This window comes from Cyprinus carpio, chromosome B2 (assembly GCF_018340385.1).
Source record: "Cyprinus carpio isolate SPL01 chromosome B2, ASM1834038v1, whole genome shotgun sequence".
Taxonomy (NCBI): Eukaryota; Metazoa; Chordata; class Actinopteri; order Cypriniformes; family Cyprinidae; genus Cyprinus; species Cyprinus carpio.
Window position 1 is genome coordinate 28,867,138 of NC_056598.1, and position 144,179 is coordinate 29,011,316.

At 36.3% G+C, this 144,179-nt stretch overlaps 7 protein-coding genes across 9 annotated transcripts in view; 3 read left to right on the forward strand and 4 right to left on the reverse strand.

Moving 5' to 3' along the window:
• Window positions 1-21,839: 21,839 nt before the first annotated feature.
• On the reverse strand, window positions 21,840-28,989 carry LOC109079467 (C2 calcium-dependent domain-containing protein 4C). The gene is made up of 2 exons (XM_019094618.2): window positions 28,830-28,989; window positions 21,840-26,930 (listed from the first exon to the last, which is right to left on the reverse strand). The coding sequence occupies exon 2, from the start codon at window positions 26,891-26,893 to the stop codon at window positions 25,628-25,630; it is 1,266 nt and encodes a 421-aa protein (XP_018950163.1). The 5' UTR covers window positions 26,894-26,930; window positions 28,830-28,989; the 3' UTR covers window positions 21,840-25,627.
• A 7,867-nt stretch (window positions 28,990-36,856) lies between these two features.
• Window positions 36,857-43,019, reverse strand: rab31 (RAB31, member RAS oncogene family). The gene is made up of 7 exons (XM_019094612.2): window positions 42,827-43,019; window positions 41,758-41,837; window positions 41,250-41,331; window positions 40,151-40,222; window positions 38,753-38,859; window positions 38,014-38,123; window positions 36,857-37,701 (listed from the first exon to the last, which is right to left on the reverse strand). Exons 1-7 carry the CDS (start codon window positions 42,860-42,862, stop codon window positions 37,604-37,606), a joined length of 585 nt encoding a protein of 194 aa, XP_018950157.1. The 5' UTR covers window positions 42,863-43,019; the 3' UTR covers window positions 36,857-37,603.
• A 965-nt stretch (window positions 43,020-43,984) lies between these two features.
• On the reverse strand, window positions 43,985-57,464 carry LOC109079426 (ralA-binding protein 1). The gene is made up of 10 exons (XM_042719059.1): window positions 57,372-57,464; window positions 55,406-55,725; window positions 53,159-53,593; window positions 51,597-51,946; window positions 50,373-50,534; window positions 49,031-49,162; window positions 48,149-48,259; window positions 47,690-47,811; window positions 47,399-47,519; window positions 43,985-47,044 (listed from the first exon to the last, which is right to left on the reverse strand). Exons 2-10 carry the CDS (start codon window positions 55,650-55,652, stop codon window positions 46,739-46,741), a joined length of 1,986 nt encoding a protein of 661 aa, XP_042574993.1. The 5' UTR covers window positions 55,653-55,725; window positions 57,372-57,464; the 3' UTR covers window positions 43,985-46,738.
• Window positions 57,465-62,879: 5,415 nt separating this feature from the next.
• creb3l3b (cAMP responsive element binding protein 3-like 3b) lies at window positions 62,880-90,976 on the forward strand. Of its 3 annotated transcripts, none has more exons than XM_042719063.1 (10): window positions 62,880-63,136; window positions 71,615-71,725; window positions 72,883-73,165; window positions 75,937-76,070; window positions 77,995-78,105; window positions 79,994-80,100; window positions 82,264-82,332; window positions 82,995-83,079; window positions 84,593-84,689; window positions 84,963-85,109. In XM_042719063.1, exons 1-10 carry the CDS (start codon window positions 63,116-63,118, stop codon window positions 85,022-85,024), a joined length of 1,080 nt encoding a protein of 359 aa, XP_042574997.1. In that variant the 5' UTR covers window positions 62,880-63,115; the 3' UTR covers window positions 85,025-85,109. The 3 variants fall into 3 exon arrangements, with proteins under 3 accessions (XP_042574997.1, XP_042574996.1, XP_042574995.1); XM_042719062.1 differs by lacking the exon at window positions 84,963-85,109 and adding an exon at window positions 88,086-90,976 and having other exon boundaries at window positions 62,894-63,136; window positions 75,940-76,070; XM_042719061.1 differs by lacking the exon at window positions 84,963-85,109 and adding an exon at window positions 88,086-90,976 and having other exon boundaries at window positions 62,896-63,136.
• Window positions 90,977-94,515: 3,539 nt separating this feature from the next.
• Window positions 94,516-96,604, forward strand: LOC109085278 (relaxin-3 receptor 1-like). Its single transcript, XM_019099903.2, has one exon. It carries the CDS (start codon window positions 94,908-94,910, stop codon window positions 96,105-96,107), a length of 1,200 nt encoding a protein of 399 aa, XP_018955448.1. The 5' UTR covers window positions 94,516-94,907; the 3' UTR covers window positions 96,108-96,604.
• A 23,680-nt stretch (window positions 96,605-120,284) lies between these two features.
• Window positions 120,285-139,841, reverse strand: sirt6 (sirtuin 6). The gene is made up of 8 exons (XM_042719064.1): window positions 139,463-139,841; window positions 138,488-138,615; window positions 131,018-131,200; window positions 129,776-129,835; window positions 128,621-128,716; window positions 127,678-127,758; window positions 123,580-123,703; window positions 120,285-121,510 (listed from the first exon to the last, which is right to left on the reverse strand). Exons 1-8 carry the CDS (start codon window positions 139,526-139,528, stop codon window positions 121,061-121,063), a joined length of 1,188 nt encoding a protein of 395 aa, XP_042574998.1. The 5' UTR covers window positions 139,529-139,841; the 3' UTR covers window positions 120,285-121,060.
• Window positions 139,842-141,242: 1,401 nt separating this feature from the next.
• The window catches only part of LOC109057540 (CUGBP Elav-like family member 5), a 144,795-nt gene continuing 141,858 nt past the window's right edge, over window positions 141,243-144,179 (forward strand). Inside the window, exon 1 of the mRNA XM_042719065.1 lies at window positions 141,243-141,732. Coding sequence (XP_042574999.1) covers window positions 141,366-141,732 — 367 coding nt within the window. The 5' untranslated portion in view covers window positions 141,243-141,365. The remainder of the gene's footprint in view (window positions 141,733-144,179) is intronic.

Below are 144,179 nucleotides of genomic sequence, written 5' to 3' on the forward strand. Positions count from 1 at the left end.
TATCTATCTATCTGTCTATCTGTCTATCTATCTATCCATCCATCCATCCATCCATCCATCCATCCATCCATCCATCCATCTATCTATCTCAAATAGAACATCAAACACAACTACACCAGTGCAAATAATGCACAAAAAAACAACAGTTGACTATGAAATAATAACTTGCATGATTGATTCATGCAGCATCAGGCAAAAGTTTTAATTTAATGTTTCCATTATTATAAAATGCTCTGTTCCACAAAGATGGCAATGGTATTTTATAACAGTACCAGTTTTAATTTCACATCATTTTCAAATCTGAAATAATTAGTTATTTTGGGTATACTGTAACGTTGCAATGCTATGATTAAAAGAAAGACAAAACTGGCTGTTATCCTGTGTCAGATTGTGTTATTTACAGTATTTTGTTTGACATAAATCTCCTCACAGTTACAACACTGAGCCAGATATCTCCTAGTTAAATGGGATGATTATTTATAGTGCTTCAGTGCACGTAAGTGAAGGGTCACGCTACTCTGTTTGATTCTGAGAGCCGTTAGCAAAAAGCTAACGGATCGAAAAGCCTCTTGATGCCGAGTGTAATTATTACACTCAATTGAACCTGGAAAACACATTGAATATCCTTCCAGAGACAATCAGCCCAGCCGGAAAAAGAAAAGAAAAAAAAAAAACCTTTAAGGCAAGTCATTACAGAGAAAACCATGAGATTGTGGGCTATTTTGCCTCCATAACAAAGTCTTTATTCAGACTTTTGGAAAGAAAACATCTTAAGTACACATTTAAGGGTTTATTTTATTACACTTGCATGCAAAGCTGAATTTTCAGTATCATTTCTCCAGTCTTCAGAGTCACATGATCCTTCAGAAATCATAAGCTGATTTATTATCAATGTTGGAAACAGTAATATTAAATATTTACTTAATCCTTTATATTTTTAATGGAACCCATGATACTTTTTCATGATTCTTTTGTCTGTGTGTTGTTGTTGTCTTTAGTTGAGCTTATGTCACTAAAACAAATTCCTTGTATGCGCAAGCATACTTGGCAATAAAGCTCTTTCTGATTCTGCTTCTGATTCTGAAAAAAAAGAACAGAATTTATTTAAAATAGAAATCTTTTGTAAGAATACACTACCATTCAAATGTTTGCGGTCATACTTTCTTTTTTCTTTCAAGAAATTAATACTTTTGTTCAGCAAGCATATGTTAAATTGATTAAAAAAAGTAACAGTAAAGACTTACATTGTTACAAAAGATTTCAATTTTGAGTAAATGCTGTTCTTTTTAACTTTTAATTAATCAAAGAATCCTAAAAAAAAAACCTACTTGATGAGCATAAGACATTTTAATAATCCCACACTTCTGAACAGTAGAGTACATGCACTCAGGTTTTATTCCTAAATATATTCTGAAGGTTTTTACAGAGGTGTTTGTCCATATATAATTCATACTGATTTGAATAAAATTTTATTTCTGGTGAAAACTTGTAATACAAAACTAACTTACTGTATTGTGGTTAATCAACTGGGGAAGTGAGATCTATTAGTTAACATTTTTACCCTATTGACCTGTAGTGTCCTTAAAAAAGAGTTCACTTCACACATCTTTCAGCTGTACATGCTTGTTAAAGATGGAAGGGAGAGGAGTTGGGTTTTTGGATACCAACTTTGTTGACTTTAATTTGACAAAGGCAAGCGAATGAAGAGAAAGAAACAAAGGGGTTGAGATGAAAAAGAGGCTTCTGATGGCAAGACAAAAAAAAAAAAGGAGCTTGTGATGCTGCACAGATGAAGGAAAACAAAGCCAGAGCTGGATTTAACAGGACAGTACAAGGCTGCTTCAATCACGGCTGTATGTTACAATCCTCCAGGACACATTTAAAGGCACTTTACAACCACACGCCTAAAACTTTTCCATTTCCCCTCCACTTCTATTTAATTTGTTAAAACAAACCAAAAGGCCTTGATTCAATTCCGTACGCTGGGATTTTACACGTCTGTCTTCATGTAAGAATAAATAAATATTATTTCTCTGTGCTTTTGTGACAAATCAGTTCGTCACGTCCTCCTCGTATTGTTATTAAAGCTCGTCCTGAGCAGCTGCCAGTGGGGAGACATGAAAGAGAAATTATGATTCTGACAAACACCATCACAATGTTCTCAATACTCTGCCATCACGCGGCGGATAGGAGCGCGCTTCAAAGGAAATGTCAGTGTGAGATCATGAGACTGACAGCGGCTCACAGCGCCACGACTCAAGTGTGTCAGTTTGACTTGCACACAACGTGAGGAGAAATAAAAAGAAGTTGAAGCAAAGTGACTTATTCTGCTTGTCTTGAGGCATCGACGGAAAACCTCTTTTAGAGAAGGAATAGTACAGAAGGGCGATAGAAGATGCATGAGCTCTGCTTGAAAATAGTTGAAACATAGATATGTATGTCAATGGGTATCCTTAATGGTACACAATGGTACAGTTATTCATTTTTTTAAGTGCATGCTAGCATTGCACAAGCATTTTTATTAAGGAAGGAGAAATTTCTCAATAGATTTTTTTCAGATGTAGAAAAATGTCAAGAGTTCCAAAGGTTCAAAGAATGCCACAGCAAGTTATAAATGTAACATAAACCTAAAAATTAATTAATCTTATAAAACAGACAGTTCCAACTCCAATCGGATCCCACTGAAAAAAGGAGATTAATGCACAATTTCTATTAATGCACTGAATCAAAAGCAATATACTTTGCAATATGTTATTTCATAAACTAAAATAAAATAAAATAAAATAAAATAAAATAAAATAAAATAAAATAATTAAAATCCATGCATCCATTCTGCAAACCGCTTATCCTCTGTATGGTCACAGAGAAATGAATACAAAAAAATTAAATAAATGAAAGTAAAATAAAATAAAAACATTTAGGAAAAAATATATATACACAATAAAATAAAAATAAAAACATTTTATTATAATTTTCTTTTAAATGGACATTTACAGTGAAAACAAAACAGCTAGGCTCAATTTGTGTATACTACAAAAAGAAATGGATAGACTTCATGACACTGAACAAGCATTTCTCTAACTTAGCCAGTTAGTTCAAGTAGCTGCAAATTAACTTACAATAGCAAAGAAACAGCTTTTCCTTATTGAGAACCACAAATCATACCAGAAAGACAGCCTAACAGCGGTTTACATTTTTAGTGAATATTTGGGACACCAAAAACTGAATATCTGGCACTTTTGTGATATGGGACGCAGCCAATGGCACAGTTGATGCTCTCAGCGTGACAGAAGCTCCAGTTCGCAGTCATAATTCTCATCTTAATATGATAATATTATACACCTAGATCTTATTGTCTGGGATTGTTCATCTCTGAATTACTTTCAAATATGAATATATGAAAACCTTACACCCTTTGAGTCTTGCATAATTCCATTTTCAACCTTCATTCACTTCTTATGCAAACAGCAACAATCCCAAGGCAAACACTTCATATCCTCTCAGGACTGAAAGATGGATCAAGATTTATCCCTATTCATGACAAACTTCAGCTTGGAAAATGAAGCACCAGTCAAAAAGATCTTTTGACTATGAAATATTGATTTATTTAGTGCTTTTTAGAAACTAAAAAGCTGAAATGTTCCAGTAATTCTCCCAGAATGCCTGCACCACCCAAAACCAAGAGCGTAGGAATGATTTGACAAGTGTGGGGACACATTCAAGACATGGCTTTTGATTATCTGCATAGAAATGAGGGTGGTGAAATTGTCTAGTTATAACGGTTACTACGCCTCTGCCAAAACCTCCATCTGAACTCACGCTGAGTCTTATGTACAAGCCTTTGTAGTCAAACATGTTTACTTTTATTATCTATAAACCATCAAATCTTCTAAAATGGCTTTAATTGTCATTCTGTTGCTTTATACAATATCATTTAAAAGTTCAGGGTTGTCTAGATTTTTGAAAAAAGTCTCTCATGCTCTATATTTATTTGATCAAAAATACAGTAAAATTTGTAAAATTGTGAAATATTATTACAAATTAAAATAAGTGTTTTCTATGTGAATATATTTTAAAATGTAATTTATTCCTGCGAGTCAGAGCTGAATTTTCAGACTCCAGTCGTAATCCTTCAGAAATCATTCTAATATGCTGATTTGCTGCTCAAGAAACATTTCTAAATATTAATAAAGTTGAAAACAGTTGTGCTACTTCAGATTTTTGTGTAAACGGTAATCATTTGTTTGGAAGTTTATTTTAAGAATATAAAGTTCAAAACACCTTGCCTACCCTACCTTTAAAAATAAAATTTGTCATTAAAACAACTTTTCCACTGACATCACAAATCCCTCTTACTTTTCCCATTCCTCATCCATTCTTGTACATAATGCACAGTTTTCCATGATTAATAAATTCTCGATGGATAAAGTCAAGTATCACCCTACATTTCTGGTTTAATATCCTGTTTCACTCTGAAATATGCAAGAATACACAAGTATAATCTTGCAAAAGGCATTTTGGGGGGCTTAAGCCCCTGCCCTTTTTCAAAATTATTCAAAAGTGTCCTGGATCCTGTCCTGGATCTGCGGTTTGTCTCATTTTATAAATCAAATTAAACTGCTGATGCAGTGTATATAATAGTGTATATTGTTACAAAAGTTATATTTTAAATAAATGCTGTTCTATTTAAACTTTTTATTCATCAAAGAATCCTGAAAAAAGTATCACAGGTTTCCAACGTCGATAATAAATCAGCATTGCATAAAATGTATTTTTAGGTAGGCTATATTAAAATTTTTATCAAATAAATGCAATCTTGATGACCATAAGTGACTTCTTGCAAAAATATAAAATAGTAATATCCAAACTTTTGACATTGCCCCTATTTTACATTTGAGCCCCTGCCCCTGAGAAACTCTCTGCACGTCCCTGCACAAATAGACACATAATCAGAAACGCAGAGCTGATTTAACAGGCACAGAACAGAACAGCTGGAGAGAGGTACAATTTTGTCTAATGATGCCGAACTAGTTGCTTCAGCACCTGCTTCTGTTAACCTGCTAATTTGCAGTCAGGGAAGAAATATATTCTGTGCAAGCATGCAAATGGAAAGCTTGCTCAGTGCCTTGAAAGTGCACAGCCTGTTGCACATATTTCACATGCATTTTGCCGTTATTGTGGCAGAACTCGACAGTGTCACTAAACCAGGTTTATTCAGGAAGACAGGTAATGACAGTATCACTTATTTGTGCAAAATGATTCATGACAGTAACTGCTCTGAAAGAGAAAAATAAATAAAATAATACATTTTACCATGGTTAAGGAAATTTATCCCATCTACCCTTGTCTAAAAAAATTGAAATTATTTAAAATGGGGAAAATTAAAATTGATATTTAAAGTAAAAACAAATAATATACACTTTAGCGCTGATTGAAAAATAAAATAAAACACAATAATAATAATAATAATAAAACAAAAGTAATACAACAATACAAATAAATAATATAATACATTTTACCACTGTTAAGGAGAAATCAATTAAAATTGATATTTAGAGTAAAAACAATAATATCCACTATAGCGCTACTTGATAATAATAATAATAATAATAATAATAATAATAATAATAATAATAATAATAATAATAATAATAATACATTAATACAATAAATAAAAATAAATAAAATAATTAATTTGACCAGGTTTAAGGAGTTTTTAGGCTTTTTTTCCATTATTGTTGCCCATCCTAAAAAAAGTTTAAAAAAAAGTAAAAAAAAAAAAAAAAAAAACAGGAATAAAATATTGTAAATAAAAATGATAAAAACAGGAATAAATTATTGCATGTGAGTTTTGACTATGTCTGTATTATTCACACTACAGGACATCATTCCTTATCAGTCTACAGTCTGCCTCCTCAGAGCCATGATAATATGAACAGAAAGAGAAATAAACTCTGAAGCTGGAAGCATAGGAAGCTGAAGAACACACTAAATGAGTTGGCTTATTTATAAATCACCTTCAGATGCTACGTTTGACTGAAATAAACCACAAGAGCACTATTTCTCAACAAGACATGGTCTAAACATAGCATGTGTCTTGACGCATTTCATTTCCCAACCACCTGTCTTAAATTCTAAGTGTTTCTTCAGGAAGGGAGGGAAAATTATAATAAGGTAACCATTTCCTTCCTGTGGTTCCAGTCATCTTCGATCTTTAATTTCCTGGAAGACATTTACTGCTATGCTTTGCAGCATCTTTGGTGGTCGTTACCAGACATGGTTCTCGCATTCTGCTCTTCCTCCCAGCGCTAATAGCTCGATTATTCATAACTCCAAGTCCACATCTCTGGGAAAAAAAAATCTGCACATGAAGAAGGAGATGGGGGTGTTTTGAATACCGGCACTGATGTGCCACACGCTCATTAAGAAAGGCTGGGAAGGTTAGTGACAGTAACACTAAATGAGCCACTCGTCTTCCACACGAGTGTGTAAACGACATTCACACATCTCCTAATGAGGACGACAAAACATCCCCTGAATGATTATGTGAGCAATTTCAGTTTCACAGAGTGAACACGGGAAATACAGAGATAGGCCTATACTTAATTGCTTTGGAGAAAAAGAGATTGAGTGAGAAAAAAAGAGAGTGTGTTTATGAAGCATGATTGTTACTAGGACAAATCTGTGGAATTCTACTATTAAAAATAATTTAAAAATACAATTTAAATATTAGATTAAAAATTTTAATGAAAAAATGAAATTGAAAATGAAAATAAAAACTTTTGCCTGCTTGGCAACTAACTGGAATAAGTTTAAGCACTAAAATGACTAACTAGAAATATATAACTACTCTACAATTGAAATAAAAAACCTAAATAGTCATTTTTAAAAACAATAATAATAAAATTGACAAATTCACTAAAAATATTAAGCTTAAATAAAAATGAAAATTGGAAATATAAAAATTAATTCAAAAATTCAATTCAATTCAAAATATTAATAAAAACTATAATAGTATTTACATAATACTAAAATAACAAGAAAGTACCATATTCTTACTGACAATTGGAAGCATAATCAAATTAAAATTAAATCTAAAAAAATTAAATAAACCTAAATAGCAACATTATTAAACAAAAGCACATAAAAAATACTAATAATTAAACTGCAATTAAAGTGAAAACAAAATATAAATAATAAAAACTATCATATAAATAATACACTCTTATTGGTTGTTAAAAGCACAATTAAGTTAGCCAAAATAAATAAATGAACACCCAAGATAGTGCTGAGGTTTGTATAAAATAATAATAATAATAATAATAATAATAATAATAATAATAAAATAAATAACTCAGTTCTTCCATTCAAAGAGATTATTTCAAAGACTATGCTACAAAAATGACTTGTTATGAATCTAAATGTGTGGCAACGGAATGCATTAAACTGAGACTAAACCATTAAACAGACCATAACATAAAAACTAGAACGACTAGTCAATTAGTGAAGCTGACTTATTTATTTATATTATTTCTAAATCCTCAGCTCATGAGGAAAAGCAGCAAAGCGCAAGTGAAAAGAGTGTTTACACACACTCATTAAGGCACAACCGCAGAAATAGCCTGTTTATTTCTAAGGGTCAAAGAGAAGGTGGAAAACAGTCATGAAAACTAAACTGGTTTGGCACAAGAAACCATGACTAATTGTCAATAGATCATGGGGGAAAATTAAATAGATAAAAACTTGAGATATACTTCAAATTACATTGATTATTCCCATTCATGCCACCAAAATAAGACCCAAATAAACAAGTACATGTGTTTTCACGACAGATAAGGAGAAAGTCTCCACACAGCTTCACAATAACAAGAAAAAACTCTGAATCCTGATGCCAAACTGTGCGCGCGCGCACACACACACACACACACACACACACACACACACACACACACACACACACACAGACACACACACACACACACACACACACATAAACCCATTGGGACGACACACTAGAGCAATTACTGCTATCTGTGTGGGTTAATTTGGTGCCTTTGACACAACACAGATGGCCATCAGTCAGTGGTTCAGCAGCCATAGAGCCAGTGAGTTGATTTGGGAGGGCCTAATGCTTATGACCGGAATAACACTGGACACACTGGCTCTTTTCCGATGTGGGGAAGGAAATACTAGATTCCTACTTACTAAATACTGTGCAATAAACACTGTTTTTAAAATAGTAGTTGATATTATCCACAATAAACCTTATGAATGTGCAAGCAGATCCATTATACCTGGAGAAATGTATCCATTGCTCAACTGGCACAGGACCCATCAGAAGTACATGATTTGTAGACCACCGTCTTTATGCACAGACGCTCACTTCTGGACCCCATTAGTTTTAATCCATAACTCTGGAGCTGCAGAAATCATGACAACATCGATGAGTTAATGACAGCAGAAGAACACACAGTAAACAAGCAGAGAAGGCAGATCTAAGTCTGTTTATCGGACATTGGTGAAATATTTAAGCTGTTGAAAACTCTGGATGGTTTCTAGACAGTCGTTGGAAAAATTAAACAAGCAACACAAATGACTCATGAGTTCTTTATATTGAATTAAAAAGTATTGCCTACAGCGCAAAAAAGTTTCCGATTCACAAACAGTTAAAAGAAACAATACAGCATACAGCATATACAGTGCAAAAAAAGATTCATATTTGTGAACAAATGACTCTTATGAGCCGGTTCTTTTTATTGAATCAAAAACATACAGCATTAACAGTAGTCTGATTCAAGAAAAAAATGACTCTTACAAGCCAGCTATTCTTTTTAGTGAAATAAACACATAACTAGTGTCGTCTGATTCACGAAAAGGAATTCTTCTTCTTGGCGAATTTGTAAGAATTTACAACAGTTGACTCTTATGAGCCAGTTCTTTTTAGTGAACCAAAAACATACAGCGCAAACAGTGCAGTCAGACTGATGAAAAAAAGATTCTTAAGAGCTGGTTCTTTTAAGGGAATAAAAAAAACACTGAATCCTCTTTTATCCGATTCACAAACAAATGACTCATATGGGCCGGATCTCAGCAGGACTCATCAGGTACTGGTTTGAATCAGTTTTGACATATTTTTAATGAATGAACAATTCCATCACTCATCAGTGGTTACTGAAATAACATCTGACTTTAAATGAACAGCATGTTAACATTTTTAGTGTTCATCTCGAAGGCAAGTTTTGTGTACCTGACTCCTCCAGTACCCTTTCCCCCATCTCTAAATTGTCTTCCTGTGAGCAGAACACTGCGTCCTGTTTATGCAAATAAATACGCATTCACATTACAACTCCACTGTTTCAAAACACAGAAAACAAGAATAATTACAAAGCAAAATTAGATAAGGACATTTCACACAGAATTCTTCCTATTGTGCCTTCATACATATTACTGTGGTCATTTTCTTCAGAGACGATGGAGTCTCATTGCTTTCCAGGAGAAAATTTTTTTTGAGGCTGACTATCTACTAACTCCGTCTTCTCTAAATTTCATATTATAAGCACAGATGACATATGCAGATATCAGAAGCGAGGTGCAGTAAGGACGGATGGATGTGTGTTTATTTGAGGCTGATTCATCAGTCCGTCTAAGTGAAACAGCTGCATTCAGAACAGCATGCTCATTAGGAGATACTTCTGCACTGAAACTAGACAGAACATTTTCATTTTTATAATGCGTTCTGTCACTACGAAGTACAAGTCTTGCAAAAAAAGCAAACTTTAATGTCAAGCTCAGAATGACTTGAGTTTAAGGCCACTTTCACACCTTTTTGTTGTGATCCTGAGTCAGTTTGACATCAGAGCTTGATTCGAAAGCTGTATACTGAAGTTAAAAAGGTCTGTTTCAAAGGTCCAGTTCATGTGAACTCCACAATGCAGTTTCCAATTATTATTTAAACAATCCATTTTAACCGGTGGAAGTGAACCCTTTATGATGATGATATATAATTTGTAGTGTTGCATATTCCTGGCCATGCACTTATTATAGTGTAATGCATTTCTCACAGCTGCTTGTCTCTGGATAAACTGCTTTAGTGTCTTTTGTGATGCAACCGTGGTTTTGATGGTTAATCCAAAGGGAACAAATAGTCATACAAGAAATTTAATTTTGTTTGATTGTTTGGGACAAAAAGCTCAGTAGACTGTGAAAACATTTACACAACTTCCTCACCTGTCCAAAAACATTATTCATTTGAAAGAAGGCTGCAAAAATGAGTCGCTCTGCACTTCTGTCACCTTATAACATAATTGAAATTAATGACCGCCCCCACATTAACACATCCACGCCTACATATACACATCATCTACTACTTGACTTCCAAAGGATACCAATGTTAGGATTGAGTGCACAGCTGAAGTAAAAAAAAAAAAAGAATGCTGAAATTTAAATGCTTTAAATGAAATGTACTCATCCTCAGGCCATCCAAGATGTAGATGAGTTTGTTTCTTCATTAGAACAGATTTAGAGAAATTACCCATTACATCACCTGCTCACCATTGGATGCTCTGCAGTGAATGGGTGCCGTCAGAATGAGAGTCCAACAACTGATAAAACATCACAGTAATCCACAAGTAATCCACATCACACCAGACCAACAGTTAACATCTTGTGATGTGAAAAACTGTGTTTGTAAAAAACGTATCCATCCTTTACTCATTTTTAAACTTTCAACCGTTGCTTCTGGCTTAAAATATGAGTCCTCTATCCTTTGCTTTCTCCAGTGAAAAGTCATCTTGTTTGAAACAGAAGAGAAATATGCACAGATCAAGCACCGTTTACCAGTAAAAACAGTCCAAATTTGTTCTAATCAAATATGTCAGTGGATTTTTACATGAGAGTACAACAGGAGATCAACTTTATCACTGAAGAAAGCGTTATTATGATTATAGTCTGGTATTTTAGCCAGAAGCAACAGTTTGCAGATAAAAAGGCCTTAATGATGGATTTGATTAGAACAAGCATGCAGTGTTTTGCTTTACAAGACATTAATTGATGGACTGGAGTGGTGAGGATTATTGTGATGTTGTTATCAGCTGTTTGGACTCTCATTCTGACGGCACCCATTCACTGCAAAGGATCCACTGGTGAGCAAGTGTTGCAGTGCTTCTCCAATGCTCCATCTCTAATGAAGAAACAAACTCATCTATATCTTGGATGGCTTGAGAGTGAGTTTTTTTGTTGTTGTTGTTGTTGTTGTTGTTGTTGTTGTTGCAAATTTCAGCTAATTTTGGGGTGAACTATTTCTTTATAACAGAAGGCATTGAATTCATAAAGATAAAATAGCCTAAAAAATTACTCATTTTAATTTGGGTTCAGAAAGAGGGTGGAAACACTTTCAAAAATTGCTTCCCCTTTGAAAAGTATGTCATGACATCAGTAAAGTTTCTTACTTTTTCCGCGTCTATTGTCTGTTAATAGCATAACCCATTATAGTGTTTACTCTCTGTCCTAGTTAGCGATCGTGATATCGTCATCGCCTGCTGTGAACTCAAATCCCATCAAGAAAAGTACATCTACATCTGTAGAGAAACCCATAATCAAGAGATGAGCGCTTAATAGAGACTTCACCTCAGAAAAGACGAGTTTTGATATGAATATTAAGCATAATTTCCCTCTCCAGCACATGTCAGAACTGTTGAGCTGGGAACTAATTCTATGTGATTTGATAGATGGCTCGTGTTAATTGGTGGGTTGAAGAAATAAAGCGCATTGTCCTCTCAGCTCTCCTGTTCTGGCTCTAATTAAAGCACTTCCTGTTGGAGGAGGGGGAGCGGAGCGCTTCTAATTCACAGGTGTTTGCTTCTGTAGGTTGCCATGACAACCTGGCGGAATCCCATTACATTCCATGAATGTTAAGATTGTTTCATTTACCATGGCATTTTCCCTTCTGGAAAAAAGAAAGAAACGCAATCCCATATTCTTTTTTGATTTTTCAGTTGCTTGCATGTCTCAATTATAGTGAACGTAAAGGTTGTATATTGAACTGGAATCCCTTATGTTGTGTGAGTCTACTTTTATATAGAGTGCTGCTGAAAAAAAGTGTCATCCACAAACAAAATTCATGAAATAAAATATCTAAAAACCTAATCACTTTATTTTTAGCTAGTTGCCAATGCAACATTGGCTTAAAGTATTTAAAATAAAAACTAAATTAAACTATAATAGTACATCATTGACACTAACGACATGAACACACAAAACAGAACAAATTCACTCATAAACCCGGTCAACACAATTTAACACCAGCTGCAAATGTTCACAGTGCCTGAATGTGCATTATTAGGCCCATGCAGAGATGCCACCATTCAACCGTGAGCTATTTATGTCAGAGAAATGGCAACTTTCAAAGGTCAATAGGAAGAAAATAAAAGCTTAAAAGCTTACAACTGTTCCTGCCATCTAATTCAGTTTACCAAATAGCTGGGACTCAAATCAACACTTTTCCCACTGTCCTATTTTCACTCAAAAATAACATTTACTGGCTTTATTGTTCACATTTTTTTCCTATACCAAAAGCTGATCTTCAAAATTTTCCATAATAATACATTTTGTTGTTTTTCATTTAATTTGCTTATTTTTTTTAAACACTGCAATATTAAAAATATTTTATCTTTTGTATTATTATAATTATTATCTTTTTTTTCATATTCAATTTTGATTGAAAAAAATTACAATAATGCAAAAGGCAACAAAAAGCTTTGGCATTTTCTTTTGAACTGAAACTTGAGGACAGATATCACATAACCAGCACACTGAACAAATCAATATCACATAATCATACACTCATGAACTGGAAGCACTGCTACAAACATCTTTTTGTTGATATGGTGGTTGTGAAGTTGTGTGTGTGAGTTTTAAATGTTTAAGTGTGGTAGAGTGCTAGTTTTGTGGGAAAATGCATGATGGAATGATGTTTGAATAATGCTGTCTGCTCTCCACCAGTGAAATTGCTTTACAGGATTACTGAGGCTCTTTTAAAAATGTAATTTACTCACACTCACGTCAGTCCACACTTGACTTTCTTTCTTCTGGGATGTTTTGAAGGAGGTTCATGCTGTTCATTTATATATAATGATACACCAGGATCTGTATAATGTTCAAAAAAATCACAGAAAACAGCATGAAACGAACATTAAAGCAAAACCTCTGTCTAAAATATGAGTATTTTATCCATTATATTACTTCATCCAGTATTGAAAAAAAGATCCTCATTTTGAATCAGGAGAGAAACATGCACAGATCAAGCACTGTTTACAAGCCAAACCAGTCCAAAACAAATGTCTGTGGATTTCAATGTGAGATGACAACAGGGGATGGACTTTCTCCACTTAAGGAAGTCTTATTATTATGGATTCATGTCTTTAGGTTAAAAACGTCGTAATGATGGATTTGTTTCTTACAAACATACAGGTTTTCACGTCACAAGATGTGAATCGATACACTGGAGTCCTGTGATTCACCTGTGGATTATTGTGATGTTTTTATCAGCTGTTTGGACTCTCATCCTGACGGCACCTATTTCCTTCAAATAATCAATCATTCACAATAAGCTCAGAAATGTGTATTAAGTTAGTATAGCCAATTGCCTTCAAAAAAAGGAATTACAATATGTTAAACTAAAGCATAGTTATAATTGTACACTTATTTTATATCAAATAAAAACTCAGATACAAATAATTCAATGTTACAAGCTGTAATATCAGCGCTTCCATGAATTATGTTGAAGATGATTTGTGTAATTTCCTCCAATTCTAGCTTAATATGCAGCAAACATGTGTAAGTAGCTTTTGCTCAAAAAAAGAGTAAACACTGCAGCGCTATCAAAACATTGCTCTGTTTCAGCGGCCCGACGCAGAAACATTGGCTCATCCAACATTGATGCTTAGTTGCACAGAAATCACACACTTCACCTTGAAGCGAGGAGCCTGCCAGAAAAAGCCTCGTCCCACACATTATCTGTGGATTATGAAATATTGTTTACATAGGCGAGATGTAGAAACTCTCACACTGAAATTAGTGCCAATAGCCTACAGATCCTCTAAATACAATGTCATTTGTCTAAAGCAACTGTAAGATTTTTTTTTTTTAAATGTCAGTTACCAAAATCATCTTGATCATTCACTGACTTCTAATTAAGTGAATGGCTTTCTGTTATTGATGAGTGGGTACAAAGTCCTGCAAAAGGAGCGCTTTACGGCAGCAACGAATGCGCGCCTACAGCTATTTACTGTAATTGCGACAGCTATATAATCACGACACTGAATTCCACTCACTTAAATGTAGGGGCTCCAAAGTCGCAAAAATAGACGAATGTTCATACAGTTGCTTTAAATGAAACTATTTAAAGGTCAAGTTGAATCATTCACTGGAAACCAAGGTTTTTGAGCTGCAGGGCCTTCAAACATATCCATTTAATAAATTCTACATACCCAAATTAGAAATAAAATAACAAAATATCTTCTCAGGTTGCTATGGCAGCAACACAAAAGCAAAAAAGTAAGCGACTGCTTGTTGACTGGATCTCATGACCAGACTGTTCATCTGTGCACATTCTGATTAATTGTTTGAATACACACAATCAGCGTGGCACAACATGTGCACCTATGTATTTATATACATGCGCACTTCAGGATATAAAGTGGGTCATAAGCACCCAACAAAAGCTGGACACAAAAGCTCTGGGGTCGAATCTAAATTGCCATCTAATAAAAACACAGCGCTGTGCTTTGACCGAAATATCAGTGAGCGGCCAGCAGCATTTGATCTTTTGTAAATAGCAGTTGAATACGCAGTCCTGTGCCTTTAGAGCAGATAGCGCACTGCTCATGTTGATTAGGCTGTGATTGGTGTGCGGCAGTGTTTTGGCTCCTTTATTCACCATTGCCTTGCAATCATCAAAACTCACCACGCGAGCTTTCATCTACACATTCAAAAGCGTCTGGGAGGAGAACACCGACCAATCAAACAACTCCCAGCCTGCACCAGGTCCTTCTCCACAGTAGAGTGAGTAAAGAGCCCTGTGTTTAACATTAGTGCAAAAATTCGGACTAAATTATTGCTTTCGCTTGTATTGTTCACTTAGCCAGCACTTCAGATTCAGAAACTTTCACGGAGGTAAACTGTCTTCATCTCGACCAGACTGGTCCAAGGTGGTCCAAAATGAACGATCTCATATTTATTCATTATTTACATTACTTATTATCCTCATGTTGGGGGTGTCATGAAAACAAAATAAAATATCATTAAATTAAAATTAAATAAAATTAAATAAAATTTTATGGACAGACATAAAGCAGGGGTATTTTAGCATCATTAACTATTATAGATTTGTATTTACATTTTGAAATAGTTATTTTTATATTTCTGTTTTTTATATTTAAAGTTTTAGTTAATTTGTTGTGCTTTTTCGATATTGTTTGTAGTTTTTAATGTCTTGTTTTAATTAATTTTTATTTCAGTTTTAGTACAAGTTAAACTAAATGAAAATGAGAAATGTTGCCTTAGCAGTTAATTAAAATGACTTAAAAAAAAAGTTTAGTTTAGTTTAATTTAGTTTAATTAAAGTTGATTTTGTTTTCACATGGATTTAGTTTCAGTTTTTGTTCACTTTAATAAACCTGGTTTAAAGTACTAAAACTAATACAAAAATGACAAAAGTACATTTATATTTACATTTAAAGTACAAAAGTACATAAAAATACTAAGATTTAATAACTGAAAATATAAAAATATTAATACATTTATTTTGTTTTTATGATTATTTCTATAATTTGTTTAAATTATAATATAACGTCAACTCTATCTTATAAGCTTATCCAGTGCTGTGCAATGCTTAATCATGATTAACTGCATCCAAAAAAAAAATTTTTGTGTACAAAATATATACGTGTGTGTACTGTATATTTATTATGCATGTATATTTATGAAAAATATTAATCGTGATTAATTGTTGCCCAGCACTACTTTTATCTTTTCAAATAAAATGACCTATGAAAATCTGAAACCTAAAATTAAAACCTGAAACGTTTCATGAATAAAATCTTACCTTGTGCGTTTACAGGAAAAGAATGTTGAGATTTGCAAAACAACCTGAAAGAATGAATGAACGCATTTAGCACATATTTTAGCTCAAAAACATATTTTGATGGTTTCTTTTCTGAAACAAGTTCAAACATTACAGAATGGATGTGCCTGGATATGTCATGTTATTTATATCATGTGAAGATGGTTTCCATAAATGCCCACATGCACACACAAACACCACACAGAGACACTCATGTGCACAAACCCACTCACATACACTCATGCAGATCTATTTACAGTAATGGCACCATGAGAGTTGGGGAGAAAAGTGGAATTCATGAGGATGAAGGTTACAGATGTCAAGACTGCTTGACACATAAAGACCCTTCTGGAAATTGAGCAGCACATCATTTAATGCTGCTCCAGATCAGTGGTTCTGGACTGGTGGGTCGCAGGTCTGTGCTGACGCTCACAGACAGCAGGGGAAAACAATGCTGCATGCAAATAATACAATTCAGTTACTCATATAATTGTATATTGTTAAAATGTGATGTCAAAGTTCAATCAAATATGTTATTTCAGTGCAAATGAAACACTAAATTAGACGAATGCAACTAGGTGCATGATATGCCCTCATCTTCAAAAACTATGATCAAAACTGAAATGTAAAAGATAAATATAACCTAGATTACATTAAATTTGGTTTACTTGCAGCAAGGATATACACAAGCAGTTTTCTTAAACTTGGCAACTAACTGAAGTAAGTTTAAGTACCAAAACTGAAAATCAATCAATCAGTCGAAACTAAAAAGAAATAGAATAGAAAATAGAAAAAATAATAAAAATGATTAAAAAATACATCAAATTACTAAAACTTAATTAAAACGAAAACTTATAATCTAAAAAAGCTAATTCAAAATATTAATTAAAAAATTGTTAATTAGATAAATTAGAAATTAACTAATTTCTTTTTAAAATATCAAATAACATAAAATTACATTTATGTTTTGAAATAAAATCAACCATGAAAATCTGAAACCTAAAACTAAAATCATAAACTGAAAAAAATATTTCAGAGCTGAAGCTGAATCTTCATAAAAATGTTAAATTTTGCAAAACAACAGCTCTAGATGATGTCTAATCATGGCACAACAGACCAAACTTTACTATATTTATTTGTAGAAATCTTTTTACACAATCATGCCAAGTTCATGAATGTTTGATCACTGGTCATAAATAAATTGAAATAAAATCAACAGAATTCTCAGTTCTAAAGAGTCCCAATGAACTTAAATTTCAGTTTACATGCATTTTTTTTCTTAAAATGCATCTGGTTTGACACCAGACTGCAGTTTCGCTCCCCTCAGAGTCATTTCATTTGCTTTAATGCCCTTTTGCATTGACTCTGAATGCGAATGAGTCCATATTGGCTCAGCCAATCAAGAATAACCATGGAATTGTTTTCAATGAGCGGCGTTGGGGAATACCGGTAAAGATCGCAGCATCTGCTTTATGACCATAACAAGTCTTAGAGGAAACATTTCCTAAACTTCTGTGAGTTACGCTGAACTTCTGTGGCTTATGTGATCTGATGAAATATGGCCACTCTCAGAACATTCACCCTTTGCATCGGGAGACAATGGTTCTTTTGTTGCCATAGCAACATTTTCTACTTGGTGGAGGAGTATTTTTGCGTCTTACCAGTTTAAAGTAATACTGTGTTTCCAACACAGCCTCGTAATAGAAACACAGCAGGCAGAAAATACATTATGAATTATAAATGCATATGTGAAATACAAAATGCATTTATAAAATCCAGCAGACTTACGCTGAATGAAGGACAATATTTATAGACCAGAATATCAGAGATGGGCCAGTAAAGATCCACACTAAACCACCTAACAACCACCCTAAATCCCCCAGAAAACACCTAGTAACCACCCAGAAAACCCTAGCAACCATAAAGCAACACCCACAACACTCTACAAAGTTTTCTTTTGATAAGCAATTTTCATGATTTAAGGTTCTGTATGTAATTTTTCTTTTTGACTGTACTGAAGCATAAAAATACCATAGTATGTTCACAGATATTTAAGAAACATGCCAAGTCTCTCCAAAAAACAATGCTACAGTTATTCTGAATTCTGTGTCAGAATGTCTGTTTTTGTTTTGGTCTGTGTGACTCCGCCCACTGATTTGCAATACCCTGGGTTGCCAGTTAGAGGAAAACACAGCGTATTGCTGCCATTGAAGCCAGCATTGAACTGTCTCAGAGATCGCAAATTCTACCTGACCTAGAAAGCCTCGGAATCCATCTGAAAAACTTTATGACCAGTGGAATATTAAAACGCGAATAAATTAACTCCTCAACTTACATAAGGATTGTCACCTTCCATTGTCAGTTGCGCTCGTTCCTATTGTAACTACCATAATAATATATGGCATTTTTTTTTTATCCTGGTATTTTTTATTTTTTATTTTATGTTCATATTCATTTTATGTTTTTTGTTGTTGTTGTTGTTCTGTTTTGTTTTAAACTGTACAACATTTTATTTGCCTTGTACTTGCATGTGATGGAACTAAGAAACCAAAAAAAAAACAGTCTAATATTTTGAATTTAGACTGCAGTACCCATTACAATAGCTGTCACTTTTACATATTTTTTCTATGACTGAGCACCACAGAAATCTGTTTCATTATTAATATGAATAAATAAGAATAGATTAAACATGTATTCAAAAAAAAAAAAAAACTGTCAGTCTGTCAGATATAACAAAACCTGTTTCCACAGACCTTTTGTATTATTGTGATTTGCTACCAGCTGAGGCAATTATAACAACGATTTCAACTTGAAATGCTTTGTAAAAAGCAATGTAATTAAGTAAAAGTCAATGTTGGCAATATATGAACCGAATATAATTCAAAAAGAGGGTAATTATTTCCAAAAAGTCTAGTTCAGACTAAACTGGACTAAATTCTGCATCTGTCTTGGGTCTCACTCCAGAAGCTTCCCTGAAAACGTGTTTTGAAGCAGATGCACGGAACATACTGCTCACACAGATTTGACCAACCGGGTTCCAAACCGGACTGCAAACGTTCTGCACAGTTGCCATAGAAACCCTCGGCCAAGCCCACAATCCATAACACAATATGGCTGACTTTTCTCAGTTGGCTGTTGTTCTGCAGAAAAGCCACTTGAAAGACTGACAAACTATTTCTTCCATAATGAGCCACAATCACTCAGTCAAGCATGAAAGCTATAATTAGCATAAATATAACTTATGAGCATCCATAATGCAAAATGATGCTGTTACATCTCGAGAGCACCTCTAATTTCAGCGCATTGTTGACATAAGTGCAACTAATTTTATGTGCATGTAATATTTATTGTAATATGTACTGATTCTTGACTTGTTGACCCTTAGTTATAGGTTTCTACAAATCTGACCCGATTTGATAGGTATGAGGCATGTTGAATTGAATGAAAAAAAAAACTGACTGAATGTACACAATGAAACATATATATTATACACATTTCATTTTATTGTGTGAAATTTCTTTGAACTATTTTCATTGCTTTCTTTTGCCTCACTTGTGCATTTCTCTGCAGCACATTTAAAGACATCAAACTCACTTACTAGCAGAAAGAAGAAAGACTAGTAGAACGAACTCTGAAATCTAATCCAAAAACTCATTAAGGGTTTAAAGGCCAAGAAAAAGACTTTATCACTTCTCTAAAAACTGTCCTGAGTTTCCTAACTGTCTAGGTTTGTGTGTCTTCTACCCATAAATTAGGATCTGTCAGAGAGCTATGCTACTAACAGCACATCATTCGTTCATTTTCTTTGCATCTTGTGCTGCTAATTGATTTAACAGAGCAACTTAAATCACTTTGATAAAATAGTCTGCAAGTGAAATAAATGCAAATGCATCTGTCAAAGCAAAGCAAAGCTGTCCAAAACATTAACCATCTATGGAAATACAAAATCCTTATACAAATAATAATAAAAAAAAAACCCTATCAGTTTACATGCACTGGCTTTTGTTAGCACAGCTCTCTCTCTCTCTGTATGTGTGTGCAAAGAAGGTCAATAATAATATTAATAATAATAATAATAATAATAACATCTTATTGAAATAATTCGAAGATGTAGATGAGTTTGTTTCTCCATCAGAATAGATCTGGAGAGATGTTAGCCAGAAGTTGAAAAGTTAAAACTGTTTTAATGATGGTTTTTTTTTTTTATAAAAATGTGGATTTTTTTTTTTAGAGATGTTTTTTTTTGTGGAGGGGTGTTGTGTGTTTTTCTTGTGGGTGATGTTTTTATCAGCTGTTTGCATTCTGACGGCACCCATTCACTGCAGAGGATCCACTGATGAGCAGGTGATTCAGTTTCTCCAAAACTGTTGCATTTGTCTGTATAAATCAGATCTCAGAATTTATTAATTGAACCATACTCCTGTATGTACAGTAATCCCAATCAGTAATGTAAAGAGTTGTCTTGATTACAATTATAAATGTACCAAAAGCAGGACATGGTCAAAAACTGACCATGCATGGGAGGCCACTGAGAAACCAAATGACAAATCTCAAGGAGCTGCAAGCATCTCAGGTGTTTCTCCAGCTACAGGTTTATAGGACGGCTGCAAAGAAAAGCTGCTGTTAAACATGCCATCTGACATCTCAGATATGGTTTGCCAGAAGGTCTGTTAGAGACTGAAGCAGCTGCAAGAAGGTTTTACGGTGTGATGAAACCAAACCATCAGAATACACACACCGCATGTGTGCAAACCTACTTTTTTGATCGCAAAGTACATTTTTGTTATTTCACCATAAACTGCATCTTCAGACATTTCGGCAGCGCACCTGGAGAAACACAAACAGCAAATCTGCCATTTGGACACAAGCCCAGAACACATAATGTGTCCAATTATGATTTCTCAGACTCAAACAGAACGTACTGATGTTCTAAAGAAAGTTTTTCTTATTTGATTGGACTAGATCAGTAATCATCAACAGTCAACAGTTACCACATTTTGCAGTGGTCTCATCCACTTTCTGTAGGCTTTTGCATGTATAGCATTCAATTTTAACATCTCAGCAACTGTTAAATCACAAAAACACCACAATTAGATAATAACCAGTACCTTTTACATACAAACCTTCAATATGCATAATTCAAAATTGTAATGGTGAAAAATAAGTACAGAAAATTCTTTCATTTCAGCACTGTACATTGGGCCGGACATTTCTTAGAGATTAGAAATATTACAAATCCATTACAATCACGTTAGGATTGGAATTGGGGGAAATTTGTAATGCAGGTGTTTGATATTTTTAATAAATGATGTAGTGGAGCTATTATTTTTTTGATAAAAGATGGAGAAACTTTGTCTGATAATGACCTTTTTAATGGAAAATTTATATATAAAAGAAATCCTGATGAGACTTATAAAAGTAATGTAATTGCACTCTTTCTGTAGAGCTTTCCGGACAATTCAATTCAGCTATGAGTGTACAATGAATAGAAATGCAATAAAACAACACTATGAATTTGATATTTTTTGACGCTTAAAGGATTTGTATGTCTCTAAAGATTTAGATGCTGTTGATATTGTATGTCTATGCAAGTGTCTATACAAAAATATATCTGTGCACGAAAAGCTGAAAATACACATAAAATCATTTTCACCTCTAAAAAAACATTCTGGACTGGATTCAAAACTGAGGGTTAAAGAACAGAGATCAATCATTGTACAACATCTACACAATTTTTATTGAGCAAAGTAAGAAAATAAACAAAGCAACAGCATGATCTCAGTAAAGTTATGAATAGAAAATCAGTCTGGAAAAGAAGAAGAGATACACAGAGAGAATAAACCGCTGGAAAGAAGCTAAAACAAAACAAACGGCATGACAACAGCGCCGACAGAACAACAGCAAGCCGAAACACCACACTATTTAGGAATATTGATTTCCGTGTTCGAAACGGCACATCACAGGTGAGGAGTGTTTGTGTACACATGCATAGGAACGCTGCGGCTGGTGACGGGCTCAGGGAAGGAACGGGAATCAAGTACAGTGGATAGGCACTTCATTTTCCATGACTTATCCGAAACACTAGTGCGAGACACTTTAATCTCACGTACAGGAAGATGGTTGAGGAAATGAATGTGATTTAACACCCCCCATATTGAATCCCTTCTGCAATCTATTTCTCATCTTCTAATTTGAATTCTCTGCCAATCAAAAAGAGCTCGGTCTCCGACAGGAATAAGGCTTTCTAATTTGGCCTTTTTGAAAGAGCGCTGAAAATAGAAATGGAAATAATTTAATAAATGAATCATTGTACCCTGGAAGTATACAGTGGAGAAAAATTCACATGAAGCACCTATGGACTGATTCATGTAATTGCAGACCGTTTGCTCAAAGTGCCTTTTTTCCCTTTTAATATAATATGTTTTTAGCTTGGCAAAAGTGACATGTAAGTGGTTTCAATGAAAGATGAAAGATGGTAACTCAACTGAGCAGAAAATGCCCAGGTACAAATCAATGAATGAAAGAAAAATGGAAAACGGAAATTACTAAATAATTGCATTTAAAGGGAAAGACTGTTTAGCACTAAAACTGATCATTCAAATGTATGTCACGTGCTATAGCAAAAAACTAAATCTAAAAGAGCAATTGAAGTAAAGATGAAATGAAAACCACTGCTTTCTTAATGCACTTTCTGAGCCTTAAGGTTAATAATTTTTGCAGTCAAAATCCAGCCATATTAAAAGAGAATTTTGCATGTGGAAGAAAGATTTAGCCATGAAGATTTCGCAACAGGTTAAAGGTGATCATGCCAAATGTTTGGTTTGAAAGTGAGCTGTACTTCATGCATCGCTACAATACAATGGGCCAAGTTTTGCATGCAAAATTTAGCTGAATTTTTTCTACTGTGACTGCAACTTTATGATTCATCTCCATGTTAGTCAAAAAAAAAATCTTAAAAATCTTCAAAGGTCTCTGAAACTAATTTCAGAGGTGGCAACCAACAATAACTCCTTAGAAACTTTTGCACAAGGAAATCACTCACATACCATTGGAAAAACAAAACATGAAAAACTAGTTGCAATTCCATTTGGTGTCGCATGTGGCACATAAATTACACACTTCACCCTTAAGGATATGCAAATGATTAATCAAAAACACACAGATGTGTTACCTTGAGCTAAAGCCAGAACTGTGAGACAATCTGTCTCACTTCTAATAGCGCTGCAGTTGTGTGAATCCACTCAAGAACCGTGTGGCAACCTGATTGAAGAGCTCTCAGGAATATTACTGGACACTCTTTAGGTCAAACAAAGAGCTTGCCATGTATGACGCATTACAGTGTCTTATACAAGGGTAATTTTAAACTCCAAATTGATTTGACTCGGCTTTAATCAACAGCATTTAAGTGAAACCTTAGGGTGAGGTGGAAATTCATTTTCAGGTTTTTAACTGTAAGATATAAACCTTTCAAGACTTTTCATTTCAGCCTATTAGTATTTAACACCTTTTTCTCAAATTACCAGTGGAGAAAATGAATGAGAAAAATACATGTCCAAAATTGGGGAATAAATGTACAGTTACTGTTGTGCTCTGTGGTAAAAATGAGTATCAAGTGTGATATACAAAATAGTGTTAGTGCTGTGGATCCAATACAGGGGATGATGTGAAGAAAAGATGTACGCTTATATCTTACATGTTCACCATCTGACTCAATAACAATAGAAAAGAAAACATGTGGGCTTGAACATTTCACCATGCAACTGCTCCCACTGGAAAACATCTACAAACACATCTACTATAAACATGCCAAAACTCTATGCACATATTTAATAGAAGAATAATCATCTGAACACTTTCTGAACATAAATGCTGTATGAAAAAATTCCATATTTCCTGGGGGGATATCCCACATCTTATTGAACAATTTTATACTTTACTAAACGATACCTACAATGCACCATAAACTGTTGCAAGTCAACACCATATTAAAGTGCACACGTATACGAAAATGCAATATGTTCCCTCACCTGAGAGTTAAGCTAAAATGGCACTAGTGGGCACCGTTAATGTCCTTCAGAAAAATAAACATGTACATTTTTGTTCTGAAGAAATTTCTTTGCAAGCATTGTGTATATTAGCACAGCCTCGGTATAACAGTTTAACCTGTGCAACTTTTGGTTACTAGTATATCCCTTGCAAAAACAGTACCATGGTAAAGCAATATTTTGATATACTCGGTATCATGGTACTTCAAAGAATACTATGATATATTTAGGTTACATGTCCAAAAATTTGGGCCATGTGAAACAATAGGGGTTTAGACTGCCATGTAAATATGGTACTTTATGGTATCAGCATGGTACTTGTCTAAAAGCAAGGTATTTCCACAGTACATGCCCAAAAAGCGAGGATATTACCATGGTAATGCAATGTATTAGATCAGGTATCGTAATACTACAATACTTTGACATATACTATGTTACTGCATGATTCCCATTTTCATATAAACCATGGTAAATGTCAAAACTATGGTACATTCCCAAAAACCCATGCCAATCCAAGTTACTGCAAAAAATGCCATAGCATTGTCACAAGCATGCCCAAAAATACATGGTAATACCATGGTAATTTTAGGCACATTTGTTTCCTGTAGTATTTTGAACTCTTTCTCCAAACTGCGTAATATTTAGTCAACATAATAGGGAATAGGGAGTGATTTCAGATGCAGCTACACAGATTTAAAAGAGCCTTCTATTTACAGAAATCACATTGTCTTGACATTCATGATGATGTCATATGCTCTGTCCAATCACGAATCACGCCCTCTCTAAAGTACCGTGTCACTCAAAGCGAGCAGCTTGTCACTCAATAAGGCTGAAGGGTGTTTTGAACTGCACAGGTTCAGCATTCAAAAAGAAAAAAAAAACATTAAAAGTACAGTTTTACGGTGAGATTGAGAGAAATGTCACAGTCTCAAGAGCGGAATTAAAGAGGCATAAGGCAAAACACTTATTATAGCAATATGGGGGACAAATATATATTTGTCATTCTCTTCATTTTAAGGCTCAAACGGCTGATGAAGCATGCATTTGCATCTGGCCTTAAGTGACTTCAAAGCGTCAGTCTACAATAATGTGCTTTTGTTGTCAAGATATGCCATGTGGATGGGGAGCTGTTTTATCTATCTGTGTCTCCAACAGTGAGACCCAGCAGGGTCTGCAATCAAGAAGACATTGGTCTCAACAAACACAAACCCTGGGAACTCACATGTATACAACTGAAGCATGCCTATACACTCAAATTTACAGAATATCTCACACGTACAGTACTGTACATCCATACACTCTCACTGCTGGTAAACATGTTGGGAAGCTGCACACAGTTAGTTGGAGAGTTCTGTGACCAAAGGGACCAAATCACTCAGAGGACTCAAAGCTGGGATATTTCCTTGTCTGGTTCTGTTAGGTGAAGACCGCATTGGTGTGTCTGGAGGACAAAATCTGATCTCTAGATCCCAGAAAGCAACTCCTTCAAGGGTACCTCCCTCTCTCCCAATAAGGTATTTCTCTTCAGACTGGTGCCTTTGTTGACTACTTTCATCTTGATGGCGAGGTTTTTCACCTGCACAACTGGAAGGGAGTCAAAGTAGAAGTCCTCGTTGAAGACAGGGTTGCGGCTGTTCTTGATAATGGTGCTCCGCTGTTTCTGGAGCTTTCCCGGGTTCAGGTACAGAGCCACGCAACAGTTGATGCTCTTCGCATCAAACTGCTTATCATAGAGGGCCTCGGCTGCCAGCACACGGACGTGAAGCCTGGCGGCATCGATGTCGTAGTCTGTGCAGATGCGTAGAGTTCCTCCCTTGTGGAGGTTGACGGTGTGCTGCGTGAAGCGATCCATGTTGCCTCCGTGTTTCCGTCCTCGGAATGCCGGAGAAGGAGGGCAACGGAAGCGCCTCTGAATATTCGGGCTGGTCTCCACAGAGCTGCACTCGTCTGTGGAGAGAGAGCTGTGCCGGCCGAAGGAGCGCTTGGCCCGGGACACTTTGGCTTGGGTTTCGTGGGTGAACATCTTGAGGAGGGATGCGGAACGGGACAACAGAGGGGAGCTGAATGGGGAGGACTCGGCTGAGGAGCAAGTGTCGCTTTCCCCCCCGCTGAAGTAGCGGTAGGGGTTGGAATGGGAGGTGTTACAGTCGCTGGGGTTTAAGTGGTTGCCCTGCGACTTGCGTTGGGTGTTGGGCGAGGTGAGCGGACTTGTGGGGTCGCTATGAAAGAGGGACTCTTTACGTCTCGTGTGAGGACTTTCCATGAGCGTAGCGAAACCGTAGGAGGTTTGAGCTTTGGGTACGTATGGCAAGGACATGGCCGTCTGGGACTGGGGGTCAGCGTTTGTGTTGAGGTCGCCCACTTCCCCGACCACCAACTCATCTGCGCTCTCAATCTGGATGATGTGGCGGTTTGCGGCTTTGAGCAAGTTCTTGGTGTCTCCAGCCAGCTTGTTAATGAGGCGCGGGCTGCGAGGACTACCCTGTGGCGTCTTGCAGCATATGGTCTGCTCAGATGAGGAAGAATGGAGCCCGTTTTTTGGCTTCATTTCTGGCGTCTCCTCTTCTGGAGGGCAGCACACCAATTTGGGTGGAATAAAGAAGTCGGGAATCTTGTCAGGGGTGAGAACGTTGCTGTAGGTGGGGGCTTTGCTCTGTTTGTCAGCCGAGTCTCCATGCCGAAGAATGTTTCCCTCCACTGAACCGCGGATCTTTTCCAGCAGCCACATCTCTCGGCAGGGTCTGGAAGAGATGTGCAATTTCACCCTATGGGCACAGAGAGCAAGACGAAATATCATCAACCCACACCGACACCTGCGATTCATGAATGCAAATATGAACTGAATTCCGTCCACCTCCTCGCTGCTTTGGGTACACTGTCACCCAGTGGATTCTTGGGAGATTCTGACTATGTTAACACATTGCTAACACTAAAAAGCAATTGTTAAAGGCAGCTGACACCTGTCTCCTTTTTCGTTATCAATTGTACACTGTCACCTCGTGGAGATGCAGCTCAGCATCATTCTTTCATTACAAATTCAATCCACAAAGCTTATTTACATAAGAAATATATGCAGAATGTACACAGATGGTTTCAAAAAGCAATGAACACTATGTGTGCATTTTATCTTTGGTCAGCTTTGCTGTGATAAATGTGCTATATAAATAAACTTTACTTACTTATTAACTGTAAGTGCAGGTACTTTGCACAAAAGTAAATAAATAAAAACATGAAAATGGCTATCTTAATGAGCTATTTCTACATATTCTCATCTTAAAATAGATTTTTTTCTTCTTCTGCAATTCAGTTTAATTCAGGCATATTAAATTTTATTTTTGACTTCAATAAAACCTAGTAGGTTTAGACGTCATTGAATTAAGTACCGCCTAAATATTTCTATATTGATTTTTGTTGTATTTCCACAATATCCTATCACACACTTAATTGTAGACACCTGGGGTCTGTGAAGGTACTAAATTGGGTTTACAATGAGGTTATATTAAAGAGATGGAAAGATTTTATGACATTTCTGCATTGTAAAAAACTGAATCTGTGCACCTTAGTGAGTTATTTCTTCCTGATCTGACCCATAACAATTATTTGTACTGGTATAACCAAATTAAGTCAGCTGAATTAGTCATATTAAATATTTTAACTTATAAAACAATCAATAATTTTAATAATTAATTTTTTTTTTGTAGGTGACCTGAAAGACTGAACATTTTCTAATAGCATCAAAAGCAATTTACAAAGTAATAATAATTTTAATTAAAGTTATTATAACGTGTTATAAAAAAAATGACTTTTTTTTTTGGTGCGAGTCCCTGGCTCTATAAACGTTGAAAACATTTTCTCTATTAGGTAATTTCTCCATTTACTTGATGCATGGATCTTTGTCCTCACTGAAAGAGTCCTCCGCGCAACAGCTGCGCTTCAGTTCAGTGTTTAACGTGTGGAGAGCGCAGCACATTGTGATGTGAAACACGGACTGCGCATCGTTTGCTCTGTGACTGCAGAAGCGCAAAAGTGAGACGGAGCTGCAAAGGGCGACTTTATTTGTTCAAAAGTAAATCATATTCATAATATCAGGAGCTGTCTATTTAAACAAACATCTGCGTCGTCTAAATTGGCACACCTGAGAGACTTTGCATGCAAATGTGAAATGATTGATAATCTCTTACAAAATATACATAGACTACAGATAATATAATTTCTAATTTCTAACTTTAATAAATAAATATGGGACCTCCTTCTAGCAGTTAAGATAGGTACTTCCAAGAAAAGCTAATATTTTGTAAGAGTTAATTACTTTCCTTTTTTTCATAAAATAGCGTACTTGACGGACCTGGTATATTTTTTTTAAAGAGAAAAAGATGTTCAACAGATGTCATTTTATGTTATGTAAAACTCAAAGAACATAACAAATAGGCTACTATTCGGAAAAACCTTATTTGACTATCATTTCGAAAAGCTGTAACGCGGTAAAACTGACGCGATTGCTATTTTAACATTCCACAATACATTATAATTTTGGTACTCAGATATTTAGCTCCGATAATTAGTTTTATAAACATATGTAATTAAATATACTAATATATAATGCATTTAAACTTTTCCAGAGCTGCTCCTGTATGAAAAACCTGTTGAATCTCAGTTGAACTTACTGAAATGGTTTGTGGTCGGGATCTGAAGTAGCCTATGTGTCCTCGCTTCAATCCATGAGTTATTGCTCCTCTCACCTCTCACTCCAGGACAGAACTGTCTGTTGGCACTGCGCGTGTACTCGAGGCTTTAATAGCTCACCGTGCGCGCGCGCGGTAACGCGCACCACTCTGGAATTACTCGCAGTCCGTCAGTGAGTTCGGAATAGAATACTAGTTTATAGCCTTCTGTATACTGCCTACTACTTAAGAAGTACAACAGGAACAGAACAGACTGCTTACTAAATACTACATGTATATTATGCATTCTATTTAAAAATATATGTAAAAAGTTAACATGAAAATAGTCAGTAAATGAGCACATATTGACTAGGTTAAAGGAATAGTTCATAAAAGAAAGAAAAATTTCTGGAAACATAGGCTACTTACCTGCAGGCCATCCAAGATGGAGATGAGTTTTAAAATTTGGAGAAATGTAGCATTACATCACTTGTTCACCAGTGGATCCTCTGCAGTGAATGGGTGCTGTCAGAATGAAAGTCCAAACAGCTGATAAAAACATCACAATAATCCACAAGTGATCCACACCACACCAGTCCATCAATTAATGTCTTTTGAAACCAAAAGCTGTTTGTTTGTAAGAAACAAATCCATCAAGACGTTTTTTTTCTTCAAACTTCAAACCACTGCTTTCAGCTAAAATATGAGCCCTCTTTTTTTGCATAATATTGCTTTCTTCAGCTGCGAAAAAGTAGTCTTGTGTGAATAAGGAGAGATATGCACAGATCAAGCACCGTTTACAAGCCAAAAATGTCCAAAACATTTCTATATAAGGAGTATAGGCATTACATACTTCATATAGGATGCATACAGCAGAAAAAAAGCATGATTGAATCAATCAGAAATGGGCAGTGTACCAATTCTCATACAGGAAAACCAAATCATGATGCATGGATAACTGTGAGCGGGCTGCAACAGGCACCATTCAAAGTGCTTCATCAATTAAACCTTTTTTTTCTATTATTCACAAATGGTGGACTCTTATAGCTGGCCAGTGAGAGAGAAGAGTTTTGAATGAAATAGTGCTCTGAGATGATGTATAATTGTGTTTGATTTGCTGTTCTCTGATCTGCTGTTTCCCTGGAAACTTGGAGAGAGGACTATGGAAACACACACCCATATTGTTCATGCAAAATCAGACAACTTTTCCAAAAGTCAGCTAATTGGAGAAAACGCATGTTAAAGTCACAGCTGACATACAATCTTTCCCCAGATTTAAATATACAGTAGCTGTAGAGTTTCAGGTCTGTGCATGTAAAAGTATAGCTAGCCCACATCAAGAAAGAAACAACGAAACATTATGACATCTTTTAAATCCTGAATTATTTATATTGATATATATTGGCTCAGTTAAAGAAAAAGTAATCCACTCCAGCTGCACGTCTGTAATAAATAAATTCATCAAGACAATTTTAAAGTTCAAACTGTCGCTTCTAGTTAAAATGTGAGTCCTCTATTCATAATATTGCTTTCTCCAGTCACATGGTCTGAATCAGGAGAGAAATACACACAAATCAAGCACTGTTTACAAGGTGAAACAGTCCAAAACAGTTCTAAACAAAGATATGGGTGGATATTGATGTGAGAGGACAACAGGAGATGGACTTTACACAGAAGGAAGTATGGATTATGGACTCATATTTTGGGCAGAAATGACTATAAAGTTAAAACATGTAATGATGAATTTGTTTCTAACAAACACAAAGCTATTTGCTTCACAAGATGTTAACTTATGGACTGGAGTGGTGTGGATTATTGTGATGTTTTTATCAGCTGTTTGGACGTTCACTCTGACGGCACCCATTCACTGCAGAGGATCCACTGGTGAGCAAGTGATTGAATGCTACATTTATAATCTGTTCTGATGAAGAACAAACACACCTACATCTTGGATGGCCTGAGAGTGAGTACATTTTCATTTCTGGGTGAACTATTCCTTTAACTGTTTATCAAAATCACTACAAAACAGCAGAAAATGAAATTCAGAACCATGTGAGTAATTAATACATGCATCTATTTAAATGATCTTGAGTAGAGAAATGTGTCTTTCTCCTTTTTAATGCAAAACACAAATTGTGTTCAGGTATGCTGTTTTATTAGCCTCTCTCCATCTCTCTCTCTCTCTGTCTGTCTCTCATCTGCTGTCTGGGCTTAACATTAAAATGCAATTAACTAATTGCCTGGAGAGGTGAGCAGCATTATGGCTATGAAAGTACAGCGATGATCACATTCACTCTAATTTCCCAGGATGCATCATGGGTTGAGCTACTGTCACGCAAGTACGCTTTCATTTCTATTCCATCATCTAAAAAGACTTCATCATGTGCATACAAATGCACAGATGAGCTTGCAAAAACTGGTTGGTGGCTTTGCCCACAGTATCTCTCTATGAAACAATGAGGGGGTTTAGATATTAATTATAGGCTGTACTTTTATCTGCAGAAAGTATTATGCACATCTGAGATAATCATCCACTTTAACTGTGGCATAACAAAAGCTGGTGTCCAACTGCGGCCCATTCTGTGCTGATGATAGTGTTTACAGATCTAAAGTCTATCATCACAGAGAGGGTAATGGCTTCAGACCAATTCAGAAATATCCAAATATGGACACATTGTTATGTTTTCACACTTTATTTGTGCATCAAGAGTTGATTAAGTATTTTTTTTTTATTTTTACTTTTTGCAACTTTGCAGTGATATCACTGTAGAAAACATTTAAAGAAATAGTTCAGAATACACAAACAAACAAACAAAAACAAATTTCCAATATCTTCTTTTATGAAAGTTGTGTCATATGGAACATCATAAATTAAACAATTGTTTGTTGTTAACGGACTGCATTATCTATGCATTCTTTTAAAAATGTGTTAGTAAAAGGGTAAAATTAAGAGGGCTAAGATTAATAAATGCTGTAGAAGTATTGTTCATTGTTAGTTCACCCAAACTAATGTTAACAAATTAAATCTTATTAAGTGTAAAGTAAATCAATACTTTTTTGAGGAGTCTATGCATAAAAATTAAATTAGAATCTAAAGCCAGTTTTCTCTGCCATCTCCAGGTTGGACTAAATCTGTTTTAATATTTATCTATTATAAATCTGAATCTATTATAATCTTCAAAATTGATCTGAAGGCCTATCTATAAATGCTTGAATTTTGTTTCCTGGACAAGTAAACATATGCACACACACACACACACACACACACACACACACACACACACACACACACACACACACACACACACACACATACATATACATATATATATATATATATATATATATATATATTCCCATGCATGAACTGATAAAATGTAAACATTGAGTGCGATGCAAGTCATTTTGGATAATTTGTAATTGGATTTTTGGATCTGCCATATGCATAAATGTATGTTGTTATATATGTAAAGGTACTGTATAAAGATTTTTTAATTAAGAACTTAAACATCTAGGTTCAATACCAGTTAAGCTCTACAGTATCAGCAGAATGGTTTCCGTCTTTTATTATGAACTATTGTTTTATTCAAGAACATATGACAGTTTTTGAAAATTCTAGAATCACAAAAATATATGTGCTTAATCAATTCAATATGTACTGACACTCCCAGTTTCTATAAATAAAAAAGCTCAAAAACAAGCTGCTTTATCAAACTTTTAACATAACAGGAAACATTAATGCGTATACCTTCAAATTCAGTGTTGTTTAAAGGGGTCATATGATGCTGCTAAAAAGAACATTATTTTGTGTATTTGGTGTAATGAAATGTGTTTATGTGGTTTAAGGTAAAAAAAAAAAAAAAATAAAAAAACATTTTCAACATACTGTACATTATTGTTTCTCCTCTATGCCCCGCCTTCTGAAACGCATCGAATTTTACAAGGCTCACTGATCTGAAAAGCTAGGTTTGCTCTGATTGGCCAGCTGGTGTGGACAAGTCTTAACTTTTATAAAGAATATCTCTTTGGATTTGAGACTTTAGTCTTTGCTACAGATCTTCTTTATGCACCAAGAGCTTGTAACACTCCAAAGAGAAAGGAAGACATTAAATCGCATCATATGACCCCTTTAAGACAAACACTGACCACTGATTTACAGGAGGCATCACTGGAACTTGCTCTCCTCATTTGGGAAACTTTATTTTAACAAGAGCAGGAGCCACCAAATATGTTTGAGAAAATGTCACGGTATGATATTTTAACAAGCAGTGTAAACAACAGGTCTATTGATCTCTGTCAGGTCATTCTCACACTTACTGAACCCAGTTGAACTCTGGGAGCAGGAGGAGGAGGAGACGAAAAACCTCTGCTTCCACATACATCTACAGAAAGTGCTTACAATGACAGAGATGAAATGATTACTGCCATATGGCACACAATGCTATATTAACATCCATTCACGCCGGTGTGCAAAGACTCAAAATTACACTCATTCAGTGAGATTCTTCTAAAAGCAGGGCTCCGACTAAAATAGAGCCATTTTCCAGGTGCTTTGTGAGGTAGAAAAAGAGTCAAAGCATGCATGACAATAACATCTGAACCTCTGTGAAAGAATAAAAAGATCATCTCAGGAAACCACAGACACGGCGCAGTGAAAAACCTGCTTCCCGGTCCGCCGCCACCGCTGTTGTTTTCTCTTCCCAGCTCGTTCCCATGGTGATGCGGGCTACACGATTTACTGACATTTGGCCACAAGTTATTTTGCTCCGCTCTCCTCTCTTGAATCGCCCACTTGTCTCATCAGCGAGAAAGTCCAGGCAAGCAGTGGGTGTCTGCACGTGGATCTGTTAGACACAAGGAGAAATGTGGAGACGAGGGTAATAAACCCCAACGTCTACCTGTCACAAACACCCACCAGCCAAGAACACCTGCGTCACCTCTGGCCATCACAAAGGTCACTCAGGTATTACAGCTGTTTTACCTGAGATGAAAGAGGGTCTGCGGGGTCAGCCAGAGAGTTAGCTGAGGTTAAGGAGTAATCTGCACAGAACAAAAGCCTTTATTTTCCTGGCAGAAGCAATAGGAAGCAAGAGGAGTGCGAGACATTGTTCCATTTCCTTTCTTTTCAAGGGCTTTCCAAAGGTTCCGAATGAAAAAATACACATCTGATCGAGTTGTGCTTGACACAGCTCTGACCCAGCAGATGTCGCAAACACAATATCGCGGCACAGAAAATAAATGAAACTCTTAAAATTAAAGGTTCCAAAATGCGTTTCTCACAGTGATGTCACAGAAGAACCATTCTGGGTCCCTTTAAAGAACCCTTTAGTGAACAGTTCGTAAAAGAGCCATTTATTTTATTATTTTAATAATCTAAAGAACCTTTCTACTTTAAAAGAGGAATGTAAAGATTTTGTGGTTGTTAGAGCATCTTCATGGAACCATAAGCGTGTATAAGGAAACACTTTGACTTGGGTCAGTAAGCAGCCATTAAAAACACACTAGCAACCATATACCAAGGTGCTAAAAAAACAAGTTTTATGTTGTCAGTGCAGCAGTAATATGTATAAATTAATGTGCCTGAGACTCATTAATGTGTTTGGAAATTGTAAAGAGAAGAGGACCAAGCACCGAACCCTGAGGTACCCCATTGGTGTGATAAAGATACCACACCTTGCAGGGAACAAGTCTTAAAAGAACCATTTTTGTGCATAACATTAACAGTCTAAGGAACCTTTTCCACTACAAAGACAGAATGGAGGGATTCCATGTTTGTTAAAGCTTCTTCATGGAACCATAGATGCCAATAAAGAAGCTTTATTTATAAGAGTGTATAAGAGAAAATACCTGTTGTCATCTACTGTGATGTGACAAACAAGATGGTAAAAGGGTCTTAATTAGTGGCGCTTACTAAGCCTAAAATCTTTTCTGTTGTTTGTTTGTTCCATGCCACACAATTTGTGCTAAAAACATGAAACCTCAAATAATACAGCTCAAATTGTACAGTAAAAGCAATTACTTTCCTGAGGTTTGGACTAACCATTTCCAACTGGCGGATGGTAAAACAGGACAAATCCCATTAGCTTTGAAGAAGGGAGCTTAGCCATATCAGAATTTCATATATACTTTGACTTTGGTCAGTAAGCAACCACCTGGCAACCACTAAAAACACTCTAGCAACCATACAGCAAGGTGCAAAAAATGAAGTAGAATTTTATGTTGTCAGTGCAGCGGTGATATGTAAAAACTAATGTGCCAGGAGCCAGTGATGTGTGTGTAAATTGTAAAGAGATGAGTACCAAGCACTGAACCCTGAGGTACCCCCAATGGTGTGATTTAAATACCATTCACCTCAAAGAAACCCTGAATGATGTACCGGTAGAAAGCTGCAGAAAAGTTCATGCTATTCATGTTGTCAAAAATTCATATATTCCTGTATGCTGTACACTTGTACAGCTTTGATGAGCTTCTTTCAAAACCCCAAATTTTGAATAGTAGTGTATATACATACATACATAGTCTATATCTGCAAAACTAACTTCAAAGGTTTTAGGATACTGCAAAATATCAGTTCAGTCAAGTATGTCCAAACTTTTGACTGACAGTTTAAGATGGATGTGTTGCAAATGCTTGTTCATGTTGTTTTTAACAAGCGTCCACAGCACTATTAAAATGTTCAAATGGTACCAATACCAAAGACCACAAAGAAAAAAAAAGAAAAAAAACACTTGACTTAATCAGATATTTTGCTCTGGAAAGTCTACTGCTGAGATACAGTAACAATGCCGAAAAGTTTAGACCCGTAGTTCACTTGAAGAAGAAAAATTTCACAGCTGTAGCTGCCTATGTGCTAAATTGCTCCTTTGGGATTTATAAAACCTGTTGTACTGTAACCTTTAGATATGACCACCACACTAAAAATGTTAATTTTTATCTTCCAAAATTGTTACATCTTCAGCTCTTTCAGTATCTGTAGGAGTGCTCATAAATCAAAACAATTAAATACGAAGAAAATATGCAATAATATTTCAAACAAACATTTGCATACTGCATTTGTAGTTTATTGATGACTTCTGGTACAACATGTGTTTGACACCATTGTCACATCACATAAGGGAAACATTAAGTTAACTAAGAAAAGGTAGATTTAAAAATACACATATAAAGTTATTTACAAAATGTTTAACTGAAAATGACCATTATCACCAGATCTCGTCTAGCTCTGTTATGATTCAGACTGAATTTGCTAAGTTAAGGCATCCATGTGGATTCACACCAACTTTTAGTTTTTCTGACTTAGAAAAGAAATATAATTAGATAGATATATTAAATGTTAAATTACATGTGACGCTTTGTCAATAATGAATGTGATGATTTATGAACAAAAAACAAAACTGTTAGTGGAGAACCAGCACTGCATTTGATGAAAAGTGTGATTTTGCCAGCTGTGACTGACAGAAAAGATCATTCTGGCTACTAAATTGAAAAACTACTGTACAGGACAGGCAATCAATCCACTCACGACCACACCAAGGTAGGCTGGTTATGTAAGAGCGCACAATTACCCTGCTTTTATGCTTTTAGCCTTAAAGGTGAAGTGTGTAATTTCTGAAGCACTAGTGTCACCAAATGGAATTGCAAAAACAATGACTCAACCATCGGCCGATCCCCGACAGGTCAGTCGAACTGATACCTGTAACTCACACCACTGGCTGAGAGAAAGTGCCACACAATCAGTGCTTAAACTTTTTGGGGAAATAACCCTATTAATGGTTTGTTTTACTTGCTTTTAGAAGATGCACAGAATTTTCTGTTCCAAATTAAAAAAAAAAAATCACCAACCTTATTTTAGTGGGGAAAATATGAACAGTTGAGACTTTTCAACACTGACAGCAACAGGTAAGCAAAGGTTTGCAGAAGAACTAACAAAACTGTGTTCACTTTAAAGCCAATTGTGCCCCCTGCTGGCTGATTCCCTCATATTTTCATTTAATAAAGGTCAAAATTCTACATTATCTTGATTTTTTACATTTTTAACCAATAACCAGTTTTAACCATTATTTATTTTTAGGATTAATAGATTGACAACACTTTATTTTACAGTGTCCGTATAAAGAATTATTAAAATAAAAACAATTACTATGTGCAATTACACACAGCTTTACAAAAAAGACATATTAAAAACACGGTTTATTAGTATGAAGCAGTAGTGGTATGTAAATACATAATACAATGAACACTGTAATATAAAGTGTGACCAACACATTTGCGAATGTCAATCGTTCATCTAGGCTTCATCAGATCCTATGTCATCGTAAGTGGTCAAATAAAGCCAGATTAGAACTAACCTATTAAAACTATTGTTTTTATGTATCAAAACGGCAATGCCAAACATAAAAATGGCATTTTCTAAGGCACTTATTCTTGTGTAAACTTTGTGCTAACTACTAGCATTACTATTTGTCACAATACTGAATTTAAAAAGACTTAATAAGAAAACTATTCCATGTTGAGATAACTCATGTCTCGTGTCTTCAATGCAATATTCAGAAAACATTCTGACTTGGTACAGAATGGTTCAGAGGCAGAATTGCTGTGTTTCCTACTGCAATATGTGTGTCTATCAGTCATGTGACCATTTCCACATCAGGTTTATAGACTCCTACATTAACACACATTGATTTGTGTGTATTGTGATCCTCATCTATGTATCGCATGGGTCAAATAGCACAGGAAATCATGTTGTAGGGTGTTTGTAGTGACTTGCGGATGGATGTCTAACAGCAGCGTTTGCTGGAGGGAGGAGGCTGTCGTGTCAGTTTAAAGGACTCGTGGCTGTCAGCGTCTGTGTTCTCCAGCGGAGGGATCTGTCGACCTACACAGATGTGAGAACATGTACAATTATGTCACCACTTGCTCAAAAACACTGTGCATTTTTTTTATTATTGCAATTATTATTATTTTTTTCTGAATTCTGATTGAAAATCAAGGGGAAAAAGGTGCAAACTTAATTTGCATGAAATAAACATCAATACTGACTTGAGAACGCTTTGTAAAATAGCTGGAAAATGACAGAGAACGAGGGAGAAGATGCGACAGTAACAAATCACTATACGCTGTAGTGTTGGGGTTTGCTACAGTGGGCCAGGTGTAGCGTGGAGACTTGACTAGTCTTAGTGATACTTACTGATTTTCTGAAACAGCTCCTCTATGTTTACTGCATTTCTGGCACTGGTCTCCATAAATATGGCTGCAATGGACTCTGCAAAATCTTTTGCCTCTTTAGTTGGAACTTCCCTAGAATAAAAAAAAAAAAACCTTGAATACTAGTAAACAATCAGCTCACTCACAGAAATCATCAAGTGTTTGCTTAGCCTGAGGAGCGTGTTCCATCGAGGACAGAGGGGATTGTGGTAAACGAGCACTGGACTGCCTGCAAATGTCAAATAATTATACATACGCAAAGGCGGACAGTTGGGAAAAGTGATTCAAAATTTCTAAATGGGAATGGCTTAATTAACAGTGACACGGTCTTGAAGGTGCAGTTTGCTGCCATTGAGATGATGGTGAGTCTTAGTATCTCAGAACTGAAAAAGCTCAAAATAAACTCTAATAATCACAACTAAAGTGGTGCAGTTTGGTGGGATTTATTTTACCACCACAATGTTTTTGCAGGAGTTGTGTTTATGCTTGAGTTGTGTTTTTGATTGAGGGTTCAGTTGGATAAGTTATGAACATTAGTTATGAACATTTTGATGAATCTGATCGGCTCTTAATGTGCAATTTTGATTTCATGTCGACTTCAAGTAAGATGATCACATACAGTGTAAGAAATATGAAAATATAAGCTGAGCGGCTGCAGGTTTTGGAAAGAAACTTTAGAGAGTATAATACATTTTCAGAAAGAGAAAGAGGGTTTTATTAACCTGATATCACCCAGATCGGTTTTATTTCCTGCTATAGCCACGACTATATCCTCCGGCCCGTGTTCCTTCAGCTCCTTCACCCACTTCTTTAATGTCTGGAAAGAGTCCTGCAGAAACCAGACACATCACAATACACATGGAGCTTCAAAATACATTTCATTTAAGTATCAACTTTGTCTCAGATGCTTCTGAGGCTATGTTCACACGACAACGATGTTTTTGTACGTTCATCGGCGAAAAAAACCAAAAAACATTTTTCTTTTGCGTTTTTGTTTTTATTAAATTTTTAACTTTTTTTTTTAATGACTCATATGGCATTTTTCCCTTGCGTTTTTAAAAAGATTAAAAAAAAAAGTTTTTGAAATGACTCATATGTCAAATCCATGTGATGGCCAATAGTTGACACTGTCACCTGCGCCAAGCGTGTTAGTCAAAACAGAACCTGTAGGGATTAGTGACGATTATACAGTGGGTTAGGTAGTTATGTGAGCGTCTCCTCCAGTCCTGTAATTTCTCTTGGTTGCGACACAGAGTCGCAGGTTTGTAATATTGGTAAAGTAAATCTACACTTTGCTGAAGACAAGCGTTAGCAAATTCGCTCTCGAGCAGCAACAACCAGTACCATGTACTCCACCATTGCTGTGTGTGTTTGTTCAATACCATGTTGGTTGTAATATTGGTGCCTTTAAAATCGACACGTACTACTCCGTATGCTGTGTATGTTTGTTCGCACTTGCCTTTAAAATCGACACGTACTACGTATGTCTACATAACTAACACGTACTATGCACGCACATGACGTCACCATTTTCAAAGGTTCCCGTATTGGATGTTTACACAGAAACGATAACGGTGCCGTTTTGAAAAATATGCGTTTCAGTCCCCAAAACACTGTTGATGTGTTAATGAACTGTCAGAAAAAAAGTTTCCCGTTTTGACTGAAAACATTGTCGTGTAAACAGCCCTGATATTCCACAGGAGATCAAAGACACCAATGAATCAGTAATTGTCATCCAGTAAAAGTACAGAGCTATAAAATTGAGGATACCAGTTATAAAACATGGATAGCAGCTCAGATCATTTGATCTTGGATGAATTTAACGTTAAATATTCATATTGACATCTCTGACCTTTGTTTTGAAAAATTCGAGCACAGTTTGAGACACTGATGCAAAATCATTCTAATGTCTCCATTCAGTCTCATTGCTTTCTGAGAAACAAAGGATCTTATTTGTGATTGTTCTTTCAAAACTTCTTAATTTTTATAAATGATTGTTATTTAAAATGTTATTAATTTTTATAATTGATTATACTGGTATTTAAATAAAATTTTATATTTCTTTTTAAATAGAAGCAACGTGAAAATGAATTGCACAAACATACTATAATACAACTTACAAGCTTTGTGATGTCGTAAACAATGACGGCCGCTGCAGAGCCCCTGTAATACATGGGAGCCAACGAATGAAACTGCAGAAAAATAACAAACACTGTCTATGTCGGGAGCTTTTAAAGATTCAAATGTTCATTTTGATGATTATATTTTAAATAAGGCAAGCATCTATATTACTTTTGCTCTTACATGGGGTTAGAGACTTCTATCAAGTTTTGCAAAGGAAAACACCACTCACAATTTCTTAAAAAAAACATAAAACACGTAGCTACTGTAGTATTGTTTTAATAAAGCATATTAGGATGATTTGTGGTGCTATAAGAAAGATGATGTAAAGTTCAAAAGGAGACACATATTTTCCGAGTGACCTGAACAGACAGTAATATTGAACATACAGATGTGAACACAAAGTCATGCCAGCACTTCCAAAACTCAAACACACCCGATGAGTCACACCTACAGTGAACTCTTAACTCTGTGTGTGTGTGTGTCTGTGTGTGTGTGTGTGTGTGTGTTGGAAATGAAATGTGGTTTCTCTTAAAAACAACTGTGATGTCAAATGTGACACAGAGGTTTGACTTAGAATCATCTTGCATCCTTTAATCTTGTGTTAAAGGGAGAGTTCATCCAAAAATAAACTTTTGTCATCATTTACTCACTCACAAGATGTTCCAAACAGAAATAAGAGAATTTTCCTTTCTGAACTTGATTTAGGTTGGGAGTTAAGCGGCACAGATACACTGACAGGAAGCCAAACATGTTAAACCTGTGTGTGTGTGTGTGTGTGTGTGTGTGTGTGTGTGTGTGTGTGTGTGTGTGTGTGTGTGTGTGTGTGTGTGTGTGTGGAAAACAGAAGCTGAATGCTATGGAATCATGGGATGGGGTATTTTAGTTAGTAGAGACAGAAGTGGATGCGCGAACATGCTCAAAGACCTTCAAATAAACATGCAGAATTCATGCAGAATTATGAGATTAAGGAAGAAAAAGACAGTCTCAGATGAAATAAAAATAAACAAACACATACATAAGTAAAAGTTTAATAAAAGAATCATATACATAAGCTCCAATTTCTAAACGAATAAAACTAAATAAAAATTCACTCACTCGTTCCTGCCCTGCAGTGTCCCAAATCAGAAACTTGTGAAGTTCATTTCCACAGGGGACAGTCTTAGTTAAAAAAGATGCACTGAAAAACACATTATTTTGTCATGATAAACATATGATTTTGATGATTATATTTTGATAAAAAATGATATATATATATATATATATATATATATATATATATATATATATATATATTAAGATATATCAAGATATATTGTGTAATACAGTCTTCCTTTAAGGAGGAAATTACATCAGTCACAGTGACCATGACTAAAATATGAAGAAAAAAAAGTTTAAACAAATTTTGCAAAGCTAAAAATATTATTTTTTCCAAGTGTAATGAGTAATCAAACCAAAGAAATCAGCATGTGCTGATGTAAACAAAACTGAGGAAACAACCGAACTGAGTCAGCTGTTCAGAACTGTTGGTTTGGTATATTTAGACACGCATTCTTCCTCCTCCAGATGAGCTGACGGATGTGATTTCTTCACCAGATGCACCTACCCTATCGTTGGACTGATGTTGTGGTCAAAGTGATCTTGAACGAATCGACACACAATGCTTGATTTCCCCACGCCTGTGTCCTGTGATTATGAGAAAAACAAAAGCACTGAAACATCGTGAAATATAAAATATATGACCAATGATCAATGTTTAAATGTCTTTCGGTGTTTGACACACATCTTCAGACTATGACAGAACTAGATCAAAATTATGTGGACATTAAGAATTTGAGATTTAATGTTGTTGTTTTTTTTCTGCAATATGTAATTTCTGAAGTATGCATACTGTACACTGTATGGAATAAAACTTTCTGTATGTATAAAATACCTGGATGACATACTTTTGCCATAACACACAGCATATGATTACAGCATGCTGTACAAAATACCATATCCACAAAGCACTTAAAAGCACTTCAGTTTCTAGTGAATAAGTGTTTTAAACTTTTGTATGCTGCATTGTTGTTATTTGGATTTATTACATCATGTTTGCTTTAATCACATTGGTTGTCACCTTGGAATGCATTTTAAATCCAACTTTGCATAGAATGTCTTAACCTTAGGTTAATTTCAATCAATAAGTCATTAAGACCTTTAAATCACAGTTGGTTACAGCTACAGGGTACTCCATGTAAAAATAAAAACTGTGCACAGTACACATAGTGCAGACACAGTCAGAGAGTAGTATGGTAGTATACACTTCTGTTCATTTTTAAATAATATGCAACACGCAGTATATACTGCGCAATGTGAAGAGCGCAGTGCGCGAGAATTCCATCAAGGACACAGCCCGAATCCAGCCGCCGGTGACGTCATGGCCGCAAACATTCCAAAAGAATGAATTTCTGCGAAAACACGTCCAGCTTTAGCTCCAGCTCTCAGCTATAAAATACCCGACGACATTGCATTTACAAATCACGATGGTTCACATGACTGAAAGAGGAACTTCGTGACGGTAAAACACCACTACGTGTGGAGTATGAGAAAAGGAATCAGAAATAACGAGTTCCAGTCAGTCAGTGTGTTTGTGTCGAGGATCCTGAAGCCGCAGACGGACAATCTCAACTCACCCCGAGCAGACAAACTTTCAGTTCCCTGATGGCCATCGTAGAGCACGTTAAAGCAGCTGAAACATTATTTTAGCAGTCTCCGGTATTGTTTTGTCGACTCTCGTCCATCACGGTCACAGCGGACTGTTCATCTGTAAAACAAACTCTGACCATCTCCTTCCCAAATCTAACGGAAACCGACTGGACAATTTCGACATCACGTGACATAACCCACGCCTCAAACAGAGATTGTTCATATAATAATACAACAATAATGCAAATAAAAATAATAAAACAGAGTGAATTTAATAAATTTATGCTGTCTGTGGTCTGTACACCTAGGTCTACGATTTTACTGGTATTTTTTACTGGTCGATTTAAGTTTCAATTGGATAAGAGACTTTATTCAGAAATTTAATATTGTTTTATTTATTTATATAACACAAAACAAGTCATAAGAGGCAATTTTTTAAAAAAATTATGTATGTATGGTTTGTTGGGATAGGACAGTATTTGGCAGAGATACAACTATTTGAAAATCTGGAGTCTGAGGGTGCAAAAAATTAAACTAAATAAATAACATAAAATAAAATAGAATAAAATAAATAAAAAGACTGGGAAAATCGCCTTTAAAATTGTCCAGATGAAATCCTTAGCAATGCATAGTACTTATCAAACACATATAATTATTTTTTTGGCTATTGCTACAAATATACCCCAGCGACTTAAGACTGCTTTTGTTCTCCAGTGTCACATTTTAACTTTATGGATTAATGCATAATTATGTAGATACTTTATAAAGCCATAATATACTAATATAACAATAAAAAATAAAATAAAATAACTGAACACGAATCATTGAATAAATAACATTAATATTTTGCCATTCATTATCATAATTGTCATTATCATGCAAATTCATATGCAAAAAAACAAGAAAATGAATGCTGTTTAAATCACAGTATGATTAGAAGGCCTTAGATTTCACGAACTGGAATTTGTATCCGGAGGTTTTCTCTGCCTGTAACTTCTGTGTAAATCAAACAAGACCTGCAGCTGGAACCTAGACTGAGAAATCCTTCACCTCGAAGCTTCTTGTGTTAAATGAGACCACATACCTCTGTCTGTCCATAACGGTGGTCACACTATTCACAGCAGTCAAAAATATTCAAACTTGAATTACTGTCCAACATATCATTTTATTTTATTTTATTTTAGCATTCTGTGCACAATGATCATGAGCTACAAAAGCTTTGCTTATAATACGAAAAACTATCATTTCCAAAAGTAGACGAGCAGGTGTGTATCTCTTTGAGATAAGTTCTAACAGAGAGACATCTAGTGTGGAAAAAACAAGTTTTTTTTTTTTTTTTTACACATACAATGTAGTTTGTCAATAGCTTTAAATAGAATTATACAGTATCTCTGAAATGCAACTTGACAGCATGTCAAGAAAGAAAAAGAAAAAACAAACCAAAAGTAAAAAGAGGGAGGAAATGTGTTATATCTGAAAGAGAATAATAATATACAAAGATCCAGTAGTACACTAGCATTCAACAAGCACTTTAGACAAATATAATAATCACACAATAAAATGAAACTGACAGAATATTGGTAGTAAAAAAAAGGAAAGAATTGGTGACAATCTAGTGCAAGTTTCCAAAATAACTATGGATCAGTGTGTCAGAACATCTGTAACAACTGTGCCAAAACTTCAGGAGCGGTTGGGTGGATCTCTCAAAAAAAAGTAAGTTTCATATTTCACCACAAATCAAAAGAAAAATAAGATATTATGCAGAAAGAAAATAAAGCTTTCTTTCAAATATAAGCATAACTGAATTCATGCAATATCTCTTTTCTTTGATTCTGATCACCTACACTTATTAAAACCACCCATAATAACCCCTCAAACTTCATCAATGATCAAAAATATTCTTGTGCTTCACGAAATTTGTTTTAAAAAAAATAGCATGACACGTACAGAAATTAACAAAAAAGTTATCAACTCCACAACAAATGGCAATCAACTCATTCTCATTCTATAAGTGCAGATCTGCACGGTTTAGTGCAGTTACAGATTAGATGTTTATATATGATTATTAAATATTGAAGTTTATAATAAACGTTCAAAACCATCTCCTTTGAATATCCAAATACAATCTAGTTGTATGACGATGTCCAAGAGCATCTTCAAAGTAATTCTTGCGTGCGGCTGCACACAGTCACCTCTGGCACAACTTCATTTTCACTGATTTTCTCTCAGTTTGATCTCTGTTCTAGACCTGGACCCACAATTGGAGAGCTGGCAGCCCATTATGAATTCTCATCTCCTTATTTCTCCATTGGCAACAGACATCCGGGATATTTCTCAATGTATTTACTCCTTCAGGATTTAATTATGAGCAGAACTGCATAAATGAAATGCATTTGTTAGTAATAACCAATAAAGTAAACCTGCTTGTCTGAAATGATTGTTTTGCACTGAATGTAATGTGAACACTGAAGATATGGATGTTCGTCACCTGTGGTTTGGAGCTTTCACACAGGATGCAATTAAGTGTTGTGTCATAACATCCTATTAGTATTTCTTGAAATGCTTGAAGTATTGAATTTTAAGAAAACATGTCACATTTATATAAAAGCCCGTTCACGCCATGAAATACATAAAAAGGTAATTGCAACTTTTTATCTTGAAACGTCTCTTGAGATCATCTATCAAAATTCGATTTTTTCCATAAGAATTATGAGATAAATTAGCAACTGCAGGAAACAAAGCCTGAATTTTGAGATAAGAAGTTGCAACTAGCTCTTGTTTTTTTCTGTGGTGGAAAAAAAACTGAATTGTGAAATATAAACTCAAAATCCTGAGGAAAACAAGTAAAATGCAAGAAAAGAATTGTCAGATGTAAACTCAGAAATGTGAGAAAAAGTCAGAATTCTGAATTTATATCTCACAATTCCGACATTTTTTGTCAAAATTGCAAAAAATCCAAATTGGGAGATGCAATTATAATTTATTCCATGGAAACGGGCTTTCATATATTTTAACCCAAAATCGAAAAGAAAAATATGTTTGCAAAAAGAAAATTAAACTTATTTATTTATTTTTTTGCATTGTGACATTAATTTGATGACTATTAAGAACAATTTGCACTTAAAATACTACGTTTTAAATTTAAATCTGCATAAAAGCATTACAACATACTTGATACAACGTGATATATACTTCATAATGTAAATAATATATCAATATTTTTCTGTATTACCACATGTTCGTCATGAGAATGACATTTTATTTAAATTAAGGTAATGGCAATTATGTAGAAAAGTGCTTAATAGTAATGTAAATAATGTTAGAATGCAAAAAAAGACTTAAAAAGAGGTTTAATTTTCTTAATGCAAAATATAATATAATATAATATAATATAATATAATATAATATAATATAATATAATATAATATAATATAATATAATATAATATAATACCTATTTTTTCTTTTGATTTTGGAGTAAAAATTGACCTGGACAGATGAGATACACTTTTTTTTTTTTTTTAAACACAAACCCCTAATACTCTTAACTAATTAGAAAAAAGAGAATTAGCCTATCTTTTTAGGCAGGGGTCAAAGGGCAGATCGAATCTGAGCACTCACAAAGATCTGATTGTGCTGCTGCAACTACACATACAAACTTAAACGTGTCAAAAGAATCCAATTTCACTCCACTGTGACGATGACCAATCAGAAATGTTTCTCATACTCGCCTCTCTTTAGAACTATTGACCTACAAATCACATCTCGCCTCCGTCCTCTGCTGTCCAGTTTTCTCCCAGTGTAACAACCATCTCACTTCACCTTGCTGACCCTTGACCCAAGATGTCACAGTTACGTGATGAGCACACACAAGCGCAGGTGTAGTGATGGTCAGATGGTTTACAGGTTGGCCTCCCTCTTGTCTTTGCTGGGTGATGGCTTCATGGCATCTTTACCAGGCTTCCCATTGGCTGGGGCGGCAGCGGCCGTGGGTTCTATGGCGACCGCTGCGGTGCGTTTGATTGGCTCGTCCGCTCTAGATCGTTCCTCTGGGCTGGGCTGGGAGGGCGGGGCCTGTTCGGAAGTGGGCGGGGATGTGAGCTCCTGCTGCAGCTTGTGAGTCTGAAGGATGCGGAGCTGAACACGCAGTTCCAATATGGCCTCCTGTTCCTCATGGATGGCCTGATTCAGATGAGTGTTTTTATTCTGCAGTGAAACAAAAAGACAAAGATGAGACTAATGCATAGAATTCAATGAGCAGTTTAGGCCGATTGCTAAGAAGCAAATAATATAATTTAGTAATTAGCCATTTACAGAAGCCAAGTGGCTCTGCACATTAAAACTGGCTTAAAACATAATCAACTTTCCTTTTCTTTTGTGATGCATATCAGAATGAAAGTAATATATTTCTTGAGTAAGAAAAAAAAAGTAGGATGGCACTTGAATGTTTACTTGAAATAAAATTTAATAAAAATTACAAAAACACAACAAAATTACTAAAACTTAAATTTAATTGGTCAATAAAATTTTGACATTGTAACGTCCAAACAAAGTTCTCACCTCTAGCTCTTCGTTCTGTTTCTGCAGGTCTTCTAGAATCATCTGCAGTTCCTCTTCATCTTCACTCTCGCTCTCGCTGTCTGATGAATACTCCTCTGTTTCACTGCGGCCCTGCTGACGGCTGTGTGTGTGTGTGTGTGTCATTTCAAGCAGAAAAAGAACCAGAAAATGAGCCTTGAAGGGCAGAAGAGACTTTTCAAAAATTTTGCTTCCCACAGAAATCCCATGATTATGATCATGTATTATTATAATAAGCAACAAATTTGATTTTACCTGTGTGTCAACTCTCACCTCTGTATATCTGCTATCTCCGCACGCAGTCGCTCAATTTCTTCTTTCTCCGTGGCAATTTGCCGACGCAGCACCTGCTCCAGTGATATCAGCTCCTCCTGCTCTGTTAGGATCTCATTCTCCTGCAGAGGGCGGTAGAGAAACAAACCAAACATCAGACTGAAAGAATCGTCGGCTGCATCCCAATACACAAGTGCACAAGTGCAAGTATGCAGCAACACTGTAGAGTAGAATTGCAACATGCTAAAGTACAGAAAAAAGAGCCCTGTTTCACATGCTGCTTAGATGTGCATGCAAGCATCTGCAGATTACGTGCCTCTGTAGGTTCATGTGTTAAAAACAGCTCTGGCGAATACTATGCAAAGTACAGTGATGCTTATTATTGACCAGCTGATTTGTTTATCTGTGTAGCCATTTCAGATTCGAGCCAGCATCTGAAACACGAGCAGGTGGCCTCACCTGTGCCAGGAGAAGATTAATAACTTCCTCCTCGTTCTCAGACATCTCCTCCTTTGAAACGTCCTCTTTAGACAGGCTGGCGATTTCCTGCGCGATTTTAGTCTCACACTCCTGCAGATTCAGAGGGACAGAGAACAAACAACATATGAGGTTTCTAGAAGTGTGGCATGATAAACAATGGGGCGTAAATTAAATTTTATCGTTGCAAACATTTGTTTTTAGTGGACAGTTTCTTCCAGAAGTGGCCACCAATAAAACTTGTTTGTTTATAATTTATAGCTATGTTAAATGACAGAGTTACTGTATAATCATAGAGAAAAATAGCAAAATGTAAACAAAGAAATATAAACATAATTTTTCAAGTTTTTCTTCGATTAATCTGATCTCATTTAATTAAAAATATTTGACAAAGAATAAAAAAAGTTGTGATTTGTTCACTCATTTCTCTCTCTTCTTTCTGTTCTTTATATTTAACATTCATTTTCATCTATTTTTATATAGAAATGCAGGGTAAAAAGCTAAAAAAGAAAATAAATAAAACAATACATCAAGTGTTATACATGCTGCTTTTGAGGTAAGTATAGGTTAACACATACACAATCTTTGATTATTGTTTAAATTACAGTACTCCATCTATTTCTCGCTATATTTTAGAAAGATACTTTTTAAGTCTTAAAATAAATGTAAACTCTTCCACATTGTGTATTTCCTTTATTTCTACCCAATACCGCTCTCTTTCTGTTTGTATTTGAGTTGATAACATTTCCAACTTCAAATGTCACCATTATTCTTTCTGTAAGGAAAAACTCATTTTTATATTTGATTCTTCTTTCTCAGACAAACTCATTAGGAGATAGTAGTGTATGTTTGCTGATGTCTTGCCTGTCTCTTGGCCTCGCGGAGCTTGCGTTTCAGTGCGGTGACGATCCGCTGCACCTCCCAGAGTCTCTCCTCCTTGGACAGATCCTTCACACCGGCCTGCAGATCTCTGTGCAGACGGTTCAAGAGGAACTCCTGCAGAAAGACACATGCAAAATCACTAGTGATGAACTTTTTACTGAAACACTGAAACTGAAATAGAAGTTGTTTCCATTTACAGAAAGCGAAAATAATGTTTATTTAATAATTAAATAATCTATCAATACATAATAAACATTTAAAATAAAAACTGGGTATACAAACATTTAAATTGCATATAAAACTAGAATTCGCTTTCTGTTCCAATTTGTCATTTAAATATAAACATTAACAAAATCTCACTTTCAACAGATTTATTTAAACATATATTTAATAAAACATCACTAACAGGTTAAGTTAAACGTATAATAATAAATAAGTATAATATTTGCCATTGGAGAACCGCTATTTAAACGTTACTGTTTTTGGTCAATGATTTCGGTTCTCCAAAACCATTTTGGCTGAAACCGAAAATGCATTTTTTTGCTCTTTCGGTGACATTTTTTGGTTTCTGAAATTTCACTGTAACTCACAAACAAGACCTCTACAAATCTTAGCTGTCCTACAGCAAATGAGGCAGCTTTTTCTTGTTGCTTTGACTTTTCTCCTGAGAAAAAGACCCCAGTCTTTCCTAGAGCTCTAGATGAAATCTCAAACTGTGTTCAGCTATCTGCAATCAAAGATTTCAATATGAATTTTTGTGTCTTATTCCTTCAACAGGTTTTTATGAGAAACATCTGAGACAAAGCTGATACATCTAATAAACAAAACTGAGAACGTTTCTCACAAAGAGCATCCTCTGAGCCATAAAAGGCAGTGTTATTGTTATCTTGTTGAAGTCATGTGACAGCAGCTATAGAGTCACACAAATCAGGACTGTTTTCTTTTTCTCTGCTCCAGATCTGTTTTTGTTTCCAGTCTCTCCTCACTCACAATGTTTGGATTCATCTCCTGTTTTGAATATCACGCGCATTTCCTTGTTCTAGGGTCACATTTGCCTTTGACACAATAAAACAAATTATTTTATGTAAAACATTTAACACTAAACTTTTTCCATCATACAGCTTCCTCTTCCAGGTGAATCACACCATCTGGATCTCAAAACGACAAAACTGTCATGAATATCCTCGCAAGATGCATTATTCATTACGCAAAATATAATTCCGTCATCTTTTGATCAAGTTTTGGGTTGAACTGTGAACCATTAGACAGAGAATGACCCACTTCTTTTATTTTACAGCTGTATTGTTTCATTCCTGTGCCCCACCTGTCTGCGGATCTCTTCTTTAATGCTCTCCTGGGTCTCAGGTAGGGTCGGCATGGTGGCCATATTGGACCAACGCAGAGGACGGACGACCGGCTTCAGAACCACATCACCGAACAGCTCACGGACGTGAGTGAAAAACACATACAGCACACGATTCCCGATCTACAAACCAGAGAGCAAAGGATTGATTTTGTGTCATACAGGAATGAACAGCCACTGTTTATGGGAGGTAATTGTATTGTTATTGCCCAATCATATTCTCCCCTCTTCTCTGCATCATTTGCGGTTGTCTCTCAAATAAAAATGACCCCAAACAATGATCTCATTAGCAGTATGAGGGTACCTCTATCCTCCATGAGTCCCGAGAGACTATAAAGTAGGACAACCTTCAGTCTGAGAGCAGAAATGCATCCAAAACCATATACTGTAACACCATTAATGATGATTAGCAACATTTCACTCACTTCTTTACTATCTACTTCCATCCAGGGTACAAAATTCACTTTTTGCAAATATTGCACATGGAAAAAGGGCCAGTATTGTTCATGATATTTAAGAAAGATTGTGAAGTAATACAAGAAACTTGAAATCCTGTATTTAAAACAATAAAAGCAATAATACAAATTAATGATAAAAGTATAAAACAATTCTTGCTAATATTTGGAAAACTCAAAAAAGAAAGCTTTGATTTAATTAAAACCCTTTTGATTTTATAAGTGTAAAAAATTAATCAAATCAACCTACATTTATTACTTAAAAAAAAAAAATGTGCTAAATATTAACAAAATACTGCAAATGGAAAACAACCCAATGTTATTCATGATATTTGTTCGGCTAATCTTTTTTTGTGTGTGTGAGAAGAAAGAGCTTGTGGATTGATATGAGAAACATGAAACGTAAAAAGCAAGTCTTGCTAATTTTTGGAAAATAAGAACTATATTTATCACATTAAGAACTAAAAATGCTTTAAATGGGGAATTTTATTAACAAATTAGATTTATCTGATTGGAACTATGATGATAAAACATTCAATAAAAATATATCATACATTTTTATACAGATTTATTCAAATCCTAAATTGTTTCAGCATGATGAAAGAGAAGATTTGATTAATATATCATGTTAATATTTTCAAAACATTTTCAGATGGACATGCCACTAGAACAGCTGAACAACCCTTATCCCATCAAGCGATGGGTCATCACCTGTCAATCATTAACTCACCTGTACGGTGGGATTGAGCACAATAGAGATGTTCTGGATGTTCATCTTGGTGTCAGTCTCGCGGGCGATGACGTGGTCCATGTGAGTGATGAGCCAGGCCAGGAGGAGCCTGCTCCCCGCGGGAACCTCCCCCAGGAGTCTCTGAAACTCCTGCAGTTTCTCTGCCTCGCTGGGCCGCCCGCAGGCCTCCTCAAAACGCTGGGCCAGCTCTTTACACAGCAGGTTATCAGGCAGCTCTCGCAGGAACTGCTTCAACAGGCTGGCCACCGTGTGAGGATCATACTCCTCCAGACACGGACACTCCTCACGGTCATACGCTGCTTTCAGCTCATCAACCTTTGACTTCATACCTACAGGAACAACATGGGGGCAAGAGTCAAAAACTGCAAGGAACATTTAATTTGGACTTTTCCATGCAGACAAAACTAAATCTTGCAAGGGGCATGTCTTTGTTGTTAGAGCACCAGTGAAGTAAGATAGACCTACAGTACACATGTGAGTTATTGTATGGTTATTGAATTAAACATCTTAAATAGAAAATGGACTAAAATGCTATCAAAAGTGGACCAAAAAGCGATCCAAGCCCACTTTTAAGGTAGGAACAATATAAATCGGAAAGAACAACTTACTAAATACTTTAAAGTGCTTTAAAAGTCTGAATTTGGACACAGATGTGAAAACACATTGAGATTACAGATGTTGACTTTTACATATACTCTACAGTTAAAGAGTTTCAGGTCTGTAAGTTTTTTTTTTTTTTTTTTGGAAAGAAATAAACAGTTTTATTCAACAAGGTTACATTAAATTGATCAGAAGTGACAGTAAAACGTATAATGTAACAAAAGAGCTATATTTCAAGTAATTTATATTCTTTATTCTATTTATTCTATTCTTTATTCTATTTCTGTTTTATGTGTTTATGGTTTGATTTTAATGTACAGCACTTTGGTCAATCTTGTGGCTGTTTTTAAATGTGCTTTATAAAATAAATGAACTTGAACTCTTTTAAATTTTGAAAAAGAACTTGTGGAAAAAGAATCTGGTTTCCACAAAAAATACTAAGCAGCACAGCTGAGGTGTGCAACCACAGCCTTGGTGAACATAAGAGACTTCTTTCAAAACATTTAGAAAATCTTAAAACCCCAAGTGTTTGAACTGTAATATAAATATTGAGCTTTAAAAAAAAAAACATTTGAATTGAGAAAATAAAAATGGTTTGTAAAAAATTGGATATTCATTTGTCTAACGGTAACAATGTTGGTGATGTACTGGTGATAATTTGACTTGAATCACTCATTTTTTACAATGTATATTATATTATATGTATTATATATGCACATTATATGTCTATTTTTAATAATTTTGGTTAAAATGTATATTAACGTGTCAGTAGATTCTGTATTGTTCACCATTTCTAATAATTCAAATAATAAAATAATTATGAGGTCAGTGTTTTTGTGCAAGTTAAAATTATTGTGTGCAACAACTGAAAACATCCCAGAATACTCTTTAAATAAACAAACGTGAGATTTCAGTTCAAAGGAAGTAGAACAGGGTCGTACCAGAGACACGATAGATGCCTTCACATTTCATGCCGTAGCTCTCGATGTAGTCCACACACTCTCTGAAGATGGCCGGGAGCTGTATCCCATCATACAGAGCTGTTCTCCTCACCGCTTCCGCTAGAGGTGCTCCGAAGATCGGCCGGAATGTCATCACCGTCTCCGTGACGATGGGTTCGGGCTCGGCACTGGGCTTTTTCTTCTTTTTCTTCTCTTTCCACTGTTTCACGACGTCCGCTGCCGTCAGGTCTTTGGACTTCTTGTCCTTAGCCTTCTCCTCTTTAGGCCCCTTCTCCTTCACTTTGAAGTCCTTTTCTTTCTTCTTGGAGAAACTGGGCTTCTTGAAGACGTGGATGCCCTTGGAGCGCTTCATCTTAGACGGGCTCTCGGCCTCATCGGCAGAACTGTCCTCCTGGAACGCCGCGTATCCCTCGGCTAAAGGGAGAGGAGATAAAAAAAAGAAGAGATAAGGAGAAGAGAAGAGAAGAGAAGAGAAGAGAAGAGAAGAGAAGAGAAGAGAAGAGAAGAGAAGAGAAGAGAAGAGAAGAGAAGAGAAGAGAAGAGAAGAGAAGTAGTTGAGATGAGTGGTGATGAGAAGAGAAGGTAATTTTAAAGTTTTTCGGGATTTACTGTCCCACCGTCTGTGTCTCTCAAGGTTAGGTGAGACTGAAATGAGCGGAACGAAACGAGGGCAAGAGAAAGACACTGAAAACTGCTCTAAAGAGGTCAGCTTACATTTTAGCAATATCTCCCTGTGCCAGCTGTTTTTTTTAGTGATCCATTTCCTTGTCCTGACACTGACTCACTAACGCGGCTCTGACCCCATCAGCCAGCATTCATGACCGGCCCCTCCTATAACACACCTACAGGGATGGACAGGGTGTGTCTTTAAAAGCTCCATCACTTCCTGCTTGTGTGCAATAGGCTGCTGCTGGGCGGCTAAATATAGAGGCAGGAAAATAACAAATTCACTCTGAAGCTGCACAGAAACTGGAACATTTGCACACTGAGGGCAGAAGTCCATACTATCAACTAGAACTGGGTTATAGAGTTACAAAAAAAATATCTCACGAGCCTTTTGATGATATTTCATATATAAAATACCATACAAAATTTTGGGGTTGGTAATAATTTTTTTATGTTTTTGGAAGTCTCTTATAAGTCTCATCAAGGCTGCATTTGTTTGATCAAAAAGACAGTAAAAAGTGTAACATTGTTAAAAAAAAATGTACAAATTAAAAATGACTATTTTCTATTTTACTTTATTTTCAAATGTAATTTATTCCTGTGATCAAAGCTGAATTTTCAGCATCATTACTCCAGTCTTCAGTGTCATACATGATCCTTCAGAAGTTCAAATATGCTTGTTACAATGCTGAAAAAGGCTTCAAATTTCTGTTAAAATAGTAATATATTTTTCAGGATTCTTTGATGAATAGAAAGTTCAAACAGCATTTATATGAAATAGAAATCTTTTGTAACATTATGAATGTCTTTACTGTAACTTTTGATCAATATAATGCATCCTTGTTGAATAAAAGTATTAATTTCTTTCAATAAAAGACATACTGACCCCAATGTTCGAATGGTAGTTTAGGTCAGTCATATTAATATATTGTGAATACTGGCTCTGCCCCATTACAAATTTGCGTCATACAGATTTCTGTACACAAAAGATTCGAGGATATCTTGTGCAAACATCTACAGTGGCTCTAAAAGGAATTTAGACACTCAAAAATGTTTGAATATGATGGCATATTAAGACACAGGATACAAATGTCTGTTAAATGTTTTGCATGAAACAGGATTATTACAGTTAATTCAAACTAGAAACAGAAAAAGAAATAGAATACACTTAAACCGAAATAAAATAAAATGTAAACCCATTTTATTTCAGCTAACTGCCAAGGCAACATTTCTCATTAACATTTAGCTACTAAATTAACTGTATTAAAAACTAATATATTGTTACACAGTTATATAGTATACATACTTCAAAAAAACAATAATAATGACTAAAAAATTTACAAAAATTAAGAAAGCATAAAAACTATAATAGTATCTCAATGATACCAAAATAATACTGGCATGAAAAATGTTCCAGTGATTTCTTTATTTACAATAAATGCACTTGCATTATATCTTGTGATCAAATTCAACAACATTCAAGTCTTTATTTAGATGCAAGTTTCAATATAAGGGCACTGTTGAGTGTAAATACACAGCGTGTGAGTGTGTTTATCTTACTGCGTTTCTCCTTCTTCTTAAACTTGTTCTTCTTCTTGTTGTGCTCCTTTTCGTCATCGGATGCGGCGTCGGGTGGCTCATGGTGGTGTCCGTCGTGAGGGGGTGAGGGGTCGCCCGTACGGTACAGACCTGGGAACTTAGTGGGGCTGATCTCTTCAGAGCTCGGGGTACGAGCCACGCCCCCGGGATGCTCTGCCCTCCTCTGCTCCGCAGGGCTGCTACTGGGTGGCAGGAAGCACTCCGTCATCTCTGCGCTCCTCGCAGCACGATGTCCTGGGATTGGCTGTTGGGTCTGATGACGCGTCACCTCTCCATATCACCTGAGAGGGGAAAAACAGACTTATTTCAAATTTTGACACTTTAAATCCCATTTCAGAATGGCTGTTGGTTATGTCACCCTTTGCTGAAGATCATTTTGCTGACATCATGCCCTCATGGCAGCAGTGTGTTTTGTAAACAGCAGTGTTCTTACATCAGATTGTTATCAGATTACATCTTACAACAGGTAACCTTTAAATAAATGATCAGGATGTCTCTCAAAACCCATTACGTAAACTCCATTTGAATTCATGTGTGATGAAATGTTCATATCAGCTTATATACAGCCTAACCACTGCCCTCTAATGACCATGAGGATTTCTGCATCTCAAAACCTCATGAAGTTTCTGTCACTGCAATAAAACTGGTTTTATGGGCTGAGAAGTACAAACTGGAACAAACTAGAAAAGGCTTTAAATAAAAATCCTCAGTCCCAAGCCATTCATAACAACAGAAGTACAAGTAAGTAGCATTTTGAGATACTTTCGTTCATGAAAATGTATCTATAAATATTTATACTAATTGATTAAGTAAAACAATTAACTATATAACTTTGTAAGGACACAAATAACAGCATAATACATGCTCAGCAGAGGCTCAGCAGAGGCAGACATATTTAATGAATCAGATCTCACTGAAAAGAATAAGTAGCAAGAAACAGAAAATGAGGCATGGACTTGGTTTTATCTATCAGAATTGACTGGATCATAACAAATGATCTCTAACTGGTAAGCAGAGCAAATTAATACATATTGATATAGCAAAAAAATAAATAAAACTAAAGTTACAAGAAAAACAGACAGTTATATGAATCATTCAGTATAAGACCAGAAGCACATATTTAGACAGTAAATATGGTAATTTATGAGTTCATGGTGACTTTAAGCTTAGTTTAATTCACTAACAAAAGTCTCCAATCAATAACTAACAACTTACATCAATAATATCATGTTGGTACTAGCTGTCAAATAACATCTTTATTATTTTATGCGATTTTTTATTTTTTTTTGCTAATCTAAACAAATGACAAATATTAAGATAATTAAAAAGTGCATCTAAAAGAATCCTACTTTGTACAATAAACAATACTTTTAGATTTTTATGTCACACTAACGTTACTGAAGTTTAATGTATAATACAATATATGTGGGCCCTGCCCCTGCCACAGCCAAAAAAAAAAAAAAAACCTAAGAAATCAGATTTGATTCAGAGCAGAGTTAGACGGATTTAACACAATCGTAGCGATTTAAATGTATTTTGACAGATCACGAAGAAACTACATGTTCTCGACTAAAGAGCAGAATAAATCTCTCCTGACAGCAGCTGTTTCGTTGAATGAAAACACAAGCCAGACCATATATGACAGAACACCTTCAAAACGTGTTAAAACAAGTTAAAAGATGCTTTAGCACAGAGAAAAAAAACATATAATACCATCAGTGCTAATATTATAACATTCAAATGTACATAAAGGGAGATTCTTAACCTAGCATGCTTGCTAACGAACCTCGGATTTTATGGACAAATACAACCTTACGAAATATTAAAAGACACAAAAACTGCATGGGCGAGAAAATAAAGCATATTTCCGACAAAGTCTTAGAGAACAAGTACAAATATATTTAAAAAAAAGAATCCGTTCACAAACCCGCTATGATCAATGTAACAGCTGCACTTCCTGTAGCTTGTTTACGTCCGTTTACGTCCCAGCTGACGCGCGCGCGCATGCGCAGATAGAGCCCCCTTGAATTATGGGAGCTCTAGTTTGAGTTTTCTTCACTTGCCATTTCTTTACATAAGTTTCATCTTATCAGTTTGATGAATTTCTGAGGATATTAACTTACATGACAAAATAAAATAACCACAAAAGTAGCCTTTTTAGTAATTTTCTACATTATTTTCAGTATGTTCTATGAGCCCATAAGGCCAGCAGATGAAGCTGTTGAGCCACAGACCAATAGTGCAGCGTTACAGTTGAATGAACGTCAGAAGAGTTTATTTATATTTATGATGGGGGAAAAACGTTCCCTATTAACAAAAGCAGCCCTTCCTGGTTGTTTTCCTCTGGTTAGGTCATTTCAGTGGATTGCTGTGAAATCACTTTCATGATTCACGCATTATCATCTTGTTTAAAGTTGTGCAACTTATTATCTGATATGCCAGATAAGAATTTGGTCATATTTTACGACATCCATCATAAAACTAAAGCAGAACATGCTTCAGAACACTTAACTGATAAATGCAGCTGTATGAGTCAGTGGTTACTGTTAGTGAACTGATAATTGAATTTAACTGAGATACTGTTATATTATATAATATAATATATATTAAAATATAAAAAAAATTCTCTCTCTCTCTCTCTCTATATATATATAGAATATATATATGGGTGGGTTGTTTTGAACAAATAATAATAATAATAATAATAATAATAAAATAAATAAACTTACAGCTAACTAACACAATGAAAACATGGTAACAGAATAAAAAAAATTCTGAAAATTAATAAAAACATTTAAAAAATATTTTGCAAATAAACTCTTCATATATATATATATATATATATATATATATATATATATATATATATATATATATATATATATATATATATATATATATATATTATTGTTTTAAGTATTATATAATTTTTAAAAATATTTTAATATATATTTTTTATTTATTTTAATTTTAATTTTATATTTAGTTATTTTAGTGCATTAAGTTAAGTTAAATTAAAATGAGAAATGTTGACTTGGCAGCTAGCTGAAAATAAATAAAATAAGTTTAAGTTATATTTTATTTTATTGCAGGTACCATTTATTTTCTTTCTTTTTTTGTTTCTTATGGTTTCAGTTTTAGTTTACTATAATCGTACCCTTACTGGTACAAATCCACTGTCTGCTCATAACAACATTCTGCCTTGATAAGAAGAGCATTAAAATTCAACATTCGGTTCAAGTATTCTATTGTTGATTGTTTTCTAATCAAAATTGCTTTTACACTACCTTGACCTTTGAACCTTCTTCCATCTTGATGAAACCACATGACAATAAAACGTTAAGAGCATCTGGCAGTAACAATGTTTTCTTCACTGCATTCTGCCAAACAGTTTTCAAAAATTCATGGCAGGTGTGGTGGGAGATGAGGACTCTGTGTAATATAACAACCTGGAAATATATGAACATTATTGTTTCAATTTTAAAAAATGTGACAGCCAGAACACTGTTTCAGCAGACTGTGAACGCTGTTTAAATTGGTTTAAAGTCTAAAAAAACAAACAAAAAACAAAAACAAAAAAACACACAAATACGCATTTGTTTTTCTTGACTTCTGTTGTTTTCATACTGAGTACCATCTTTGAGGGGAAACCAGCGGTGGTCCTGAACATTTCCAAAACTACAGCTAAAGTACAACACAGCCAGTGATTAGCATGCATTGCTATTGTATGGATTAGAGTAGCTTTGACATTTTCATAAGCTATTTTGTGTTCCACAAGTAAAGGTCACCTGAGTTTGAAGCGACATGAGGGTAGATAGACGAAAACAGAATGGACTTCAATGATGGATTTTATGTAAAAAAAAAAAAAAAAAAAAAAAAACTTTAAAGGAATAGCTTTAGATTAACTGAATAAAAATGAGCTAAAACAGGTTAGAACAGATTTAGAGAAATTTAGCATTGCATCACTTGCTCACCAATGGATTCTCTGCAGTGAATGGGTGCCGTCAGGATGAGAGTCCAAACAGCTGATAAAAACATCACAATAATCCACAAGTAATCCACACCACTCCAGTCCATCAATCTTGTGAAGTAGAAAAACTGAATGTTTTTAAGAGAAAATTCCATCAAGATGTTTTTTTTTTTACTTAAAACTGTTGATTCCCCTTACGAAAAATAAGTTTATTCAAGTGTGCTATAAGTATACTTCTTTTAAACTAAAATAGGAAAGTATGCTTTTAGTTTACTTTTTATGTACTTCTCAGAAACATACTTAAAATGACATTTAAGTATACTTGACTTATACTTACAAAAAGTCTAAATATATCTGAGCTATACTTGTGCTCCTAGAATCCGTGTTTTCATTGTTATATGGTAGAGGGCGCTAGTACACATCTTCTGTACAGAATTTCCAAGAAAACACAGGTGAAGAAGAAAAAGAAACAACAGATACTAAGACATGTAACACGATCATCTGACATGAAACAGCATCAAAACTGTAACATTATGGAATAAAATGTTGACCGATGAAGAGGTAATAATTACAGTCAAGCTTTGGGGTGTTGAGTGACTCTATCTACGTTTTGATTATCATTCTGAATCTAATTCATAGTCTTTTTTTTTTTTTTTTTTCAGCTTTTGGTTCAAAATGTTATTTCTTTATTTTTTATGAAACTTACCCACATTAAAGTGTTTAAAGAAAGAATGCATGAAGCTAGAATAAAATGTTTTTGTTTACAAGCAGATACCTTCTTCTTTCTTTGGATGTTTTGTATGTTCAGATATTCATATAACAAAATATATACAAATTAAAACCTAAATAGGGACACAGTACTATACTTAAAGTATGATTTAAGGTTCACTTAAAGAAAACAAATGAGTATAGGCCTACTTGCTGTACAAAACTACTAAACTAGTAGTTACTTAGACTATACTTCAAAGTGTACAAAGTATTTAATTAGTAAACTATCAGTATACCTATAAGTTCACTTTTAGTATAATTGCAGTACAAACTACAAACATAGAGGTAAACTAGTGTACTTAAACTTTGCTTCTGTTATACTTAAAGTATACTTAAAAGTATACTTTTATATACTAGAAAGTGGGCCAATTTAGTCCCAAGGAGTATTGAAACAGTACACTTACATGTATACTACTAGAACACTGATATTTGTTTACTTGCTACATAAAGTATACTTAAAATATACTTGAACTTTACTTAAGTATACTTAATAAAATAAACTTGAAGTATACTACTTTTTGGTAAGCGTCTGGCTAAATTATGGGAGTCTTCTATCCTTAATATTGCTTTCTCCAGTGAAAAAGTTGTCTGGCCTGAATCAGGAGAGAAAGATGTACAGATCAAGCACTGTTCACAAGAGAAAACAGTCCAAAACAGTTCTAAACAGATATGGAGGACAACAGGAGATGGACTTTTTCACTAGAGGAAGCATCGTATGGATTATGGACTCGGTTTAAAGTTAAAACTTATTATTTCTAACAAACATGTAGCCTTTAACTTAAAAATACATTAACTGATAGACTGGAATTGTGTGGATAACTTTTGGATTATTGTGATGTTTTTAACAGCTGCTTGGACTCTCATCTGACAGCACCCATTTTTGCATTTTTAGAGTTTCATTATAACAATAAGTAGTAAGTGTAATAAGCTGTTTTGGCTGGTTTCAGGAGATGTTTGGTCATCCCAGTGAAGGCAACACCTGACCCACACACATACACTCACACAATTAGATACAAAGATAACTGATATATAACAGCTGAATCCCCTTTTCTTCTCTGAATTCCTCTTTTGTGCATCCAGGATTTGGAACAGCAAGTTAATTGGTTTTCTTGACCTTTTTTTGTGGTAGATTCTATCTGAACCATTTTCTTGGAAGAATTGTGCTTGGTGTGAGACTCCACACACACACACACACACACAGAAAGTCAATAATATCAAAGATCCTAATACCCTTTGCTTAAAGTTTACAAACAGCAAAAAGGCTTCACTGTCTACTTGACAGAGTCAATATGACCTTTGCTCTTGAATGTAAGCTTTGTTGAAAGAGCGCCCACGATTCTGTCGTCATGTTGGGCTTATTAGCAGGCATGTCTGAAAGGCACCAAGAAATGTATTCTGACCTTGAGTGCAGTTTTATAAGAACAATATATGTATAATAAATATTGACAGTAGTAGATTTCATGGGGCAACGATTTTCCTAAAGACTTTCACTGCAAATTAATTTCTGTAAATGCTTTTTCTTTTTGCAAACAGAGTTGACATCATTTTCTGTGATAATTTACAGCATGTCACAGATCCTGTGCATAGAGGTCCAGCTGTATTAAATATGCATTTCTCTACACTCTACAATTTTCTCTCAAAAACATGGGTAGTAAATTTGACAATAATTTAACAAAATAACATGAGGTAACATGTCTGGAGTTTGTGCATGAGTGGAGTTATGTAACACTTCCCTCGTTTTCTTCTAATGAGCAGAACAATGTGCAGTTCCCAATATTAGCCGTCTTATCCTCTGTGATAACAGCTGGGACACATGCAGGATAAGCTTGCACTGATTACACTGTTAGACGTTTAGTTTCAGGTTTGGGTTTATCTGTTTATCTTTATACACGGGTTCATGCACATGCAGCGTGCCATTACTGCAAGAGGATTTCAGTGTGTAAATACACACTCCAAGTCTACACAACATGTAATCTCACTGAGATATAAAAATCACAAGTGAGCTCTCTTTAATATCTCCCAGAAATCAATGCAATGAAATTGACATTAAATAGATGACCCTTAGATATGTAATAGAAAAGATTTCAACAATATGATTTGCCAAGATACTAAAGCCTTATTCAAAAGTCAAGCCTTTCCATATGACCTCAACCATTTCTCAAATAATCTATCCACATTTATTTTGTCAACAATTGACTTACATTAATTTTTATCTCTTCAAAGGAATTTGAAAACTATTTGAAAAATTAGAAACTAAAAAAATATTCTTAAAGAAGTAGTTTTCCCAGAAATGAAACTTTGCTGAAACTTTACTCATCCAAGTTGAGTAAAGTTCATCAGAACAGATTTGAAGAAATAGCATCATGTGACTTGCTCACTATGGATTCTCTGCAGTAAATGGGTGCCGTCAGAATGAGAGTCCAAACAGCTGATAAAAATCTGTTCTGATGAACAAAGAAACTTATATACTTCTTGGATGGCCAGAGGGTGAGTAAACATTCAGCAAGTTTTAATTTCTAGGTGAACTTTTCCTTTAAGTCTCTTGAGCTGTGAAATAGAAACGTCTAGAAAGAAAATCTTGCATAGCTCCACTTAATTTACATTTCAGTCAAACATTGATGTCATCCTCTTCGGTTATCATGTCCATTATTTATTTTGATGAGATCATCATCATCATCTCACTGATGAACAGAATGCAGATGCTCACATGTTTGATTTAACCTGCCAGTCAAAGCCCTCTGACCATTAACAACCCAACTGAATCATCGGCTCATTATCAGGAGGTTCAACTTTGTCCTAGAACAGAGAACACATTCAGGAACATAGCTGTGTGGAGGACGGCATCACACTGACATACTCAGTTTTTCTCTCTGGATTTTAACCATTTTCCTCTGTTTGCTTGTTTTTCTGTTGATGATTCTAGTGCTTGGAACATGGCACTACTCTCAGACAAGGTGAAGTATTGTTTTCCCTTTGCTTTTACTGTGATTTTCATTGTTTGTATCATATTGCAATAGGGTCATTCTCAGGTAAAAGTGCCATTTTTATTTATTTTTATTTATTTGAAAAACGTTACTGGCGAACCAGCCCACCACTGTCACGACACGCACACAGACAGGTAGATCCAAAAGCAGTATGTTTATTGGGGTGATCCAAAATCAGAAAACATCCAGGCAAAGGTCAACATCCAGGTAATCCGTCCAAAACAAGAAACATAGACAACATCCAGAAACGCGAGAAACCAGGGAACCAGGAAAACACAGGGTGACATTCAACAAGGACTCCGTGACAATGACAGAACAACCGGGGTATTTATACACAGAGAAATGACAATGCTAACGGGGAATTGGCTGAGTGCAATGATTAGTAACCACGGACAGCTGAGTGCAATGAGCAGTGATGAAACAGACAAGACTATGGGAAATGCAGTTCTAAGGTGGGGTGACGATAAGGGGAAGTGAGACCTCTAGTGGCCACCCAGGGAGACACAGAACAGACACCGTGACACTACCCCCCCTCTAAGGAGCAGCTTCCAGATGCTCCTCAGAACCAAAATAACCAAAAAAAACAAAGAGACCAGGAGGGAGGTGGACTGGTGGAGGCAGAACAGGGGGAGGGATGGCGGGCCAGGCCCGTGTAGGGGAACTGGGACCGGCAGCGATGGCTCCCCTGGTAGCCCAGTTGGCTCGGTCAGGTCAGGGGGCCATGGTGGGCCCGAAAGTTCAGGGGACCACGAGGGACCAGGCAGTTCAGGTGGCCACGGTGGACCCGAAAGTTCAGGGGACCACGAGGGACCAGGCAGTTCAGGTGGCCACGGTGGATCAGTCCATTCTCGTTGTGCAGACGGCCAGGGAGGAATTTGCCATTTGAGTGGCCCGAACGGAACCTGCCAATCGGGGAGCCAGTAAGGAGCAGGCTGTGGCGATGGCCAGGTCACGGCATTGGGAACGGCATCGGGAACGGCCTCAGACAAGGGCACCGCCTCGGGAACGGCCTTGGACACGGGTATCGCCTCCGGAACCATCTCGGGCCCTGCATCGGCCTCCGGAACAGCATCGGGCACCGCCTCGGGAATGGCCTCAGGAACGGCATCGGACAAGGACACCGCCTCGGGAACGACCTCGGCATCGGGCACCGCCTCGGGAACGGTCTCGGGAACGGCCTCGGGAACGGCTTTGGACAAGGACACCGCCTCGGGAACGACCTCGGCATCGGGCACCGCCTCGGGAACGGTCTCGGGAACGGCCTCGGCATCGGGCACAGCCTCGGGAATGGCCTCGGCATCGGGCACCGCCTCGGGAACGGCCTCGGGAACGGCTTTGGACAAGGACACCGCCTCGGGAACGACCTTGGCATCGGGCACCGCCTTGGGAACGGTCTCAGGAACGGCCTCAGGAATGGCCTCAGGAACGGCATTGGACAAGGACACACCGCCTTGGGAACGGCCTCGGGCTCGGCCTCGGGCACCGCCTCGGGAACGGCCTCGGCATCGGGCACAGCCTCGGCATCGGGCACCGCCTCGACCTGCGGAACAGCATCGGTCACTGCCTCGACCTCCGGAACGGCATCGGTCACCGCCTCGGCATCGGGCACAGCCTCGGCATCGGAAACAACATCGGGCACCGCCTCGGCATCGGGAACAACATCGGGCACCGCCTCGACCTCCGGAACAGCCTCGGCATCGGAAACAACATCGGGCACCGCCTCGGCATCGGGAACAACATCGGGCACCGCCTCGACCTCCGGAACAGCCTCGGTCTCGGGCATTACATCGGGAACCGTCTCTGGCACCGTCTCTGGCACGGCATCGGTCACTGCCTCGACCTGCGGAACAGCATCGGTCACTGCCTCGACCTCCGGAACGGCATCGGTCACCGCCTCGGCATCGGGCACAGCCTCGGCATCGGAAACAACATCGGGCACCGCCTCGGCATCGGGAACAACATCGGGCACCGCCTCGACCTCCGGAACAGCCTCGGCATCGGAAACAACATCGGGCACCGCCTCGGCATCGGGAATAACATCGGGCACCGCCTCGACCTCCGGAACAGCCTCGGTCTCGGGCATTACATCGGGAACCGTCTCTGGCACCGTCTCTGGCACGGCATCGGTCACTGCCTCGACCTCCGGAACGGCATCGGTCACCGCCTCGGCATCGGGCACAGCCTCGGCCTCGGAAACAACATTGGGCACCGTCTCGGCATCGGGAACAACATCGGGCACCGCCTCGACCTCCGGAACCGCCTCGGTCATTACATCGGGAACCGTCTCTGGCACCGTCTCTGGCACGGCATCGGGCACCGCCTCGGCCTCGGGCACCGCCTCGGGCACCGCCTCGGCCTCGGGCACCGCCTCGACCACGGCCTCGGGCACCGCCTCGACCACCACCTCGGGCACCGCCTCGGGAACGGCATCGGGCACCGCCTCGAGAACGGCCTCGGCCTCGGGCACCGCCTCGGCATCGGGCACCGCCTCGGCAACGGGCACCGCCTCGGCATCGGTCATTGCCTCCGGAACGGCTTCGGGCACCGCCTCGGCATCGGGCACCGCCTCGGCATCGGGCACCGCCTCGGCATCGGGCACCGCCTCGGCATCGGGCACCGCCTTGGGCACCGCCTCGGCCACGGGGAACCGCATCGGCATCGGGCACCGCCTCGGCATCGGGCACCGCCTCGGTCATTGCATCGGGAACCGCATCGGGAACCGCCTCGGCCTCGGGCACCGCCTCGGCCACAGGCACCGCCTCGGCCACGGGCACCGCCTCGGCCACGGGCACCGCCTCGGTCATTGCATCGGGAACCGCATCGGGCACCGCCTCGGCATCGGGCACCGCCTCGGCCACGGGCACCGCCTCGGTCATTGCATCGGGAACCGCATCGGGCACCGCCTCGGCATCGGGCACCGCCTCGGTCATTGCATCGGGAACCGCATCGGGCACCGCCTCGGCCACGGGCACCGCCTCGGCATCGGGCACCGCCTCGGCATCGGGCACCGCCTCGGCATCGGGCACCGCCTCGGCAATTGCATCGGGCACCGCATCGGGCACCGCCTCGGCCTTGGGCACCGCCTCGGCATCGGGAACGGCCTCGGCATCGGGAACGGCCTCGGCATCGGGCACCGCCTTGGCCACGGGCACCGCCTCGGCATCGGACATTGCATCGGGAACCGCCTCGGCCACCGCATCAGGCACCGCCTCGGCATCGGGCACCGCCTCGGCATCGGACATTGCATCGGGAACCGCCTCGGCCACCGCATCAGGCACCGCCTCGGCATCAGGCACCGCCTCGGCATCGAGCACCGCCTCGGCATCGGGCACCGCCTCGGCATCGGGCACCGCCTCGGGCACCGCCTCGGGCACCGCCTCGGCATCGGACATTGCATCAGGCACCGCTTCGAGCACCGCCTCGGCATCAGGCACCGCCTCGGGAACCTCGGGCACGTCCACCTGGACGACCGCGGCCTGCTCGGGAACGTCCTCCTGGACGACAGCGGCCCGCTCGGGAATGTCCTCCTGGACGGCAGTGGCCCGCTCGGGAACCTCCTCCTGGGCGGCAGCGGCCCGCTCTGGAACGTCCTCCTGGACGGCGGCGGCCCGCTCTGGAACGTCCTCCTGGACGGCGGCGGCCCGCTCTGGAACGTCCTCTGGACGGCGGCGGCCCGCTCTGGAACGTCCTCCTGGACGGCGGCGGCCCGCTCTGGAACGTCCTCCTGGACGGCGGCGGCCTGCTCGGGACCCCCCTCCGGGCTTTGAGGAACGGCTGACGCCTGTCTCCTCCTCCTCCGCCCTCTATGATGGCGAGTCGGTGGCACCTTGACGGGAGACTCAGGCGTTGAGTCAACCATCCTGTGCTGTGGTGCTGGGCTGGCGGCCATCTTGTGCTGTGGTGCTGGGCTGGCGGCCATCTTGTGCTGCGGCGCAGGGCTGGCGGCCATCTTGTGCTGCGGCGCAGGGCTGGCGGCCATCTTGTGCTGTGGCGCTGGCTCAGCAGACGTGACGTGAACACTCCTGGGAACCTCTGGGATCTTGTTCAACCTGGAGAAGTAGTTCAAAAATGTCTCCGTGGCCATCTTGGACAGTGGCGCTGGGCTGGCGGCCGTCTGGCCTCGTGGCGTGGGGCTGGTGACCACCTTGTGCTGTGGCGCTGAGCTGGCGTCCATCTTGCCTCGTGGCGCTGGCCCTGGCATCATGGGCAGTGGCGCCACCATGGCGGACGTGCGCTTCTTCTCCCCTCTCCATCCGCCATGGTGAGACAGTGGCTCTGATCCATCCCACACGAGCCCCGGATCGAAGGGGGGCCATGGTTGAGAGCGATGCTGAGCCTCCTCACGACCACTCACTCCTCTGCGACCTCCCCGGGTCCCACGAAAAATGACCGGGCGGGTTCCCTCAAACTCCATCCTTCTCTCCCGCTCGATGGCTGGGGGAGAAACCCCAAAAAACATACCGCTGGATCTAGGCATGACGGAGTCCTACTGTCACGACACGCACACAGACAGGTAGATCCAAAAGCAGTATGTTTATTGGGGTGATCCAAAATCAGAAAACATCCAGGCAAAGGTCAACATCCAGGTAATCCGTCCAAAACAAGAAACATAGACAACATCCAGAAACACGAGAAACCAGGGAACCAGGAAAACCACAGGGTGACATTCAACAAGGACTCCGTGACAATGACAGAACAACCGGGGTATTTATACACAGAGAAATGACAATGCTAACGGGGAATTGGCTGAGTGCAATGATTAGTAACCACGGACAGCTGAGTGCAATGAGCAGTGATGAAACAGACAAGACTATGGGAAATGCAGTTCTAAGGTGGGGTGACGATAAGGGGAAGTGAGACCTCTAGTGGCCACCCAGGGAGACACAGAACAGACACCGTGACAACCTCAGGCCCAAAGAATTAACCTCAGGCTCAAAGTAAATAGGGACCACCTGGGTGCATCCTCAAAAATATTGTTTACATTCATATAGTTTATACTGGCAGTACCTGCCAATTTTCGCTTTGAAATAAATTCATTTTATGACAAATATACACATGAAGTTTGAAATAACTTAGATTGTTTAATGTCTAGCCTACATTTATTTGCTCAAAATACAGTAAAAACAGTAAAATTGTGAAATATTATTACAATGCATAATATCTGTTTCGTTACCGAATATATTTTAAGATGTAATTTATTCCTGTGATGCAAAGCTAAATTTTCATCAGCAAATACTCGTCTTCAGTGTGACATGACCTTTCCGAAATCATTATAATATGATTTTATTATTATAATTTAATATTTCAAAAGTTTGAGCAGTAGTATATATATATATGTGTGTGTGTGTGTGTGTGTGTGTGTGTGTGTGTGTGTATTATGTTTTTAGTTTTAAAGATCAGTGCAAAAATTTACCGCAAACTAATTTTTAAGAATGTATTTTTCCTCTTGTAACAAACTTGAAGTACTGAAATAAAAGGCCAGCATATGTATTGACAATGAAATACTGTTAGAAATTATGATGTTGAAACAAGATAAATGGTCTATGCTTAATTTCATGAAGTGTGCAATTAATCACGATTAATCACAGAAAAAGGGTGTGATTAATTAGATTAAAAATTTTAATCGATTGACAGCCCTATAGTTCATATTGAGATATCTGATGCATGATCTTGGCAATTCATGAGTGCAATTTGAGACATTCTTGAGATCTCTCACGAAAAAGAAGAGCTATGTGTGAAATTACAGTTATATTTAAACTCATTTCACACATTTCTCACGTCTCACTAATTGAGAAAAAAGCAATCTACTAATTTGAGGTGTTAATGAACCAGTGTATTTGCAGTTCTTGTAAAAATGACAATAATGCAAACCCCGGTGATGATTATCTTTTCCTAATTAGCCTAGTAGCTCAGCACACACATAAACAAGTATAAAACCCAAAGCTCCTCTCAGAGTTTTTCCATTAACAACAGACGAGGCAGAGAAAGTTCAACAGATGCAATTAGACCAAAATGTTGTAATCACCCATGCACACTCAGCCGTGAGAGCTGTTGTTGATTACTTTGCCGTCTATAATCTTGATTTAGTACAGCAATCAGTTTATGCAAAACCTCCCAAATGGAATCAGAGTTTGGGGATTGCTCTATTGTTGTGTTTATGCCATTTAGGTTTCTTAGATTTGTTTGATGTCAAAGCGCAATTAAAAGCGCCTGGCTTTGCTCTTGTTTGAGGAGTCTAACTTCGTCAATATCCTTCCGTGTCCTCAAAACCTTCAGCTATGAAACTGTCTCGTGCTCTTTAGAGGTTGACTAGTCAAGAGTAGCTTTAATTCTTCTGTGCCATTAGCACAAACCATATAAAACTTTGCTCAGATGAGATACAGTAAGCTTTTCATCACTTCAAAAGCGCATGACCACGGTGCAAAGTAGGTCACAGGGTGCTGAGGAATCATGTCAATGAAACACAAATAAACTGTCTGGATTGAAAACTAGGCTGAGGTTTAGACCTTCCCAATGGTGTGTGATATCCACTGGAGAAATTGATCTGTTTATGTATTAGACACCAGCTGACACCTTCACATTCTTAGCACTTGGTATCACAGTTCACAAATATTACACGTTTCCTTTAAGAATCTGTTAATAAACCATATGCAATGACAAAGAAACACTTTATTTCTCTTTCATTGCTCAGGATTGTTTTATTTAAGTACCAACTTGTCTCCGATGTTTCTTAAAGTAAACGACATTGAGATCTCTTCTAGTCTGCTGAGAATATCAATCTTCTTTCAATACTATTGCTGTATTGTAGACAGTTGAGATATTAAAGTAGGGTTATTAAAGTTGAAGAAAATCCATTTTCCATTTTATCTCTGAATAAATATCTTTATATTTAATCTAATTGCTGTCTGCAAAAAGCAATTGAGATCAAAGATAGAAATGATCTCATTTATGATTTTTATTCCTAAAGGCATTGATAAAACGCAGCAAGGACTTATCTACCAAGATAAAAAGTGAAGTTTAGAAGTTTAGCATGAGAAAATGTCGCTATAAACATTAGCCTACAAGCATCATCGTGTCTTTCAGCTAAGCACAACCAACAACTTAATGCAATTCTGCACAGATAGCTTATCAACCAAAACAAACTTAAACAGAAAACCAATAAAACAGTGACTCAAAGCCTATCTTTTCTGTTTCAATCCGGTGTGTGTGTGCAACGCTGAAACAATGCTCTAATTGCTCTGGCATCGAGTTTACTTTCTCTGGCAGAAGGATTTTTCACTCGCGGCTTTCAAATCTAGTACATCAAGATGTTGTTCAGAGTATGATATTCTTTTTCATTTGTATTTCTCTTCTTTTCTGACTTTTCCTGTGTCTTTAAAGTCAGCAGAGCTTATGAGAAGGCTCAAACGTCTCATCTTCTCATCTTCAACATGTCAGATGTAAAGCATGACAGCTGCATCTGGGCCACAAGTTTTTGTGTCATTGTGCTCATTATATCAGGTGCATGGCCCGGTCACATGGATACAATGTTTATTTTGTCATTTCCTGACACATTTGATGTCGTCCCACTGCTTTGTGCTGTAACCAGGCCCGTGGAGAGATGTTTCTGTCAGCTGTGTTTCAAATGTCATATTCTATGGGTGTTCTCTGTGCTACAGTACTAATAATAACATTGCAGGCTTTCAAATGAATACTTTATGTCAGTACAATGGACCTGGTTAAACTTTAACAGTCAGAGCCGCTTTCTGAATCATTCTTTATAAATTGTGAAAGGAAGTTTTACATTCAAGACCCCAGACGTGCAGAAATAGACATCTTCTGAAGAAAATCTGAGTGGTCACCACAGTATTGCAGGGTGCTTTCTATGTATCCCAAAAATGGAAGAAAAGAAATCCTCTACACTCTTAAAAATAAGGTTTCTTTATTATCATTGTTGGTTCCATGAACCTTTAACATCCATGGAAACTTTCATTGTACAAAAGGCTTTTTATAGTGGACAAAGTTTTTTAGAGTATTAAAATGTTCTTTACACAAAGAAAATAATGGTTCTTTTAAGAAATGTTCACTGAAAGGTTCTTTGAGGAACCAAAAATGGTTATTCTATGGCACTGATACAAAAACACTATTTTGAAAGATTTAAGAAGATACTTTTCTCATCACAAACGACTCCCTTAATCTTTTTTGTTTCTTTTTTAGAAATTAAGTTTTGAGCTCCTTTGTAATTATTTGATTTAAATTCTTTTATTTTACTATATTTGTTCCTTTAATATTTAACTTCTTTTTTCTTATCGCATGGTTTGGCTTGTATGAACTGCATAGCTGTGTATTTACCAAGTCAATCTGGTTACTTTACAGTAATTTACGAGGTTTAATGTGTGAAAGTATGTGGCTTGCATTTGCTTTTGTTCCCCATATCCTATAACTTCTCATCTTTCCTCTATATCTCAGGCTTATTCTGGGATTGAACTCCTAGACCTGCTCCTCGAGCCACAGAAGGTCCCTCATATGGAGAGCAATGGTGACCATGGCAACCCCGTGTGGTCAATCACAGATCAAAGCGTGAGTGATACGGCATCTGTTCTCTGTGACCTGAGTTTATGTGATAAATCGCAAGACAACCTTCCTGCTGAGAACATGCTGAGAACATTTTATTTTTAGTTATTTTAACATGGTTAATTAATGAGATACCCCGAAAGACTTCCCTTAAACACAGTGACAGCATATCACGTGCCTGACCCAAATTCATCTGTCAACTTGTGTGTGTATGTGTGTGTGTGTGTTTGTGTCTGATATGACACAGTTGTGTGTGTGTGTGTTTGTGTGTGAATCAAAAACCTAGTGAGCTGCATACATGGACAGCATTTTATGACATCATAGGCACCATCTAGATGCAAAAGCTTAATATTTATATATTACTGTTTGAAGATTTTTTTAAATGTCTCTTATGTTCACAGAGGCTGAATTTATTTTAATGAGCAATACAGTAAAAAACAGTAATATTGTGAAATATTGTTACAATTTAAAATAACTTTTAATTTTTCTTAAAATGTAATTTATTCCTGTGATTCAAAGCTGAATTTACAGCATCATTACTCCAGTCTTCAGTGTCAAATGATCCTTCAGAAATCATTCAAATATGCTGATTACAAAAACAAAAAATGTACTTACCTCAAACTTTTGAATGGTAGTTTGTAACGATTTAAAACTTATATTTCATTGCATCACAAGTGTTTTCATATTTTAATTTCCCTTGAAAGGTGCTGTTACATCAGGGAAATTGATGAATGTCATAGTTGGTTGGGTTCATTTGTCAAAGCTGCCATTAGTACATACTAACAAGTGTGCAAAGCAATATTGGGGACAGGCAGGCAATATTTCAAACTGAAATATTTTTTGAATATTTCCATAGTTAATGACTAAGATTAAGATTAAGATTTTCACAAAGCAAGCTGACAAAATGCAACTGGGATAAACACTAGTATTTATCTAATATATCTAAATATGAAAAATTTTCTTTCCATTTTAGTCCATGTTAAAGTAAATGTAACAAAATAATTTACTTCAGAGACACAAAAGGCAATGCATACAATTACTCATCTGAAATATTGTCTTGTGTGTGTTTTGTTTGTGCATCATGGCTGTGTATGCGTGTTTCTGCTATAACACGTGTGCTCATTGGTGGTTTGTGTAATTACTTTCTATTTGTGTTCCTGCAGATTCTGTGTCATGGTGAAGGTGTTGTTGATAACTTCCTGGACTCCCTGTTGCAAGCGTCAGATGGCGTGTCACAGCCCTGCTCCCCTCTCTGGGTCCCCTCACCCTCTGACAGTGGAATCAGTGACGACACCCCCTCTGACCACCTGGACAGCCCGCCGCTGCCCACCAGTCCGCTTTTTGACACTGTCTTCCTCCCTCAGCATCCTCATCTTCTTCCTCAGCATCTTCAGCAGCGAGACGCACTGGTCTTAAACACAGAGCCTGATATCTCTATTGATCTGGGTGAGATTTCACTCTTTAAACAGTTACTAACCATAAAAAACCCCCTTTGTAACTTGAAACTTGAACTTGAAAAAACTTACTATATTCCAGATAGTTCAAAGACAACATTTTTCAATTTTGTTTAGCTTGACTTTAAAGTAACTGAAATAAAAATAAATAAAAACTATGTGAAGAGTTAAAAAAGAAAAATGGACAAAAATGACAACACAATAAAATGACAAAAACTTTAACAAATTAATATAAAATCAGAAAATATGATATAAATGATACAAAAATAACACTGCCACACAAAAGCTACAAATATTTTGTTTTGCATTCAATAAAACATCAACAATCTTTATGCAAATATGTATAAAAATAGGTTAATTAGGGTAACTATACACTAGAATTTATGCTAAGAATTCAACAGAAAAAAAAAGTTTTCTGTTCAAAGAAAACATTGTTCAAGTGTACTTGCCTCTCCAGGCCATACTGATGCTCACTTCACAAAGTAATTTTCTGTAATACACCTGCAGGTAAACATACGAACATTTTGTTGCTATCGGTTAACCTGGGATTCATGGATCTTGATTAAAGGGTTAGTTCACCCAAAAATGAAAATTAGGCTGTGTTTTGCTCACCCCCTAGACATACTAGGTGTATGTTTTCTTCTTCCATCAGACGAATCCAGTCTGAGTTATATGAAAAATAGTTTTTGATCTTTCGAGCTCTATCATTGCAGTCAGTGGGGGTTGCATTGCTTCAGTCCAAAAGACGTGAAATAAAAAGCACCCATCCATAAAAAAAGTGTCTCACACAGCTCCAGGGGGTGAACAAAGTCCTCCTGTAACGAATCAATGTGTTTTTGTTAGTGCTGTCAAATGATTAATCACGATTAATCATATCCAAAATAAAAGTCTTTGTTTACATAATATATGCATGTATGCTGTGTATATTTATTATGTATATATAATTACAAACACATGCATGTATACATTTAAGAAAAATATGTTATGTTTATATATTAAATATATTTATATATATATAATATAAAATATAAGAATATAAATATATAAATGTATATACATGTAAATATTTTCAAAATATATACTGTATGTGTATGTATTTATATATACATAATAAATATACACAGTACACATACATATAGTATGTAAACAAAAACTTTTATTTTGGATGCGATTAATCGTGATTAATCATTTGACAGCACTAGTTTTTGTAAGAAAAATATCCATATTCAAAATGTAATAAGCACTTTAATCTAGCTTCCACCAATAGTTGTACACAGAAGCAGTTCTGGGAACATGATGTATGGAGGTCAGCGCTGCACATGCACCAGTGAGTCTTGTGAAAACCAACATTTGTTAACAGGAGCAAAGGAAACAAAGTTTCCTTACTTTAGCAAAGAAAAAAACAGTCTCCTCTTGGCTTATATCGAAATCCTCCGACATTCTTCTCTACAAATCCTCGTTTTGTACTTCTAATTAGTGACCATTGTTTTGTTTTGATCTCTTCGCTGCATTTCCACATGCGTCACTACTGAGCAGTGTATGCGCAAAGCTGACCTCATATGTCATTCCCCCGGAACTGTTTTGTTTACCACAGTGAGCTCTCTCATTTAGTACGTACAGTAATAGAGGTTAAATATAATAATCACACTCAAAAATGTTTGTACATACAAATAGCCTAGTTTTTTTCTTTATGACAGATTTAATCAGACATTTATAATTAACAGTAAATAAGCTCCCTCTAGTGTTTTTATGGCTAACCAATGAACTGTGAAAACTTGATAACTTTCCTGAGGTAAAAGCAATGTTAAGTGGCATATTGTTCCCCAGCTGTTTTATTGACATTTTTCTTTTGGTTGAAACGCTGATTGATCGGTTACATTAAACGTGATAAATTTCGGTAAGTTGTACTGTTTCTTTTAAAATACCTTCTGATGTTCATATTCGTGCTGTAGCTTGTCCTGCCGCTTGAACTGAAGCGCTACTACAGCGATCTGTCCCGCAAAATTTAAGAGCACCAGAAAACGCATTTATTTTTGGATTTTGTGCCAAAATGTACAGGATTTGAAAGCTGAGACTTTGTTTTTGATCAGAAGCAACAAAACACAAAAGCTGTTTGCGATTATTGGATGGGAGTCGCATTACAAATAATGTTTAGTGAAGGAAAACTGTGGATCTGGCAACCCTGGCTTAAACCATATGGGCGATTTATAGGGTCAAACACATTTTTCCACCCCTTTTTGATTGAGAGCATAATCAGCCCTGATCATTGGCTGTTTTTAAACAACTGGTGATACCAATTATTAGCAATACATTTGTGCATTCCTATTAACAATCATGCAGAACAGCTGCAACCACATAATGCTACCAAATACCCAAAAAACCTTAGCAACTGCATAGCAATGCCCTGAAACTACCCAGTGGTGCATTTGCCAAAAGCAACTATGGTCACAAGTTACCAACAGAGTTCAATGGAACTTGCAACCATTGTTAGCTAACGATGCTTTGTGGAAACGCACCCTAGAGCAGTAGCACCCAAATAGTAATGTGCTAAAAACCATCAGAACATCTTAGCAACCACCTAGCAACACCCAAGAACAGTAGCAACCATTTATAAATGTGCTAAGAACACCTTAGCAACACCTTAGAAAGCACCAGAACTCCACTCAGCAGTACATTAACAGGCACTCAGAAAATGAAAGATCTGTGTTGTCTGTTGGTCTTCAGACATAGTGTGATGTAAATGCATCCTGTGTGTGTGCGCAGCAGATTGGGAGGCCTGTCTGTTCTCTGAAGGTCTGACAGACTCTCAGGGCACATCAGCAGAGCCGAGAACTCAACCAGCCACCGTTTACCAGCTCACCGTAAAAGACCTGCTGCTCTCCAACATCGGAGAAGCTGTGAGTACTGAGAGAACACAAACAGACATCATGTAGTGTATGAGACTCAACTGTTCTGCTGTGACATTCAGTGTGAAACATACAGCTAGTGTGACATCCACACAAATGCTAATGACAACCGGCTCTATAGAGGAGAGACAGAGAGAGCAGCGGAGATGTCAGATTTCATACTGGAAAACAGGAGATGTGGAAGAACTCGGGAAGAAATACATGACAGAGAAAAAGAAAAGGCTCTCTTCTAAAAACTATTGAGATACCTAGACAATGTGTAAAAAGAAATCTAGTTGCTAGTAAATTGCAAAGAAAAAGCAAGTAACACTTGAATTATACATTACATTTTTAAATACTAAAGTAGTATTTTACAGTGTACTAAATTTTGATTTTGGAAAATCAAGAGCTTCACATGCATTCTTCAATAAGGCATTCACAGAATGCATTGCAACAAGAAGTTGCCACAAAAAATGTGATTCAGCAATTGTGACAGGAACGATATTTATGCTTTCTATGCAAAGAATTCTGTTTCTGCTGTTCTTTTGAGCTTTCTATTTATCAAAATACGTATCACGGTTTCCACAGAAATATGAAGCAGCACAACAGTTTTCAACATTGATAATAATCAGAAATGTTTCTTCAGCAGCAAATCAGTATATTAGAATGATTTCTGAAGGATCATGTGACACTGAAGACTGGAATAATGATGCTGAAAATTCAGCTCTGACAGCAATAAATTACATTTTATAATACATATCAATAAAAACTGTTATTTTAAATTGTAATAATATTTCATAATATCACTATTTTTACTGTATTTTGATTAAATAAACACAGCTTCGGTGAGCATAAGACTTTTTTTTTAATTAACTTCTGTCTGCACATATAAAATTAAATACTAAAAAGAACAGATGAAAAACAATAAAAAAACAATTGTGATTTACCAAATATTTGTCTGCTAAAGATGTTAAAATCAACATATTTTCAAAAACAAGTAGTCCAGGGCTTGCCTAAATGCCCAGCTGACTAATCAGTCTTAAGGATGCCCAGTCTCAGGTTGACCTGACATGCACTTCTTAAGCGGCATTTACATAAGGTGTGTTCAGTTACAGCTAGAACGAGTGCCATGTGCAGTGGATTGCAACAGAATGCAGGTGTCCCGAAAGCATTTAAAAAAGCTCTTAGCTTAAAAACTCAAGCATAGGATGCTAATAGCCAAAGACAAATTTGAAGACACACCATAAAAAGTAAATATGAAAGCATGCAAACTGTGAACTGATGTTATGGAACATTGGGGCCTTTAAAAGTTGAACTTTTATCTTCACACAAATGCATAATGAGGTGTGATGCAACAGCACATGTATGTGTATAGACCACCAATTAAACAACAGTTCAAGACCACATTATGTAAGAATGCATTCTTAGAAATGAGGCTGTTTAGACAATAAACAGTGAGGCAGTTAATAGTGTTTTTTGAATAGATAAAAACATGTTTAGATTGGAGTGGCCTCTGTGTTCAATCAAACAGGTCTTCCTGTAGCGCACTGGTAATGACTTTGACCTGTAAACAATTCCAGGCAACATAAAAGACAATAGAGAGCTGTTGGTGCATTTCACAATGCTTTAATACCACCACAGATGTTGTTTCAGTGTTTAACTTGTTGCTGCATTGAGTTGTTGATTTATGTGATGTGATGAATGCTAAAAACAACAACAACAAGTGAGCAGATGTATTTGCGCAGCACTTTTCTGAATTCCTGAGTCTGAAAGGATGCAGTAAATTGCACTGATACTTGAGACTAAACAGAGTGTCCTTGTGTGGCACTTTGCAGCTCTGTCTAGTAATAACCACGGCTGCTCTCAAAAGAAATAATTATAACACTTGTGATACAAATTTGAAAGGACATAAAACGAAATGTGTTTCTATGTCTAGTCGAAACCCTCCACCCAGCAATCCCAGCAAGAACTGATTCTCAATGAAGATGAGAAGAAACTTTTAGCCAAGGAAGGTGTCAGTCTCCCCAGCCAGCTGCCACTTAACAAGGTATGTTGAACACTTAGACCATGTCCTCTATCCAAAACTCTGCCATAACTAGCTAACCAGCCAAACCTTTTAAAGGGGTCCTATTATGCTCTTTTAAAAAGTCTTGATTTTGTTTTGGGGGTGTACTAAAACAGGTTCTCAAACTAGGTTGTTCAAAAAACATATTTTACATTATTACAACACCTCTCTCCCCAGTCTGGCATGAACGGCTCGAATAGTTCCTGTATCAAATGAAGGCCCACCTTCTGGAATACAAGATGTGCTGTGATTGGTTAGTTGGGCCAATGTGTATTGTGATTGGCAGCACTCGACGCTGGTCGGGAGATGTCATACCCCTTACCATAGCCGCCTGCTGCGAGCTTCAGTGTAAATATTGGTCAAAATCAAATCAATTTGAGTGCGATTTAAACCCAGATGATTGTAATCACTCTAAGTTCATCTGCGTTGGGAAAGCTAGCATAACACCAACATTGTGATAACACTCGTTGCCTTCTCTAGTGCAGTTGTAGTCCGAACGAGTTGTTCATTGTAGTTTTTATAAAGTGATTTCTGATAAATAAAATATCTTCTTTTGAATTGGACTTTGAGCTTTGTAACTTTGCAGATCTTTTTTTATGCTCAAACAGCAACATTACAGACTAACTAAAGTTGAAAAAGTGAAAAAGCATAATAGCACCCCTTTAAGAAAAGTCATATTTGCAAGCTAATGCAAATTAAAGCTAAAAGCGTTAAAAGAGTAGTTCACAGAAAAAAGGAAAATTTGCTAAAAAATATTTACTCACCCTTATTTAAGATGTAGACGAGTTTGTTTCTTGGAAAAATGTAGCATTCCATCACTTACTCACCAATGGATCCTCTGCAGTGAATGGGTGCTGTCAGAATGAGAGTCCAAACAGCTGATAAAAACATCACAATAATCCACACCAGTCCAGTCCATCAGCAAAAAGCTGCGTGTTTGTAAAAAAACAAAAAAAACAAAAAACTAAAAAAAAACAAATCTGTCATTAAGATGTTACTACAGTCAAAAAGTAATCTCATCTGAATCAGGAGAGAAATATGCACAGATCAAACACTGTTTACAAGCCAAAACAGGTTTAAACAAATATGTGGGTGAATTTTAATGCAAGAGACAACAGAAGATGAACTTTTACGCTGGAGGAAGCGTTGACTCATATTTAGGACACAATTAATGTCTAAATGTAAAATCCCTTAATGGAGGGTTTTTTTTTTTGTTTTTGTTTTTTTTACAAACATCCACTTTTTCACTTAATAGGATATTAATTGATGGACTTGAGTCATGTGAAGCACTTGTGGATTACTGTGATGTTTTTGATCTGATGATCCTGACTGGTTTTTATTTAAAGGATGATTCTTATTCTGCCATATTTTGCATTGCACTTTCTCCCATTCGTATGATAAGAGTGCACTGTCTTGGTATATATAAAATCTTCAAGGTATAAGGCGTCTTTCATACCCATGGTGATGGTGTCATAACATCACATGACCACTTGTAATATCATCACAGTAACAACCTTCCTACACGTGTCATTACGCCGTGTCTCTATATTTACTGCTGGAAGCCTGATCAGACATCGGCCAAAGGAAAGAGGCTTTTACAAAGGCTGAGATGAATGAAGTCAGTGATGAAAGGCACCTCTCATCAAAATAACACCTCTCTTTCAGCCACAGAGATTTTTCCCTCTGAGTGCTAGAATAATGGATAATGACAAGATTACGCTGATTTGATTTGATTTGATTCACGTGCTGCCTGAGGTTTCAGACCTAATCAAATCTGTATCAAAATAAATGTCTGAAATGTTAGCCCTCTCATTTCAAGATATATTCATGTTAATATTTTGTCTGGCCTGTTCTCTCATGACTTTCTTAGTACGAAGAAAAGATTTTGAAGAAGATTCGGAGGAAAATCCGCAACAAGCAGTCAGCACAGGAGAGCCGCAAGAAAAAGAAGGAATATACAGATGGACTGGAGGGCAGGTGATTATACACATGCATTTATACTTACATCAAAACATCTGATTACATAATATGCATGTATATATATATATATATATATAATATATTATATATATATATATACATTATATATATATATATATATATACATATATATATATATACATACACATATATATATATATATATACACACATATATATATACACACATATATATATACATACATTCACACACACACACACACACACACACACACACACACACACACACACACACACACACACACACACATCGATGTTCAAAAGTCAGGGTAAGGCTTTTTAAAGAAATTAATTATGCATTAAACTGATCAAAAGTAACAGCAAAGATATTTATGCTTTCTGTGTAAAGACTTCTGTTTCTGCTGTTCTTTTGAGCTTTCTATTTATCAAAATATGTATCATGGTTTCCACAGAAATATGAAGCAGCACAACTGTTTTCAACATTGATAGTAATAATAAATGTTTCGAATGATTTCTGAAGATCATGTGACTCTGAAGACTGGAATAATGATGCTGAAAATACAGCTTTGATCACAGCAATAAATTACATTTTAACACATATTCGTATAGAAAACAGTTATTTTAAACAGTAATAATATTTCACAATTTTACTGTTTTACTGTATTTTTGATTAAATAAATTTAGCCTTGTTGAGCAGATTAAAAAAAGCCTCCAGCCTCAAGTCTTTGAATGGTAATTTCTGTTGTGAACTACTTTACAGTATGTACCTGACTTGCATACAGTAAAAGCATTCACCTCAGATGTCCTGTTTGTGGTACAAGTAAACAGTCTGAGTGAATGAATGAATATGACATCAAAGAAAAACTCATTACTAAGACTTTGACTTTAAGACCTTGAAATTGAGGTTGAAAGTTTAAAAAAAAAAATCCAGGCTCGAACTTATCTTAATTTAGGATCAAAGGAATCGAATATCCTCCGAGAGGCTGGAGAAATTATTTAGAACACACTGCTGCACAAATTTCGGGCATGAAATTGCCCTTTAAGGAAGAGCCCGTGGGTTTATCTTTCCAAAGGACAAACTCATTTCACAGCCATCGCTGCAGTCACTTAAAGCACCACAGCTATCTGGCTGTTTTTAATTCACACATTCACAAATCAGTCATGTGAACGTCACCGTCTGATGCTAACAAACACCTGTGGGATTGTACTGACCTCAAAGAAAACATCTAGTTTTTTTTTTTTTTTTTGAAAATAAAAAAGAAATCAAAAGCGGATGAGATTTATCCACTGTTTTTAATTTTAATTTTAATATTTGTAATGTTTATGTAGAACTGCTTTCATTTATTCAATCCTGTGGGCTGTGTCTTGACTCTTACACAAGAAAGAGACTTTCAGCATTAATGAGGATAAAATCAGTTATAGCTTTACTTAAAGGCACAATATGTAAGATATTTTTATTAACATATCCAAAAACCACTAGAACAGTGTTATATATTTTGCTGACTTGTGTACTTACATTATCGCAAATGTTTCGAATAATGTTTAAATCCAGAGAAATAAGCAGTTTTAACTAGTGACACGGACCGTGTCCATAGTGTCATTGTGTCGCCTGCTAATGATGTCACAACCCCTCGATTTCCGGTTTTGTTTTGTACAAAACATATGGAAACACCAAAGACGCTTTGTGCGTTTTAATAGACCGGGGACTACCGCACAGAGTAGCATTATAACAGAACTTTCAAACGTATCTAGTATGATAAAACAGCGCTGCTTTTTCCCCCCATATACGCATGACCGGAAGGAGGCAAGGGGCGGAAGCGATCGACTTCGGCATAATAAAAGCTCTGAAAAATTACATATTGTGCCTTTAATATATAACTCTTGTTTTTATTGATTTAGGGTTGAAATGTGACCTGGATATTATGTTTAGTTAGATTCATCTGAATACATTAATATCTCTACAATATTTGTCCTTGTGCAAATTACGACTCATTTGTCTCTCATTCATGAGAACAACTGGACCAACAGTTATTACTGAATTATCGTCTAATGGTATTGATGCATCCAGCACCACATAGACAATCTAGTGTGTATTCGAACACCTGCTGTGACAGTGTGTGGGAGCGTTTGTAGGTCAGATTTATCACTGTGAGTAATTGGCCAATATACTCTGGTCTAGGATGGCTGCCTGCAGTGCTCAGAATCTGGAATTACAGAGGAAAGTCTTCCAGCTGGAGAAAACCAACACGTAAGTCTCGTTTTACAACAATATCAGGACTGCTCCGCTCTGACAGGGCTATAAATCAGTGGTTCTCAACTGGTTTCGCTTCAGGATCTGGATATACATTGGATGCTTGATGTCTTTAGTGACATCCGCAGTGATAACGCGATCATCCACCTCAAGCATCAGATTCATCCGCGTAGAATCGCGGAGCCGAAGCACAACTCACGTGATGTCCCATGTCAAAAAATTCTTAATGAATCATAATTTTCAATTCCAAATGAAATTAAACAACAATCCTTTAACAATAAATATTTCTGGATTAAGTGAGTTTTTTTTTTTCAGTTTAAATATCTATTAATATATTTATCAATCAGAATTTATTCAGAATTTTTTGACACTTTGAGGATTCTTGATTAATCCTTTTGGCTCCAAATTAACAGCATTCTGAAGAATTTATTGATGAGCCACACAAGCATCTGGGTTGATGGACTGAACTTCAAAACTTATTTTAACCCTACTGACATTTTCAAAACACAAATCCTCCCACATGCTGCATATTTGTCCTTAGATGAAGCCGTTCCCTTTTAAAGCATGACTCGGTACTTTACACTTCTAAAGTTCATATCAAATGGAAGTTCCATTACTGCTTCCTCTAACTCAGGGCACTCTCTCCATCTTTCTGTCAGGTCTCTGATGGAGCAGTTACGCCGGCTGCAGTCTCTGGTGATGAACGGCTCCTGTAAACCGGCTCAGACGGGAACCTGCATCCTGGTAAGATGACAGCACAGGAGGAGAAGCCTAAGAAAGGAAAAGAAATTAAGGAAGGAAGGAAGGAAGCTCCAAGCTTTGAATGAAATATATATATTTAATTTTAAATAAATTAATAAAAAATTAATATTTATATTCAATTTAAATAAATTATATTTCATATATTTTCATTGTTTGGATATTACTGTATTATATTTACATTTGTAATATACCATAATTTGCTATATAGAAATATATATGTAATATATTTATTAATTAAATATTTTAATTAATATACAGATTTAATATTTTTCAACAAAATATATTTTTTTTAATTAATATTCTATTAAAAGATCTTTTCAGATCTTTTTTTTTTTTTAAATGATCTGAGCTTTGCTCTTCACATACTCCGTTGTATACTCCTGACGGTGAAAGAAAATAACCAAAAGAAATGATAATCAGTGTTAATGTTTTGTGGTTTCATAAACTGTCTCTCTGCTCTGCAGGACATTTCATACTCGTCGTTGTCTGCTCTCTGTCGTGATGCGTCAGTCGATACAATTACATTCTACTTTATTAATAAATCCTAGCTTGAATCTCTACCTTGAGCAGATGAATGAATGATTTCAAAAGTGAGGCACCAGGCGGGTGTTTGAATTAAAATGAACACAGATGCCATGAAGATAAATGAAGTGGATATTACAATATTGCTTATGTGTAGAGAGTAGACTTCATGATTTACAGTGTCTTAAAAACATGTTTAGAAAGCAAAGAGCTGAGAAGGAAAATGTCCGGCATAAACAAGTGAAGGAAAGAAGGACTGAATGTTATGATGATAAATTGTAATAATTATAATTTAGTAATGTACACTGCTGTTGTTTTTTTTTAGAGTTTTGAGAGATTTCTGGTTAAATTAATGCAGTTCGTTTGAACTTTCTATTTATCAAAGAATCCTGAAAAATAAAATGCAACATGGTTTCCACAAAAATATGAAGCAGCACAACTGCTTTCAACATTGACAATAATCAGGAATGTTTCTTGAGCAGCAAATTAGCATATTAGAATGATTTCTGAAGATCATGTGACACTGAAGACTGATGCTGAAAATTCAGTTTTGCATCTCAGGAATAAATTAGTTTTAAAATATATTCAAATAGAACACAGTTATTTTAGAATTTTAAAATATTTTCATAAAACAAAACAAAAAAAAATATAATATAAAACAAAAAAAATGGTCTTGGTGAGAAATAGAGTACGAGATTTTTCAAAAACCTCTGAACAGTATATATAATAATTATTTGAAGTATATGGGAAAAGATATTGCAATATTGCTGACTTAAGTAAATAACATCCTTGTTTTTCTGCACCTTTTTATCTTTCCTGTGCATGTAGCGGAAAGAGAACGCGAATGAGGATGATGATTATAATGAAAGTGTTGATTGGAACAAGCCGTTTAAAGGATGTAGGTCATCAGCTGACCAATATAGCAGGACTTGCTTATTTACTTCCTCTCGTTTAATATTCCTTCTTTTCCTAGGTACTGGTCCTCTCTTTCTCTCTCATTCTCATCCCGAGCCTCCAGCCCATCTCACACAGGAGGGCCGCTGACCCCGGAGACTTCAGCACTGTGAAAGGTCAGTCAACATCGACTTCGACAGCATGCCACATGAAAAGCACTGCAGATAAGCATCATAAAAGGGTGCATTTACATCATATTATACTTCTGAATGCATTTCAGAAAACTGTGCAACTTCAAAACTTCTCTGTTTACATCTGAGGCATACAGTGAATCTTGTTTTCTGACTCAAATGTCATTATACATATATAAGCTGCTGATTTTCATCTGTATAATACAGACGCTCCACATCAAGGTGTAACCTGATTTATATTCAGGTTTTCTTTAACAGGTCAAAGTCTTATGGGAGGCTGCAGCATTGATGTGAACAGACAATTTATAGCTTGCATTTGAGCGTCGTCAGGCGCGTCTGTACTTTCTGAGCATTGATAGCAGTCAGAAAGCAACAGGGTCACAGCTGTTAGACATTATAGAATGTGTGAATTTTTAAATTAAGTTAAAAATAGGTTATACACCGGTGGAAAGAAAATAACCAAAAGAAATGATAATCAGTGTTTAAGGTCCTTTTGTGGTTTCATAAACTGTCCTCTCTGCTCTGCATGGACATTTCATACTCGGCGTTGTCGGCCTCTCTGTCGTGAATGCTGTCGATCGATACAATTACATTCTACTTTATTATAAATCCTAGCTTGAATCTCTACCTTGAAGCAGATGAATGAATGATTTCAAAAGTGAGGCACCATGGCGGGGTGTTTGAATTAAAATGAAACACAGATGCCATGAAGAGAAAATGAAGTGGATATTACAATAGTGCTTATGTGTAGAGAGTAGACTTCATGATTTACAGTGTCTTAAAAACATGTTTAGAAAGCCAAGAAGCTGAGAAGGAAAAATGTCCGGCATAAACAGGTGAAGGAAAGAAGGACTGAATGTTATGATTGATAAATTGTAATAATTATAATTTAGTAATGTACACTGCTGTTGTTTTTTTTTTAGAGTTTTGAGAGATTTCTGGTTAAAATTAATGCAGTTCGTTTGAACTTTCTATTTATCAAAGAATCATTGAAAAATAAAATGCAACATGGTCAGTATATTACATTTTGCCAGTATATTGCCATTCTGCTGCTTCAAATAAAAAAGTGATTTTATTTATATGTATATTAGCATATTAGAATGATTTCTGAAGATCATGTGACACTGAAGACTGATGCTGAAAATTCAGTTTTGCATCTCAGGAATAAATTAGTTTTAAAATATATTCAAATAGAACACAGTTATTTTAGAATTTTAAAATATTTTCATAAAACAAAACAAAAAAAAATATAATATAAAACAAAAAAAATGGTCTTGGTGAGAAATAGAGTACGAGATTTTTCAAAAACCTCTGAACAGTATATATAATAATTTATTTGAAAAGTATATGGAAAAAGATATTGCAATATTGCTGACTTAAGTAAATAACATCCTTGTTTTTCTGCACCTTTTTATCTTTCCTGTGCATGTAGCGGAAGAAGAACGCGAATGAGGATGATGATTATAATGAAAGTGTTGATTGGAACAAGCCGTTTTTAAAGGATGTAGGTCATCAGCTGACCAATATAGCAGGACTTGCTTCTTTACTTCCTCTCGTTTAAATATTCTTCTCTTTCCTAGGTACTGGTCCTCTCTTTCTCTCTTCTCATTCTCATCCCGAGCCTCCAGCCCATCTCACACAGGAGGGCCGCTGACCCCGGAGACTTCAGCACGTGAAAGGTCAGCAACATCGACTTCGACAGCATGCCACATGAAAAGCACTGCAGATAAGCATCATAAAAGGGTGCATTTACATCATATTATACTTCTGAATGCATTTCAGAAAACTGTGCAAACTTCCAAAACTTCTCTGTTTACATCTGAGGCATACAGTGAATCTCGTTTTCTGACTCAAATGTCATTATACATATATAAGCTGCTGATTTCATCTGTATAATACAGACGCTCCACATCAAGGTGTAACCTGATTTATATTCAGGTTTTCTTTAACAGGTCAAAGTCTTATGGGAGGCTGCAGCATTGATGTGAACAGACAATTTATAGCTTGCATTTGAGCGTCGTCAGGCGCGTCTGTACTTTCTGAGCATTGATAGCAGTCAGAAAGCAACAGGGTCACAGCTGTTAGACATTATAGAATGTGTGAATTTTAAATTAAGTAAAAATAGGTATACATTGAAAGACATACAATCTTACAATTATATTTTATACAATGTGCAAAATGTCCCAATTTCCATCACTCCCTCAGCCATTGTATTAGAAACACTAAATTAACTTGTTAACTAGTTTTTTTTTTTTTACTTTAGTTTTTTTTAAAATACAACATTATAAATTTACATTAAATATTTTTTTTTTAAATTGATAATATAAAAAACTTTCTTGATTTACAATGTTAATAACTGTACAAAAACAGAGTTTGTAAAAAGGGTGTAACTAGTATATAGAGTAAAATTTAATAATAAATATATTTTATATTATTACCTTTATAATTAAATTTTGTACACACACACACACATACACACATATAAATTACTTATTACATTTTATTATTATTTATTTTATTTAATTTTGTAAAAAAATATATATATATATTTATCTATTTATTTTTCTTATAATATCATACTTTTATCTCACAGTTTGGGTCTTTAAACATGAAAATATGCAGTTGCTTTTATATTTTGCCTTTAAATAGTATATACAGTCTATAGTAAAAATATATCAATAAATATTTTTTATTATTATTTATTTTATTTAATTTCGTAAAATAATATCTTTACCTTTTTATTTAATTATAATAGCATATTTTTCTCACACAGTTTGGGTATTTAAAAATTTAACTATATAGTTTCTTTTATATTTTAGCAAGACGATCACCATATTTGGAGTCAATGTCATCCAAAAGTTTGAAACCCCTGCTTTAAAGAACCCAGAAACTAAAAACACTGATCTGAAGAACCTATGATGTCACATAGCTCAACTCAAAAACAATATTCAATCAAAAATGGGTCTTGATAAAAAAAATTATACCTAGAACTCAAAAAGGTAAAACGAAAGAACCTTATTTTCACTCAGAAATCATTTACTCATCCTCATGTTGCTTGGACCCTGAAAGTTATGTGAATGATGACAGAAATAACCCTGAAAAGTGCTGCATGTCATGATGGTACATAATGTTCTTTTTCATGAAGCTAATATATGTCAAGGTCCTGTTTTCATACTTATGTACAGTATAATGGAACTGCTCTTGGGCAAGCTTTTAATGCTATGTACATACAAATGAAAAATTGACTACTGACACGTGCAAGTCTGACTGTGAAAAGTCCAGGAGCCCGGAGACAGAACACACTGAATATGCAGCAGTGAGTCACTGTGTCGAGACTGAGATGATGGAGCGACTGTTTTAATCTTCCCCTCTCTCCTGCAGTTCAGTCCAGGTCACTGCGCTCGGTGATGGAGGTGTACAGCATCCAGCCTGGCTACTCAGTCAACAGGGATGTGGACGTGTCGTCTTCCCCTCACAGCAAGCTTCGGCTCAGGCCCGAGTACGCCGACATGGACCCTCTACATCACAACCACAGCTACAGAGATGGCGAGCATCATCACAGAGATCCCATCACGGGCCACGCCGCCACACTGAGGTGGATAACGCATCATGAGAAAGACAGGAAGTGATGTCATGGATTGGCGAGCATTGTATCAGATGTTTGACCAAGGCATCGCCACAAATTCCGGCTACAGACAGGAAGTTACTGTCTAACTGACATGCAAAGCAGCCAACTGCTGTTTGTTTTGCTTGTGCGTGGCATTTAGGTGCATGTTTATCTGAATAGATTACACTGCAATAACAGACCGGAACTGTAAAAATATAAAGTGTTTCAAAGATGTACATATTTTATAGATGCTTTAGTTTACTTGTAAATAATGCACCTTAAACAAACTGTATTGTAAGATTTCATGCAAATACAGTAATCTTTCATTGCATGAACATTTGTTAACATAAATTGTTACAAAGATTTGATGCAAGTACTATGGCAAACTATGGCACATCTAGTAACTATTTCATCTCAAGTGTTCATTGCAGCAGCATTTGTAAGCATTTGACCACGTCATCGCAGCTCATTCCGGCCAAAAAACAGCCACAGACAGGAAGTGACTGTCTGACTGACATTCAAAGCAACCAACACCAGTCTGTTTTGCTTTTAGAATTTAGGTATGGGTTTATCTATATAGATTAGACAATAATTTGAAACTGGAAAGTATGCAGAAGTTGTACAGAAAACAAAAAATGGTGGAAAATAGAGTAAAATGCTGCAAAAAAAACAACAACAAAATACCAACTTTTACTTGGCATTTCGTTGTGATTTATCTAAATAGATTATAGCACTATAACAGACAAGAATTGGAAAGATGAATAATGCAAATAATAATACAGCAGCATGCAGAAAGTTACAGAAAACACACACACACATAAACACACACAAACACACAAATAGTACAGAAAACATACACACAAAAATAGTATAGTGTAAAATGTTGCAGGTTGATCTTAATAGATTATACCACAGCCTGAAATGGAAAAATAATACAAATAATAATGCAGCAGCCTATGCAAAAAGTTGTACAGAAAAACAAAACAAACAAAAAAACATGTAAAATAGTTTAAAATATTGTGGGTTTATCTGGATTAGTTATACCAAAATACACTGGAATGGAAACATTATTTTAAAAAATTATGCAGGCTATGCAATAAATTCCTCGAGAAAACACACAAAAAATAGTGTAAAATGTTGCAGGTTTATCTGAATGGATTATACCACAATAACACACAGAAATCAGAAAATAAATAATGCAAATAATGATGCAACAGACTATATAAAAAGTATGTTCATAAAAAAAAAATCAAAATGTAAAGTACATATTTCATAGATGCTTAAGTTTACTTGCAAATAATGTACCTTAAACAAACTATACTGTACAAAAAAATTCATGCAAATAAACTGCCAATTCAAGCGAAAAATGACTATTTCAAGCATTCATTGCATTAACGTTTGAAAACATTAATTGTTTTCATTGGATAAACTGCATGAAACCAGCAAGAAAGAGTTTTCTTTGCAATATGCATCAGTGAGTGGCATACTGTATGCATCCACAAATGTTGGCCTGTGTTTTAAACATTGCCTTTGGGGAAGAGATTAATCAATGGGAATTGGCCTAACACAGCACATCACATCAAAAGCAGACGCTCCTGCCAAGCAGTGTGTGGATCACTGTGCCAAGATCAGCTTCGCATCGGCCGCTTGATCAACTCAGATTGATGCACAGAGCTCATCTCATTTGAGCACAATCAAGCAGTCGCACAAGCTCAATGTACCAAGCTAGAGCTGGGTGTTAAATCTAGACATTCATTAATGTAAGTTTATATCCAGCAATATTTTCTCTGCATCTATCGCCCTTTATATTTATCTCAAAGGTTGTATCTGAGAACTCCCTTGAGCATTTTGACTCATGGTCAAATGTGGCTTTTGAATGCTAAACAACTTTTACTTTTGTTGCTCCATAAACTACTTGCACAGTCCATTTAGTGTTACATGCAACGCAGCAGATATGAACCCTAAAATGGCTATGAATGTGTTATTTGTTTGAGCAGGTATTTGCTCTTTCTCGCTCCACCTCCGTGAACCTCCAGCTGTATAATACAGACGCTCCACATACAGCTGTTGCCTGTATAATTAGACCCGTGGAGTATTGCACATCTCGAGACCTGTGTTCATCAGCGCATCAGGAGTGGTCAAGGGCACGTGCTGCTTTCCATTTGTTAAAAATTACCTTTCACTCCAACATGCACCAGAGTTTCAGGTGCTGCTACTGATGTGGTGTGCTTTAGAGGTAAATGAGGGGTGGTGAGGAATAACAATTACCTTGTTTCACACAGGGTCAGTGCTTTTGCATCAAAACTGCTCCTCAGGTGGCCGCTGGCACACAATGTGCCAGAAAAAATACAGCACAATCTTGGACTGCATGAGCTGCTTTGTTTTCTTTCTGCACAGCTCTCCTTTAGGGTTTTTCATTTTAGTTTTACTTGGAATTTTTTTTTTTTTTTTTTTTTTTTTTACATTTCAAACTGCATAATTGAAGCATTTAGAATAGTACTGAACAACTGAATTTGTCGAATTGTATTTTCCAGGATAAAGGTTTCCCAATTTTAAAACATTATTGTAAAACCTTGACTGAATTCAGTTGAATGTATTTATTTCCTATTTCTTGGTATTTGTATGATGTTTGCAGGTGTAATTAAATGACCTACGGTGTCACTCATGTGGGTGTTGCTTGGGAAGTTTCCTTGACATTGATTTGAAAAGCTAATGATCGACACAGCTCGAGTGGATCACATTCACAATCATTTTTTAATTTCCCAAAAGCTGAGCTTTTAGCTGTTAGAGTTCTACTAGAGATCTACTTATTTTGTTAAAAGATATCCATCTTTAGAGGTTATTCATTCATTTTTACATTAGCAGAAGTATCTCATTTCATAACCAGATGTGCAGTTTTCCTAATTAAAGCTCCTTGTCTAAAATCATGCACAATGCATTAAAATCAGGTATGGTTGCATATCTATATTTTACAGAGGATATCATGATTTCTGAATAAACTTGAACAGGACAAATACTGTTTTAGACTGTTCTCACACAGTGCTTGATCTGTGCATATTTCTCTCCTGATGCGGGCAAGATGACTTTTTAACTGAAGAAAGCAGCATTATGGATCCCACCTAACATCAAAGTTTTTAAATATACTTTCATATTGGAATAATTTCACATTCAATCTTCAAATTAATGTAGAAACAACCTAAAGAACATAAAGTATATTTTTAATATTTGTTTGATGGCATCTTTTTTGAAGGCAAGTATCATTGATACTAATTTTACTGATGTGATGTCTCTGAAAAAGTTTTTTCCGCTAATATTTAACCATTGACTATAGCCCTTCAACATCACAGTATAATTGAGAGCTATCAATTTTAACATTTATTAGACTTCAAAAACAATCTTCACATAAACCCATTATAATAAATATGATACTTAACTACCTGTGCTGTGCCCTTCAGAAAGTAGAAAAAATACAGAAAGTTATTAAACACTAAATTCTAAATTAAATATAGATGAATCCTTAAATCTACAAAAGTTATTGATTTCCTTTTTTTTCTTTTGTTCTTTGATGAACAGACATCCCAGCAGCTGGTTAAGTTATTTGGCTGCTATTACTGTAAGAGCTGCCGCTGCTGAACGTGACGCAGATCTGACACGCATGCTCATAGTTTAATTTGCACTTTAATATGAAATGATACAGGCTACAGCATGCATCGCCATATTTGTGTGTGCAATTGAGGAGCATGCACTCAGAGCACAGTATAACGGCTGACAAGACAGGAAAATTCATTTTTACTGACATATGGCCTGATCTCATCTGACCGCAGTTTACTGTTGTTCTACTGAAGCTTCTCATCACCTGTACCTTTTCCGCGCTCGTTTGACTCACACCTAGCGCTGAGGCAAAGTGGATGTGGTTGTTGAAGATGTTCTGCAGCCCTTGCGTTAACTTCCTGTGTTAATGCACACATTTTGAAAGCACTGATTTGTATCTTACAAACACACAGCTTTTCACTTTACAAGACATTAATGGACTGGAGTGATGTGGATAACTTGTAGATTAATGTGGTTTTTATCAGCTGTTTGGACTCTCATTCTGACGGCACCCATTCACTGCAGAGAATCCATTGGAGAGCAAGTGATGGAATGCTACATTTCTCCAAATCTGTTCCCATGAACAAATAGGCTCATCTACATCTGGGAGGTTTTGGCTCATTTGTGTACCATAAAACGAATATTTTTTCAATTATCGTATTTTGACTATAAAAATGTCTACTGACTACATAATAACATTAAAATGTATTAATTATCCACTTCTAATTTGATACTTGGAGGATTCTTGTTTGCTCCCTTTAGGATCCTTAAGACTGATTATTTATTAGGATCCTGTTCACATTTTTCAGGATTTGCTCATCTGGACTAAATGTTCAAGAAGACAATCCCCGACTGAATATCTCAGAATCTGTATAGTGGAAGCCAGTTGTCCTGGAATGAACTCGCCTTGAGGGAAGTTGACTGTCCCTCCACCTCTACCATGATCAATCACTGTCTCTCAGAGCCCAGGGCGAGTGCTGTGTTCTCTTACAGACTCTTCCTCAAACAGCCATGTTGAGCAGGAGAACGGACAGGACAGCTGAACGCGTGTGGAGAATCACTGCCTGTTCTGATCTCTCTCTCTAACGCTGTTTGATGTCTGAATACTGACCCATTTTTACATGCAAATGTTGATGGCCAGCAAACTCAAGCGAAGTCAGACACCATCTCACTAACTAGTCTCAAAACTTCTTATGGGAATACAATGTTTTAAACTTAAAGTTATTTAAAGATGGAAATCATGCATATTAGTTTGCTATTATCAAAATAAAGTGGATTTTAAACTATTTACAACATCACTGATAAAAAGAAAAAAAAGACCCACACACCATATGTTGTTACAATGGGAACCTGCTGTTTATTCACACTTACTTGAGCTTAATGCCTTAAAAAGAATGTTTTGAGAAGATTGTTACAATATGAACCACATTAAGAGTTAAAAAATCTTCAATAAAATAAATGTGTTTAAAATGTATTGTCAGCTACGGAAATGTCTTTTTCCTGAATATTACAAAACATATTCTGGATAATTTTTCAACAACCAAACAATAAATAAATATTATTTTTCATTCAATGCTACACTATGTAACTTTTTTTGGTTCAAACTTAACCAAATTTAAATAATGAGCAAACATCATAAACCATCTTCCAAACCCTTTTTTTTCCCCCCCAAATCACTATCGTAGTCATGTAATCATTATTTACATTTCAAAGCTGCTGGGACTGATTTCTCGGGAAACTGCATACTTTCCTCATTCATCTGTGCCTATACGTATATGTATACATCATATCCATAAATAAAAGAATGTAGGTCAGGCTACTACTATGCGTCAAACACTTGAATCCACAACTACTAAACCTCGAACCGAAGCGAAAGAACCTATAATAAAACATGAATCAACATGCAGAGCATCACATTTGCTGTGCATTGAGGAGATTCATAAAACTATGTTTACATTGCTAACAATGGCAATCTCTAAACCAGTTAAAATATTGGTCTATTTGCCTATAAGTAGATTTGACAATTATAGTTCCCATGGTTATCTGATATGAAAAGCAATTATATGGCATTGCCAAATTGTCAATAAGTCAAAACAACTATGCATATCAGCTGCTTACCTGTTTGTGAGGCATATCTTTCAGTCTTTCTTTCATTATTGGTAGAGTTTTGATGTTCTTTTTGACATTCACACTGATAATGAGATCATCTGCCTCAAGCCATCAGATTCATCTGTGCAGAATAGCGGAGCCCCAGCACAACTCACATAATGACTGAAACAATGTTCCTCCGCAGGTTACTTGTGCTTTAACTGCTAGAGAGCCAAAAGTAACATAATAGTGTATAGTGTTAAAGAAAAAATTATAGTCATAATCATTATGTGACAATTTAATGACAATTAAACACATTCCCCCTCAGATGAAGAAAATCAGTTTTGTCCTTCTCCTTGCATGTATGTATGTACAGTATGTATATATATATATATATATATATATATATATATATATATATATATATATAATATATATATATATATATATATATATATATATATATATATATATATATCATTTAACTCAAAAAGTAAAATAAAACTAGTTCATAGACGTGTTTTATGCCAGCTACACTGTACATTTTCTACAGTAGGTAAAAGGTATTCAGTTTTGTGGAATATACATTTATTCATTTGGCAGATGTTTTTATCCAAAACCTATTATAAGCCTAAAGCTTTTATTTTTTTATCAATGACAAGTGAAAACGTCTCCATATGACAGCAGCCAGTCTCCTCCATATAAAGCCCGGTGATGCTCCTTGAGCTCATTCAGGTGCGGAGAGTCAGAGGAGAGAGCAGCGGCTCAGATTCACGCAGTAACCGTACTTAAAAATAGAAATAAAGAGTTTACTCGCATGAGGATCACATGCTGCACCTATAGGATGACTTTTAGGAACACATTTGAGTAGCACATGAAATCTTATTGAAAATCTTATGGGTGCGTAAAACCGTGCCATGCAGGGGAACAGCAGCGCGTTGGCACCGAGTTTAGCGGCGTGCGGACCGGCACTGGACGAGGGCGATGCGCTGTCGAACCGGACCGCTCTCCACAACCTGTCTCTCCGCTGCTGGCTGCAGCTGCTCTCCAAAGAGTCCGCACCGGAGCTCTACAGCGACAGCTCGAGCGTGGCCATGCGCGTCGTTATTGCGCTCGTCTACCTGATCGTGTGCGCTCTGGGGCTCGTCGGGAACCTGTTGGCGCTTTACCTGCTCCAGTCACGCCACAGACTCAAGCAGTCGTCCATCAACTGTTTTGTCATGAGTCTAGCCGTGACGGACCTGCAGTTCGTCCTGACTCTTCCGTTCTGGGCCGTGGACACCGCTTTGGACTTCAGATGGCCGTTTGGAAAGGTGATGTGCAAGATCATCAGCTCGGTCACCACTATGAACATGTACGCGAGCGTGTTCTTCTTGACGGCCATGAGCGTTGCGCGCTACTGCTCCTTGTCCTCATCCCTGCGGATGCAAAGTCCCAAAACCGCCTCGGCCGAGGTCAAGTGGGCCAGTTTGGGAATCTGGACCGTGTCCGTGGTGGCCACCATCCCTCACGCGGTTTACTCCACCACGGCGCAGGTGTCCGACGACGAGCTGTGCCTCGTGCGCTTCTCGGATTCCGGTAGCTGGGACCCGCAACTGCTTCTGGGTCTCTATCAAACCCAGAAGGTCCTCCTCGGCTTCGTGATTCCGCTGGTCATCATCTGCGTTTGTTACCTTCTCCTGCTGCGCTTCGTTCTGCGGCGGCGCGTCAGTGGAATTCCTGGCTCGGACAGCGAGAGAGGGCGGCACAAGCGCCGTTCCAAAGTCACCAGATCGGTCACCATCGTGGTTCTGTCGTTCTTTCTGTGCTGGTTGCCCAACCAGGCGCTGACCCTTTGGGGGGTGCTCATCAAATTTGATCTGGTGCCGTTCAGCAACGCGTTTTACAACGCGCAGGCATACGCGTTCCCCATCACCGTGTGCCTAGCGCACACCAACAGTTGCCTGAACCCGGTGCTGTACTGTCTGATCCGCCAGGAGTACCGCACCGGCCTCAAGAAACTGCTGTTTAGAGCCACTCCGTCCATCCGGAACCTGGCCAAGCTGGTGTACCGGGGAAAGAAGGTGGCGGAGGCTCCGCCTGCGGTGTCCGTGGTGCAGATGGAGATCGGGATGTGACGAAAAATCCACTGAGACTCGTTTGAACTTTTGAATGCATCTTCGTATACCTCTGCAACGTGGATTTGCAAATATCAGACATTGCTGACTTGAAATAGAATCGCATTGGAGCATATAATAGCTACATGTACATTATCAGACAAAAGTTTGGACGCACTTGTCGTGTTTCTTACGACCTCAAAAACATCAAGGCATGTTTTTTCTTTATTTTTGCCCTACAAGTTTAAGGAAATGTTTATTAATGTATGTCTGTTTGTTTGTTTATTGGGTGAGTTTAAGCAGAGGGTGAAGCAAAAACATATTTCATTTATTTGTTATTATTTGTGAAATTGATAAAATAGTTTTCACTGTACTATTTCATAGTTCTTTTCCATACAAGTTTAAGGAAATATTACTTAATAAGCAAAAGAGTGAAACAAAAAATATTAAGAAAATTTGTAAATATTGACTAAAAATTAAATGTGTTTATTTAAAATTATTTAAAAAAATATTATTATTATTTTAATAGTTTGTAGGTTTTTTCTTTTCTTTTTTTCCATACAAATTTAAGGAAACATTTCTGAAAAAGTGTAAGGGTGAAAACAAAAATGACTAAAAAATAAACTGATTTATTTATTTGAATGTATTTTTATTTAATAGGTGAATTGAAGGCGATATTGATGTGTTCAGCAATACACACTCGTCCTTCATTACGTAATTCACACATTTCCATTTGAACTATTTCATGGTTTGGATGACTTCTCTATGGACTCTTTTTCACAGTGTGATGGCACATTTCCAGAATTGCAATCATTGTAAAAAAGTTTATATTTTCAATTTTAAATAATGTAAATTTATGACACTGTACTTTGTGTCACATCATTTTCAGAGCCAGCTGTGATGACTCCCTCTTCTGTGAACACCAAAAATGTGGGGTTCATTATTTCAAAATACTGATAATAATTATCATAAGAAATGACAAGGTGTGTCTAAACTCCTGACTGCTAATGTGGTATGAAAACATAATACTGTAGGTGATTCTATTGCATGGAATTATGTTTGTTGTTCAGACCATCCCAAACATCTCAAGCAACCAACGTCTCCATGGATGTGTAGTGTTTCCAAAAGCTGAGCTTCAGAACTGCAACCCACTCACCGTGACCGAGTTTATTCTCTCTTTCTGGAAAAAAAAAAAAAATGAAAGAAAAATATTGAATGAACTTTGCGGACCTTCAGAGGAAAAAGCCATGAGGAGAGAAAGCATTTTCTAAACTGTCCTTGAACCATTCGTATAGTTCAGTCATCTCTGAACAAATGCTGCTGAATGCAGACGCTGAATACAACTCTTTTTGATGGAGTTTGAAAGCAATGTGCCATTTTCATTTAAGTGTGTTTCTCTCACATATGAGTCCACTTCTGACACATCATCTGAGTCAAGTGCAGTGGTTCACTTTGGTGAATTGTATATGGCTCAATGTAAATAAAAAACATTTTAAGCAAATCCTCCATTTTTTCTGATTATTTTATTTGGTTCCAATGACAGGGTGAATGTGTAAAGTGGAGTTTGCTATTAGAGGTGTAAAAGGTTTTAAGTACTCCAAAAGTGTGCTTTATGTCACAACATTTGAATCCAGTGATCAAAATGTGATTTGATAATTAGTAAGACTGCACCAGTGAAAGGAAGCCTTATGACTGCTCTTTTTTTACACATTAATTTGAACAATTTTTGCAGTCTTCATTGATATTCAAGTTGCATTGCATGATACAAATTCTTTAGTCTTTGCTGTAATGTGTCAGATTCATATACAGTACTGTATACTGTGTATGAAAATTTGTATGCATACACAAAATCTTTGCAAAAACATTTAGTGTACAACAAGAGAGGTCTGTACAAATTACTGTATCTTACAATGCAAAGGAATTAACTTTGCCCTTCCAGAACTATTTTTTTAACTGATAAACATTAAACTACATAAAAATAAAAAAAATAAGCTAATGCAACCGTTTTTAAACAACTTAATTTCATTACATGCAATGAAATCCACTTAAATCAAATCATTTTCTTTGCTGAAACGAGGCCAGTAATTTCCAGTTCCCAGCAAGCACTTGGAGAGTAAATCTTATAATGGTTCGCTTTTAATTTCAAGAGAAAATATTTCTTCAAAATATCTTCTTTTGTGTCACACAGATCAAAGTAACTCATACAATTTTGGAATGACAGGAAGGCCAATAAACGAAGACTATTCCATTTCCTATGCCCACATCCAATTTAAGTTCTGTTAAGCAGTCATTATTGTTATTATTTATACATTTATATTAGCCTGGCTTGTATCAGGTCAGCTGCAGGAATGGGAATGTGATGATGTGGTTTCTGTGACATGTTTCTCGCTTGATGAAAGCCATAAAGCTTCATGCACACATATAATATCACAATTCTGTTCAATGGTGTCCTTTTGGAGAAAATGTTCACTGTTATATGCACAAGCATGACCTGTTGACTCAGGCACATCCTTGTGAGCTGTCAGTCTTGTTAAGTCTTTGCATGTGCTCAAATAGATTTCATGTAAGAAGCACAAACTCGGCTCATGAAGGGCTCTTTATTAATCATGTGTCAACTGATAATACAGTTCTTCATCCTTGCATCTAATTTCAGTCATCAGTTTCAGGTTTTACAGCTATGACTGGAAAATAAAACGCACTTCTAACCACTGTGATTCCAGTGCACTGGATCTTGTTTATATTTTAATTTCTTTTTCATTTAAATATTCAGATTGGGATTGTGCCTATGAATTTAAAACAGGTGGCATGGCATTGCTTTATAGCAGAGCTTGCAGCTGATTTATTTCTGGATTCTGTGGTGAATCTTAAATGTGCTCGCCTGTTACCTGGAGCTCTGGACGAAATTGCTCAACACTCTGTGCCGGAAGCTTAATCTACATTTTTCATGGACTTCAGAATAAAGCAGCATAGCAAATGCACAGGCTTTGGTTTGATTCCAGTTAAACTAGAAAGCAGCACAGCTAATGTACAGTAAAAATGTCTTCCAGTTCCATTTTAGACATAATTACGTATAACTGGCCCCTTTGTATGTATATATATTCTACAATATACAATGTATATTGTAGAAGAGAGGAAAGTTTTCATGAGCATTGCAATGTTCAGAGCTAAAAACAAATGTCAGCAGACCGGAAAGATTTTAAAACGAGCGGTTCATTCATAAACAGGTACAAACTTACCTTTACCCTGTGGAAATTCAAACGACAGAAGACAACAAGCACAGCGCTGAGAAGGGGCGGGGCTACATAAGGTCTATAGAACATACTTTTTAATGATCGCAAAGTAATTACTTGTGCAAAAGAAGTAGGCTACTTACAGTAGCTGCCTATGTGATTTCGGATGCAGCCATTATCTTTATGAACAAGCCTTTAAATAAAAAAAAAAAAAAAATTCATTCATTCAAACGAATAAATATTTTAATAATTAAAACACACATCTGTAATGTTTCAATGGCTCACCAACAAAGCAGCGCACAGGCCCAACAACTGTCTATATTTTCAAAATTATATGAAAGCAAATACATTTCTAATCATTTTACAATAAATCTAAGCCTTTCAAACTAGTTTTCATTATTGAAATGAAATTAAAAACTCTATTATTTAATAATAAATTGTATTTTTAGGTATGAATAACCTATCAAACACATAAAGTCCGAAGACCATAATAATAATAATAAAAACTAAATAAATAAATAAAATTGACTATAGTTCCTGTACCTCAATTGCATTTCTAATAATTTTACAATAATTCCTTGAAAAATTATCAGTGTATTCAGTATATCAGTCTGTTCACAGGGTTATTAATTAAAAGTAAAAGCATAAATGCTAATGTGACTTGAAATAAAAATGAATTTAGTTAAAAGCTAAGTCGAAACTTTTTAGTAGGGTACTAAATAACTAAAACTAAAGCTTAAAAAAATGAAAAGCCATATTTAAAAAAAAATGAAAAACTAATAAAATTAAAACAAACAAACAAACAAACAAACAAAAAAAATACACAACAAAATTACTAAAACTGATAATAGTTCCTTTACCTTCACAGCATGAAGAAGCAGCCTTGGAATAAAGAAAAATACAAATAGTGAGGCTCAAGGGCATCGCTTGACAATTCACAGCAGGTGTGTCTGATCTCATTCCCCTGACAGCTCCACAGCACTCACTCATCTCCATTATCAAGATCCACATTAAAAATGTCCCTGTATTAAAGAACTTGTATTAATGTTGCAGTGCAACTGGGTCAGGACAGTGTAATTTGATTGGCATGTTACTATCATCATTGTCTGTTAATTTTAGCTGCATCATGAGACAAATATAGCCGCTTTCTTTGTGACATTTGTTTTTCACAGATGAGTTTGAAATGTCGTGTGAATTTTCATGTTTGTGTAAAGGTTAAATGAAAATGAACTGATGTGTTTACAGCAGGAGAGTGAGAGAGCAGAGATGATCCGCTTTGCAATTCTGAAGTGGATTTGCCATTTAAAAGTGGCACTCTTGTGAATCTGAAGAATGCAGCAGCTGCTTGATTAAAATGAAGCTGTTGTGTTTGTTTTTTATTTTTTTTTTGTAAAGGTCATTGATGCTCTGCTGTCAGTTTAATCAGGAGCTCAGAGTGAATGTCTTCAGGACATAGAAATTTAACAATTATTTCATGGTATGATATGATAAGAAAGTCAAGTAATGTTCAAGTATAATAACAAAAATAATATATAAAAAATAATAAAACAAATACATAACACATTTACAATTAGCAGCCAGAACGTTTGAACTAATATAGGTATTAAATATATAGGTATAGTTAACTAAACCTAAAAAAAAAAAAAAAAAAAAAAAAAAAAAAAAAAAAAAAAAAAACACTTTTTTGTTATTTGGAATTAAATAAACTGTAATAAAAGATAAAACAAAATTAAACATTTTATTTCAAAACATTTCTTATTTCCATTAAGTTTAACTGTACATATTAAAATATCTAAAACTAAAAATCAATAAAAACTACACAGACATAAAAAAAATATTTTTACATAAAAATTGTTTGTTATTTTTTATTATTTTTTATTTTTTAATATTGTTATTGTTTTTTATTTTTATTTTGAATTTTTTTTTTTTTATTTTATACTTTCAGTTTTCATTTATTTGTTACATTTTTATGTGCTTCTGTCATTTTAATTAATTTATTTATTTTTAATATCACCCTATAAAACCCATTTACAGGCCAATTTAATTTTTTTTTTTAATATATTAATAATAGACAATCTTCAGGCTAAAAACCCTCTTCAAAGGCCTATAAAGGCTTTAATGTGAAGAGGGATCAATATCACAGCACTGTCAGTTCAATAACACCTGTAATATGCAACACAAGCAAACAAAATTAAAACAAATGACCTAAAATAAAAGCGTGTCTCATAATAAGGCAGGACTCCCCATGAGACGCAATCACTCTCTCTGCTGCTAATTAACCAGAGTTTGAGCATCGAAATGAGCTCTTAACCTTTAATATACACCTTGTATGAAGAAGCATGTCTCCCACTGGCTCTGCAGCACTTGCACTTACTACAGGAAACATAAAGCTGAGATTGCAAATAACTGAGAAAGACTTAAAGAATAGAGTGACATTTGCTCCGTGCGCGTGGGCTGAGATTGTAGACTACTGACTGTATACACTCTGGAGCTCATATGATACCTGAAGAAAGCTGTTGGTATCACATTTATCTCAGTGACAGCTGCTCCCGAAAGATCAGCCGCTAAGAAAACATTAATATACTACTTGCATTTTATTTGTTGCACAAAACTAGTGAGATTATTTCTTTTATTTTGTAACGGAATTCATGCATAGGCATACACAGAAATAGTGTTATTTTACTATTGAGCTACTAAATCTTTTTTTAATTTTTTATTTAAAGTTTCAGTAATTTTGTTCAGTGTTTTTGTCATTTTTAGTTTTTTCCCCCAATATATCTATATAATCTTTTTTAAATGTAGTACATAAGGTTAAACTAAATAAAAAATAAATGTAGGTTTTTGTATTAAGTTGAGGTTTTTTTATTGTTTATTTCAAGTTTTTTTTTTTTTACATTATTAGTTTTAGTTAATTATTATAACCCTGGTGTACAAATCTAATTTCAAGCATTTAAGCAGAAGCCTTTAGTTAACCTTAAAAAGGTATTTAAGATGCATAATAAAAAAGAAAAACAAATAAATTACAAGTATTATTAACTAGACAAAAAAGTTTGTCAAGACAAACTTTAGGTTGGCTTGAGAAAGCCTAGCCTGAAAGTTTTAAGCAGTTGTTGCCTGACCAGAGATTTTGAAGATTAAAGTAACAGCAAATGTTTTCTATTAAACATAAAAATATTCAAATAACATGCAAATATAGGGTCAAATACTCTTTTTTTCCCCCAGATTGAACTACTTCAAATATTGTATTGTAAATTGTTGAATGCATTTGATTTGCTAACTACAATGTTTCTATTTCACTGAAGTGTATTTTGGGATTGCATTCATGAAGGATACGTGTAATATAAAATGCTGCCTACATGGGCATCTCACTTGGTTTTGAAACAGAGCCTTATTTGTACAGAATAATAAGTGCTTTAAAGGAACAGGTTCACCCAAAAACTAAAACTTGCTAAAAAATGTACTCACATTCAGGCCATCCAAAAATGTAGATGAGTTTGTTTCTTCATCATATCTGGAGAAATGTAGTATTCCTTCACTTGCTCACTAATGAATCCTCTGGAGTGAATGGGTGCCGTCAGAATGAGAGTCCAAACAGCTGATAAAAACATCACAATAAAGTCATCCTGTCTGAATCATGAGAGAATATGCACAGATCAAGCACCATTTACAAACCAAAACCATTCCAAACAAAAATGTTGATGGATTTTTGATGAAAGAGGACAACAGGGACATTTTCCACCAGAAGAAGCATTATTATGGACTTTATTTTGGCAAGAAGCAGTGGTTTAAATTTAAAACATCTTAATGATGGATCTGTTTCTTACAAACATGCAGCTTTTCACTTCATGGAAACTGTTGGACTAGAATGGTGTGGATTACTTGTGGTACTGTGATGTATTTATCAGCTATTCAGACTCTTATTCTGATGGATCTGTTGCTAAGCAAGTAATGGCATGCTAAATTATAACTTGCATATGCATTTATGTAAAAAAAAAAAAAAAAAAATGCAGCGCTAACAACTCTATTCTGTTCCTTGACTGAGCGCAGAGCATACGAATGACACACTGATGACCACCTGACACTCTTATGTCAGATCATCACTATAATCAGTCCTATTCTTTGATATTGACATGGAGTTATTATAATCAGTTGTATAATTTCATGCATTATCATTCACAGAGTCACGTTTACTTAAAGCAAAAATCAGTGGAAAAACAGATAATATTCTGGCAGAAAATTATCAGTACCCTTTCCATCAAGTTTGTGGACATTTCCTTCAACCCTAAAACAACACAATGCAATGCTAAGTTCATAATAATAATAATAATAATAATAATAATAATAACTTATATTATTACTTTGTTTTGAAAAAGAAATTTATACATGGGCACAATTTCTATTTGTTTGCTAAATTGTAATTCTGAAAAAATGTTTAAGATCACAATAAACACCTAATTAATGACTGTAATTAATTAAATAATTTTTGAAACACCAAATTATTATTATTTTTATCAATCGTAATTATACTTGTACAAACTGTACAATTTTGCTATTTGTTCAATTCACTGTTAAAATGAGCTAAAGATTAATTTGATTATGTTCAATCCACTTAAATTCATAGCATTTAAGTTAAATGTAATTATTTTGCATTGGGACTACATGAATATTTGTTGACGATTGAATATTTTGTTGATGTTTTACTGGGCAATGGATCTGTAATAACTAAGTGCATTTTTTTTGTGATTTTCAGTAAAGAGAAAGAATTGTTAATGTTTAGTGATATTGGGGACTTAGAAGTTTCGATTTTTTTTTTTTTCAGTTTTTTAATCAAAATGAAAAAATCGTTACTCAATTCTCTTTATTTTTAAGTAGAAAATGAAATGACCAGAAGGTACACAGACCCTAAATAAATAGCTAAAATACTAAATTTGAAAATCAAATCTAATTCCTGCAAATTCCAAAAACAGTCATGTTTCATTACTCTCGTACCTTCACATGAATTCCTCAGCAGCTCTGCACATCACACAGAACGTCTTCTGAACTCGTGTTGTGAGTTTGACACAGGTCACGTGACGTCACCCGCCTCTGCTCTCCCTCTGAAACTGACACATGAAATACACAAATAATTGCATTTAAAAGCTTATCGTAATTGCTTCCTGTGCCCCGTCATTTAGGTCAGGCCACGACCTTTCCGTCTGGCCTGGCCGTATGATAGTGATCTGGTCAGAGCGGGTACTTTAGCACAGTCTTCATCAGCACTGGACGTGGCTCTAGGTTATCACGACACGGCCGTGCTCTTGTTTCCCCGCAGACATCAGATCAGATCAACACACATGCAGCCACACGAAACTCAGCCTGTCTGCTGGAAAACACAAAGGACAATCTCTTTTATTTTTCTGACAGTGAAACACCTGCGTTCTGAGAGGTGCAGGATTCACTGATGAACAGGATTTATCTTGTTTATATATCGAGTTTGTTGTTTGCTATAATAAAACATCAAACTGATCAAAGAACAACAGATGAACAGAGACCAGCCTTTTGCATTCAAATCATCAGACACTGACAAAGTTTTGTTTTGTTTTGTTTTGTTGTTATGGGTTATAAATGTCTACTGAATTTACTTCCAGATTTTATTTTCTACTAAATCAGGCAAAGAAAGAAGTCTCTTATGGTCACCAAGACTGCATTTATTTGATTATATAAACAGCATCATTACTCCAGTCTTCAGTGTCACATAATCATTCAGTAATCATTCTAATATGCTGATTTGCTGCTCTATAAATATTATAATCAATATTGAAAACGGTTGAGTTGCTCGATATTTTTGTGGAAACGGTGATTTCTGTCAGGATTCTTTAATCAATAAATTCAAAAGAACTTTTGCAACAATATAAATGTATTTTCTGTCACTTTTGACCAATTGAATGCTAAATTAATTTCTTTCAGATAAATTCATCATGTGCATCCGTTCATCCATCCATTTTTCCGGAGCCTCAGGACCTGTCAATTATAGATTTTGTTCAAGGATGTCATGTTTCAAACCTGAGGATAAGAAACGCTGTTACAGCGATATGGTCTGGAAAGTTTGTTGCTATGTTTCAAAGCTCAGGAGGATTTGTGGAGAGTTCAATTTTGTGTTATTTCAGTCTTCCTCCTGAAATTCCTTTGATAGACACAAATGAGACCAAAGCTGTCATATAGCAAGAGTACGGAGCTGAAACTATTGTGGAGCAGCTCAGATCATTTGATCTTTGATGTGTGTAAGAAAATCAATGTTTTTATTGAGATCTTTGACTTTTGATTGCATGCATGGATATCCTGGTTATCCTGAGTTAGAGACAGACGTGAGATAATTATGGTCGTCTTCTCAGTAAGAAAATCCGAGAAGCAAGAGATTTGAATACAAATCTCCATTTGCTCATTATATATCTCACTGATGTCTAGGAGGAACAATTAAAATCTCTACATGTCAGTGAAAGATGGAAAACAAATAAGAAACACTTGGAATATTGCTTAATGCTAAGCAGATGACAACATCTGCTCAAACTAAAGTAAAATGACTTAGAATTATGAGCTTAATGTTCTGCCTCTTTATATTAACACAATGGGAGACTGAAATACACAGCATGCACGGTTGAAGGGGGGAACGAGTAATAATAAGTGTACTTTAAGATATGATTTTTAATTTAAAAATGCTTTTTATACTAGAATATCACATTGTGTGAATAAATCAAATAGAAATTGGTTTTCAAATTCAATTGCCCTAATGCATTTGAATGAAGGAGGTATTTTGGGCATCTATTCTAATACGAATACGTGGCTGGTGGCCGTCTGCGGGTCTGTCTTAATTGCTATAGTGTCTTCTGCTCTTCATTCATGAACACAGTTTATTTAGTGTCAGTCTGGAATAATAAGCAGTCTACCTGTAGCCAAATTTCATTATTTGAATTTTACCAAGCCCACTGTGGTTTATCTTCAACTGTCATACAGTTTGTCAGTTTATGTTGACATATGCTATTCCTTTAATGCTATTCTAAAAATGGAAAGAATTTGTCAGAATGGAATCAGCCAGCGAGGGAATGTTGAGCAGAAGGTGAACTCATCACCTGTGTACCGCAGGATCAATGCTCATGTAGGTCTAACGAATGAAACTGGATGTGTCAGGTATACAGTGAATTTATGGTAATTTGCCGGGACAGTCTGTATAGCTGCTGACAGTGAAGGTCTTGTTGGCCCAGCTAGTTAAAATGCTGGATTTTAATAAGATAACCAGCAGTGCCAAGTCTGCCAACATATATTGAAATACAAAATAGAAATCTCATATAAGTCTTCACTACCAATCTTTGTCAATTTAATTTAATCAATTTAACTGTAGTGTATATTGTTACAAAAATGTTTTCTATTTTAAATGAATGTTGTTCTTTTTACCTTTTATTTATCAAAAAAATCCTGAAAAATATTTCAGGTTCCAAAAAAAAAATAAAAAAAAAAAAAATAAAAATTAGCAGCACAACTGTTTCCAACACTGATGATAAATCAGCATATTGTGAATGACTATTAGAATGACTTCTGGAGGATCATGTGACACTAATTATAGGAATAAATTATATTTTAAAGTGTATTAAAAAAGCAATAATAATTTTAAATTGCAATAATATTTCACAACATTATTGTATACACTTTTTTTGTATTTTGATCAAATAAATGCAGCCTTAATGAGAATAAGAGACTTCTTTAAAAAACATCAGTAATCTTACTGATCCCAAACTTTTGAACGGCAGTATATAATATCATTATAACTCAGTAAAGGTATTATGCTTAGTCAAAATGAAAATAATGAAAATATAAAGAAAATAATGAATTCATTTTCTTTATATGTTTATACAACTGGTGTTATCGTGAATAAATTACCAAAATGTCTTTCTTTATCATTAAAATGCAATAAAGTCTCTGAAACATCACTTCTACTCAGCTTATATCTTATTTTCAAGCTCCTCCATATTATGCTTTTGGATGGATCTCACATGCTCTCTGACATCCTAAAATGGTTTTCTTGTCTTCTTGGTTCTGCTTATCTGCAGTTAATGTCAGTAATTACTCCACTGCTTTCATACACAGCTATTCCCACAGTTCATCACATGAAAGACCAGCGGTGAAAACAGACTGACCTTTACAGCCATTTCAGCCTCTGTCCTCGATGCATAAAAATGAACGAACCTTAAAGCAAAGTATCAAAACAGGTGAAGTGTAGAGGACATTCTGTGTTCAAATGAGCTGGGTAACAGTACAGTGTGTACTGGAGAAACAAACACGGTATATATTTGATATATACACAATACAGTGTCTTATGAAAACGTATATGAAAATGTATATGTATATGTATATATATATATATATATTTTTGTCACACTTAAAAGATTCAGATCATCAAACACATTTTTAGATTATAGAAAAATAATGCAAGTAAATACACAATGCAGTTTTTAAATGATGATTTCATTTATTTAGCTGTCCAAACCTATCTGGCCCTACGTTAAAAAAGTTAAGTGTGGCTGGCCTACCAAAATTACTCCAGGAGGTCATAAAAGAACCCAGAACAACATCTAAAGAACTGCAGGCTTCACTTGCCTCAATTAAGCTCAGTGTTCATGATTCAATAATAAGAAAGAGACTGGGCAAAAACTGCATCCATGGGAGGGTTCCACGGCAAAAGCCATTGATGACCCAAAAGAACACAAAGACTCGTCTCACATTTGCCAAAAAATATCTTGATCATCCCCAAGACTTTTGGGCAAATATTCTGAGACTGATGAGACAAAAGTTGAACTTTTTGGAAGGTGTGTGTCCCGTTACATCTGGCGTAAATCCAAAATAGCATTTCATAAAAACATCATTCTAAGAGTCAAACATGGTGGTGGTAGTGTGATGGTCTGGGGCTGCTTTGCTGCTTCAGGTTCTTGACGACTTGCCATAACTGATGGATGCATGAATTCTGCACTCTCAGAAAATCCTGAAGGAGAATGTCCGGCCGTCAGTTAGTGACCTCAAGCTCTAGCACACTTGGGTTATGCAGCAGGACAATGATCTCAAACACACCAGCAAGTCCACCTCTGAACGGCTCAAGAAAAACTAAATGAAGGTTTTGGAGTGGCCAAGTCAAAGTCTGGACTTAAATCCGATTGAGATGCTGTGGCATGACCTTAAACAGTCCATTCATGCTCGAAAACCCTCCAATGTGTCTGAATTAAAACAATTCTGCAAAGAAGAGTGGGCCAAAATTCCTCCACAGCGACGTGAAAGACTCATCGCCAGTTATCACAAACACATGATTGCAGCTGTTGCTGCAGAGGGTGGTACAACCAGTTATTAGATTTAGGGGAGAATTACTTTTTCACGCACTTTTTTTTTTGTGTGTGTGTGTGTGAAAAATATCCAATATATATATATAACTCATTAGAAACAAAAATGCATAGTAGTACTTGATTTACATGAGTATACTTACATACATTAATATACTTTATATTTATCAATATACTGATTAAAACACACACACACACACACACACACACACACACACACACACACACACACACACACACACACACACACACACACACAGTGTTACAGTAACATAATAACTTTCACTAGAAACAAACATCAACACATCAGTAGTTCAATTACATTAAAAATAATTTATTACATTTCTGAATATACTCTCAATTTATGAATATACTGAGTAAAATGGTATAAGCATATTTATATATTATTCACACACAGTTTACTGTCTTAACATGAAGTTTAGTAACTTTCATTAGTAGCAAACCTCATTAATAGATCAGTTGTTGACATTAAAAATGAATTCATTTATTATATTTTTAAATATACTTTTTATAAAAATACTGAATACAATGTATGAATAACACACACACACACACACACACACACACACACACACACACACACACATACACACACTCTCACACTCACACTGTATATATAGGAAAAAAAGACATAAATAAAAAAAATACAAAATGCAGACTGACAGAAAGAAAATGAGAGACTCGATGTTTACGTGACTTAATCAAACATCATTTAGACCTGGTTTCTTCTGTCTGTTGTGTTTTCTCTCTTGAGCGCCAGCTCACTGCTTCCTCTGACAGACAAATCAATGGGAGTGCGTTTCAACTCGCTTCATCTGCTGATTCAGTGACATGATTAATCTGACCTGCCAAGAACCGTCCGAAAACAAACTGCATTAGGTTTAATCGTTTAGCTTTCTGTCTGTTCTGTAAATCAGAGAGCTGTTACGGCAAGGCACATTCGTTCACACAAAACTTCTTCACTTGTTTGCAGAAATTGGCTTCAAGTTTTCAGTTTATTCTGCTAAACCTTTGACTTACTTGTTTTGGCTTCATTTAAACACTTCTCTCCCACTGACATTTTGTCCAAGATAACATGGATTATTCTTTCAAGACCAGTGTCACGGCTTCCACCCGCACCGTCAGTTATCACGAATAACACCACAAACTAATTAGCCGACACTTTCTGTTCCTGAACAGAAGTTTCAGAAGTTACAAACCTACACTTTTCTACCTGGCTTTGTCCGTTAAGTCCTTCTTAAAAGAAAAATGAAAAGCCACATTGCCATCATATCAAAAGCAACAGAAATCCTTTTTATATGGTTCCCACTCAATGAAAATGCCCTTTCAAACATTTCAGAAAGCACAAAAGTTAATTAAATTAGAGGTTGGAGCCGTAGACAAGGAAACCATAGAAACACCAAGCTGCCCAGCACTTTTCATACATCTGACCTACAATGACCAAATAAATAAATAAATAAATAAATAAATAAGGGTGAGATGTAAACCACAAATTCTGAGATAAAATGTCAGAATTGCCAGATTCCAACTCAGACTTCTGAAAATATTAAAAATAGTGAGATTTAAACTCAAAATTGCAAGTCAGATTTGTGAGATGTGAATTCATATCTAAGTGAAACAAGACAAAGTAGTGAGATGTACAGTGAGAAAACAGTAAAATACAAACTCAGAATTGCAAGAATATAAACTCATAATTGCTAGATAATAATTTGCAATTCAGAACTGTGTGGAAAAAAGTCACAATTATCGCTCTTATTTTAATATCACAATTTTTCTGTTTTGTTCTGTTGTGCAAAAAAATAAAAAATAAAAAGAAGTAGAAGAAGAAAAGAGAGTGTTGTGATGTGTGTGTGGAATTTTAAGAGAAAATGTGTGTGTTTTGAGAGGGGAGATCTGAGTACCAAAAATAGTACAAATAGTGAGATTTAAACTCACAATTGCAAGTTTCAAATGTTTTTAAAAACTTACTAAAAAGTTAAAATACTTAAAAAAAAAAAAAAAAGAATTGTGAGATGTAAATTTAAATCTTAAAAAAGGCAAAAATTCAGAGATTTAAACTCTGCCATGGGGGGGAAAAAAATCTCAAGACATAAATGTAGTATTCCAAGAAAAAAGTTTATAAGAGGAAAAATGTCACTCACAATTATGAGTATTGCAATTGCAAAATATAAACTTGAAACTAAGAAAAAAAAAAAGTAAATGTGAGAAAAAAAGTCATATAAACAAGATATAAATGTGCAATTCTGGAAAAAAGTCAAAAAGTGTGAGATAATTACTTATTTTATTTTCTGAATATGAATATGGTTGACACTTTTGGCCAGGTTTACAGTCTGGACAGAAGAACAATATTTGCTGCTATAGCAGAATCTGTCTGCAGATCTAAGTCTGCAATTGTGTGATGACTAGTGTTTTATAAACTGTTTGAAAAGTAGTGTAGTTCATTCCAGCCTTTATCTAAATGAACCTCAACCAACTGACACCTCTTTAAACACACTGACCCAGACAGCAAGCAGTTTCGGTCCAGATCCGCCCCACATCTGGCCCGCAGGATTTCACGCAGGCCAGATCTGGCCCAACACTATGTTGCTGTCTGGGAAGGCCATTCAATATTTGCGTGGATGGACTAACAAAGAGCTATAATTTAAGGGAAAATCAAAAACACAATCCTTTCAGACAAACGTTTGAGATCTCACAAAAGAGAGAACATGAGCTTTCATCACAACAAAGCTCCAAAATCACTTGATTTCCTCAGATGAGAGGCAGAAAGGTCCTGTGGTTTCACACTACCTGTTTTCCTCTGATGGCTGTGGATGATTTGTCTGTTTTATCTGTCTGTGTCCACCAGCAGCAGTCGGTCTTTTGTCTATTCAAGCCCAGTCACACGGTAAAAGTTTCTTTTTTTGCGGCTCCCAACTGTCAGGAAGATAGTTCATTGATCAACACAGGAAAATATGAACACACAGTCGTGAAAAACACAGAGGACATGACATTACTGCTTTTTTCCCCTAAAAGAGTGTAAAATTATAGAAACAAGCCGGCAAGAAACAGAAAACAGCAGTGTGAGGTAATTACAGCTTCTAGTTTATTTGTAAGAAAAGCATTACCATGCTAGAATGAAAAACAGAAGCAAATTTTATTCAGTGGCTGCTCTCTCACGTTTATCATCACGAAGACCTTCAAAAGGGAGTTTTAAGTTCTGTCTAAATTTTGCATCAACTTTGTCTCAGATGTTTCTCTGTGTACAAATGGACACAAAATTTGGACATTTGATTGTGTAAATCCATGTGCTACCTACATGCACCACGACACGCAATAAAAGGTATCATGTTAATCTGAGTTTTTGTCCTAACCAGCCGCAGCGACGACACGCAAAGTTTCTATTTTAAAACCGTTTCTATTTCTGCGACGTCACAGCTGGAACAACAATATACAAATTATGGCAATAATAATCTCAGTACTTATTATGTGCTTTATTCAATGTTAAAAGTGTCTAATGTGTTAACTCTAGCACTCTCTATTCTAATTCTATTCTTAAAATAAAAAAATAAAAAAACAGTGTAAGAATTTGATGAGAAATATTTGAGTTCATTTGGAGATCTTTGACTTTTAATTGTGCGTTTAGTATCTTGGCAAATCGGAGAAATTGTTGATATCTTCTAAAACTCTAGAAGAGATGAATTTGAAAATGACTGAATAGTTTTCACAGGAGAAATCTGGAAAGCTGGAAACATCATCATAATTTGCACTTTATATAATCTCATTATGATGCTGGAGAAATACTCGAGACATGAAGCAAAATAAACCCATTTTTTTACAGATTCCCAATGAATATGAAGTCAAACTCTGTTAAATAGGGGTGATTTCATCTTAATTGGGAGATTTATTTGAGTCCCAATTTACCTGAATTCACCATATATCTAATTTCAACGGAAAATGTTACAGAGTTGAAATAGGCTTTCATGTTGATTTGTGATTTTTCTTTCCTATGAGAGTATTGGGTAAACTTACACAGGTAGACAAACTAGTGTCTGTTTTGTCCTTGTGCTGCTGACGGTCTGCGGCGGTGACCTAGAGAAGCTGGCCAAGTATTGATTTTTCATCTGGGCCTTCAAGGTTCACACTCCAGGGAGAAAAGACCAAGAAAACATTTACAGACACAATCCAGGCCATCGGTGCAGAGCCAAGGGTGACACACACAACAACAACAGACAACAGCACACCACATAAACGCCAGCCATATCACAAGGGAAAAGAGCAAAATAAAAATAAAAATAAAAAATTGGCCCAATATCACCTAATTTGATGATGATGAGTTCAAAATTATCAATAAAACTTTCCATAATGTAAAGTTGCACAAATAAGAAATAACAAAAGCAGTCAAATGTCAAAAGAAGTAATCAAAAATCTGTAATTTTCTCTCACAGTTTGGATGTAGTAAAACACTCATAGAAAGGGCAGAAAATATCTTGTTCATGTTTGCATTTTCTTCCGTATTCAGGCCATAATTTTAACCCTGAAATCTGGATTAGGTGTGAAATAACATCTTCAGAATCATTCATTCATACATGTGAAAATCATCATAGAATTAAACAAATAGTTGTAATCTGGCTCAGAGGAAGACAGGAATCTTATCTTTGTGGCCGTTTTTCTGGTGATTGAGGAATAATACAAGACTTCTTCACCTTACAAATGATGAGCAAAGATGCTACAAAAAAACATCATATTTTGTGAGAAAGTGTGACATGCTTGAGCAAATCAGATACTATTTTTGGAATCAGCACGCTAAAATAAATATGGAACAAGTATTGGATTTCATTCACTAAATATGATGCAGGGCACCGTAATTATTTTATGCAATATTTCATTGTATTTTAAGGACAAATCTGTTACCATTACTCACCCTCATGTCATTTCAAACTCTTATAGATTAATTTTCATGCAGTTCTCTTTCAACAACACTGTCAATCCCCCCCGCCCCCACCAAAAAAAAAAAAAAAAAACACCACAGAAGTAGTCCATATAACTTGTGCTATATGTGCTATATTCAGAGTCATATGACAGCTACACTAAAATGTAAGGCAATATTCATTTACAGTCTTCCCCTCCAGTGAGCTGTTAACTCGAAAAACCCACGACCGGATCACAAAGTTGGCGAGTTGCATTAAGTACCAATTCAATTTTGTACCTGACTGACAGGCGGCTGCTTTTGAATGTAATGTGTGGATATGAACTCATGCTCCTGTGCACATGAGGCCAAATGGAAAGTATCTGGTAAATGCTCTTTGAAATGTACAACATTAATGCAAACACAGCTGGATCCTCTTAAGTAAATGTAAAAATGGGGATAAAAAAATCATTATAGGAACTGAAAGCTACATGACTTTTTTTGTAACGGAACTTGTTCATATTTATAATGTTTAACCCTTGTGCATGTTCATATTTGCTGTTCTGTAGAAATGGGTATTGAAATCGTGATTTTATTGATTTGGTATCGACTAAGGATATGGCAAAAGCCTTGTGTATGGCATACGACCAGCTCCTTAATGTTCTTCTGGTGATGCGAGCACTAACAAAAGACAGAGAGTGAGAGATGGATAGATAGTGAATGACTCTAAAAGAGGAGGATATGGACTGACAGATGAGAAACAATGAGAAGAAAAGAAGCAGAGGTGAGACTGTGAAATATAGACCTCTTTGAGAAAGAACTGAGGAAATGACAGACGGAAAAGAGAAAAGGACAGAAAATACACAGAGAGGTTTAAAATCAGATTGTATCTTACCTTATAATAATCTTACAATCTGTAAATGGAAAAGCAAAAGAAGAAGCTGTCAATGTCATTATCATGTTCCCAACATGGAAACTAAAATTGTTTTCTTTTATAACAATTATGCAAAATAGCTGTGAAAAAGATTTTGACTCTGATTTGAGCAGATGTGTCATAAAGAGCTGTCAGATTCAGAAAGTTGTTTTGTGTCGCTAGGACATTAAGTCCTGTTTGATCCACTGATAGAAGATAGTGTTATATTAAATTTCAAAAGATGATTAAAAACATGAAAATGTACTTCAGGTTGACTTCCTCAAGTAAACTAACTGTCAGTCCCTTACAAGAATCTTGTAAATTTTCTTGTCAGTGTACATAATGAAACTTACAGTGTCTGACTTGAGTATAAAGTCTTTCAGAGAGTCTGATGTAGTTTTTTATAGAAAATTTCCTTAAAGGTATAGTTCACCCAATATCTGGGAATTCTAGCAAGCAAGAGAGAAAGCCCTGTTCCACGATACAGTATGAAAGTGCATTTTTTGGTTATTCAGCCACAAGCTGTCAGCTGAGATACGTTGCTGGTAATCATGCATTTAGAATGCATCTCCTCTGACCACTTGTGTTTGGATTTCGTCAAAAATCAGTTTCGTTGGAGCGCGAAGTGCTGCACACAAATGCCATTGAATGAACCAACCCAGGTAACACAGCTTACGAGTGAGCAACTGAAGATGAGAAGGGAGGACAGCTGTGATTTTTGGTGCTAATGTCATTTAAATTGAAATAACCTGACTATCTGTTATGGAGCTACTCTTTTATGTAGTATGTGATGAAATATTTGAATTATATTATATGATTTTGAGGTCATTTGTTTAATCATGTCCTATGCTAACACTGCACATTTCAATTGCAATGCTGTACCAGGTGCGCTATCGAGCAAATTTACTACACTGAAAAAGCCATACAGATGAAGATAAATATGTGATGCAAATATTAAAATGTATTATTTACAAATCATGCACTATATTTCCCAGTGACCCTGGGTTGTTCAAACCCGTATGACTTTCTTTCTTCTGTGGAAGATATTTTAAAAGAATGTTGAGTTTCAAAAATTGGACCCATCTGACTTTAATTGTATAGACAAAAAAATTGGTGAAAAAAAACCCTCAAAATATTTTTTATTATTAAGTTATACAGTTATAGATTGATATGAGGGTGTAAATATCAATATAAAAATTGTAGATATAAAAAGTTATTACCAGTTCTTTATTTAACCTTGTAAGACCACTCAGGCAATCTTAATTCATTAATTTCTTAATGGCACATAACCCTGCTGCCAAAGTTTCACTATTAAACCCCGTCTTGTTGTTACTGTATCCCCTCCCTACAGAACACCTGCCAGAGTTTCCAGAACATCCCATCCTCTCCGCAGATGTCAAGAGGGCTGCTGTCCACGTCAAGGCCATCATCGGTTAATGGGCCATTAGCTTGTTGTTTTCGGACTGAACGTGTTGAGCTATTCGTCCCAGCGGTGGCAAAACTGGCATATCATGTCTGTAATGGAGCTTGAAGTGTGTGCCGCTGAGATGTTTGCTGATCTCGTGGACAGCACTCACAGTCTGCTCTGGCCTCAGTTACTCAGATTTTACTGGCCTGATTCTTACATGACCCTCCAAGTGTGGCTTTTTAAAGCTGACCTTGCTCTTTTGGCAACTCTCAGTAAAATGACCTCCAACTAACCACTTTAAATATGAACCTTGGGCAACACGTGAATATTCAGCCGAGCTAAACACCTCCACAGTATCAGCTCTTGCAGCTTGACGAGTGCCTGACATTTCTCGACTTCAATCTTCAATTTTCTAACCGCTTTAAGCTTTTTGCATAATTACAGGTGATAATGCATGTGCAGCTTTGAAAGGAAGGAGATTGGGTTCATTGTTGGTGGCATCAATTGTCATAAAGAATTACGCCTCGAAGTGAGCAAATTTAAATCCACATTACAGCATGATAAATTCATAATTGAGCACAAAGTACAAAATTATCAGGCATAAAGTGAATATTAAAATGAATCAAATAGTTGATAATGAATCCTGTACCTTTTGAATACTGATTATAACAGGATAATATATATGACAGTTTGTGAATTTATAAGTGTGCACTTACTAGAGAAACTAAAACATTTTCTGCTATTTGGTAGGTTTCGACAGTTAGAATTGATAGCAAAAGTAATGCAGATATAATAAATGAGCAAAGTCATATCATGGTAATGCACACTGCATAATCTGCAATAGTTAAACTGACTCTAAACTCCAAAACTGCATTTGGAAAAGTCGTCGACATGAAATCAAACTGTATCCCATTAACTTGATTTATACAGAAACTCTCATCAAACCTTCCCAAAATTTCATCAAAATTTCAGGTCTTTCATGTAAAGATTGCTTCAGAAAAAAATTTAAAAACATGGTATCACCGTAATCAATGTCTCTCCATATTTTGGAGCCCAACTCGCAATCTTATCTTCTGCAACCAGAATAGCATTGTAAGCATTTGTGCAAACACCTACCAAACAGGAAAGAAGAAAGCCCCTACAGAGACCCCTTCTGCTGAAGAGGTCATTCATTTAAAAAAAAAAAAAAAGACTGTTCCCATATTTTTACCAGTTGCTTTGTTTTTTTGTGCTCTGCCATCTATTTGCAAACTGCAGTGAACCTTTTCTATTAAGTTTGATTTGTCCGGGGGGGGGGGGGGGGGTGGGGGGGGGGGTGATGGCAGAAGGAGAGAGTCCCAGTGATGCAGTGGAAATGTGTTTCGTTGTGAGATAAGGCCACACTTATGGCTCACGGCATCTTGGCGACAACGAAAGTGATGTGGTTTCCAAATTGGTTTAAGGTATTAAGGTAAGTCTTTCTATCACTGAGGGCAAATGACTGCGACTGCATCTGAGTAAGGGTTCATGGGATATGCGAGGGAGGCGTCTGATGTGCTTTGCTGAAGCCTGGGTTGTTGTTATATTTCCAGACTATTTATTTCGTAGTGTGCCACAGTGTTTCTGATGCCACTCCTGGAGGCCACTTTTATGCACATTTGATGTGTTTCTCTAATCTAATCAGCTCTTTAGTGGAATGCTTGACTCAAAGACTGCATTGCATTTGTTCTAAAGTGAACGTTTATCACTTCAGTGCACATCTCAACGGGTGTGGTGCAGTGTGATTGTGACGCCACACACCCAAATCCCGAAAACGGAAGCTGTGTTCACTGTTCCCTACACACTCAGCAGGGGTGCAACATCAAATTCATCAAATATTTGTAATTGTACTGAAGTTTTAAAAATTGCCGTTGACGGTTAAAAGTTTGCACTAATGTTCAGGTCTACTTCCTGTTTAAAAATTTAACCATGTAAAGTGAAAAAATAGTAATATTAGTATACACTTATATTAGTATATAAAATAATAATAACAATGATAAAACCTTACAATATGCGATTATGTTAATAGCTTGTAATGTAAATCAGTGAGATCTTTATACCAGTAAAACAGACATAAAAAGCATACAATATTGTGTATTAGAATTTTTCCCCCAGCAAAGTTTACATCATGTTGATAATTTATCATTCATGTATCAAATATGATGCTTTATCAGGTTAAAGACTGTGCTGTATCAGTTAAGATAAATGCCATGTATGAGATTAGGTTATAATATGGAGATTTTAAATTTTTTTAATGCACTTTGACTAAGTATTTGCATACAAATAAAACTGCAAAACAACATAAATTAATAAAAGCAAGTGTTGAGAACAATCACGTCTTAAGAACAAATGTTGCAACCAACTGAAGTACACAGTTTTCACAAGAACAGAGACTTGAATTTTCATCACACTTTGAGGGAGCAGGTTTGAGAAGCAGAAGTCATATAGAGTTTTCGGCTGATGGCCATGAGAGCTCTGGACAAGGTTGTTTGGTAACAAAGCAGGAAGGTGTTAGTATGCTGCGGAGGTTACAGAATGCTTGAACAGTCCGGAGGGGAGCTGAGATGTCCATACTGAGATGTGCTGGATGTAGGGGCCAGGAATGATTGGAAAATAATCCAGCTCTCTGACTGTTCAACAGCAGGTGGTCTGAGCTGCAACATGGCAATTCAGGTGTCTGCCAACAGAGAACAGTTGTCTTCCATTAAAGCAATTTCTCTGGCACACTGTACAAGATTCTGCAAAAGAGATTTTTAAAGTTAAAAATGTTTTAATGATGTATTTGTTTCTTACAAACGTAACTTTTGGCTTTGCAAGACATTAACTGATGGACTGGAGTGGTGTGCATGGGTTACTTGTGGATTATTATGATGTTTTTATCAGCTGTTTGGACTCTCCTTCTGACGGCACCCATTCACTGCAGAGGATCCATTGGTGAGCAAGTGATGTGACACAACATTTCTCCAAATCTGTTCCAATGAAGAAACTTTCCTATGTTTCCTATATTCCTTTCATTTGAGTGAACTTTTCCTTTAAGAATGCTTAGCTACTGGAAAGGACCACAATATTATTAGGAAGAAAGTTTTGAAGTGCATTAAATCATCCAGATCAAGCAGCCTTTTCTGAGCCTCAAGCATTAAACTACTCCACCATCCACTTCCAAAACAAATTGGTGCTTCAGTATGAAATATAATAACTCAGTGTGAACTATAATAATAATAATAATAATATGCCTTCTGCAGCACAGCAGAAAATGGCCGGCATACACAATATCGATCTGTTGACAATCACTTAGTCTATTGACGCAGCTGTTGTGTTGTCTGCTCGTTTAGTGGATAAACTAGATGAGGCTTCTTCTAAGACAGCATATGCCCCTTTTCAAGGTCTCTGCAGGGATTTTGTCAGAGCTATTGTTGACTAAAGGCTCTGTGCTGTCGAAAGAATCTCTGCAGACTTTCAAGGGTTCATGCAGTGATCGAGAGTTCTCCAGGCCGGCGCAGCACATACCGGGACTTTGTTCTAGGAGTTCTCAGTTCAGCTTTCAGTCATCTTTGATCATAAGAGAAGCGTCTGCTGACTTCACCGGAACAGCTCTGGTCCCCGGAGCGATCAGAACACGAGCTCCGTGTTTATCCCTTTCTCCGTGCCTCTGTTGTTTTATTCGGCCTTTCTGCATGAGTGGTTTTCGAACAGCCAATGACACGAGAGGGTTAGAGAGAGCTTTCAAGAAGTGGCTGGATCACTAGAGGCCTGTCAAAACAGTCTTGATGGCACCTCGGGGACGTGTTAATAGTCTCTGCGGCAGCTGATGTACAGTATGCTTGACTTGTACTGTCCCCCACTCATCAGCCGTGGCGGTCACTGTCCTACTCAAATACCCTCCTTGGCGATTTAATGCAGCACTTTCAAAGGCTCGTCTGGAGAATTCATTGCTTTGCTGCAGTGATATTTTCTGCATTTCTCCGTTCAGTGAGATGATAGAGGAGGCTGTGTGCAAATAGCTGCCTTCTAAGGGAGCAAAATGAAACCCCTTTAGTTTATTTGTGCATAAAAGCATCTCCCAAATGTAAATGTATTTGGAACGCTCTGAATAGGCAGCAAGTCTACAAGTTTTACAAATGACTAACAATTTATTGCACACACACACAAACAGCCCTATAATTAATTCTCCCTATATATATATATATAATTTTTCAGAAATTACATTTTCATATTTGTTTTTCCAATTTGGCTAAGGAGGTACTTTAGAAAAGGCTTTTGGTTCTGAGTGTGCCTTCAGTACCTTAAAATGCTGTCATACAAGGATATAAGACAGATTTGACATCCTAAAATAACTAAAACAACAACAAAATAAACAGTCAGGATACAGTTTCAGCATCTTGTTTATATATACATTGGTTGTTCTTTATGAAAAAAGTAGAAAAACAAAGTTACATAATTGCGGTGAAGACTGAAACAAAACAAGCAATAAATGTCTGATCACTGAAGGGAAATTAGTGGCTAAAGAAGTGGACATTACCAAGCATTACATGTTACACAGTTAGTTATGAATAGCTCAAACTAATTCAACATTTGACATTCTTTCCTTAAAAGCTGAACCTCACAAAGCTTGCCTGGGTCATATTTCACCCCCAAATAAAACAAAACATTGAAAAACAAAAGACTGCATAAAGACTAAAGTATATTTTTAAGACCATTAAGTCATTACAATTAAACAAATTTCCCATATAAAAAAATAGTAGTATTTGTTATAGTCTATTCTAAAAATAATAAAATGTTTTGATATTAGGGTGAAATATGACAGACATGTTTTATGCAGTGAACCTTGTTTATACTAACCTGATTTATTTTAGGGTAGAAAAGATCATGTTTATTTTACAGTACAAAACCATGATTCACCAAAACCTCCATCCAAAAAAAACTGCACAGATTAGCTGACAAACAGAAAAATATCGACCGAATTTATCCACTAACTAGCTGTAATGGTACACACTCACAGCTCAATGACATCACTTCATCACCTCACTTCATCTAACAGGTCTGAGTCCAGGTTTTCCTCGTGATGATGCAAACACAGGGCATATGGTGAGCACACTTCCTGAGATTTGTGATTCAGTTTCTGTCTGGTTGTGATAGGGCTCTAGGAAGAGGGCTGTTCAGTGTTTGTTTGTGGTTCTGCGTCCGTTTCATTAACGGCAGAAGAACTTGTAGGGTTGTGGGAGGAGCCGTTTAAAGGATGCGCCTCACAGGACGACTTCTGCGTTTTGATTGGTTGAGAGTGACTAAACGCTGCCTCCTTTCCCTCTTTTTTTGTCTCTTCTTCTACTTTAACATCTCTCTTGCAGTTTATCTCGCCATCCTGCTCTTTCTTCTTTCGTTTCTTTGGGACGGCGTGTTTATTTTCCTCTATTTTCAGCTCCATCTTCACTTCCTTTTTCCAGGCTCCGAATGGGAGGATGTCCTGGTCTCCGCCTGAGCTTTCACACAGCGTTGGCCCCGCCCACTCTGGAACCTCCAATCCCAGCAGCTTCATCAGCTGACCCATGACCTCGTCTACATAGCTGTGGATACGCAGGTGGGCGTGTTTGTCCTACAAAAACCAAGTAGCACTGTTAAGTAAAAACAACCTGAGAGAACTTTCTGTGGATGACAATTTAAGCTGTTATTCACTGAAATCCATCACACAGCTATTGTGTGACTTCAGATGTACGACTGCTACTTGACAACTATTGTTTATCATGCTTCTTATTACTTTTTGGGTTTTACAGGAGAAAAATCACAGAGGTTGTATAAAAAAAGTGAATGTTTTAATTTTTAGTTAAAAAAAAAAAAAAAACATTTAATTGATCAAAAGTAATAGTTAAGACATTTTTAATGTTACAAAGAATTCCATTTCAAATAAATACTGTTCTTTTCAACTTTCTATTCATCAACGAATCCTGGAAAAAGAAATACATCACGGTTTCCACAAAAACATGAAGCAGCACAACTGTTTTCAGCATTAATAATCAGAAAAGTTTCTTGAGCGGCAAATCAGCAGGAGTAATGATGCTGAAAATTCAGCTTTCAATTATATTTTACAACATATTCACATAGAAAACAGCTATTTTAAACTGTGAAAATATTCCACGCGATTACTATTTTAACTATATTTTTAATCAAAACAATGCAGCCTTTGTGAGCAGAAAATTGTACTTACCCCAAACTTTTTCCTTGAAAATTACAATCCTACATATCTATTTTTTTTTTAATTTTTAGCCCGTCTGTGTGAAATACTAATTTACTTTGAATAAATGCACACTTTAATCAATCACAGCAGAGTCAGATTACTGACAGAAATAACGAAACAGCACAAGAAATGTCAAATTCTATTTCTTTACACATTAAGCTGCTATAATACCATAAACTCCCCCTCCAAAAATCTGACACGTGGAATAACTCACGTTGCATGCGTGTCAGGCTTTGAATTTGAAACTAGATTTAGAAAATAATAAATCCAATTTCGTAACTGAGATGTTGACAGGAAGTAGAAGCAATGAGGTAAAGAAAAAATAACCTTCAGATGAAACATAACTCAAACATAGGCATATAACAAAACGTCTAAAAATTAATAGGATTAATCCATTAAAACACATTCTAGCAGACTAACAATACGAGCTTAAGAGAAAATCCAGCCGAGTCTTTGATGAAGCTGCAAAGCTTCTTAATCAAAATTGTTTTAATAATTAGCATGAATGGTCAGACGGGGTTTGAAGGATGCTAATCTGAGCGTGTGTTCACAGCGCACGTGCTGATAGATTTCAAACCGCTGCTTGTGTTTGCATAAGCATGTGTATTTTCAGGTTGGTGTGGACTAAGAGAAAGACACTAGTGAGCTGCTAGTCCCCATCGACTTCTATTGTTTTTTCAAACTATGGAAATCAATGGGGACCAGCAAATGCTTGGTTAATTCCTTTGTTTGCAACTTAATTTGTTCCTTGGTTGTAGTAAATCATGACCATGTTGTGCTAATTTGTTCCCTCACTTTAGTAAATTATGGCCATGTTATACTAATTTGTTCCCTTGTTTCAATTAAATCACAAGAGGGAACAAATTAGAACAATGTTGCCAGAAACTTTTTGTTACTTACGTTATTCAAAATATATTCTTTTGTGTTCAGCTGAAGAAAGAAATTCATGTGGGTTTGGAACAACTGTAAATGGGTGAGGAAATGATGATAGAATGTTATAGAACAAATTCCTAATTAGTGGTTACGATAAATACTATGATTTTTTTGTCTGCATGTCATGTGCGATGCTCTGTAAGTCTCTTATGCTCACCGAAGCTACATTTATTTGACCAAAAATACACTAAAAAATAATTGTTTTCTATTTCAGTATATTTTAAAATGTAATTTATTCCTGTGATCAAAGCTGAATTTTCAGCATCATAACTGCAGTCTTCAGTGTCACATGATCCTTCAGAAATTAAACTAATAAGCTGATTTGCTGCTCAAGAAACATTTCTGATTATTATCGATGTTGAATACAGTTGTGCTGCTTCAATAATGTCACTTTTGAGCATTTTTTACTGTTTAAAAAAAGTTTTATTTTAATTAAATTTGAATTCAAATAAATTTTAGGTACTGTTTCAATAAAGGAGTGTGTTGGTGAGACGTACATGTTTGGTTGGCTGAAGGTTGACTATAACCAGCTTCCCTCCTGTGCGTTTGGTTAGAAGAGGCAGATCTCCGCTAGGTTTAATTTGAAGAGATGTTCCCAGCGTCAAGGCCAAGTCAGCTCGCCTGTGAAGAGAGACGTGGAGCATCAGCTGCTGGGGTCTGTCGCTCTTTTCTCAGAATCAGTGTATAGGTGCCGCTCATACGAGTCTTGGCCTCAGTTTGTTCACCTACAGTTATAATGCACACATAAATGTCAAGCTACAGTCTGGTCAGCTTCTGCATTCAAGCTCTGTGAGTTTCTTTTTAACACTCTGTTCCTGCTTCATAAGGACCAATAAAAGGCTTTATTCATGACTCTATAACCTTCAGGTGCTCATTATACAGCAAATAAAACATTCATCATAAATATTGTGTTGTTCCGATCCAGTTTCATTGTGATTGCATTCATCATCACATGGTTCCTTTGTTGATGCAGATCTGTATCATTATTATGCAAAAACCTGTCTTAATCACACTTCACCCCAAAGGCAAAAGAAAAAAATCAAGAAAATCCACAAAATAAATAAATAATGAAATATGATAATTGTAATAACAATTCAGAACAATTTATCTCATGTAATATTTGTTGTACAGCCTTCCAGTGTTATTTTAGCATTATCTACAACTATATAATTTAATATATTGAATTAGCTTTTATTTTTGTATGTTCATTTAAGTTCAAATTTTAGTAATTTTTAAAAAATGTGGTTTTGTAGTTTTTATACAATCTCTAGCCTGTTTTTTTTTTTTTTTTTTTTTTTTTTTTTTTTCAGTTTTAGCAGTTTTAGTAATTAAACCAATATTAAAGTAATATATATTTCAGATTTATTTTAATAAACATTTTTAATAGTAAAATAACAACACTGCTTTTATGGCATTTTAAATAAAATAAATGCAGTGTACACACACACACACACACACAACAAAACATATTACTTTAAATTAGTGCTGACAAATGATTAATCACATCCAAAATAAAAGTTTTTATTTACATAATATGTGTTTTGTGTATATTTTTATCATGTGTATGTGTGTATATATACACACACACACACAGTATATATTTTGAAAACATTTCCATGTAATATTTATATTAATATAACTGATATTATATATAAATATTTTAAATGCATAAACATATAAACATTTTTATTAAATATATACATGCATGTGTGTGTATTTATATATCCATAAATATACACAGAACACACACATATATTATGTAAACAAAAACTTTTATTTTGGATGCGATTAATCGCGATGAATCGTTTGACAGCACTACTTTCAATGAAAATATAATGAACAACAATTACACAAATAAAATACACACATTGTAATAATCTTAAATTAATAAAAGGCTGCATTTTTTGTTTTGTATAATAATACTACTACTAATAATAAATAAATTAATTTAATTAATGGCCTGATCATTTGAAATAAAATCTATATAGAAAATTCTGAAATGAGCAGAATGGGTCAGAATGGTTAACTAGTCAGTTGTTGGATGGCTAGTTGACCTTTTTTTTTCTTCCCATTCACGAGTTTGCTATCCTGACACTGCAGAAAACAACACAGAACAGCAACAGTGGTGGAGAAAAGGCTGTAAGACATTCACAGACCTGAATTGAACAGAATGAGTTCAGCGGTAATAGCTCAAAAGCTGTCTTTTTCCCATCACCGTTTCTAAGCTTGTCTGAAGTCTCTTTTTAGCTGAACATCATTAACTTTAAAGTACACTCTTCCAAAGAACAATACTTATGTTTAATTAATTATACGTAAGGAGATAATTATCCTGTACACAACATAATGAAAATTGGTTCACTAAATGCTCCATTAATTCCCCATGAACTGTTAAGACCTAAGAAAGGCTTTCTAAATGCATGACTAAAAGAGATTAGCTGAACCTTCCTTTCACCACAACATCCAAAATCCAGACGTAGTGAATGACTGCAGCAGGCAAGAAACATCTACAACAGGAAACCACAAGTGACCTCAGACTTGAGAGAAAATTGAAAGAGTGAAACACAGCAAAAGAAACACAAATCTTCTTTAAGTCTGAAAAGGAGCTTGTAGGTGCTTGATTGGTTTTCGAATCTCATGTGATCGTGGGAAACTCATCGGCATCATGCTATCAATCTCAGTGTGCCGTGCCTTCACTGTGAAACCTACATGCTCAGACAAGCTTTTACATAAAACGCATTCAAAAGACATATCTGTAAAGCTGCTGTCACCTTTCAATGAATTTCGCAGGCAAAAAATATTTCATAGCCAATGAATGAAGCTTAAAAAAATTTAGCATTATGTCACTTGCTCACCAGTGGATCCTCTGCAGTGAATGGGTGCCGTCAGAATCAGAGTCCAAACATCTGATAAAACCATCAGAATAATCCACAAGTAATCCGGTCAATCAACTAATGTCTTGTGAAGTGAAAAGCTGCATGTTTGTAAGAAATAATTTCTCCATTATTGAAGGAGCAGTAAGCGATTTCTATTCTGAAACACTGTTGGAAGTGGATTGGACTAAGCACCAAAACACTCTTGTAGCCAATCAGCAGGGGCGTGTTAACTCTTGATGGGGGAGGTGCCTGTGTTTGTGAATTTAGGGGCGTAGCTTTCAAAATAGGGGTGTGATCCTTTTAAATAGAGGCGTTTGTGTTTTGGTGATTTCAAATATCAACAGTGTTTCTGAGAAATGGCTTACTGCACCTTTAAGACGTCTTTAAATTCAAACTGTTGCTTCTATTCAAAATATCACTTTTTCTGGTGAAAAAGTTGTCTTGTCTGAATCAGGAGAGCAATATGCACAGATCAAGCACCGTTTGCAAGCCAAAAGGGTTCTAAATAAATAGGTCTTTTTTGCTGGAGTAAGCGTTATTGTGGATTTGATTATGGACTTGTATGTTTTTATCAGCTGTTTATCAGACTCTCATTCTGACGGCACCCATTCACTGCAGAGGATCCATTGGTGAGCATGTGATGGAATCCTACATTTCTCCAAATCTGGATGGGCTGAGGGTGAGTACATTTTGATTTTTGGGTGAACTATTTCTTTAATAACACACATTCCAATGTTCATTGTAAACTAGGAAACAGCTATATTACAGAAAAACACATGCAGCTTTGTAGCACTGTGTCCTAAACTGAACTCCCGACAGGCTAAACAAATGATCAAACATATTATATTCAATAAAATCACTGGAGGGACTCAAATTGTAACTGTTGTGCATTACAATAAAGACAGAAAAATCCCACATTCGAGCACTTTCTACTTCCAAGGTCACATTTCTCTCTCAAGCTCCAGTGGATTTTGAAAGCATGTGGAAGCCCAGAGGACAGTCGCGGGTCAGATGTGCAGCAGGTGCTGCGAGATGTTTTGTATGCGTGTGAGTCTTGTGAGACTGCAGTACTTTCGCTGTAATATGATTAAGCTCGATCTGGTGCTGTTGATACAATGATCTAGACTGAGCACTCCTATCTATTAATTTGACCTGAAACTGAAGCAGTTAGAAGTAATTAAAAGCGTTTTGATAAACTAAACCATCTGCATGCAACACATCAACAAGCTTGATGGTCAACAGCATTGTACAGGAAGTCAGATCAATCTCATGTACTGATATAAAGTCTATAAGCTATCATTTGTTTAAATTATGTCAATAATTCATGGTAGTTTTGCAATATCTTAACCTAAAGTCATGATTAACTGCTATGTACTTCCCCGTGGACTTAATCGGCATGGAACTGAAATCGCAATCATCTTTTCTTTCCTGCTGTGACATTATCAGAGCAAAAATGTTGCTTGAATGACAATTTTTTTTTAAGATGTGTCAGGAACTAGATTGTTGTTTGCTTAAAAGTTATACATAAAAGAAATAGTAAAGTTAGAACTGCCTTTGAATTGCGTTTCCTTAATTCACCTGTCAATCACTAATCTTATTTTAGACCTGTAATTGCTACTTGCCTTGTTTTTAATGAGCACAATTCTTGATTCCCTATATAATGGCCTTCTCGCTGTATTGTTGAGCACACCTTCTCATTCTCAGGATATTTCTCTTCCTTACCGACATGCTTCATCAGCTCTATTCAGGTCTCTGTCAGGCAGTGAGTCCTCCCAGTCCAATATAGTGCTGATCAGCTTCCCTCTGCAGAGAAACACAAACACACACACGGTGATGAGACAGAACAGCTCATGACAGGCACAGAAACAAAATAAAACAAAAAAAGTCCACAAAAATGAGTCAAATAGAGAGTTCGTTTTTAATTTTAGCCCGTAAGCATGACATAATCTTTAACAGAATTCTTTACATTTAAGAGCGCCCGCACACCAGACTTCTTGGAATTTTAAGATTTTTATGAATCAGTTTCTGAAGAAATAACACTTGCCTGCTGCAAGGTCAGAGTATGCTCAGGGCTGGATTATGAATAGAAGGGGCCGGTGCCCTGGGGCCTCAGACTGCCAGGGGACAATAAAGCCATAGGAAGCACAGCCTGAGACTGCCAATGACAAATGAGCAGGTGCACTCGATGCAAACGGTGTGAGCTGACCACTAGCGCTCTATTAAGCTCTAATAATGTCAGTCATCCAATGTTAGCCGCTGAACAAAATACCTTTTTATTTGTCTAACGACTGTTTTCAATACTGATAATAATCATACTTTTTTTTTTTGAGCAGCAAATTCAGCTTTGCATCACAGGAATATATCACATTTTTAAATACATTACAATAGAAAAATGTTGTTTTAAATTGTAATAATATTTCACGTTACTGCTTATCAAATAAATGCCACCATTTTGAGCAGACGGGACGTCTTTAAAAACAAACATCTTACGGATGCCAAACTTTTGAACGGTAGCGTGTTGTTAGAGCTTGGGTTAAGATGTATATATTTTTTACTATAGACATATAATAAATTGTGTGTGCGAGGCATGAATTTCTGGCTCCCATCATCATGGAAAATCATGATGGACCTGTTATGGTCCATTCCTCTAAAACGGTGCAATCACCTGCAAGATCGGAGTCCTCTTGAGCGTGTGACATCGCAGTAGCGTCCGGTCGGCTTCAGACCCATCACTCCAATTACAGTGTCCCGAACATATTGCCTGAAACAGCCCAGGGCACAAGTGCTTATCGCTTTGACAGTGGCAGTACCTGCACACGACCCGTTGCCCGCTTCGGTAGAGATTTGTGGGAGTGATCAATAGCTCAGCATTCTCACAGACTATATCTGTTAGTCACAGAGCTATGATGCACATACACAATCAATACTGCACTTGTTCAATGTCAAACATGCAGTGTGCACTAGAAAAATACACCTGAATCAATATGTTTTTCAGACTTTTATGTAAACAGATTTTGTTTTCTTTCATCACATGTTTCTGCCCAAAACTGGTGGGATTATATTTTGTGTGGGGTTCAATTTTAAATCAGAATTTTACAAAACATTAATGTTTTGAAAGTGTTGAAACAGCGCTAAGTCAACCTACAAAATGTCTTACAGTTTATAAAAACTTTGAAGATATTTCAGTCAACACAATCCAAGCTGTAGATGAGTTTGTTTCTTCATGGGAACAGATTTGAAGAATTGTATCATTCCATCACTTGCTCAGCAATGGATCCTCTGCAGTGAATGGGTGCCGTCAGAATGAGAGTCTAAACAGCTGAAAAAAACATCACAAACCACAAGTGATTTGGATAACTTGTGGATTATTAAGTCTTTATCAGCTTTTTGGACTCTGATTCTGACGGCACCCATTCACTGCAGAGGATCCATTGCTGAGCAAGTGATGGAATGATACAGTACATTTCTCCAAATCTGCTTTGATGAGGAAACAAAGGATTTTAATCTTTACAGACTGGCCCCATTTATGTCCACTGGAAGTCAGATTTTTGCTTATTATTATTATTATTAATTAATGAATTAACTGATTCATTTTTTTTTAAGCAGGGACAAATGGAAATAATGTTTGTAGTGATGAACCACAAATGCTTTTGACTGAGCTCAACCTGTAATGAACCCTTGGCAACCAGTAACACAGCAACAGGTTTAAAACAGTCCTGAATGTCTTGTACTAGTTAAACTGCATCAGAACATGAGGTTATTCTTGCTCTTGATGTGTGCAGACAGAGTTCACTACCACGTTCAGAGAACAATTACATACTTGCCACACTTCTCACACTCTTCAACGAACATGTTCCCGTGCAGCTCTGACAATCGATCCCTAGCAGATACAGAGAGAAGTAAACAAACCCAATAACAACAGAAGAATGAGTAATGAATCACAATCAATAATGACAGAAAAAGCCATTAAAGACAGGATGAGAAAATTATGACATAGTTCTGTCAGATACGTGCAAATGACTGTGGGTTGTTTATATCAATTCAAATCAATATTTTAGTATAATTGATCTACTATTAGAGTTTTATTAATATTTAAAATTAGTAATTTCTTTTTAATGAAAGTTTTAGTAATTTGTGTGTTTCTGTCATTTCTGTTAGTTGTTTTTATTTTTTATTAAGTTTTCGTTATTTTAGTACTTTAATTAGTTTTAGTACTGAATTAGTTTTTATTTTTATATTTTCAATTTTAATGGAAATTTTAGTGATGTCATTTCTTTTAGTTGTGATATTTCGATTAGTTCATATACAAACCAGTGTTATTTTAGTATTATTCATTTACTATTATAGTTTTTATTATTGAATTAGTTTTTATTTGTATATTTTAAGCGTCCTTTATGATACAATTTTTTTAAATTTGTGTTTTTGTAATTTCTATTAGTTTTTTAATTTGCATTAGGCCTAGTTTATTTTCAAATAACTGTTATTTAAGTATTTTTCATATACTATGTTATATTAATATTAATTAGTAATTTTTGTGTGTTTCCGTCATTTCTGTTAATTTAATAAAGTTTTAAAATGATAAAGTTTTAGTTATTTTTGAACTTCAACTAGAATAAAAAAAAGACAAATTTCCTTGGTAACAAACTGAAATAAGATCAGTTTTTTTCCAGTTACTGTGTATTCTTATTATTTAATGTTTATTTAAGTAACAGAAAGTTTTCCTCTTAACAGTTTTATTTTACAATAATAAGCCTAAGAAATAACAAAACAATAAAACAATACAATTGTTATGACACAGATTATGACTGAGGGCTTTTAATTACGTCTGCCTGAATAAAATGTGCAATTCATCATGACAATAAGCTAAATTCAACATTAAAAGCTTCAAGTCATTTGCCTAGAACAAGACATGCTGATTGCATTCGTTTGTGGGAAGAGAAAATTAAAAGAGCTAATCAACATGACACATCTGACATCAGACGCAGGACAGAGGTCAGAACTTTAATCAAAACGGTATGAGACGTGGGAACGACATGAAGCCAGCCAGTTAGACTGGAGTTACCTGGGGAATCCAGAGCGCAGGTGAAGGCCGTCTACGTTCTGGCTGATGAGGTATTTGAGGTGTCCTGTCCTCTGCAGCTGCAGCAGGGCCATGTGAGTCAGGCTGGGACGCGCGTCCTCAAACGTGGTGTTAAAGTGAGGCGTCTCACCTCTCTCCTCCATCGTCCACACTCCTTTAGGACCTCTGGAACACAAACAACACAGGGATCACAAACACGCTTTGACTGAAATACAGTCTCTTGTCCTCAGTTTTAGTCAGGAGTCTTTCTGGGTCACATCCTGAAAAATCAAATCTTCTTTGATCTTTTGAAATATAGGGCTTGATGTACTTTAAAAACATAAAGTCAAGTTTCAAAACTCAAATCCTATAATAAAATTGGTAAAATCTATAATGTATAAAGGAAGCAAAATTGCTAAAAGATCTAGTTCTGATATTTGTGCACAATTATATTAATATGCAACTAAACATATTTACAATGTACGAGTAAAAATACATTTAAAAGTCTGCATCGTATATTATTTTATTTTTTTTACTTAGAAACTTTATATTTTATTCAGCAAGAATGAATTCAATTGGTCCAAAGTGACAGTAAAGACATCTATAATGTTACAACATATTTCTTTTTTAAAATAAATCTGCATCTTCCTATTTATCACAGAATCCACAAAAAGTTTAAGCAGCACAAATGTTTTCAACATTGATAATAATCAGAAATGTATCTTAAGCATCAAATCAACATATTAGAATAATTTCTGAAGGATCATGTGACACTGAAGACTGGAGTAATGATGTCGTTAATTCAGCTGGCATCACTGAAATAAATGATATTTTAATATATATTTAAATAGAAAACAGCTATTTTAAATTGTAATAATATTTGACAATATTACTATTTTTTAGTATTTATTTGTATTTTTGAACAAATAAATACAACCTTGGTGAGCAGAAGAGACTTCTTATATTTAAAAAATCTTACCTACCCCAAGCTTCTGAACAATAGTCTGTATACAGTAGGTACTATATACTAAACATAGGGCATGCTGTTCACAGTCATCACAGTCATAGGTTTGATTTACAGTTAAATGAAATGATAAAATGCATACTTTTAAAATGACCATGAAATGCATACATGCAAATTATTCCATAATTACAGTGCATACTTGTGTTGCTTTAGGTTTGAAAATGTTTACATAAAACTATTTTTGGAGCAAGAAACCAGTGAACTTCAGGAGGAAAGAACAAAACGACTCTCCATTCCCACAAGCCTTCATCTCCTGTCTGATCCTCCTCTCCCTCTGTGATTCAGTGAGCGCTGCTGAGCTGAGCTGCTGGGAATCTCAGATGATAAAGACACGGAGAACAGCAGGAGGTCACTATGCTTTCTTACTGAGTTACTAAGAGGAATGACTCAAAAGTTCACTTAAACCGGCAGAAATCTTGCTCTTGTGCAGTTGGGAATTTGTATCAGCACACACACATACACACACAACAGCCAATTCTGCTGAAATCCGGTTTGCTTTTTCATGCTTTCCTAGTTACACACATGCAGCGGCTTTCCCTGCCTGACTTATCAAAAGTTTTCTGTTCTTACTAAACTTGGATAAGCTCTTAGAAGTACTACATAAACCCCTTAATAAGTTCTATCCAGACTTTAGGCTATTGATCAAAGTCTCGTTCCTACAGCAGCTTATTCTGGCCAAGAATCACCCGCTTAGACAGAAAGAGGGCGTCTGACTGACACACACGATGACCGTCAAACACAGTTAGCTTTTCCTTAATGTGACATTTGGAGGCGTGTAAATCTGAAATCGGATAAAAACAAAGGTCTGCTTGCTCTCACTAAACCTCTCGAATGAAACTTTTGACTGTCTTTCAACGATTCAATGTCAAAAACTTTAACAAATGCAGTGTTTAGTTCTGATGAGTTTGTTTCCCGGTGCACTGATATAAACCTGTGCACTCTGACTTTTGGTAATTGCGTCAAGCCAAGCAATCAAATTGGAGCTCAACGTTTGAGACAACTCTTGATATTTTGTGTGTGCAATACGCAGGCGGTCAGTAAACAGTCCTTGGGCACACTGTCTACGTATGTCCCAAGTAAGCTCTTCACTTATGAAATACTGCATAGCACAACAACAAGCTGTGCATTGTGGGAAATTGTAAGGAGATTCTAGTGCACTGCTGATTAGATGAATATGCCTGCAGAATGTTAAAACATTCAACCATGAAAATGTGTCAACCTGTTCCCTTGAAGCAAGACCAGAGTGAGTTTGTGTCTGTGTGAATATCAAAACAATAGTTGAACTATAAACACAAGTTCTACACTCACATTGTGCCAAACCGTACATTAAATGTTTCCAAAGAAATGTTCAATAATTTCATTGTATTTATGTTTAGTGAAAGAAACTGTATAAAACATGCATTGATTATTTTTATGCATTTTATTTCTTGCAAACATTTTGAATCCATACTATCCTCTTAAATGTTTAGGGTTAGTTCTTTTTTCCGAAAGAAATCAATACTTTTATTAAGCAAGGTTTTTTTTAAAATGATCAAAAGTGACAGTAAAGTCTTTTAAATTGATACAAAAAATATTATATTTCATATAAATGCTGTTCTTTTGAGTAGTACTTTTTTTAAATTGTAATAATATTTCATAATATTACAGATTTACTGTATTTTTGATCCAATAAATGTAGACTTGGTAAGTGTAAGAGACTTCTATTAAAAAAAAAAAGTAGTGGACATAATGGTACACGCTTGCTATAAATGCATCTAACGTTTCTGCAAATGGCATATGTTATGACAGTGCATGCATTCAAATGATGCCTTTCATCAGTAGCAGTGTCCTTTGGGAACCAAACACCTTTTGCATTCCAAAAAAAAAAATCTAATTTGGTTCAGATGACATGAAGGTGAGCAAATGGTAAAAGAATGGTCATTTTTATGTGAAGGATTGCTTTAGCGTTATATGTGCTCTAACCAGTCAGACTGAGTGCCTATTTGCACCTACAGAAGCCACACCTCTGAAAATAATCTGTCAATCAAGATTTGACAGACAGGTGTTCTTATGAAAATTTCATATGAGAGAACACAGGAGGAAAAATACGCAGCTGCCCATCGCATCACACACGTTTCTTCTGATAATGAGTCAGACGAGCCGACAGAATGACAACGAGGGGAAGACAGGAAAACCAGCTGGGTGAAAGGAGGAGAATAAATGTAACAGGTGTCACTCAACGTGACATCAGCACCCTCTAAAATTAAACCCCCCGCGCACGGTTTTAAGCAATTACAATGACAAACTAGAAGAAGGTGAATCCAATTTAATCACCACTGAAATTCATGGAACATTAAAAATTTGTACATCAAACACAATCTTAAAGTAAACCAAAGTGAAATGAGGTCAACTCAGCTCAGCAGTGTGGAAAAGCACTGCAAACACACACACACACACACACACACACACACACACACACACACACACACACACACACACTTATCTTGAACTTGAGAATGAGACTGTATTACTCATGGTTATTATAAATGACTAAAACCATAAATAACTTGAAATGATAATTAAAAAAAAAAAATGTTTTTTAACTGAAATAATAAGATATTGTCTTTCAAAAGAGAGAGTCGGTTCTGAATCACCTTAACGAGTCGCTATGTTTTCTAATCTTTTGCCTGTTACCGGTATACGTCACTGGGTAACACATCTGCATAATCCCTGCCTGCCCGCGAAATACGAACAGAGTCTGATCTGCCCACAAACACTTCCGCTAGTTAGTGTGTTTACATCATGTTGAGAAGACTCTGTGTTCAAGGATACCACAGAAATACAATTCAAACCTTTTGTTGTGTGCTTGTCATTTTACCAAGAACTGCTTCTTTAATCTTGGCTTTTATCTTCGTTGGCTACTAATCTTCTTAACTTGGACTAATAAGCTCTCCGAACCACAACCTGTAAGTAGTACGATTGATACGTTGTGTACATTTTCAATTGAGTGCTCAAAAAAGGTTTTTGTGCTAATATGTGATGTATACCTAGTGCAGCTTCAGGTTTCCAGGTAAAGCACAACATTACTGTCATACTGAAGTAGTTCTGATAATTCGCTGTGAACCCACTATTTCCTAAGAATGTGTCGATTATTGTATACTGATGTTGTTCTAATTACATCATCGTTTAATAATTAAAGAATGTAGTGTAGCACACATACTTTATAATCATAGTGAAATTGCTGTTTATTGTGCAGTTATAGGATTAATGCGGGAGAAACGAGCGAGTGTTGCTGCACCTGGTACAGCTGTTCTGCGTTCTGATTAAAAGTTAAGACCAAGCGTCTTTTGTCTTTTTGTCATTCTTCAAACATTACAGTAGACATATTTTGGTTTACAAACTGTGTGTTTTCACCAAGTGTTCACAGTTTAGCAGCTAAACTTTAGCTGTGGGCACGATTCGCTTGCATAAGTGTTTTTGCATTTTATGTCATAAAAACAGATTGGAGCACTATATTGTTTTATGAAAAGGTGATTTGTCGATGGTAGCGCTGGCTAACTGGCTCAAGGACTCATCTCTGTGCCAATCACAACAGGTTTGGCCAGCTGACCAATCAGAGCAGAGTAGGCTTGAGGAAGGGAGGGGTTTGCTCCGAACTTGCTTGAAACGAATCATTTCCTAATCACTGGCAAATGACTCTAATATTAAATGTATATTCTGAGAAAATTACAATGTTTTCTGACCTTACATGCATTTAAACCTTTTGTAGGGCACTCCAACACAATATTAGGACACTTTAAAATACCACATGACCTGCTCTTTAAAGCTGTTATTTGTCCTAAAACTGCATATCTCCCTCTAGTGACGGCTCTCTGTAGTTACTGTGAGTCTGCACAACATGTCAGTCTTTCTTAACCCATCCTAATTTGATCTCCTTAGAGGGCCATATTAATATGGGAGTTCAGGGGCTTCAGTCCAATCAGTTATTGACTAATGCGCAAGTGGATTATATCTGTACATTAAACAAACATGCAAAGCAGACACACAAATAAATACAGAAGCAAACAAAAGTTCTATTTCTTGTTTGAAAAGCATGGTTTGGGTTATTTCCGGAGGATGTTATCAACAGATTAGGAATGTGGGTGGAAAACATGAATGCATCTCTGGCCATTGGTTTTAAGAAAAATTATAGCTTTATTGTAGGTATTACATAGAAAATATCTATAAATACTCTTTTTCCTGACTTTAAAAGGACAGTGAACACATTTAATGTCAGTTCACATGAAGACTATATGAAAAATTTTCTGAAGTTATTATGTGTATTATGAACATAAATGAGACTTGTAACAAAGAAATGAGAGCTAACAAAGAAGTCACGATTTTCAGTGACTCGTTTCACACAGAGTTATTGTATGCCTTCAGATGACTTGTACGTAAAGCAAGAAAAGTGACACGGACTACTTTTATGGTGCTTTTCTGTTCATTTTAGTGCTGGAGAGTCATCATCCTCTTTCGTGCTTTCAAAATTGAAGTTTGGAGCGCCATCTACCAGAACACAGATGCTCAGCATTACAGATGAACAGTCTATACTGGCTTCCTGATCCCATTAGAGTTTATGCTTTTTTTTTAGACTTTTGAAAATAAAATTAATGCAGGTTTAATGAATGTTTAATACGTCTGTGCCAGGGTTATTATTATAAACTAAAACTATGAAAATCCTTTACTAGTAATAAAATAATTAACTGAAATAAATAGCACAAACTGAAATAATATTAAACATAAAACATAAACATATTATTATTGTTAACTAGACAATTATTTTCATTATTTAATTTTCATTATTTAAACCATTATTTCCATTACTTGAAATAAAATAAACAGTAAGTGAAACAAAAATAAAACTTATTTTAAATCCACTAGATGCCAAAGCAACATTTCTCATTTTCATTTATATTTAAGTACTAAAATAACAACCTAAATAAACTAAAACTAATACTTAATAAAAACCTACATGGATATGCGGGACAGATGGAGGCACCACTGCGCTCACTTGCTCCTAAAATACTCCCTCGTTTTGCTCATACAGATAAGAGTAATACAGCTTTCAAATCTGTATAGACTCTGCGGTTATTTGTGTGCACTCACAATAACAACAAAATGCGCTTTTGTAAAATAATGAAAGCAAACAGGATGCACTTTCTGCCGTCTCGGTCTCAGTGAACTTGAGCGAGAAACTCCGTGTATATCTTTGCCTTACAGACATTCAAAATATATCTATAGAGAGTGAAATGTCTACTTCCAAATGAACCAGTTCAAATGCAAAACAAATTCTCAGATTATGTAATCTGTATAAAGCATGCATACAGGAACATCACTACTGTGGAGAAGACGAGTCAGTGTCGCCGATTTCATCTCTTAAACAGAAAACAAGGAAAGCACTAGTTTATCAAATTTTTAAAATGTTAATGCATTCTCCTTACTATTTTTCCCTGACACATTCATAATCATTACTTCTGTCGATGCACTGTGGCAAGCTTTATGCCTGTGCTTGAGCGCTTATTATGCTATGTAGGCAACTAAAGGCTCATTATAATGATTTAAATGGTTTATTAATAAACTTCTGATTAGTTGACTAATGCTTAAAATGAATGCCTACTAGTCGACCAGAAAAATCCTTAGATGAGGGCAGCATATATATATATATATATATATATATATATATATATATATATATATATATATATGCTTGAGTTTGTACAATATATCATTTTTTTCTTTATAAGCGATTCGATATGAGGTAATACCGTTGATATCGTTATACTGTAGTTTGATACGAGCGCATCTGAACATATAGCGGAGTGCACAGACTGAGCTGCTGTGGAGAAAGTGCATAATCCGATTTGTTCTAAACATGTGACAAGCTTCATATCAAGGCCTATAAAAACTGGTAAGACATAGTTTATAGTTTCGCTTCGCATACTAGTTTAAGCGGCTCGGCCCGCTTTGTTCTCATTTATTTTCATTTTTAGTTTAGTGAATTTAACTTCCACTTTAAAAGCCTTATTTTTGTTTTTAGACTGCAATATTACAATGTTAGAATGAAATCATTTTAACCCTTTTTTCCACATAATATAAAGGCTTAAAAAGTTACATTCACTTTATTTGTTTTCATAGCCTTTAATATGTATTGTTTTGTTTTGTATTGTTAATATGTATATGAATGTGTACATATATATATATATATATATATATATATATATATATATATATTAAATACAGATTTTTTTTAATCCAAATAAAAAAATACCGAGATATATACCATATATTGCTAAAGATACCGAGATATAAATTTTTGCCCATATGACCATATATATAAACAAAACTTAAATAATGATCAAATTATTAACAAAAACTTTAATATTATATCAATGATGCTAATAAACACATCCACGGAAGTCTGTCTGCAGTACCTGAAGTCTGGGATCCCTGAAGACGTGCTGATTCCAGCTCCTGAATGCACCACCATGTACTGGGACTCCTTTATCCACTGGGCCAGTGTCTCCACTTTAATCTTCAGCTCCTCTGGGCTGTCAAACTCCTGCACGCACACACACACACACACACACATACACACACGCACACACACACAGTCTGGTCAGCTATCCTTGTACTAGGGACACTCCATAGGCATAATGGTTTTACTGTACAAACTTTATGTACAGTATTTTTTATTTACAGTACTTACAGTATTTTCTATTGCCCTACACCTAAACCTGTGTCAGGAAACTTCCAGTATTTTTACCCATGAGGACTTCAATTTATGTCCCCACCATGACATGAGTTCCCACGAGTCTGTCAGCATTCAGTATCATCTATCTATCTATCTTACATAGTGTACTGGTTTTAAAGCACATATTATACATACACATATATAATATACACATAAATAATTTCTATTATAGATCAGTGGCATAACCGTATATTATTGTTTTGTAGTTATAACGTTATATTGATCGATAATAGCTCATTTGGCTTGAAATAAATGGCGTTGCTTGGCAACCATAAACAGTCGTACAGTTGTTACCTGGCAGGGAAAAATGCGATTCTTATTAAAAATAAATATTAAATTATTCATTAACCGCAGGTGACTTTTATCATGTGGTTTCCTTCACTGTGGTAAAATCAAAGTAAAGACTTCGTGTTTTATAATTAGCATATTCATTCAGCAACTGCCTCATATTTTTATTCAGGTTTATTTGGTAGCGAAATGAACCGTGCAGTTGTCATATTATTAACACACGTATGTCTACAGAGACTGAAATATCTTTACATATACAATAACAGTACATTTCGTAAAGCATGTATTAAATATGACGCTAATGTGCATTAAATGAAGCTAATTCTAGCTAACTTAGCAGGCTAACGGCAACAAAGGTAAACATCACCTCCGGGAGGCCGCAGATGCCTTTATCCGCATACGGAGAGAGTCCCGCGGCGTAATTCACCGACATGACTCACTTTCTGGCTAAAGGGTAAGTTCAGGTTAGTCGGTCAGAGCAAGAGTTTGTGATCTTCCGTTCAATCGGTTTTGTGTGTTGTTGGGTTGTGGCTAGAAGGGATCACGTTACAGCTCCGACGGGAAACGAACAATGAAATTCATTTTCTACCAATTAGATTGTATTTTATTAACGTCTACACCTACCCCAAACCTAAACCTACACCTTAAAATAATGAAAAAAATACTGATTATCGTTGTACACTGTATCAAAAATTACGCTGTATTAATGTGCGCATGCGCAGTAGCGTCATACTTCTTTTAGTTTAATGGCGAATTGCAATCATAACTTGTCAGGTGCATACCGCCACCTTCTGTACCGGAGTATCTTTACCGACTCTTAAAAAAATCTATACACACACACACACACACACACACACACACACACACACACACACACACACACACACACACACACACACACACACACACACACACACACACAGCCTAATTCTTCAGCCTAATTAATCTTTTGTCTTTGACTATTCCTCTCTTCCTTATATTGCCACATTCCATTCATTCATCTGACTGACTTTTACCTATAATGTTTTATTTCAGTAGCTTCTATCCCTTTAAGCCAATAGCTTTTTGTTTCTTCGAGGGTAATATAGATTCAATATAATATTTCACTTCATTTTTAAATGCTATAAAACGTTTTTTTTTTACCTGAAAATTTACATTTATGGATATAAAATGTAGCCATTAAAAAAATAATAATAAATAAATAAATAAAAAATGTGCAGGTCTGTTTATATTTGAACTGAGCCTGATAAAAATGCTCATTTTAGAAGAAAATTTCAGACGGCAATTAGAGGCTTTTGCATCTGAACTCTTTATATATCTGTCACTTGAAAACTGTCAGGGATTCACCGGATGGGACTGGGAAGATCATTCCACCAGCCAGGAACGGTGAATAAAAATGTTCTGGATTTTGTGCCTCTCTGTGATGGTAAAATTAGGTGTCGCTCACGTGTAGATCTCAAGGTTCTGGAGGGGATGTAGACTTGTAAGAGCGAGTGGAAGTAGGAGGGAGAAATGGCCTAGAAATGACAAGGGCAAAGGCAAGAGGGAGGGCCCGATCTTTCTGATGTTGTGCAATGCAAACCTGTATGATCGAGCGATTTTGAAATGTGGTCTTTGAAAGTAAAGATTCCTGACCAAACCTGATGGTGCAATTGTTGATGAACCTACCAAGTCATGCTGTAGAGTCGGAGTGGCAGGGAAGACGAGAAGCTCAGTCTTTGCCAAATTGAGTCATCCATGCTGAGATGTCCACCAGGCTGACTGGGATTCGTGCAGATACCGTTGGATCATTTTGATGAAATGAAAGATACAGCTGTTTCATCAACATAGCAATGGTAGGAGGAACCATGTCCCAGTGATGTAGTGTATAAGAGGAAGAGGAGGGATCCTAGAACTGATCCCTGAGGAACTCCAGTGACCAGTTGATGTGTTTTATTTTCTATTTTGGACACACAAGTGATTTTTCAAATTGTAAATACAACAAAGATTGTTAGAGTACATTTTACAAGAAAATACTGTTACAAGAAAATCTGTTTGTGTAGTAGTGCAGTTGGCTACTGGTCGGCAGATGGCGCTACAGGTCCGCGCATTTGAGTCGTGACCGCGCTCGGCTCTCATCTCCTCCTCCCGTCAGGTGCGGGGGGCGCGAGCGTGACATGTGTCGAATAGAATGTGAGCGTCGCGTTTCCAGCTGAGCGCGTACTCTCTCCCGGCGCGTGTGCGTGCGTGTGTATGTTGTTATTATTATCGCGCTCTCCGCCGCGCGCAGAATGGCTAGATTCACCCAGACTGAAGCGAGGAGGCAGCAGCATCCTCAGCAGCATCCTCAGCCTGCCCACGCCAGCCTGCTCCTCTCTGGACCGGGGGCGGTACCGAGCCAGGCAGCGGCACCACTGCTCCTCATCCCGCACCAGCCCCAGTACGCGCACATCACCTTCCCCAAGCCCATGAACGGCTCAGAGCCCATCTCCATCCACCCCGACAACGGCACCATGAAAGACCAGGATGCCATCAAGCTCTTTATAGGACAGATCCCGCGCAACCTGGAGGAGAAGGACCTCAAACCTCTTTTCGAACAGTTTGGAAAGATCCACGAACTGACTGTCCTCAAGGACCGTTACACAGGCATGCACAAAGGTAACGATGCTTTTGAATGGTTGGTGAGGGCTTTGGCTAAAAATATTTTGCCTCGTTATTGTTCACGGCTGCTTAATTCTAAACACCAATTTCTTCTGTTGCGCAATCATTTATTCTTTACGCACAGAGCGTGGTCTTATTTTGTACTAATTCTGATCTCTCCTATACAACAGCCAGCACGATTACAAGCGATTGACATCTGACAGCATGCATTGATGGAATTTAAACCAAAGTCTTTTTAAGAGTAACATAGTCTGTTTTTCATGCAATGCACTAATGCACTGTAGTTTTGCACATTGGTATTCATGACTTTATGAAGATAAGATTGCATGCACGTTTGTTCTTTACACACTGTGCATACCCCTGTTCTTATATTTTCACTCATTGCATTCCCTTATGCAATATTAAAGCACATTGGATATGGGTTCAACAGATTTTCATCATTGCATGCATGCTGTTAGATGTCAGTATAATCTACCTCTCAATTTTAGGGTATGAAAGAAAATGTTCAATGTTTACTGAAAATATAAAAATCTAGTTTCTGTTGCACATAGATCTATTCATCATGTACACTGTGTATTCTCATCCTTTCATTTCCCTCCCTCACACTGTTTTTAAGCACAGCCAGTACTATTGCAACTGATTTCCATCAGTACATGCTGTCAGATGCCATTCAAACCTACCTCTGTCACTCTTTTTCGAACAGCATGGTCTATTTCTCATGTATACACTGATGCATTGTATTTTTGTGCTTGCTCACCCTGTGCACCTGGTTAGCATTTATTCAGATTCATACATTATTGTTTACTTAAAATATAAGCATCAAATTTGTTCTGTTGCATGAACACAAGGCTATTTGTGTCCCACATTATATTGAACCACGCTCAGTATGATTGCAACTGATTTCCATCAATGCATGCTGTCAGATGTCATTCAGACCCATCTGATGTCGACAGATGTCTCTTGTTCTATTTCTCATGCGTTGTGCTTTTCTGCTTCATGACAATAAAAAGGATACTAGATGTACCGTGGTCACTCCCACTTGTGTATCATCGTGTATTTTTGTGTGTGCTCTCAGAAGTAGGGCAGCCCTGCTTTGCGCGCAGATGATGCATACTAAGAGCTCCCAGTGCGCGACGTGCACTCTTCTTCACTATGTGAAATGAAACATTTGGTGTGAGGTTTCTCATTCACAGCAAAATGTGAACCTTACGTTACGTGCTAATTTATGCGTTTAAAGAAATCATGAACACACTAAAGGTTCAGTATTTCTTTGTTTGGCATTTGAGTGCTTTATTTGAGCAAGAATGCATTGTTTTTTCCAAATTCACAAACAAAATCTCATACAAATGAAGGCACTAAGAGAAATTAGGACATGATGCTTTAGGAAATATATACATGGTTTAGCATGGATTCTTGTAATAATTTTCAAAAAAGTCCAGTTTCATCAAATTTCAAAATAGTTCTAGATAAAATAAATCCATTGTTGTCATAAAAATAAAGGTCCTTTATTGGCATTGATGGTTCCATGAAGAACATCCATGGAAAATTTCCAATGCACAAAAGGTTCTTTATTGCAGAAAACGGTTCTTTAGATTTGTAAAATTTTGTTTACAATAAGAAAATAATTGTTCTTTTAAGAACAGTTCACTGAAAGGTGCTTTGGTGAACCAAAAATGGTTCTTCTATTTCATCGCTACAAAATAAACCTTTTGGAACATTTATTTTTAAGAGTGTAGAGCTATAAAATGCCTGTGGAAAGCATCTCAGATCATTTGGTTGTAGAAGAATTTGATGAGAAATGTTTGAGTTCATATTAAGAGCTCTTCTAAAATTCTAGAAGAAGCATTTTAGATTAATGGGGTCTTTTTTCAGGATATAAATTAACCAAAAGTCTCATTTTGTATTTCACATCATTGTCTTAGAGAAACAAATGAGATTGCTTTAGTATCAAGTTGTTCAAAACCCAAATCTAAATTGTATTATACAGTACGTACAATATATATTCCTGTATTTTAAATAAGCTTAGAATAATATTTTTAATATTAAAAGAGCTCATATTCCTGGATTTCTCTTTAGTCTTAGGCAGGTCATCTTACTTGACTGAAGCTCTAATTTGATTTGAGAGCAGCGCTAGAGGGATGTAATACATTTCATATGCATTTTAAACAGACAGATTCTTGCCCAGGTTTTCTGTGATTATTTCATTTATTAGTGAAAGAAAACTTATTCCTCTAGTTCATTAAAAACGTCATGTTAATTGAACTTGCAAACCCATTTAAAACTACACACTCCTCTGTGAGTATCTGCGTCCCCCTCCCTTCTTCTGCTCAAAATATTCCCTCTTTCTGTCACGCTCAGAGGCACACACATGCTCACGCTCACACCGCGCAAATGAATAATGGTTTATGCCCATAGGAGGGTGCAAGAGGGAGGATGAATCAGCG

Bases quoted from the DNA above. Each gene is read 5' to 3' on its own strand.
- LOC109079467 (XM_019094618.2), bottom strand. From the start codon at position 26,893: ATGTGGCTGCTGGAAAAGATCCGCGGTTCAGTGGAGGGAAACATTCTT.
- rab31 (XM_019094612.2), bottom strand. From the start codon at position 42,862: ATGGCCATCAGGGAACTGAAAGTTTGTCTGCTCGGG. The intron at 40,223-41,249 runs GTGAGTGAATTT...ATTTTTCTGCAG, and splicing joins ACACTGCAGGGCAGGAACGA to TTTCATTCGTTGGCTCCCAT. The intron at 38,860-40,150 runs GTAAGTTGTATT...TGGTTTCTGCAG, and splicing joins TTTACGACATCACAAAGCTT to GACTCTTTCCAGACATTAAA.
- LOC109079426 (XM_042719059.1), bottom strand. From the start codon at position 55,652: ATGACGGAGTGCTTCCTGCCACCCAGTAGCAGCCCTGCGGAGCAGAGG. The intron at 53,594-55,405 runs GTAAGATAAACA...CTCTCCCTTTAG, and splicing joins TAAGAAGAAGGAGAAACGCA to CCGAGGGATACGCGGCGTTC. The intron at 50,535-51,596 runs GTGAGTTAATGA...TCTGGTTTGTAG, and splicing joins TGCTCAATCCCACCGTACAG to ATCGGGAATCGTGTGCTGTA.
- creb3l3b (XM_042719061.1), top strand. From the start codon at position 63,116: ATGGCACTACTCTCAGACAAG. The intron at 76,071-77,994 runs GTGAGTACTGAG...TTCTATGTCTAG, and splicing joins TCTCCAACATCGGAGAAGCT to TCGAAACCCTCCACCCAGCA. The intron at 84,690-88,085 runs GTCAGTCAACAT...TCTCTCCTGCAG, and splicing joins AGACTTCAGCACTGTGAAAG to TTCAGTCCAGGTCACTGCGC.
- LOC109085278 (XM_019099903.2), top strand. From the start codon at position 94,908: ATGCAGGGGAACAGCAGCGCGTTGGCACCGAGTTTAGCGGCGTGCGGA.
- sirt6 (XM_042719064.1), bottom strand. From the start codon at position 139,528: ATGTCGGTGAATTACGCCGCGGGACTCTCTCCGTATGCGGATAAAGGC. The intron at 127,759-128,620 runs GTGATTGCACCG...GTTTCTCTGCAG, and splicing joins AGAGGACTCCGATCTTGCAG to AGGGAAGCTGATCAGCACTA. The intron at 123,704-127,677 runs GTAAGGAAGAGA...CTCTCTTCACAG, and splicing joins AGAGCTGATGAAGCATGTCG to GCGAGCTGACTTGGCCTTGA.